Here is a 105373-nt window from a genome sequence, read left to right as displayed (position 1 = left end):
ATCAGCCCACCAGGCTCCCCCGTCCCTGGATTCTCCAGGCAAGAACATTGGCGTGGGTTGCCATTTCCTTCTCCAATGCATGAAAGTGAAAAGTCAAAGTGAAGTTGCTCAGTCATGTCTGACTCTTAGCGACCCCATGGACTGCAGCCTACCAGGCTCCTCTGTCCATGGGATTTTCCAGGCAAGAGTACTGGAGTGGGGTGCCATTGATTTCTCCGGTACCTCTTCCTAGCTTCCATCAGTTCTTGACATTTCTTGGTTTGCGGCTACTTCACTCCAGTTTCTGTCTCTGTTGTCACATAGCATTCTACCTTTGTGCCTCTGTATCCAAATTTCTCTCTTATCAGGGCACTAGTTATATTGGATTGGGGGTCTACCTCATCTTAACTAATTGAATCTGTAGTGATTCCAAATCAGGTTACATTCTGTGGTACTGAGGGTTAGGATAAATCTCTTTGGGGAGATAAGATTCAACTTAAAACAGGTGGCATGATACAGAAGTATTAAATTAAAATTTGCTAAGTAAATGGAAGAATAAAACTAGAATGAACTGAGTTAAGGAAAGAAGAACTAAGGGAATGATGGACATAGTAGATTGTAAGGAATACTTAGGAAATGAGATAAAGAAGTCTGGTTTGCTGGTGTATTGAGGAGTTGTGAGAAGATGAAGGCAGAGTAAATGCATTGAGGTCCTAGATACCAGATCTCAGATATTTGAGTGCTGCTGAGTAGGTAGTGTGTGGGAGCAGGATAGCCCTTGCAGAGTTTTGAAACGGTGGACAACTAATTCAGACTTTGGATAATTAATTCAAGCTTTAGGGAGATTCTGTGATCAGGTGAACTTGGATAAACAAATAGTTAGTGACTTAACACACCCCGTCTCCCTCATTTGCCCATGCCAGTAACTTTGCCCCAAGACAGTCCAGAAATTCCTCATAGGCAGAAAACACCACCACAGCGCATGAGGATTTTACTAGCCTCTTGATCAGTCACCTGTGGGCATTGATACACAGCTGCTTTTTTAGGGTCTCTATTCTATTCAAAAGCCTCTCTTTGGATTTATAATCATGTTGTTCTTCATTTTTCCTTCAAACTTTTCTTCAGAATCACTGATTTTCCATCCTATTTTTTGCCTCTTGATTTTTCTGTGAACCATTTTCAGTTTCTTCCCATGTCTTTTAAAAACATCTGACTAATGGAAGGAATTGAGGAAGATTCTGTACTATCCAAGCCACTGATATTCTTTTCTGTATCCTTTCAGTGATAGTTCTGTTGACTTTTGCCCACAGTCGGACTATGGACATTAAATTATGACTATTCATTCAAATTGTGGTCAACAGCCGTGGTCAGGTGCATTTCCTTCTTTGTGCCCAGGCATTTCTTCCTGGTTCTGTATTTGCATCGCACATATTTTCTCTAAGAGCATGTGTCTTCATGACATTTTATTTTATTTTATTTTTTCCTTTTTTTCATGACATTTAAAAAATTATGTTTAAATATTACAAACAAACATAACTTCCTAGTCATCATATGCATATGGTCTTTTCATATAGTTTTTTATAGTCCTTCATTTGGCATTATATTGATATACTTTTCTACATGTCAATATAGTCATCATTTTCAGTGAATCCGCAGTAAAGTTTAAATCTCTCTGGTTATTTGGCATTTGGATGATTTCCAGTTTGTTTTTATTTTTTATTTGCAATTCTAAATGATACTACTGACATGATGCCAAGAGTTGACTCATTGGAAAAGACCCTGATGCTGGGAGGGACTGGGGGCAGGAGGAGAAGGGGACGACGGAGGATGAGATGACTGGATGGCGTCACCAACTCGATGGACATGAGTTTGGATGAACTCCTGGAGTTGGTGATGGACAGGGAGGCCTGGCGTGCTGCGATTCATGGGGTCACAAAGAGTCGGACACGACTGAGCGACTGAACTGAACAGCTTTTTATCCCCACCCCCATTTTTTTCTTAGACTATATTCCCTAAAATAATTCAGTTTGGTCTAAGGGTATCACTTTTTTGCTATTTTGTTAGATTATTCTTTAGAAAACTGCCAGTTTATACAGTTCTACTCTAGTTAACAGTAGATTTTATACTTTTTTTCTTCTAGTGTAATAGTGATTGAGGCCTCCCTGATGACTCAGCGGGTTAAGAATCCACCTGCAATGCAGGAGACACGGATTTGATCCCTGTGTGAGGAAGATCCCCTGGAGGAGGGTGTGGCAACCCACTCTAGTATTCTTGCCTGGAGAATCCCATGGACTGAGGAGCCTGGCAGGCTACAGTCCAAAGGATTGCAAAGAGTTGGACAAAACTGAGCAACTAAGCAGGCTCACACACATAATAGTGATATATCACAGTTTCGTGGGATTTTTGATATTTTAAATGTTTTATTATGAAAAAATTTTCAGACATTCCCAAAAGACCCTTCCAGAAATAGTTCAATGAACAATTCAGTATGTTGCCATACATTTCCTAATATACTTATTAGGTTAAACCTTTTTAAAATAAAGACATCATATTAGTATGCCTTTAAATACTTTAGCATGCGTCTCTTACAAATAACAACATTTTCCTACATTGTTGCAACACCATTATCACAGGGAACAAAATTATCAATAAGTCCTTAATGTTTCAAACATTAAGTTTGTATTTGTTTCTCCAGTTGTTTCTATAATGACTTTTACAACTGACTTATTGGAAGTGGAATGAAATTAAGAACTATGCACTGTATTTGTATTTGTTATTTTTGTAGTCTTTTTTTTTTTTAATCTGAAGCAATTCCCATTTCTTATCTGCTCTCTCACCTCCCCCCACCCTCCAAGGCATTGATTTGTTGAGACCTGAGCATTTTTCTTGTTTGTCCCACATCCTGAATATGCCTGATTGTTTTCTTTGTGGCATTTAACTTGTTCCTTGTATTTTCCTCAACTGGAAGGTTTAAGACGTGATTAGATTGTAGCCTAACATTTTGACAAAAACATTTAATACATTTTTTTACATCGCATCATATGACGAGGTGCATAAATGTCTGGTTTTCCCCTGTTGATGTTAACTTTGATTATAGAGTTAAGATTGTGACTGCCAGATCTCTCCTGTGAAGTTGCATTTTTTTTTCTTTTGTGAGTGAAAGTGAGTAGTGAATATGTTTTTTATTTTTATCATTGAAGAGTATTTTTTAGTCTTGAGCTAGTTTTTCGTTCGTTTGACCGTTTGTTCAGTGTAGATTTGATATTTTCCTTTTAAGTTTGTACTGTGCATTTAAAAAGTTTATATAGTGTAACAAAGAATGATGTGTTATAAAAGATAAATTTCAAGTTTTAAGGTATAGCTTAAATCAAATATAATTTAACCAAAGAAAACCTTACAGATTGCAGATATATATACAGTAGGGGGCATTTCTTTGACAGAATCCTGTGATGTTTGCTTTTTAAAAAAGCATTGTAAGCAGGCAAAACTAAGAAGCGTAAAGCTCTTGAATAAAACATTTTTCTTTTCGAAAGAGAGTTAAGTCCTGAATTCATAAGTTGTTTTACAAACCCAACCCCAAAACACTCAAAATTTATTTTTGTTTCTTGTCCTCCTCAGTGTTTCTTTCATTTGGCTGTCTTTATCAACTTTGCCAGTTCTTTATCAACTTTAAATAGCTATTTTGTGTATTTGGGGTCTTTTTGTCACATGGTGCAGATATATTATCCCGGTCTCTCAGTTGGCTTTTGACTTTGTGGTTTGTTCAACACGTAGACTATTTTAATTATCGAATCATGTCAGTCAGTCTTTTTCTTTATGATTTCTAGGTTCATGTCTTGATCACCACCATTCCACTGAAGTTAATAATTCTAATTTTTTTCTATATTTTTGTCTTGTTAATTTTTAATTTTGTTTTTCTCATTTTTGCAACTTGGGCAGAAATTTCTTTGTTGTTTAATATAGATGAGCCTGTTTATTATGCTATTGAATTTCTTTTCTTGATCAAAAATTTCTTTCTTCATTGTTTAGGGTTATAATTATTTTAAACAATCTCTCTTGATTTTGAAGAAATGCTTTTCTGGTTTTTCCAAGTCAATTTGGATGCTCTACCTGTGTTTGAAAATGATAGTGTATTCATCTAATAACAATTCTATATGCAGGTTTGCCAAGTATATTCTGGGTCATCAATTATGATGAAATGGTAGCTACAGAACTAGAAAGCTGATCTAAGGACTTCAGTGTTTGATTTTTAAAAGAAAGTGACAATTATACGGGTGTAAAGCCCCCCCCCAAAAAAAAGGCCTGACAAAACTGTCTTTGAATACATTTTGCTCTCCTTTCCGTGGGTTCCTCATCTGCAGATTCAGTCAGCCGGAGATTGAAAACATTCTCCCCCCAAATTCCAGAAAGTTCTAAAAAGCAAGACTTGAATTTCTCAGGACTGGAAACTATTTACCTTGTATTTACAACTGTTTTGACAACTGTTCACATATCAGTTACATTGTGTTAGGTATTATAGGTAATCTAAAGATGATTTCTAGTATATGGATCAGATGTGCTGTTATATGCAAATACTGCATCATTTTATATGAGGGACTTGACCATCTGCGGATGTTGGTTTTGAGGGGAAGGTCCTGGAGTCAATCCCTCATGGATACTGAGAGATGATTGTATGCTAAGATAGTGGAGAAAAAGAAACACTGGCAGACTCTTAGAATGATGGTCTAAGGACTTTTTGTAATTTAGAGCCCAGATTTCATGATTTAACAGTTTCTTGTTAGAAACTTAATAGAGAAAGAAAGCCATTGTTCTCTAAAGTTGTTTTCCAACACTTTCTTAAGGTAGGGCAACATTCATTATCATTATATAACATACTTTGCTGCTGCTTTTAAAATGAAGTGTTTCTTTTGAAAGAAGTGTCATACATGAAATGAAAGACTTCCCTCCTACTGAGAAGCTTTGGACAAATTATTTACTTGGGCCTTAATTTTTTTTGTCTGTTCCGTGAGGGTATTGGACCTGGGGCCCTCTGATGTTGCTCAGAATCTTGTCAAGTTATGTTTAGGGATTTTTTTTTTTTTAAATTACTAGTTCCTACATTGTAAGATTTGGTCAACATGTCAGTGTCATTTGTATATTACAGCATGGATTAAAAGACTAGAAATTTTTTTTGGCCTCGCGGCAGGCAGGAACTTAGTTTCCCAACCAGGGATCAGAGTCATGCCCCCTGCTTTGGAAGTGTGGAAGCTTACCCACTGGACCACCAGGGAAGTCCTCTTGCACTGTTTTTTGACTGAAGCTTTATTCTGAATGAAAGAACGTAGTGGTTCACTATTAGAATATGATGTATAGTGTAGTTTTTTTCTAAATTTTACTTTATCCTCTTACCATGGTGTCTAACAAAATGGGAAAACTTTCGTTGAGCCTCTGACTTACTCTGCTGATTATGCTCAATTAAAATTATTAACTACAACTGACCTTTGAACAACATGGTCTGACTTTGCCAATCCACTTATATGCAGATTTTTTTCAGTAAATACATACTGCAGTGCTACACATCCATAGTTGGTAGAATCCATGAATGTAAAACCACAAATATGGAGGGCTGACTGTAAACTTACACTCAGGTTTTTGAATGCTCCTGGGATCAGAGCACCTAACTCCTGAGCTGTTCAAGGGTCAACTGTATGTATCTGGGTTAGGTTAGGGATTTCAAATTTTGCATTTCATACATCTTTCCCACAAATATTTATTTTATTATGAGGCTTCATAAATTATACATATCTTGTACCTGTTCTTTTATGAATATGAAATTAAGAAAAATGAAAAGAGAGGCTTGGAGGTAAAGATTGTATTTCACAAATTTATCTTTTCTTATACTGTTAATAAAATATCAGGATTGAAATTTAGATTTAATGTTAATATTCCCTAATCTCTTAAATCATCTATTATGCCTACAAAGAGCAAACCAGGAATTTTACAGTAGTGAAATGACAAGTCTTCTCAACAGGCATTTTGTTTATCTTTTCAGGGCACTAAGTTTCTGTGATTTGACTGGAGGTTTACATAAATTTTCCCTTGGGCACCCTGGACTTAGGAACAGGAAGCATGTAAAAGTTTTTATAAGAATCTTATGAAATGATGTAGGGAGGATAGAGTTAGATCTTACACTAGTTGTGCCATGGCAAATTGTCTTTGACAGTTTATATTTAACTGTGTATTAATACAATTTTTAAGATACCTTATCTTGAAACATTGAAGGCTATGTGCTTTAAAGGCCAACTTAACTTTTAAAGCAGTATAAGTGTAATATCCAGACCTAGCCATTCATGAAAATCTTATTTAAATTATCCATTCCACAATTTTTTTGTTTCTTACATAGTAACTTCAGGAGCAGGAATCTGTTTAGCAGAGAGCCTCATACATAGTAGGTGATTGTTGTTGTTGTTGTTGTTTTTACTTTCACTACAAAATAATTTATTAAAACAGCTTCAGCCTCCTATATACAAGCGCACATACTCCTGACTACCCTAAGGGACCCTTTTCTTCTCCCTTGCTTTGCGAACCTCTTCTATCAGATCTTTAAGATACTGGATCTCCTTGGCCAAGGAATCTGCCTTCTCTTTCAGAGCCTCATTCTTTTTTTCTAGCTCTTTACATTCCCCAGTGAGGGCCTCCTGTTCTGCCCTCTTCTTCTGGCGGTACCTAGTAGCTGCTGTCTTGTTCTGCTCCATTTTCTTCAACTTCTTATCCAGCTTCTCACCCTTTACTTTTGCTGCTACCGTCTTCTCTCCAGGAGGGTCGTAGGGTTTGGGGCGGGAAGAGCCACTGAGGGCACCTGGAGATAGCAGGCTCTTATTTGGAGAGCCCCTGGAGGTGGAGGGGCTATGCTGGGGAGAGCCCAGAGAGGAGTCAGGGCTCATACAGATGCCACTATCGTTATCTGAGTGGGCATCCTCTTTTATGCACTGAGGGATCACAGTAATGGAAGTGGTCGAGTCTGGCTTGCTGTCTCCTTCAGAGATAACCACTTCACTGCATAGCTCTAAACTAAAGGAATGATCTGGAGTGGAAGACAGGGCCCCTGGGGAAGGGGAAAGAGGTTGCAAGAAAGTGAAGGGGGCACCCTGGTCAATTGTTGGTAAACTTTCTGGAAGATGGCCAATTGGGTTCACTATCTCGGGGGGCTCCTTGTTAGTCTCCTGGAGTAGGGGATCAAAGAGATCACACGTGTCATCCAACGTGGCCAAGAGCTCATCTGGCATGGTTTCCAGGTCATCTATACTCAACAGGGTACCATTAAAATCAAACTCCTTCAAATCCATTTTCTCCACCATCCAATCTGTCCCAGAGAAAGCATCCTCCTTGCTGTTGTCTGAGAAACTGACCAACCCATCCACAGCCAGCCATTCGGAGGAGCCTGCCTTAGCCTTGTCGCAGGAGAACCCATGAGGTTTGAAGTGCTTGGCCACCTCCAGGTAGTCATCTAGGAGACCTAGGCTCTCTTCAGCCCCCAAACCCGACTGGTCGAAGGGGGACACGAAGTCCCCCACAAACACCTCGCTGCTCAAGAAGCTCATCTCGGCCATGTTGCGAGGTTTTGGTGTTTAATTCGAGGAATGTGCTTAATTCGAAGGTGTCTTTGTCGGTTACAGCAAGGCTACTGCTGAATGCCGTGAAAAGCGCCATGGCTTAAGCCCCTGGGGGGGTTGCCGCTGCAGAGCCTGGTGCTGCTGCCGCCGCTGCAAAGGCCGATGCTGCCGCTGGCACTGCTGCCTCATTTAATGCGCCATGGTGGCCGCGGACCCCGGGGGAGCGGGAGGAGAGACTGTGCGCACTTGCCCGGAGGACCTACATCTGTGGGCGGGAGGAAGAAAAAATATAGTAGGTGATTGTTAAGAGAGGTTGAACAAATGCATCCATTGAAAGTATTCAAATTATAATAGATTAGAAATTATGAAAAAAGAAATTACGAGGGACTTCTTTACACATATATTTTCCATTTAAAAAACTATCTTGTGTTATTTAAGTCTGAAATGATTTCAAAATGTAAAGTTTTACTCATGCAAAAAAAGTGTCGTGGTGATGGTGGTGGTAAAGTAGTGAGGATATTGTCTATATTATTTGCATCTAGACAACAAACTTAGGAGATTTGTATTTTACACAAGCTGAAGAATATATTTGTGTTTGGAGAAGGAAGTGGCACCCACTCCAGTACTCTTGCCTGGAAAATCCCGTGAACAGAGGAGCCCGGTAGTCTGCAGTCCATGGGGTCACACAGAGCTGGACGAGCCTGAGTGACTTCACTTTCACTTTCATGAGGCAGATGACCAAGGAATTCTAGGATTCTTATTTTACAAAGCAACTTAAAACATTTGAGTAGCGAGATTATTTGTTAAAGTGAAACCATGTGTTTGTTGTTGCGTGTGCATGTTTAGTCATGTCTGATTCTGTGATCCCATGGACTATAACCTGCCAGATTTCTGTCCATAGAATTTTCCATGTTAGAATACTAGAGTGGGTTGCCATTTCCTACTCCAGGGGGATAAATAGTCCTTGAGTTTTCTTAAACTTAGAAGGAACCTGTAATCCTCTTTAGTTCTAGCTTAGTAATCCATCCTCTCATTTTATAATTTAGGAATCGTAGGGCTTCCCAGGTGGAACAGTGGTAAAGAATTCCACTTGCCAATGCAGGAGGTGCAGGAGACATGGGTTCTCTCCCTGGGTCAGGAAGATCCCCTAGAAAAGGAAATGGCAACCCACTCCAGTATTCTTGCCTGGGAATTTCCATAGACAGAGGAGCCTGGCCATGGGGTCACAAGGATTCAGATGTGATTGAGCACACACAGATTGCACCCTGCCCCAATTCATAGAACCTTATGGGAAGGTCACAACTAGAACTTGGAGCACACTCATCCTGCCATGCTCAGCCTAGCTCTTTTTTCATTCTGTTGGCCTGTGTTTCACAGTTGTGAACCCAGGACATCTGTGTTTTCCATTTGTTTACTTGTTTGTTTTTTGCAGTTGTCATTTGTAATAATTTTTAAGTAGGAGAGTAAATGTTAAAGTTTAATATTATTAGCTTATTTAGGTTTTACAGCAGAACAAGTAGGAAAATGACTTGAAGGACTAAGTCAGTAGCTAACTACACATGTGACCTAGGGCAAATCTTGTAACCTCTGTGAGACTGTATCTGCTACCTTAATTAGAATCCTTCAGGGCTTCTGTCCAGAACAAATATATCTGGTTGTTTTTTTTTTTTTATATTTGTCACTGAAAGTATAACACAATGCAAAGTGTACAAGTCGTAATGATAGTGAATTATAAAATGAACATACTAAAAAAAAATAAAATGAACATACTTGTATAACCATTGCTGTTGTGTTTTGAAAAAGCTTCCTTGGTCATTATAATAAGCTTTCCTTTAAAAGAAATCACTGGACTTATGGCTGTAGGTAATCTCATGTTTTTTTACAACTCTTTCTAGACTGAAATTAGCAGAAACGGGGTAGAGAGAAGGAATTTGCCCAGTCACAGAAATTTGCTTTGAATAGGTTTATTTTGATTATATTAAGTCTTGTCTTTCTGATGTTTCTCTTCTTCCTCTTTGCCCTTTTTCCTTTCTGTCTAGGTCCTGGATGGAATGGAGAGGGCTCCTACTCAACCTCTAACTATCTTTTTTGAGAGTGGTCAGAGAGTTCTTAAACAGGTCTGTTGATTCTGTAGTATACAAATGCAAGTTTGAGTTATAAAATATTTGTTTTCAACCTAAACAAAGGATTGAATTAAGAAGTAGCCTTTTTTAAAAAGAAGCCATTTTGATCTCAGTGTCCGCAGGGTGTTTACTTTAGCAAGCTGCATTTGGCATGTGGATTGGACCCAAAGTGACTCAATTAAATAAGATCTGTTTACTAGAAAAGCAACTGTCATGTCTTTATCAGTTATGTTGATTATATATTACATGGCAGAATTCTTTGTTGGCTTCTGGAAAATAACAGGAAAAGATGAAAAAGTGAGTATCTCATTTGTCTGTGATTCTGGTGGAGAATGGAGGCATGGAAAAATCCAAGAAGGAAAATAATTATTTGTTTCTCTTTCTAATATTCTCAAAATTCATAACACTGGGGAAAACAATCACAGCTACCTTTACCTTGCAAATCTCTCATTCAGGGAAGGGCAAGTATATACAGGTTTTTTTTTTTCCTGTTTTTCTTTCTTTTACCTCACTCTGTGTCACCATGAATGAACTTTATCATTATTTAGACAGATAAAAACTCAAGCTTAGTGATTTTCCAAACTTGTCTTTACACTGGAATCTCCAGTAAAACTTTGTAAAGTACTGATGTCTTTGTTCCGCCTCCCAACCACCACCTCTCACCCCAGGTTGTGATTTAATTAGCCTGGGGATATGGCCTAGGAATTTTTAAAAGATCCCAACAGGATTCTGAAGTGCCGACAAGTTTAGGAACCACTGTTCCAGCTAGTTAAAGCAGATCTGGCCACCACGCGACTTGTGACTTTTTTGTATAAATATTTGGATAAATATATGAATAAAGGATAAATATTTTTATTTTAGAATCCTGTTCTTTAAACCTAATTCTTACCAGAGTGTAAGCTTCATAAAAGCAGGTACCATGTATATATTTTCTTCCCCATTATATCATTAACATTTCAAACAATAACTGGCATGTATGCTTAAATATTTGTTAAATGGGTGAATGAACCTATCCTTCTTTAGTGAACTGAGTGTGCTTTTACCTAGTACACGAGGGGTCTGAGATATAGAGTAGAGTCGGGGGGTGGTGGTGGTAGTGAAGAGTCCAGCCTTTATGACTGACTGACTGGGCTCTAGTCACAGCTCAGTCACTTAGTAGTAGGACCTTAAGCAAGTTGTATGGTATATCTTGGGCTTCTCTGGTGGCTCAGTGGTAAAGAATCTTCCTGCTAATGTAGGAGATGCCGTTTTGATCCCTGGGTCAGGAAGATGCCCCCGGAGAAGGAAGTGGTAACCCACTTCAACCACGGACAGAGGAGCCTGGTGGGCTGCAGTCCATGGGGTTGCAAAAGAGTCGGACACAACTGAGCAACTAAACAACAACAAAACTGGTATATCTCACTTGTTAAGAAACTGCCAGACAGTTTATTTATTTATTTTAAAATATTTATTTATTTCTTTTGCTGTGCTGGGTCTTAGTTGTAGCACATGGGATCTTTAGTTGCAGCTTGTGAACTTTTACCTGTGGCATGTGGGATCTAGTTCTCTGACCAGGGATCAAGAGTTCCCAGCAGGGATCTGCATTGGGAGCACAGAGTCTTAGCCACTGGACTACCAGGGAAGTCCCTGCCAAACAGTTTAAAAAGACATGAATGTTCAGCAGAATTTCTAAGAAGGGTGCCTTAGTTATCTATTGTTACATAACAAATTACCACAAATTTAGCCACTTGAAACATGTATTTATTAGGGCACAGTTTCCAGAAGTCAGGAGTTTGGACACAGTTTAGGTGGGCCCTCTGTATCAGGGTCTCATAGGCAGCAGTCAGGGTGTCAGCCAGGAGTGGAGTCATCTCAGTGACCAACTGAAGAAGGATTTCCTCTAGGCTTACTTGGTTGTTGGCAGAATTTACTTTGTCAAGGGATGTTGGATTTTTAAGGCCTTGGTTTCTCACTGGCTATTGGCTGGAGACAATCGTCAGTTCCTTACCTTGTAGCCCCTCCAACGTGGCAAGCTGAGAAGGCAGTAGAGTCTCCTAGGGAGATGGAAGTCTCATTCTTTTATAACCTAATCATGGGAATACCATCCCATCACCTTTACTATATATATTTGGCTATAAGTAAGTCACTAGGCTAGCCCACATTCAAGGGGAGGAAGAGGGGCAGGGGTGATTATACCAGGGCATAAATACCAGGAGGCTGGGATAATTGGTGGCCATCTTAAAAATCTGTCTACCCCAGAAGACATGGCTTAGTGCCAGGCTGGGAGTCAATGGGATATTAAAGGGAATAGTGATAGTGAGGAGTAGTTTGTAAAATTTTCTTTACCTTCCCTGTATCAAACTATATCTCTTTCTTCCTTCTATCTTTAACATTAGCTTCTCTCCCCTTCAAAAATGGAGATATTATACAAAGATCATTCTCACAGTGAGATTTTAATCTTGAGTGGGTGGTGTGTGTGTATGTTTTAAGATTCAATTAAGGCTTCTCCCTGTATCATTTAGTGTTTATATATGTATTTTTTTTAAACATTTTGTCATGGAACTTGAGACAGATACAAAAGTAGAATGCTATCCTGAACCCCCATGTACCTTTAACCCAGCTTCGACAATTTATTTTTTTGCTAATCTTACATGTATTATTTATATATAGTAAGATGCACAGTTTGAGTTTTGATAGATGTATATATCCCTACAATAAAGATATAGAACATTTTCACTCCAAAGGTACCTCATCCTTGTGTAATCAGTCCCCACCCCAATCCCAGACAAGTACCCATCTGATGCCTATTGCTGTAGGTTGGTTTTGCCTACTAGAATGTCATAGAAATATTCTTTTGATCACCATGAGGTTTTTGATATTCATTGATGTTGTTGCATGTATCAGTGGTTCAGAATTCTTCAGCCTTGGCACTGTGGACATTTTGAACAGGATAATTCTTTGTCTTGGAGATTGTCCCTTGCATGTGGGTTATTCAGTAGCATCCCTGACTGCTATCCACTAGAAGTCATTAGCACTCCCCTCTCTAGTGGTAACAATCAGAAATGAGTCCAGACTTTGCCAAATGTTCAATAGAGGACAAAATCCCCTCCCTGCTCTACTTGAAAATCCTTTCAGTAGTCGATGCTTTCTATTATTTGTCAGTATTCTACTATAGGAATATACTTCAGTTTATCCACATACTAACTGATAGACCTTTGATTTGTTGCCAGTTTACTTTCAATTGAGGCCATTGTAAATAAAGTTCTATTCATTTTCATAGGCATGTCTTTGTGTAGACATGTTTTCATTTATTTTGGGTAAATACCTAGGAGAGTGATTGCTGGGTCTTATGGTAAGACACTTTATATAACTTTAAACTGCCAAATCATTTATTTCTTTTTTACATTCCCACCAACATGAGAGTTCCAGTTGCTCTACATCTTTGTCAACATTTGATATTATTATTCTTTTTAATTTTAGCCATTGTAGTAGGTATAGCTTTAATTTGCCTTCGCCTGATGACCAATGATGTTGAACATGTTTTCATGTTCTTAGTGTAATGTATCTGTTCAAATCTTATGCAGATTTTTTATTGGGTTGTTTGTCTTATTATTGGGTTTCCTTTGTCTTTTTCCCAACATGTGTTCAAACATTAAGAAAATAAAAATAATCAGTTTTATATACTTCTTATCTTTAAAATGTGAGCATTTCCCATGATGTTAAGTATTTTTGAAAACATGACTTTTAATGGAGAAGCAATATTTGAGTACATTTAAATTGATTCACCACTTTTGTTGTTGAGCCTTGAGCTAGGTTCCAGTTTTTCACCATCAGTATTTTGATAAACATCTTTGAATATGAATCTTTAACCACATCTTTAATTATTTATTAAGTTAGATTCCTAGATATGAGGATTATAATTATGATGTTAAGGAAAATGAACATTTATGAGCAAAATATGAATGTTAATCTGCCTTACATTAACCTTTGCTGCAGTTGAATATTTCATTAAAAATGTTTATGTTGGAAGAAAGGCATATTTCATTTTGGTTTTTTGGATTACTTATGAAATGAACAAACTTTTCATATATTTGATGATTTTTACTTCTAATTTTATAAATTTTCTATTTGGAGGGCCAATTTTGGAGGGGGGTGTTAATATTTCCTGAATTTTTAATGTTAAATTTATTAACCTTTTGTCATTTACAAATATAATTCCCACTTTATATTTTGCCTTTTTACTCTTGTGTACTTTGTCCTGCAAAATTTTAAAAATAATAATGAAATTATATAATGATTGGTGTAATACATAATATTATGTATTATATAATATTATATATTTTGCTTTAGCTCTTCAGTCCATGACCTGACAAATATACTGTGTATGAATATATAACCAATATGTGATTGTAGTTTTACTTTTTATATTTAACTTTTGCTTTTTTTTGGCCCTATTTTGAGGCATGCAGGATCTTAGTTCTCCAACCAGGGATTGAACCCATGCCTCCTGCAGTGGAAGCTCAGAGTCTTAACCACTGGACTGCCAGGGAAGTCCTGAAGTAAGAATTTAATAAAACTTTTTCCGGATACTCAATTTGTCCCAAATTACAAAACAAAGTCATCTCCTGTAAAGACATATGATACAACATCCAATAATGAACAGTCAAAAGAGAACCAAATTAAAAAAGTCACTTATAGCAACCCGCAAAATGTAAAACAATATTTGCAAATCATATCTAAAAAGGAATTTATATCTAAAATTTATCAAGAACTCTTGCAATTCAGTAATAAAGACAAGCATTCTAATTTTTAAATTGGCAAAGAATTTTAATAGATATTTCCCCAAAGAAATTATTCTAGTAGCCAATAAACATGAAAATTTGCTGAACACCATTAGCTATCAAGGAAATGCAAGTCAAAACCACAGTGAGATACAGTTGCACACCCACTAGGATGGTTATAATCAGAAAGATAACAAATATTGGTGAAGATGTGGAGAAATTGGAACTCCTGTATACTGCTGATGGGAATGCAAAATGATGTAACTCCTTCAGAAAAAAGTCTGACTCAAAAGGTTAAATATAGGTAACATATGACCCAGCAGTTTTCCTCCTCAGTGTATATATACTCAAGAGAAATAAAAACATATATCCACACCAAAATTTTGTACACCCCAATATTCATAGCAACATTAGTCATAATAGCGAATGGTGGACACAATCCAAATGTCTATCAACTGATGAATGAATGAATGAATATGGTGTTTACATACAAAGGGATGTGTGTGTGCATGCTGAGTCGCTTCAGTCATATCTGACTCTGCAACCCTGTGGACTGCAGCCTGCCAGGCTCTTCTGTCCATGGGATTCTCCAGGCAAGAATACTAGAGTGGATTGCCATGCCCTCCTCCAGGGGATGTTCCCAGCCCAGGGATCAAACCTGCACCTCATGTCTACCTGCATTGGCAGGTGGGCTCTTTACCACTTGCGCCACCTGGGAAGGCCGTGAAAGTGAAAGTCGCTCAGTCGTGTCCGACTCTTCGCAACTGCAGGAACTGTAGCCTGCTAGGCTCCTGTGTCCATGGAATTCTCCAGGCCAGAATACTGGAGTGGGTAGCCATGCCTTTCTCCAGGGGATCTTCGCAACCCAGGGATCGAACCCAGGTCTCCCACATGGCAGGCAGATTCTTTACCAGCTGAGCTACCAGGGAAGCCCTGGAAGCCCATACAAAGGGAAATTATTTGGTAATTTAAAATAATGAAGTACTGTTACTTGCTATACAGCACTTTGGAGAAATAAAACTAAGTGAAAGAAGTCAGTCACAAAAGACCACTTATTGTATGGTTCTTATTGTATGAGGTATCTTGAATAGGCCAGTGTTCCTTGACCTAGCCTAAAACTCATTATCCTTTAATGGGGAGGGGCAGGTAACCCATTAAATTAATGACAGAGCATATTAGCAAAATTGTTCATACTACTCAAATAAAGATCATGGTGACTGATAGTAATTTTTATTTTGTACCTTTGTTTTGAATAACAATTTTTCAAAAATAGCATTTGGTATTAATCATATTTATAATATGAGCACAATAAAGGACAGAAAAGGTATTGACCTAACAGAAGCAGAAGATATTAAGAAGAGGTGGCAAGAATACACAGAAGAACTGTACAAAAAAGATCTTCATGACCCAGATAATCACGATGGTGTGATCACTCACTTAGAGCCAGACATCCTGGAATGTGAAGTCAAGTGGGCCTTAGGAAGTATCACTATGAACAAAGCTAGTGGAGTTGATGGAATTCCAGGTGAGCTGTTTCAAATCCTAAAATATGATGCTGTGAAAGTGCTGCACTCAGCATGCCAGCAAATTTGGAAACCTTATCAGTGGCCACAGGACTGGAAAAGGTCAGTTTTCATTCCAATCCCAAAGAAAGGCAATGCCAAAGAATATTCAAACAACCACACAATTGCTCTCATCTCACACGCTAGCAAAGTAAATTGCTCAAAATTCTCCAAGCCAGGCTTCAACAGTACATGAACCATGAACTTCCAGATGTCCAGGCTGGATTTAGAAAAGGCAGAAGAACCAGAGATCAAATTGCCAACATCTGATGGATCATCGAAAAAGCAAGAGCGTTCCAGAAAAACATCTACTTCTGTTTTATGAATACGCGAAAGCTTTTGACCATGTGGCTCACAACAAACTCTGGAAAATTCTTCAAGAGATGAGAATACCAGACCACCTGACCTGCTTCCTGAGAAACCTGTATGCAGGTCAAGAAGCAACAGTTAGAACTGGACATGGAACAACAAACTGGTTCCAAATCGGGAAAGGAGTATGTCAAGGCTGTATATTGTCACCCTGCTTATTTAACTTCTATGCAGAATACATCATGCGAAATGCTGGACTGGATGAAGCACAAGCTGGAATCAAGATTGCAGGGAGAAATACCAATAACCTCAGATATGCAGATAACACCACCCTTATGGCAGAAAGCAAAGAAGAACTAAAGAGCCTCTTGATGACAGTGAAAGAGGAGAGTGAAAAAGTTGGCTTAAAGGTCAACATTCAGAAAACTAAGATCATGGCATCTGGTCCCATCACTTCATGGGAAATAGATGGGGCAACAGTGGAAACAGTGGCTGACTTTATTTTGGGGGGCTCCAAAATCACTGCAGATGGTGACTGCAGCCATGAAATTAAAAGAGGCTTGCACCTTGGAAGAAAAGTTATGACCAACCTAGACAGCATATTAAAGAGCAGAGACATTACTTTGCCAACAAAGGTCTGTGTAGTCAAAGCTATGGTTTTTCCAGTAGTCATGTATGAATGTGAGAGTTGGACTGTAAAGAAAGCTGAGCACTGGAGAATTGATGCGTTTGAACTGTGGTGTTTGAGAAGACTCTTGAGAGTCCCTTGGACAGGAAGGAGATCCAACCAGTCCATCCTAAAGGAGATCGGTCTTGGGTGTTCATTGGAAGGACTGATGCTGAAGCTGAAACTCCAGTACTTTGGCCATCTGATGCAAAGAGCTGACTCATTGGAAAAGACCCTGATGCAGGGAAAGATTGAAGGCAGGAGAAGGGGGATGACAGGATGAGATGGTTGGATGGCATCACCGACTCAATGGACATGAGTTTGAGTAAACTCCAGGAGTTGGTGATAGACAGGGAGGCTTGGTTTGCTGCAGTCCATGGGGTCACAAAGAGTCGGACACAACTGAGTGACTGAACTGAACTGATACTTATAATAACTATTTAGACTTAGTTTTATGTTTATGTTTGAGGAGGGCATGGCAACCCACTCCAGTATTCTTATCTGGAGAATCCCAATGGACAGAGGAGCCTGGTGGGCTGCAGTCCATGGGGTTGCAAAGAGTCAGACATGACTGAGCGACTAAGCACAGCACAGTCTTATGTTTAACTGATTGCATTTTTCCTTCCTATTCTCAAGGTCTTTGTTTTTGGTTAATTATATTCAGACAATGTACTTTTTATGTACTTTTTATTAAAAAGTACATGATTGGTGTACATCTGAAAGTATCCTGTTGATTTCACAGTGAATGACAACTTGGTGGGGAAGGGAGCAGAATTATTAGGTCACCTTGTTTTTTCCATTCTTAATTCTTTAATATATTGCCGTTATCTTCTGGTCTTGCAAAGCAAAAATCTGTGGCCAGAGCAAGTTTTGGTCTTCTGTATATGACTTCTCTTTTCCTTATTGGTTGATTGTGGGGCATTTTCTTTATCCTTAAAATCTGAAAGTTTCACTAGAACAAATCCAGTCACTCTCTTTTTAGTAATTTTGCTGATCTTTTGTGAGCTCTTTTGAGCTGGAGATGCAGAACATTCTTTGATCCAGGAAAGTTTACATTTCCATTAAAAAAATCTTTGATTATTATTTCTGTGCATTTGTTTCCAGGATAGCAAATTAGTTGAAGTTTATTTTTCTCTTCTCATCAGCCCTCTCTCATACTTTGCATTATTTGTCCTTCCCTACTCCATTCTGAAACAAATTTTTGAGTTTGTTGTCCCTGTGTTTCTAATAAAGTATTCGGCTCTTTACTTTTCTAGTAAAGATTTGAATTCTGCTTTGGTATATTTGTAATTTTTACCTTTCTCTTCCCCTTGTATTTATTCCTGCATCTCAACTAGCTTCTTTCATTTCTGCCTGTGAACTTTGAGCTCTTATTTCAATGTGCTTTATCAAGTTTGTTAAGAGCAATGTAATTGATTTCTAAAATCTAACCAATTGCTGCCTTATATTTTCATTTTCTGGATTACAGAGGCAGAGTTTCTCTTCTTTTATGTTGCAGAAAGTTTTTCTATCACTCCCCTCAATTTTTCTTCCTTGAGTAAGGAGAGGGGTATATAGGTCTAGTGTGTGACAGATAGGGTAGACTTGTTGCTTCATCGGCTATTTGGTAGCTGTAGGAATTCTCTTTTAAGGTGTTAAACTAAAGGACTATTTGATTCACATAGTTTCTGAATACTTTCGAGTGTCCAGCAGTCATTTATGTGTTTCCTGCTGGATTGAGGAGAGGAAATTCCTTCCTTTGGCCTGGTAATTTTACTTTGAAAAAGGTGATTTTTTGTTATTGCTGATAATTTGAAGTCTAGGCTACAGAAAAATGATTTCCAGTATATAATGCTCCCAGGGCTTTTGCTGTCTCAGCCCTTCCTGCATTTGCCTTCAAATCTCAGGGTGTGTATACTATTTTGTATGTTACAAAGTCTGAAGTACAGGAGGAAGGTTGTGGCTATATGGTACTATTAGCACTGACCATTTTAAGTGAATCTCTTACAGAAGGGTAATGTAACAACATTGCCATTGCTGCCTCTGGAGAAAGCTGTTTAGGAACAGGTAGTTGGAGGAAGTTAGAAATCTGTTGCTATCCTCCTGGCTCCCATTTGTTCCTGCTCTTCGGCAGAAAAGTCATTTTTGAGTCCAGCAGTTGTTTGAGCAGCAGCCCTAGTTGCCAGTGCTGTTAATAACTTTGAGTCTCAGTGTGTCCTTAAGTATATCAATGAAAAATTAGGATGGAGGTGATGATAGAGATGAACCAGGCATTGTTCGGTAGCCTCCATTTTAGCTCCAGCTTACTGTCAACTTTTTGAAAGAAGGAAGATGAGAGAAGAGTGGAGAATAGCCACTAGTGGAAGAAGGAAGAGTTTTAAATATCTGTACCAAATAAGTTGCAGTTTCTCAGGGAAATGTGATAACACTGATATCAAATAGTCAAGGTTTAAAATACTCTTGGTTAGTCTTTGTTTTAAAGTTTATTTTGTTTGATACAAGTATTGCTACCCCAGCTTTCTTTTTATTTTCATGTAATACCTTATTTCATACCCTCATGTTCGGTCTTGTGTTTTGTTTTAGATCTGATATGAGTCTTTTGAAGGCTGGGTCTTGTTTTTGTATCTATTTAGCTACTCTGTGTCTTTTGATTGGAGCATTTAGCCATTCAGGTTTGAAGTAATTAATGGTATATGAGACAGTGCACTAAGTCGTGTCTGACTCTTGCGACCCCATGGACTGTAGCCTGCCAGGCTCCTCTGTCTATGGGATTCTCCAGGCAAAAATACTGGAGTGGGTTGCCATTTCCTTTGTGTGAAGTTGCTCAGTTGAATCCGACTCTTTGCGACCCCATGGACTGTAGCCTACCAGGTTCCGCCATTTGTTAATTTTATTCTGATTGTTTTGTGATTTTTTTGCATTCCTTATTTTTTTCTCTCTCTTCCCTTGTGATTTGATGACTATCTTTAGTGTTATGTTTGGATTCCTTTCTGTTTTGCATGTGTGTATTAAAGATTTTTGCTTTGTGACTACCATGAGATTCATATATAGCTCTGTGGGTGTGTAAATTAAGTTCAAACACATTCTAACAACTCTGCGTTTTTACTCCCTCCCCAACCACGTTTAATGTTTTGACATTATATTTTACCTCTTCTTGTTTTGTGTATCCCTTAACTACTTACTGTGGATAGAAATGATGTACTGCTTTTACCTTTTAACCTTCCTACTAGTTTTATATGTGGTCAATCTGCCTTTACCGTATGCTTTCCTTTACAAATAAGTTTTTTTTTTTTTTTTTACCATGCCACACAGCTTTCAGGATCTTAGTTCGCCATCCAGAGGTCAGATCTGTTCCCCCTCCAGTGGAAGCACAGAATTCTAACCACTGGATTGCCAGGGAATTCCCCATAATTCTGATATTTCTAGTTGCGGTCTTTTCTTTTCAGAGAAGTCCTTATAACATTTCTTGTAAAGCCAGTTTAGTGACACTGAACTTCTAGCTTTTGCTTATCTGCACAACTCTTCATGTCTCCTTCAAATCTGAATGATAGCCTTTCTGGGTAAGCTGTTCTTGGTTGTAGGTTTCTTCCTTTCATCTCTTTGATTATATCATGCCACTTTTGGTCTGTAAAGTTTCTGCCGAAAACAGCTCATGGTCCTGTGGGAATTCCTTTGGGTGTAACTATTTGCATTTTCTCTGCTGCTTTGTTTTTTTCTTCTTTTGGCCACTCTGTGTGGCTTCTGGGATCTCAGGTCCACAACCAGGGATTGAACCCCAACAATGGCAGTGAAAGAGCTGAACCCTAACCACTAGACAACCGGGAACTCCCAACTCTTGCTGCTTTTAAGATTCTCTCTTTGTCTTTAACTTTTGCCATTTTAATTATAGTGTATCTTGGTGTGGACCTCTTTGGGTTCATCTTGTTTGGGACTCTGTACTAAGTCCTAGATGTGGATGTCTGTGTCCTTTCCCAGGTTAGGAAAATTTTCAACTCTTAATTTTTCAAATAAATTCTCTACCCTTTTCTGTCTTCTCCTGTTTGGGCCTCTAAACTGCTAATGTTAGTATGCTTGCAGTTTTCCAAGAGATTTCTTAAGCTATCCTCATTTTCATAAGTTCATTTTTCTGTTCAGCTTGTGTGATTTCCATTACTCTGACTTCCTGTTTGCTGATCTGTTCCTCTGTATTGTCTAATCCACTGTTGATTACATCTAGTGTATTTTTAATTTCAGTTATTGTGTCCTTCAGCTCTGTTTGGTTCTTGTTTGTATTTTCTAACTCTTAATTTCTCACTTTGTTCATTCATTCTTCCAAGTTTGTTGAGCATCTTATGATCATTACCCTTTACTCTTTGTCAGGTAGATTGTTTATCTCCACTAACTTTCGTTCTTCTTCTTTGGTTTTGTTTTGTTCCTCTGTTTGAAACATACTCCTCTATCTCCTTGTTTTGCCTGAATCTCTGTTTATTTCTATTGGTTTGACCAAAAGTTTCGTTCAGGTTTTTCCACTGTTACGGAAAAATCTGAACAAACTTTTTGACCAACCCAATATGTAATAGGTAGGTCAGTTATTGTACATTTCCCAGTTTTGGAGAAGTAGCCTTATACAGGAGACGTCCTATGGGGCCCAGCTGCATGCTACTCTTGGTCACTTGGAGCTATATACTCTCGAGGTGCCCTCCGTGGACTGTGTGGGTCATTTTGTTGGGGGGCCGTGTACTGTAGACATGCTGGTAGGCAAGGCTGGCTCCCAGCCTAGTTGGCTGCCAGGTCCTGCCTCATGGATGGCTGCCAACCCATTGGTGGTGGGCCTAGGTCCTGGCACAACTGTCTGTAGGATCCCAGGGGTCTCAGATCTGGTGTTGGCCCGTGGGTGGGAGGGGCAAGATCCCTCAGAGGCTGAGGCTGGTCCTGGCCTGCTAGTGGGTGGGTAAAGCCCCCAAGACTAATAGGCTAGAAGGCTAGAGGGAGTATTCCAAAATGTCTCTTGCCAGCACCAGTATCCTCATGGTAGAACAAGCTCTCCCATTTGGCTGCTGCCAATATCTGTGTCCCCAGGTAGTGTCCCAGTTGATACTTTCCTCTCCAGGAGGCTCTGCAAGATTAGCAAGTGTTTCTGACCCAGGCTCTTGTCAAGTTACTGCCTCTGTACTGGGAGAGCGTGTTGAGATTTGACATGCACCCTTTAAGAGCAGAGTCTCTTTCTTACAGCCTTCTAGCTGTCCTGTACACAAGCCCTGCTGACCTTCGAAGCTACGTGTTCTGGGGACTCGTATTCCCAGTGCAGAATCTCTGCGCTGGGGATCCTTGTGTGTGTCTGTAACCCCTCACTCCTTGGGGAAAACCCCTGCAACTGTGATTATCCTCTCCTTTGTGGGTTCCTTACCTGGGGATGTGGGTTTTGACTATACCATGTCTAACTTTTTTAGCCAAATGTTTAATTCACTTTATTTTCTCCTGATACAGGTGTTCTTGGCTGTGTGAATTTTCTTCTCAACTGGTTTGGCTATATTCTTTAGGTTCCAATATGTAGTATTCTCCTTATTTCTAAAAGTTTTGCTGTTTTGATTTCTTTTTAAACCCAGATCCAAAGGTTTTGTTGTTGCTTTAAGGTGAAAAAGCCATGGTTTTATTTTAAATTTATAATTTTGGTGCATTGTCACCAGAGTAATTTGACTCTCCTATTGTTACTTTTGGATTCATTAAGATTTTCTTTATGGCCTTTCTTAAAGGTTAATTTTTATTGATTGGAAACTTAAAAATTGGCTTTTTCTTGATAAAAATAGTTAAGCGATAGTTATTTCTCTAATAATTATTTATTAATACCTAGTTCATATATCCAGAGGAGGCAATGGCAACCCACTCCAGTACTCTTGCCTGGAAAATCATGGACGGAGGAGCCTGGTGGGCTGCAGTCCATGGGGTCGATAAGAGTTGAACACGACTGAAGTGACTTAGCAGCAGCAGCAGCAGTTCATACATCCATCTAAAATTTTTTAAGGTTTATCTATTTTTGGCTACACTGGATCTTCATTGCTGCATGCGGACTTTCTCTAGTTGTGTCGAGCAGGGGCTGCTCTCTAGTTGTGGTATGCGGGCTTCTCATTGCAGTGGCTTCTCTTGCTGTGGAGCACAGGCTGTAGGCACATGGGCTTCAGTAGTTGCAGCATGTAGGCTGAGTAGTTGTGGTGCGTGAGCTTAGTTGCTCCTCAGCATGTGGGATCCTCCTGCATCAGGGATCAAACCCATGTCCCCTGCATTAGCAGGCGGGTTCGTAACCACTGGACCACCAGTGAAGCCCTATCTAAAATTTGGAGATTGTAGGACTTCCCTGGTGGTACAGTGGATAAGAATCTGCCACTGCGGGGGACACAGGTTCAATCTCTGTTCCAGGAAAATTCCACATGCTGCAGAGCAACTATGCCCGCGAGCCACAGCTGCTGAGCCTGTGTGCTGCAGCTACTGAAGCCCATGTGCCTAGAGCCTCTGCTCCACAACAAGAGAGGCCATTGCACTGAGAAGCCCAGCCACTGCAACTAGAGAGTGGCCCCTGCTCTCCACCTGCATGCAGTAATGAAGACCTAGCACATCCAAAAATTTTAAAAATAAATAAAATAAAAATTTGAGATGATAAAATCTGTATTTGGCAATAATGTAAAACGTTAGCAGCCCAGTTAAAGACATTATAGACATATTTTCTTAAGAGGGAAATTTTTTCTGATGCATACCAAAATTATGTGGTTTCCATATATAAGTTTCTATATGTACAATAAAGAATGCTTTAAAACTTGAACTGAAAATTTAATGAAAAATAAAATGTATAGCTAGTATAGATAAAATAGGAAAAAAAAGTGTAGGTCTTGTATTTAGTATATATACAAAGTAGTATATATGGGCTTCCCTGGTAGCTCAGATGGTAAAAAATTCTCCTGCTATTCAGGAGACCCTGATTGATTCCTGGGTCGGAAAGATCCCCTGGAGAAGGGATAGGCTACCCATTCCAGTATTCTTGGGCTTCCTTGGTGGCTCAGATGGTAAGAATCTGCCTGCAATGTGGGAGACCTGGGTTTGGTCCCTGTTGGGAAAATCCCCTGGAGAAGGGAACAGCTACACAGTCCAGTATTCTTGCCTGGCGAATTCCATGGACAGAGGAGCCTGTCAGGTGACTGTAGAGTCTCAAAGAGTCAGACACAGCTGAGCTACTTTCACTTCACGTATATGTATATATTCTTTTTCCTTACAGGTTATTAGGCGATATTGAGTGTAGTTCCCTGGGCTATACAGTAGGTTTTTGTTGGTTCTCTGTTTTATATATATTAGTGTATATATGGTAATGCCAACCTCCTGATTTATCACTCCCCCCTTTCTCTTTAGTAACCATAAGTTTTTTTTTTTCTGTGTCTGTGAGTCTTTTTCTATTTTGTAAATAAATTGATTTGAATCCTCTTTGTTTTTTTTCAGGATTCTGCATGTCCTGTGATATTTGTCTTTGTCTGACTTCAGATAATCTCTAGGTCCATCAGTATAATTGCAAATGGCATTATTTCATTCTTTTTTATACTTGAGTAGTATATTCCATTTGTGTGTGTGTATATCTGTATACACACACACCCCACATATTCTTTATCCTGTCGATTGATATTTAGGTTGCTTCCATGTCTTGGCTGTTGTAAATAGTGCTACAGTGAGTATTAGGGTGCATGTATCTTTTTAAATTATAGTTTTGTTCAGTATATGCCCAGAAGTGGGAATGTAGATAACTAGTTTAAAGGAACCTCCATACTGTTCCCCCATAGTGGTTGTACCAATTTATACTCCAGCCAACAGTGTAGAAGGATTTATTTTTGTCCACACCCTCTCTAGCATTTATTATTTATAGACTCTTGATGATAGCCATTCTGACCAGAGTGAGGTGATACCTCATTGAAGTTTTGATTTGCGTTTCTTTAATAATTAATTAGTGATGTTGAACATTTTTTCATGTGCTTGTTAGCCATCTGTATGTCTTCTTTAGGGAAATGTCTAGTTCTTCTATGCATTTTTTGATTAGGTTGTTTTTTTTAAACTGAGTTTGTGAGTCAGTTTTATAGTTTGGAAATTAATCCCCTGCCGGTCACTTCATTTGCAAATATTTGCTCTATTCTGTATGTTGTCTTTTGTTTATGGTTTCCTTTGCTGTGCAAAAGCTTTTAAGTTTAATTTGGTTCTTCCATTTATATTTATTTCCATCGTTCTAGGAGACGAATCCGAAAAGATATTGCTGCAATTTATGTCAAAGAGTGTTCTAATTTGACCAATTTAAAAAATGAATGTATAGGGAGGTTTCTAAGGCTTAGAGTCCCAGTTTCATAATTCTGGTATACATCCCTGAGCTTTGCTTCTATATGCTTTAAATTGCTTGTTGATGGAGTTATTCTTTACATTTGTAACTCCATGGACTAATAGCCCGCCGGGCTCTTTTGTCCTTGGAATTCTCCAGGCAAGAATACTGGAGTGGGTAGCCATTCCCATCTCACCCAGGGATCAAACCTGGGTCTCCTGCATTGCAGGCAGATACTTTACCATCTGATCCACCAGGGAAGCCCAATGAGTGCTTTAAGATCTCCAGGTGGGGGGAGCTATTCTTTGCATATTTCATGAAAACCCTATTTTATTGTTATCTGAATGTGTCTGAGTTGACTTGATAAATTGTCATGTTTGTGTTCTGATGGAAGGATGGTCACCTCTGTAATTTCTGTATAATACTTTACCTTTTTTGTTGTTGTTTTTAGGATATTTATTTGACTGCTACCTTAAAATACAGGCCGTAAAAATGCCAGCTTGTTTGGACTTAGAAGATGACCTGGACAAATGATAAAAATTAAGAAAAACATTTTGGTGAGTGAAAACTTACATGAGAGTAAATATGGCTCAAACTTAATTCCTACCAGTGGAATGACACTACCAAAGTTATATAGCGAAATTCTCTTGAGTTTAAATGCCTTCTGTTTCTCTGAGGTTAAGACCTTGATCTTGCTCTTTTTTTATTCTCTCTGTGAATCCACAGACCTCCCAAGAGGCGCATCATAACACTTAAATGCATTTTAAATACCTGGTCTCTTCCAGCATTCCACCAAACCCAGCATAACTCACTGAGGCCCTTGTTCTACCAGGCTTCCCCGGTGGCTCAGACGGTAAACAATCTGCTTGTAGTTCAGGAGACCCAGGTTTGATCCTTGTGTAGGAAAGATCCTCTGGAGAAGGGAATGGCTACCCACTCCAGTATTCTTGCCTGGAAAAATCCCATGAACAGAGGCGCCTGGTGGACTTCAGTCCATGGGGTTGCAAAGAATAGAACACGACTGAGCGATTTAACACTCTAGTGTTTTACCAGTTTTGTAAGTTATACTTGGATTTAACTTAATCCAGGTTAGACTTAGACTGTTGGTGCTGCTGCTAAGTCACTTCAGTCGTGTCTGACTCTGTGCAACCCCATAAACGGCAGCCCACAAGGCTCCCCTGTCCCTGGGATTCTCCAGGCAAGGACACTGGAGTGGGTTGCCATTTCCTTCTCCAATGCATGAAAGTGAAAAGTCAAAGTTAGACTTAATTAGAAACTGACTAGACTTAATTAGAAACTGACTAGACTTAATTAGAAATTGAAAACTGATGGCTGGTGGGCCATATGCAGCTACAGTGTGTTTCATTTGGCCCATAGGGTATTTTCCAGAAATATAAATCTGTTCTTAAATTTGGAGATTTTACTCAACATATGGATTTTGTGCTTAGTCGCTCAGTTGTGTCCCACTCTGCGACCCCATGGACTGTAGCCTGTCACGCTCCTCTGTTTATGGGGATTCTTCAGGCAAGAATACTGGAGTGGATTGCCATGCCCTCCTCCAGGGGATTTTCCCAACCCAGGGATCATACCCAGGTCTCCCACATTGGAGGTGGATTCTTTACCGTCTGAGCCACCAGTCTTTTCTTAAAATTCAGAATGTTAGTCCTGTGCCTGCGCAACTCCTTCCATCCCTCCAGAAAGAAAGTAATAAAGTGGAGCAAAGTAGCGAGTGCCTAGCATAGATGGGTATTTGAGTTTCCCATTGCTCAAACGATTCATACAGTATATGCAAATACATTTGATATTCAGCATTCTTCCCTTATTTTACACACCTGAAGCCTGTAGGTATATGAATTTATGATTTCTGAGGTGTATAATAGTGTCTTATCTTTTTACTCAAATGGCAGATAATCTGAATAGTCTGTGACAATCTTTAAACGATTATTCACATATAAATCTGAATATGTATAAATACATATATTTATATCTGAAAAGACTCTTATAAGTAGCTAAATATATGTAATATATGTGATACATAAATTTATATTTTTATAAATATATATTCAAATATATATATATTTAAAACCTACTGTGATTTGGAAGATATTTAGAAGCTGTTTCACATTTCCTATATCTAGTGGAGTTTTACTGTGAAAGAGTACTATGTTTCTGGTATGCTTGCTTTTCCCTTTTTAAAAAAATTTTTTTTAACTCTTTATTATGATCAATTTCAAATATATATAAATTATAATACAGATAAAAATACAGTGAACACCCATATACCCATCATCTATAATTAACCATTATTAACATTTTGTTAGGTGGGTCAGTGGTAAAAGAATCCGCCTTCAAAGTCGAGTTTGATCCCTGGGTCAGGAAGATGCCCTGGAGAAGGAAATAGCAACCCACATCCATATTCTTGCCTGGGAAATCCCATGAACAGAGGAGTCTGGTGGGCTATAGTCCATGGGGTCACAAACTCGGATATGACTTAGCAACTAAACAACAACATTTGGTTAATCTGTTTTTGTTTCCTGAATTATTTTAAAGTAAGTTATAGACTTTGTGACATTTTACCTCTAAATGCTTCAGTATGCATCTTGTTGGACTTCCCCAGGGGTCAGTGGTTAAGACTCTGGACTTCCATTGCAGGGTTCGATCCTTGGTCAGGAACTAAGATCCTGTGTGCCACATGGCATGCCCAAAAAGATAAATGCTTACTATCTCTTAAGACATCTCTTGTCCTGTATAACCACAGCACCATTATTATCACACCTAACAAAGTTAGTAGCTGACTTCTTGTCTGCCAGTAGAGAGTTTTCCAAATCTGGATGCACAGCCTACATGGCATGACCAAGCAGGAATTTATTTGTTTGGTTTCGTTTCTTTGACTTTTGCAGGGGAGTTTTCCCGGGGATCTTAGTTCCTTGACCAAAACTAAGGATCAAAACTGTGCCCCGTGCAGTAGAAGCCTGGAGCCCTAACCAGTGGACCACCAGGGAATTCCCAGGCAGCAGCTTTTAAACCCTTAGAATATTTTTTAGTTTTATTTATTTACCTTTAAAATTCCTTGGTATCAGTAAAATGTAGAGAGTGATTGACTAAGGGCAGTGGTATTTATAAAGGATTTTCTGAATGCTGTTTTTTCTTAACCATCCAAATTATACTATTCCTTTGTACACTGATGGTGCTAGTAAAGGTTATAATTGCCAGACTCTTAAGGTGAAGTCACTCAGTCATGTCTGACTCTTAATGACCCCATGGACAGCAGCCTACCAGACTCCTCCATCCATGGGATTTTCCAGGCAAGAGTACTAGAGTGGGTTGCCATTACCCTGCTCAAATGTAAATTTTTTTTTTTGTATTTACAACAAAGAAAATTTCCCCCTTAAGGTTGCTTAGGTTAGTTTTTGAAAAGCCTTTGCTCTTTTTAAAACAGAATCGTTAATTTTTTTGTTATTCTTTTTTCCTATTTGTGCAGGAAGTATAATCATAGTACAACATGTGTAGCTTTCCTTTTTCCTAATGACTTATAGCATATTTGGAAAATAGGAAAATTTACCAGCAATCTTGCCAACCTAGTACAATCACTATTTGTATTTTAGTTGATTTATTTTCAGTCTTTTTTTCTTAATCATCTTTAAAAAAAAAAAAAACCCATAGTTGTAATTATGCTTTATGTAAGGAATTTATTTTAATTAGAAGATTTGTGTGAGGTTCTTATTTCCTTGCCATTCTTGCTTAACACATTAATAAAAGTTGATATTTATTCATTCACTTTTGGATTAAGAATGTGATCATCAGTCCCAGAGATAATGGAAGAAATGGCCACATGGTGTGGTCTTTAATATTTGTATTCTTTGGTAGGCAGCATAACTGAAAATAGCAGAAAATTTGAGTTCTCTAAACCTGAAAGTTAAAAAGGAATTTGGTTCTGTCCTAGACATAGTTCTTTGCCTCTGTAAACATGTGGTAACCAGTTGTTTTACTTTTGCAAAAGTATTTCTTTTTCTTTTTTTCTTTCAAAACTTTTTCTTTTTTTCTGTTTCTGAATCATTATTTTTAGCTATGCCACTATCAATAACCCTTTAAAAGTTATTTTAAATGATCCTTGTGAAAGACTTTGGAATTTTAGGTAGTCCTGCAGATGCTCTTAGTTAGGTCAGATTGTCCTTTGCAGGTTGAAGAGGAGGACTTTAGAAACCTTGGTTGCTCTGAAGCATTTGTTAGGACAGGAGTAAGCAGAGTCTGTGGTCAGCCTGGATCTTGCTCTGTGGGGGTCAACCAAAGGCTTATATGAATTAACTCTTAGAAGATACCTATTTTAGTTTCTTGTGATCTCTTGTTCCTTTCTGCCTATATTCTAGGCTGACAAAGTAAAAGGAATTTTAGTTAAACTGGTAAATTTTTATTTCTAGTATTTTTAAGAACTTATAGAATATCTTAATTAAAATAGTTTATCCTCGCTGTAATTTTTAATTTACTTTATAGTATTTTGTTATTACTTGTCAAATAAATTAGTTTTCATAGAACTATATATTGTTGATTGTGTAAGTATGTGTTGTAATACTTTTTTATATCTTCTGTTTTGAAAGGTTTTTTTTTTGTCCACTTGACATATGCTTCTGGAATAATATTCACCATGGTTTTGGATGACCTTCCAAACTTAGAAGACATCTATACTTCCTTGTGTTCATCAACAGTAGAAGACTCAGAGATGGATTTTGACTCTGGACTAGAAGATGATGACTCAAAAAGTGATAATATTTTGGAGGATTCCACAATCTTTGTGGCCTTCAAAGGAAATATAGATGATAAAGACTTCAAATGGAAATTGGACACAATATTGGAGCATGTGCCCAATTTGTTACACATGGGTAATTTGCTTAATTATTTTTTCTTTTGTTACTGTTTTTGATTTGCTCTTCTGTGGTTATCTTGAGTTTTACAAAGTACAACTGTGCTGTATTAGGTTGAAAGGCTGATTTTAATTGCAAAGTTGGAATTTTAGGATTTTTTTTAATAGAAATGCTGTTGTATTTTCTTAAGTACATGGAGTGACTGAATATAAAGCATTGCTTAGCATTGTAATGCTTAAATTATCTGTTGTAATGGATAGGAGCGGGTTTCCCAGGTGGCTCAGTAGTAAAGAATCCAGCTGCAATGCAGGAGGTGCCAGAGACACAGGTTCAATCCCTGGGTCAGCAAGATCCATCCCCTGGAGGAGGAAATGGCAATCCATTTCAGTATTCTTGCCTGGGAAATCCCGTGGACAGAGGAGCCTGGCAAGCTACAGTCCATGGGGTCACAAAAGAGTTGGACATGACTGAGTGACTAAACAACAACAGCAAAAATGGATGGGAGGAATTCTCCAGACCCAAATTTATTTATTGTTTTTAGCTCTCAGGTCTTTAGTTTCCTTTCCTATAAAATGACTGGCTCTTTGAGGCCACTTAAAGCTTTCAAAAATCTTTTACTCCATGGCTTTTTTGGCTTTACTTAAAATGTATTTGAAATTTGTTCGCTTAAATTGTAGATCAGAGGTTAACTGATAGCCTACTGGATCCAGTGTGCAGCCATGTGTTACATACAGCTCACTTTAGTTTTTCTGATTATTTTTTTGTTTGTTTATTTGTTTTTTAGTGTTTGAATTTTATTGCCAGTGCTTCAAGAAATAGATATTTGATATTAAAATTCAGATTTTGGATTTGTCTTTATACAGGAAAGGTCTAATAACATTGGACTCTCCTATCCCAGGTGGTGCTAAGTAGCAGCTGCCACTGAAGACATACCTTCCCCTCACCATAGTCCCATCTGGCCTCTTTACACATTTAGATAACCTATAGTGGTCTTACAGGAATTTGTGCTTGTCGACTTTGGTTTATATATTCTCTATCTTTTCTGGTTAGTGCAGTTATTTAATACCTTCAGACATAGTGCAAAGCCTAGATTTTATCCTTTTATCGCAACTCTTCAGTGCTAACCAACTTTTTTAGGTTTTGAGGTCTTATTCTTTAGAATTAATATCAGGAGGAGAGCTTTTTTTTGTTGTTATGGCTCTTTAAAAAAAAAAAACTGTTGTTTCAGGCTTCTTTCTAGTTATGGATTATTTAATACATTATTAGAGAATTTTATGGTGAAAGTTGTAATTGCCACCATAATCATGTTATGATGTATCATATTTTAAGGGCTAGCTGGGCCTGATTGTTCATTGTTCTTAATTATCCACATTTTTTCTTGTTTTTAAATAGCTGAATTAGTTTATTAATGGCTTTTAAATACATTGGTAAGCTCAGACATGGTTATCAGTTATATTCTTGATCTAAAAAGTATTTTAAATTAGATGTTCTCAAATATGATGAAAGTTAAGAAAAAAAATTTTTTGATAAAATATAAGTGTTATAGTTAATATTTTTTCTGTAGGCTTATCACGAGTAGGTAACATCAAAAGCAAGTTTAATGTCTGTCTGGGCCACGTAGGAATAAGATTCCAGTGCTGTTCAGACTGAGAAGAAGCCCTGCAGCATTTGTCCTCTATGGCAGCAGAATCTCAAGCTCCCTGCCTTTTGCTATTTGGATGTATAAGTGTCATGGAAAGGAAAATGGCCTGAAAATCAGAGCTAGATGTCAATGCCATTTTAGTGATAGGTAGCCACTGGATTGAAGAAGGCAATGGCACCCCACTCCAGTACTCTTGCCTGGAAAATCCCATGGATGGAGGAGCCTGGTAGGCTGCAGTCCATGGGGTCGCTGAGAGTTAGACACGACTCAGTGACTTAACTTTGACTTTTCACTTTCATGCATTAGAGAAGGAAATGGCAACCCACTGCAATGTTCTTGCCTGGAGAATCCCAGGGACGGCAGAGCCTGGTGGGCTGCCGTTTATGGGGTTGCACAGGGTCGGACACGACTGAAGTGACTTAGCAGCAGCAGCTACTGGATTCTGGGTAAATCTCTTAGATTTTCTGGGCTTCAGTTTCCTACCCTACAAAATACATTTGGACTGAATCATGCATAATCCTTCCTAAATTTCCTGTATTATATATCTCAATGCTCTTAGCCAGTGGTCTCTTTTTTTCCATATTAGAACAAGTGGACTCCATGTCTGGATAAACTGATAATGTATAATGGTTTTGGAGGTAGAAGAGGCTTTTAGGTAACATGTAGATACTTTCCCCTATCCATGTAAATTTCTTATTTTGAGGACATATATGCCTAAATGACCATTTTCTCAATGCTTGAATGTATAATTGAATAGAGGCTGCAAAAGATTTGATGTAGCTGAGTTTATAACAAAAGGGAAAATTGTTTTGTCTGGGGTTGTTGGGGGAAAAATGTTTTTTTTTATTATTATTATCTAACTGGACCTGGTATTTGCTTTCCATCTGTAAACTATAATTACAAACAACATTACCTCCTCAGTTAGTTTAACTTTTGCATTATAATTTAAAAACATCTTTGAGGTTTGCATTGACTTTTCAGGTTTGCTGAAATGTAATGTTTTCTTATCCTAACTGAAATATAGTTGTGAGATTTATGTTGCTTTTCTCCTCAGTTTGGTGTGCTTCAATGGAAATTCTACTCTTGTTTAACATATAAAAAGATTAAAAATCAGAGACGTAAAGAATCGAGACTTAAGCCTTCCTTAAACTGAAGCATTTACAGGACATTGGAAGAAATGTTTGCTCCCTATATCTATGAATATGTTTCACAGAGATGCTCAGTGAAAATTTAAATATGAGTACTAAAAGTTCAACTTTTTCATTTGAAGAAGTATAATTGCTTAACATTTTATAAGTGAATCTACTATCTTCCTTTTCACTGCTCTTTCTTTAAACAAGTTTAGTGAATTGTAGCTGCATGTTCTCTGATATCCTACAGTTGGCATATCTGCTAGTTGAATTTTTATAGAATTTCTCTTAAAATTTGAAACTTAAATTTTCTTAGTTTCTCAGTTCACATACATTAAACTGAGTCTCGAAGTAGACCTTATTCTAGTAATTTAAGCTTATCTCTCCCTTCTCTCCTATGATCCTTACTCCATCTTACTGCTTTCCATCTACTAAGTACCTATGGTATGTCAGGTGCTATGCTAGATTTTCGGCATATTATTATATAATTTAGCACTCACAGTCTCATGAAGTAGTTTTTTCATGGTTTTAGAGAAGAGAAAATTAAGTTTCAGAAATGTTAAATAACTTGTTCATGATTTCCCAGGGGCTAAGTGGTAAGGCTGGGATTAAGTTTAAGGTCTAATACCAAAGCTTAAGCTCTCTCAGCTATTCCATACTGATACTCTAGCTTGTTCTTTTACTTCCTTGTTGTTGTTCACTCCATGTCTTCTGATGGCTAAAACATTACTAATATTATTCTCTTCCTTTCATTACCAAGAATCCAGCAAGCTAAAGGTACAGAAGGTGGAGCCCTGGAATAGCGTGCGTGTGACGTTCAATATCCCCCGGGAAGCAGCGGAGCGGCTTCGGATCCTGGCTCAGAGCAACAACCAGCAGCTTCGGGATCTGGGAATTCTCTCCGTTCAGATTGAAGGTACGTGTCTGGTTCCAGATTATAGGAATACTAGAATATAGCATGATTTGTAGCGTGTGCCGCTTTGTCTGTTCCTCTTAAGTTGAATTCACAATGCCAAGTAACTCACAGAAAGCTAACCAAAATGATCACATGGATCACAGCCTTGTTGTGGTGAAGGGGCTTGCATAACTCAAAGAAGCTATGACAAAATGTGGTCCACTGGAGAAGAGAATGGCAAACCACTCCAGTATTTTTGCCTTAAGAACCCCACGAGCAGTATGAAAAGGCAAAAAATATGATGCCAGAAGATGAGCTTCCCAGGTCAGTAGGTGTCCAATATACTACTGGGGAAAAGCAGAGAAATAGCTCCAGAAAGAGAGCTGGGCCAAAGCGGAAACATTGCTCAGTTCTGTATGTGTCTGGTGGTGAAAGTAAAGTCTGGTGCTGTAAAGAACAATATTGCATAGGAACCTGCAATGTTAGGTCTATGAATCAAGGTAAATCGGATATGGTCAAGCAGGAGATGGCAGGAGTGAATATCAACATTTTAGGAGTCAGTGAAGTAAAATGGACTGGAATGGGCAAATTTAATTCACATGGCCATTATATCTACTACTGTGGGCAACTATCCCTTAGAAGAAATGGAGTAGCCCTCATAGTCAACATTTGAGTCTGAAATGCAATACTTGAGTGCAGTCTCAAAAACAACAGAATGATCTCCGTTCATTTCCAAGCAAACCATTCAACATCACGGTAATCCAAGTCTATTCCCCAACCACTAATGCTGAAGAAGCTGAAGTTGACTGATTCTATGAAGACCTACAAGACCTCTAGAACTAACACTAAAAAAAGATGTCCTTTTCGTCTTAGGAGAGTGAAATGCAAAAGTAGGATGTCAGGAAATACCTAGGATAACAGGGAAGTTTGGCCTTGGAGTACAAAATGAAGCAAGGCAAAGGCTAACAGAGTTTTGTCAAGAGAACACACTGGTCACAGCAAACACCCTCTTCCAACAACACAAGAGATGACTCTACATATGGACATCACCAGGTATCAGATTGATTTTATTCTTTACAGCCAACGATGGAGTAGCTCTATATAGTCAGCAAAAACAAGACCTGGAACTGACTGTGTCTCAGATTATCAGCTCCTTATTGCAAAATTCAGGCTTAAATTGAAGAAAGTAGGACAAACCACTAGGCCATTCAGTTATGACCTAAATCATATCCCTTATGATGATACAGTGGAGGTGATGAATAGATTAAGGGATTAGATCTGGTAGACAGAGTGCCTGAAGAACTATGGACTGAGGTCGTAACATTGTATACAGGAGGTGGTAACCAAAACCATCCCAAAGAAAAAGAAAGGCAAGAAGGCAAAGTAGTTGTCTGAGGAGGCCTTACAGATAGCTGAGAAAAGAAGAGAAGCAAAAGGCAAAGAAGAAAGGAAAAGTATACCCAGCTGAATGCAGAGTTCCAGAGAATAGGAAGGAGAGATAAGACCTTCATATGTGAACAGTGTACAGAAATAGAAGAAAACAATAGAATGGGGAAGACTAGAGATCCCTTCAAGAAAGTTGGAGATACCAAAGGAACATTTCGTGCAAAGATGGGCACAAGAAAGGACTGAAATGGTAAGGACCTAACAGAAGCAGAAGATACTAAGAAGAGGTGGCAAGTATACACAGAAGACCTATACAAAAAGATCTTAATGTCCCAGATAACCACAATGGTGTGATCACTTACCTAGAACTATACATCCCAGACTGTGAAATCAAGTGGGCCTTAGGAAGCATTGCTACAAACAAAGCTAGTGGAGGTGATGGAATTCCAGCTGAGCTATTTCAAATCCTAAAAAAGATGAAACTGTTAAAGTGCTGCACTCAATATGCCAGCAAATTTGGAAAACTCAGCAGTGGCCACAGGACTGGAAAAGGTCAGTTTTCATTCCAGTCCCAAAGAAGGGCAATGCCAAAAAATGTTCAAACTACCATACAATTGCACTCATTTCACATGATAGCAATGTAATGCTCAAAATCCTTCAAACTAGGCTTCAGCAGTACATGAACCGAGAACTTCCAGATGTACAAGCTTAACTTAGAAAATGCAGGGCAACTAGAGATCAATTGCTAACATGTGTTGGGTCATAGAGAAAGTAAGGAAATTCCAGAAGAACATCTACTTCTGCTTCATTGACTACTTTAAAGCCTTTGACTGTGTGGATAACAACAAACTGGAAAATTCTGAAAAAGATGGGAATATACCAGACTTACCTGCCTCCTAAGAAACCTATATGCAGGTCAAGAAGCAAGTCAGAACCGGACATGGAACAACAAACTGGTGCAAAATTGAAAAAGAAGTTCGTCAAGGCTATTATTGTCACCCTGCTTTTTTAACTTATATACAGAGTACATCATGCAAAATGCCAAGCTGAATGAAGCTCAAACTGAAATCAAGATTGCTGGGAGAAATATCAACAACCTCAGATATGCAGATGATACCACTCTAATGCTAGAAAGCCAAGAAGAAGTAAAGAGCCTCTTGATGAAGGTGAAAGAGAAGAGTGAAAAAGCTGGCTTAAAACTCAACACTGAAAAAACTAAGATCATGGCATCCGGTCCCATCACTTCATGGCAAATAGTTGGGGGAAAAGTGGAAACAGTAACAGATTGTGTTTTCTTGGGCTCCAAAATCACCGTGGATGGTGACTGCAGCTACGAAATTAAGACACTTGCTCCTTGGAAGGAAAGCTATGACAGACCTAGACAGTGTATTAAGAGACATCACTTTACCAACAAAGGTCCATCTAGTCAAAGCTAGTTTTTCCAGTATGGATGTGAGAGTTGGACCATAAAGAAGATTGAGTGCTGAAGAATTGATGCTTTCAAACTGTGGTGCTGGAGAAGACTCTTGAGAGTCCCTTGGATAGCAAGGAGATCAAACCAGTCAATCCTAAAGGACGTCAGACCTGAATATTCATTGGAAGGACTGATGCTGAAGCTAAAGCTCTTAATACTCTGGCCACCTGATGTGAAGAGCCAACTCATTGGAAAAGATCCTGATGCTGGGAAAGTTTTAAGGCAAAAGGAGAAGAGGGGGGCAGAGGATAAGATGGTTGGATGGCATTGTGACTCAGTGGACATGAGTTTGAGCAAAGTCAGATAGTGAAGGACAGCGAAGTCAGGTGTGCTGCAGTTCATGGGGTCACCAAGAGTCAGATATGACAGCGATTGAACAGCAAGTTACTCGTGTCACCTGTGCTTCACATGAAAAGGAGTTGAGGCTGGTTGGGTCCTGATGCTTCAGCATCCATAGCCTCAGACTCCATTCCCTTGGACTGATTTTGGCTATCAGTCCATCCAACTTTGGTTTTACTGGCACCCTAACCAAGGACTGATTTGTCTTTTAAACAATATCTAATTTCAGGGCTTCCCTAGCAGTCCAGTGGTAAAGACTTTGCCTCCAGTGCAGAGGGTGTGGGTTTGATCCGTGGTCAGGAAGCTAAGACCCCATATACCTCCAGGCCAAAAACCAAAACTTAAAGGAGAAACAATATTGCAACAAATCGATAAAGACTTTAAAAATGGTCCACATCAAAAAAAAAAAAAAAAAACCCTTAAAAAAATACCTAATTTCATCTGCTTCCTTTCACCCAATATGCCTGATATAGTATTTATTTTTTATTTATCTAACAGAGGCCCTGAACAATCCCTTTGTAGCCGTATTCATTTGCAGATGTTTTTGTCAGCATGATCTTTTAAAAATGAAAATACAGTACACACACACCTTAAAACTGTGCTATGACTGGCCATTATTTGCAGAATAATGTCCAAACTCTGTATTGTGACCTCGGGCTTCGCATAGTCTGACCTTTACATTTCTCATCTAGCCTTATCTCGTCCAGCTCTCCTCCCTCCTCCTTGCTGTCTGTTCTAGCCTCTTCAGCATTCTTTTGGTTCCTTGATTATACATTTCTTCTTCCTGTCACAGGTCCTTTGCATTGATGTCTCCTCTGTATGGATGTTGTTCCCTACCATTCCCCTTTCTGTTAGTTATATACCCAGCCTTCAAGTATCAGCTTCAATCTTAAGGATGTGTTTTCTGAACTCCTTGACTGAATCAGAATCTTTTTTCACATGCTTTTGCAAAAGTCTGGTTTTCCCCTGCTCTGATCATTTCTTACACCTTCACTAGAGCAATTATTTTGATGATTGTTTTGTTCCCCCATGGACTCCAAGCTCCAGTAGGGGCAGAAAGCATATCTTGTTTTGCTGACTGTTGTATCTTTACTTGCCTGTACATGTTAAGTTCTTTAATAAACATATGCTGAATGAAAGTAAAGGAAGCACATATATAATAGCACTAGTTTGCTTCAGCTCTTGGAATACATGATAAGCAAAATATAGGCTTTGCCTTTATGAACTCAGCAGGAACTCATGACCTTGATGAGGGAGATAAACCTGAGAGATGGAACTACCAAGTATGAGGAAGCACAGAGGAGCATCTGTCTTTTGGTGCCCAATGTACTAAAACCTTCTTTCCCCTTCCTGCGTTGATGCAAACAAGGTGGCGACCAGTGAGTGATTCCAGCCTTCTCTTGCCCTTGTCAGCCAAGCCCTTCTGACCCTGTGCTTGCATAGGACCTAAAAGTTCCACAAAACCTCAGTAACTGAAAGGTCAACATTTTATGTTTAGGAGTGAGACACATTTTGTGCAGTTGTGCCCCAGAAGGAGCAATAATAACAAACAGATTGTTAAGAGATAGATTGAGAAATGAGGTGAATTCCATAATTTGATAAATACGAGAATAGTGGCTTAAACAATAACCAGTTTGTTTTGATTGTCCAAAAGGATTCAGAAAAGTAAAATTAATTCACTGCAGTCTATTAAACATAGGATGAACTTTTGGGAAGAGTAGAAGTCAAACAGCTATTGTTAATAACACCATATAAGTTGTTTATGTTTTATAAGCACATCAGCATGCATTTTTTTAATAAGAAACATATAAGCAGTTTCTTAAAAACCCTAAACATTTTATAGTCTATGTTACCTGTTTACCTGAATTATAAGGGCTTTGTGGTAGTGTTTTCCAGTGGAGAAAGGAAACACCAAATTTCTTCTCTTTTTTTTTAAACCACAAATAAGATCTTTTGTTTGTCACCATTAAAAGTCTGCATTTTAAACAGGTTCTTGGACTGTTGGCTTGTATCCATTAGTTTATTCAGCTTTAGCACCTGTCTCATCCCCAGCAACTTTTCCAGAACTACTACCTTTACCATGTAGCTCTGTGAGTTTTCCCACTTCAAACTTGGGCTTCTGAAGCATTTTTACTTTTCTAACAAAGACATCATAGAGTGGAAAAATAGGTTGGCAAGCTTTTTCTCTGTCTTTTCCCGTGCTGTCCGGAATCGATTTATTGACATCCTCCTTCAAGTCATTTGTCTGCACCTCTCAGGTCATGATTTCCACCATCATCTTGTGAATCTGGCGCACCTGCTGGTGCTGGGCATAAGAAGTCTTCCAAATCTGATTGTTGCATTTTTTAGTAAAACACATGTGAGAACAGATGAAGCACATTGATATAAACATGTGCTTCAGTCATGGTCTGCCATTTTTTGACCATTGAGCATATTTTGTCACAGGTAAGATCCATACCATGGAAATCTCAGTCAGGTTTTACCCTGAACATCCTCCGTAATTAGCTTGAATTGTCTAAAGGCAGCTTCATCATTCTGCAGATCAGCAAGATTCATTTCAAAAACACAACCTTTGAGGCCATCAGATGTGATTTTGTTTCCTTGAGTTCTTGTGGTCAGTGCTTTCCTACTGTTCTTTGTATTGAACATAGCTGGTGCTTTCACATCATACCAGTCTTTCTTAGAAAATGGGTCAACCACTATCTTCTTGGCTCCCTTTCTGCCTCCTTTTGTAAGACACTTATTCTTGCCAACCGTCTTGGTGATGTTCAGAAAGCCAAAAGGGCAGATGCATAGCTTGCTCGAGAACTTTGGTGAGCAGGGCAGAATGCGCTGTCTGTATGACCCCAAGTTTCTTCTCTTAATCATCCCTACTTCCTACAAATCTTCAAAAGAGTAAGACTCCTGTTTATTCCTGTAGCCATAAATTAAAATGCAAATACCAGCATGGAAGCAAAATAGATCACATATATTATAAGAAATTATGAAATTTACATGTGGCAGTGATTATCATACTACAGAAAAGAGGTTTTTTTTTTTTTTAGCTTTTAGAGTACATCTATGTCCTGGGTGATCTCCTTTTCTCTTTCCACATTCACTGGGAATTCAGGCAGGAGTGAAAGTGGTGGCAGCAGCTGTTGCTTTTGTGAAACTGATGATGGGCTGATGCCTTTTAGGTTAGAAGAGGAGGTCTTGCCACTATTGTGGTGTCTGCTGCAGGGCTGGAGGGACAGGTTGTCCTACATCCAAGGACACACAGTCTTTTCTCCATTGAAGAACACTCCCTGTACCCTTCTTTTGAGTTTTGGCCAGGGAGTTGAGGAGACATCTCTTTTGAGGACATTTTGTGACTCCCCTGTAAATTCATTCTGATTTAAAGTAGGAGTCTGTAAAGGGTCAAAGAGTAAAAATTTTTGGCTCTGTGGGCCAGAAGATCTCTGTCAAGACAACTCAGCTCTGCTGCTATAGTGCAAAAAACAGTCAAAGCAATATGTAAATGAGTGAATGTGGCTGTGTTCCAGTAACACTTATTTATCTGAACAGGCAACAGGCTTGATTTGGCCCATGGGTCATAGTCTGCCAACCCCAGTCAGCAGGTTGGAGAGCCAGTAGTGTTCTCTTCTATGTGTGTTTCCTTGACAACAACTAACTTATGTGCAGCTTGTAAATAGGATAATAACAGTAGTATAGTGTGGAAATTGTGTTTATTCATACATTATTTTTTTTTGCCTGGGCAAAGGGAGTTAGAATAGTAGGATTAGAAGGTTAATTGTCCATAAACCGTTTGATCTGTTGCTACATGGCTGGGAGCCCTTTCAGCTTTTTTTCAGCAAATTGAGAATGAGAAGTTACTCAGGTACCTTCCCCAGAAGTACACCCTCAGCATTGCATGGCTCTCAGCTTGTGAACTTTACTTCCTCCCATGCCCACCTGGAGGGCAGCCCCACTAGCTCAAAGCTCCACTGCATCTGTGTTCTCTCCCAGCTTTGACCAGGCATTTCCACTCTAGTGTTCAGGTGTGTTGCCTACACCAATTTTTGTTTTCATTAGAGCTCTAGTTACAAAGCCGCATGGGTTTTGAGTTTGCCTCAACAGTATTTCTCCCATGAAACCTATTATTTTCAGTGTGAGATTTTTATGGACCGTGAGGTTTTCCTGGAATGCAATTGTCATATGGAAAAATGTCTATGATTCTTTGTAAGGTTATGATAAGATGACTTTTCATCATATAGTCCGTAAATAGCTAATGAGTGCCTGTTATGTACACCAGGCACTGTTCAGTGTTTAAAGGATATAATTAAGGTGGCCATAAAATTTATCATTTAAATTAGGATTTGAAAATAAATGGAGTTATTATGAATAACTATTAATAACTATCCTGGGAGAACAGATAAAAGAGTGTGTGTACGTGCTCAGTCATGTCTGACTTTTTGTGACCCCATGGACTGTAGGCTCCTCTGTCCATGGGATTTTCCAGGCAAGAATACTAGAGCGGGTTGCCATTTCCTATTCCAGAGGATCTTCCCGACCAAGGGATTGAGCCCGTGTCTCTTGCATTCCTGCATCAGCAGCCAGATTCTTTACCACTAGTGCTACTTCAGAAGCCCATAAAGGGGAGGCAGACAAGAAAATAAGTGAATGAGTAACTACATGGGATGTGCTCTGAAGAAGTAACAAGATGTTTTGATAAGGGTGACCTGACATTGGAAAAAATGATTGGAGAAGACTTTAGGGGCTTGTGACACTTAATCTTACACTGAAAATTGAGAAGATGGTTTATGTGAGGAGTGCAGGAGAATTGCTCTAGGCAGAGAGAACAACTTGTACAAAGGCCTTAAGATGAAAAGTGGGTTTGTGTGCCTGCGAAAGTAAAAAACGCCACTGAGCCTGAGTCCTTGGTATTGAAGGGGAAACTAGTTTGAATTGAGATTAGAGAGACTGGCAAGGACCACATCTGAGCTGTTAGTAACAGCCACAAGCCAGTTTTATGATCTGTTGTCCATTTCAAAAACAAAAGTTCTTCCACCTAGAACGTCTTCGCAAATTTAGTATGTTAATAGTTCTTTCCCTTTGGTGGAAACCCTCAAGATCTGTATTCTTTTTCTCTTTTATTCCTAACTCCCATAGGCAATTTAGAACATTGTATAGCCCCTGGTGATTGGTCACTTATTGTTAAGATATTTGTTCCCTATTACCAAGCTATCTGCCTGGTTACAATAGTTAATATTTTATCTATTTATCTAGCTGACCTATATTGTGACAAGACAGGAAACTGCTGTGCCTTCATTGGCTTCATTCTTTGTCATCTTGCCCTAAAACAGTAAGGAGCATGGTGAATGCAGCCTTTCAAATCCTCAGCCACAGGCTAGCTATACTTTTTTTTGTCCGCAAGGTGGTGCTGTCTACCAGAGTAAGAATAGTCAAAATTTGGGCTTAAGCTCAGGAAGCATCCCAAAACTTGTTTCAGAGATCTTTTTATTAAGTGAGGTTTAAATTGCCCCTTACTTTAGTAGTCAACTCCAGCAGGAAAGGAAAAACATGTGATCTTAAAGAAGCACAAAGGGCTTACAGGGAGTTTGCTCCTTAAAGTGAATAGTGGTTATGTGAGGTTTGCGTTGTAATTATCCTTTGAATTTGTTTCATACATTCTTCTAGGTACATGATATTTACTAAAAAATGAATTTCATCATGTCATTCTAATTTAAAAAAAATAAAATAAATTGCCTCTAACTTTAGAGTCTACTCAATTGGAACACTTCTAGTGACATTACCTACCAGGCTATTGTGAGCTTCAAATAAGATACAGTTTCTTAAGCATTAAAATCCCTATACAAATGTTGCTCTTATCATATCTCAGAGGTAGATTAGTAGCCAGGGTATCTACTCTTCATTGCATGAGTTTCTCCTCTGCATATCTCTTTATATTGCAGTTGTTGAAAGGAAAATGATATTTTACTTACAAATATCACAGTGTCCCAATGCCATTGTATGTTCTTTCTGCGTTAGACCTACTCATATTTCTAATTTCTGATCATAAATTCTCAAAAAGTAATCCAGGATTTGAGACTTTCTGAGAATATTTTCTTCCTACACACATATAAGATGAGTTGATTGAAAATAAATATTCTGCCTTCCAAGCTCTCTGCTGATGCCATACATCATTAATGATTGTCCATCTACTGTATTGTGAGAATTAGTTATGTTCTCCTTGTGCTTCATGTAAGTGAACCTGCTCAGGTGAGGTTGAAAAGAGGCCTGTATAGTATTGAACTCACCCTTTTTGTGGTGGTAAACTTAGCATAATTCTTTAAAAACACATAAACCTAGAGCTCTTGTATATCTGTTTTTCAACAAAATTTACATCTTATTCTGATGATTTCCTTTTAAACCTGACTATCATTTTCAGGGGAAGGTGCTATCAACCTGGCTTTGGCTCAGAACCGGAGCCAAGATGTGAGAATGAATGGACCCATGGGAGCTGGAAATTCAGTTAGGATGGAAGCGGGATTTCCCATGGCAGGCGGTCCAGGTGAGATCTCCCACTCAGTTGTATGACATTTGACTAGTTTCCTTTTTTTTGCTAATGTATGATCGTTTGAGTCCTGCAAGATAGGTGGGGGTTCCTGACACACTTCTGTTGATTGGTTCAGGAAAACAAGACATGAATCTAGACTCTTAGGAGACTAGGATCACAGAGCATGGAGCATATATAGTCTTCGCGATGTTTGGGGCTCATACTTAAAGGTAGATGAGCCCTGAGCCATGCAGGAAACAGGAAACATTTATTGAGTTCTCATTGTATGACGGGACCTATGCCAAGTGTTGCAAGTAGAACTGAATAAAACATCTTCTATCCTCAGGGTGTTTTATAGCATAACGTAGCCTTCTGTGTTATGAAAGAGAAAGAGTCACCTTTCTCTGTGACTGAGAATCCAGGAGTTTGTGCATGCTTAGGTGAAATCTGTAGAAGTATGTGGGAGAGTATGTGTTTTTCTGTATTTAGAATTTGAGAGAGTTACAAATTATTTGCTACCTTTGTAGCAGTCCTGAAATTTCTTGTTTAGAGACTGAACCCACTTTCTGTGAGTCACAGAAGGTTAAAATTGAGTTGGTATTCTCATTTTAAGCTGAGGAAACTATGGAGTTCACAGAAAGGAAGCAGTTTGCCCATGGTCAAGTAGCAGTGGGCAAATCTGACTCCCCAGGTCAGTGCTGTTTTCACTGCACTAGCAGCTTTCAGGATTCTTCTGCTGTAGGAACTTTTATTCCAATAAGCCAGAAAAGCACAGCTGCTGTGATTGAAGGAGAATCTAAGTACGTGAAATTGTACCCGATCATTCACTTCCAACCTACCACAGTAACTCTTGAAGAAATGCAGCAGAATAGAGAAGCTCAGTTTATAAAGCCGTTCTTTCTGAACTGTAGCTGAAGACTTGGCCATGGAGAGTTGGAGCTAGGTTTTCATGCTGGCACTGCCACTTGGTGTTTACCTGAAGCGCATCACTGTACCTCTCCATGCAACAGTTTCTTCACCGAGATAATAGTCCCTATAATCTTTTGAGCTCTTTTTTGAAGATGGTTGCGCCCTGAGCAATGTAGCAGACCTTCACTGAGTTCCTGTTGTGTGTCAGGACCTGTGTTGTTGGGCTGTTTTGGAGTACTGTATAGTAAATGGAAAATACCCAATCTGGAACCTGTAGTAGGGAGTTAAATAAGTTTAGTTCTCTGCAGAAATCTGAGCATTTGGTGTTAAGGCAGCTTGATGAGAGATTATAGGTAATGCTGTTGCCTCCATTGAAGAGCCAGAAGAGTGAGCAGAGTATAGCCAAGTTGCATATAGTTAGTGCAAGACCAGACCTAGGATGAGACATCTGGGTTCTAGTCTCAACTTCCGGCCACATGTCTTAATAGTTACTGGCCTTAGTTACCTGTAAACATATTTATGTCCAAGAAACAATATTACAGATCCCTTCCACCCTTAAAATGTTGACTCCATTAAGCCAATATCAGCACACTAATTGCAGGCTCTCCTAGTATCTGGCAAACAGCAGGCATATTTACTAAGTATCTCTGAAAAGTGAGTGTAAATTTTAGTGATGTATGTAGTTCATTATCAATATAGGAAACTTAAAAGATTTAGGTTGAAATTAGATTGTTTAATGAAGGACACTGTGATAAAATATAAAGTTTCAAGAATAATCAATTAGTAATGATCTGTAGTCACAGTAATATTTTAGCACCTAGGTATCTTTTTTTACTGCCAAGCATACTTAAAATAAGAATTTTTTTCTCTGTTGTCCACTGGGACGGTGGATGCAAACAAAATTTAATATTTAGTTAAACAAATTTTTCTAGGGAAAGAGACCTTAACTAACCTTTATAATAAATAATTTTAGAATTGTGTATCTAGAATGTCTTAGACTAAATTATTCTTAACACTACTTTATTCTCTTTGCATTGGCAACAGAAACTTGACTGATAAGCAGGAGTCCTTTTAAATGAAAACAAAATCCATAGCCAATTTTGTTCCATAGCTTCATAGAATCCCAAGATTAGTGAGGTACCATAGTAGTCATTTAGTCATGTGTCATTATTGATGTTTTGAATCGATAATTCTTTCCTATGGGGAGCTGTCCTGTGCCTTGTAGGATGTTCAGCAGCATCCCTGGCCTCTGCCTATCAGGTGCCAGTAGCGCCACCACACCTTCCTCCTAGTTGTTCCAACAAACTATCTCCAGACCTTTCCAGATATCCCTTAGGGGACAAAATTGCCCCCAGTTGTGAAGCATGACTCTAGTCAAGATTCCCACATCGTGCTAGAATGTATTCTACAGTATCACTCCTGAGCATGTTAGCCAGCATGTGCTTAAACATTTCTGGGGATAGGAAGCTGATTGTAGACTAAGAAAACCTATATCTTTTTATTTCCCAAGAACTTTCTTACTATCCAGTTACCATCTTTGGAAAGTGGGGTGGGGTTCCAAGAAACAAATCCATTTTTAACAGGTAAACATTTGCCTAACTGCCCTGTCTCAGCTACAGAACATCTGAAAATGTCAGATAAAATAGAACACTTAATGCACAGATGAGCTTGTAAGACAATAAGGAAAAATCCTCAGGGCAACAAAGAAGAACATTTAAATAACAGTGAACAGGTGAAGGGAGAAGGAAATGGCAACCCACTCCAGTATTCTTGCCTGGAGAATCCCAGGGACAGAGGAGCCTGATGGGCTGCTGTCTATAGGGTCACACAGAGTCTTACACGACTGATGTGACTTAGCAGCAGCAGCAGAACACGTGAGGAAATGCTGCAGGAGCCAAAGGATTTGAGTTTTAATGGCCAAGAGGGAAAAAATAGGAAGCCTTGCCTTGGGTCCACATAAAGAAGGAAGTTAGAGTTCAGAATCCTTCATGAAGCCAGTATTTTCAGTAAAAGATAAATAAGAAAAAGTTTTGCTCTCTGGCACAGGAGGCCGAAGGCAAAGCTTACCTCCCTTGGTCTGGGCTCTAGTTGAGTTGGGGAAAGGGTGGTTATAGAATTGTCTTCTCTATCCTCATACATGTTGGACACGTGTCACTGAAATGACCCAGGAACAGCAATGCTAAGTTATTAAGTGGTTCTAAAGTGGTAATAACCACTGAAGCTGTCACCTCAAACCATTGCAGATTTCTCATATTTATTGCCAGTTATAAATGAGCTTATTCTCTGAATTTATAAATTTAAGATTAGACCCTCTTTCCAGAATTCTAGGTAACAGAAATATCAGCATCTTTAAAATAATGAAAATTCTAAGAAGAGAACAAGACACTATCAAAACACAAAGAGAATTTAGGGGGAAATTAGAATCTACAGAAATTTTAAAATTATTGAAGTGAATAACTTATTCAGCCAATTAGAGACAGCTGAATTGGAAGGTGAATTTGAAAAAATGCCAACAGTGAGAATGCAACAGACAATAAATAAATAGATGGAAATATGAAAGAGATCAAGAGAAGTGAAGGATAAAATGAAAAAGCTTAATATATATCCCTGAAAAGAGTTCCAGAAGAAGATAAGGAAATTGAGGAGTGACGATAGTAAGAGAATGGCTGAAATTTTTCCAGAATTGATGAAAGACATGAGTCCTCAGATTCAGAAGTCCAATAATTCTGAGCCCTACAAAAAAATAAATAAATTCACATCTAGACACAAAATTGAAAAACTGCAGAGCAGAAAAACAGAGAGAATGTTAAAAGGAATTCAAAATAAAGCCCCAATAATTTACAAAGGGAAGATTATCAGACCCACAGCTAATTTCTCAGTGGCAACATTGATGCCATGAAACATGAGGATAATATTTTCAAAGTGATGAGAAAATTAACAGCCTAGAATTTTAAACAAAAGCTATAGTATCAAGAGTAGTGTGAATTAAAGACCTTTTTAAAGAGACTAAGAGAATTTACCATTAACAGACCCTTGCTAATTGAACTGCTCAAGGATGTACTTCAGGAAGAAGAATATTGAACCTAAGATGGAAGAAATAAGAGCTAAGAAGGAATGGTGAGCTAAATAATTGGTAAACATTGGGTAAATGTAAATAAACATTAACTTACTCAGTAATAATGATGATCATACATGGCCTTTAGATATGTCTGTTGACATTTTTAAAATATCACTAAAATAATAGAAATAGAAGGTATAATTTCTAAACTAGTAGTGGAGGGGTTGAAAGGAAGAACATGATGAAAAAAAGTCTAGTAAAATTCAGGAGAAGTAGGAAAACAGCACAGAAAAAAAGGGTAAAAAACAATGATATCATAAAATGATAAAATATACCAGTAATTAACAATAAGTGCAAGTGGATTATAAGCACTGATAAAGAAAGTGATTAATTAGATTGAGCAATTCAGATTTAGCTATGTACTCTTAGAGGAATCATATAAAACATAAGGTCTCAGTTCATAGTTAAAAGGATAGAAGAAAATAGAGAATCCAGGTGAATATTAACTGAGAAAAAGGAGTATGACAATATTTTTATCAGATAAAAAGCATTGCTAGAGATAAAAAGGATGACTATAATATAAAAGGAAAAATCCAGGAAGATAACTAAACTTTTGTATTTTTAATAAACTAGCTTCAAATATGTGAAGTAAAAATGGCCCAGATTCATGTAGATAGCAAATCTTAAGGAAGATTCTTACACACCTCCAATAGTAATTGATGTGTCAAACAAAAATTGGTAAGGATAAAGAAAGCTCAAATAATATAATTAAAATAGTTTGAGACATATTAGACATGGACATATTTAGAAACTGTACTAATAATTCAAGAATTCTTAATCTTCTCATGAATGACATTTGTATAAACTGATTATGTTATTCCAAAAGCAAGTTTCAGTAAATACCAAATACAGGTATCACATAGATCATTTTCTCTGACCATAGTGCAGTTAAGTCAGTGGCCAAAAATAACAAAAAACTAAAATACCCCATATTTTTAGAAGTTTTAAAATGTATTCTAAATACCCAGTGATTTTTTTTAAAAAAAGCATTCAAGATGGACATTAGAAAATATTTAGAAGGAAATAATGAGAATAGTTCCCCAGTGGCTCAGCAGGTTTAGAATCTGCCTGCAATGCAGGAGATGGCAGGTTCGATCCCTGTGTCGGGAAGATCCCCTGGAGGAAGAAATGGCAACCCACTCCAGTATTCTTGCCTGGAAATTTTCATGGACAGAGGAGCCTGGCAGGCTACAGTCCATGGAGTCACAAAGGGTCAGACACAACTGAGCACATAACATGGCAATGAAAATAGTACTTGTGAGATGTAGACTAGAAAATTTGACTCTCAGCTATTTAGAGCAGACCTTATACTAGAGCTGTCTGAAAATTAAAAGACTTAAGTGTCTGACATAAGAATGAGAAAAAGAACAGCAAAGTAATAATTTAGGAGCAAGAAAATAATAAAGGTAAGAGCAGGAAAAATGGCAACCCACTTCAGTACTCTTGCCTGGAGAATCCCATGGACGGAGGAGCCTGGTAGCCTGCAGTCCACAGGGTTGCAAAGAGTCGGACATGACTGAGCGACTTCACTTTCACTTTCATGAATTAAAAAACCTAATGGAACAGAGCAGCAAAACCAGAAGATGTTTCTCTGAAAAGACAACTGAAATTATTGATCCTAGTAAGACAAATAAGAGAGAGAGGCATGAGCAGTGTAAAGAATGAAAAAAAGTGTACTCTTTAAAGGGTGTATTTTATTATGGCATGTGAATTATATCTCAGTTTTTAGAAAGAATGGGAAAAAAATTCCATGAATAACTTTATGCTAATAAATTTGAAAGCTTTGGCAAATTAACAGGTTTCTTGAAAGTATGATTTAACTGAAACTGACTTAGTAAGACATAGCAAATGAAAAATCTACAACTACTTAAGAAATAAAATAATCTGTCTCCCTGTGGATCAACTAGTATAACCACAGGCTCAGATGATTTTACAGGTGAATGTTACTAAATATTCAAAGAACAGATACACTTATTCTTTCAGAGCATAGAAAAAGAGAAAAGATGCTTTCCAGCTCACTTCGAAATTGTTTTCAATGTGATGCTAAAATTAGGACGAGAGCAGAGGATAATTATAAGTTGTTTTCACTTATAAAGGTAGATGCTATTAATAAATCCTAGAAAATCTATTAGTATCAGAAGTTAGCAAGATGTGAATCAAGAGGAGTTCTCAAACTGCTAGTGAAAGTATAGATAGGTATAACCACTTTTGAGTGCAGTTTACCGATATCTAGTAAAATGGAAGATGCTCATACTTTAAAACCTACTGATTTTAAGTGTGTAATCTAAAGAGACTCTTCCATGTCTATGGAATACAGGACAAATATATGCCATTGCAAAATTCTAAAGATGAAAACTTAGTGTTCATCAGCAGGCAAATGGCTGTATTAACTCCATAAAATGGGGCACTATTATAGTCAGGATGGGTGAATCTCAAAAAAATAGTATTAAGTGAAAAGGGAAATTAAACAATACATATCGAATGGTGTCACTTATACAAAGATTAAAAGCATTCAAAAAATGTATTACAGTTTATATATGTAGAAAAGATAAAAACTTGAAACTGTTAACCCAATATAAGATAAGGAGGGAATGGAATGAGATTGGGAAGGAGTAGGAGGCTTCTTATATATATTGCATATATATATGAAGCAGGCAGAGTAGGGCAGGGTTTACATTTAAATAAGGTAGACAATGGTATAAAAATTTTCTATACCTTTTTACATCTTTGAAATATTTCATTAAAAACAAGCATTGTGTCAATTCCAGTACTCTATTCTAGAGATTTTTTTTTTTTCTCTAGGGTTAATAAGGATGACCAGCCCTGCCACTGTTATGATACCCCAGGGTGGAAACGTGTCATCTTCCATGATGGCACCAGGCCCCAATTCAGAACTGCAGCCCAGGACTCCTCGCCCTGCTTCTCAGTCAGGTATTGACCTCCAACCTTTGAGAACTGAAGAGGCTACACTCCCTGCACAGAGCATCATAGAATTCAGCTCTCTCTCTGATGCCAGATTTCTAACTGCTCAGCTGAAATGCTGTCCTCTATATAAAATCTGCCTTAGTTTCTTCAAGCTGGAAGTCATTGTTTCCTTTTCAAAATTTCTTCTCAGAGTTTCTCACTATTCTTATCAGTTATACCCCAACATTCCTAAAAATGTATTCCATAGCCTACTTAATCCTGCTCCTCCATAACCGAGAATTCTGTAGTGAAGTAAATTTGGTTAATGTGTCCTACTAGATCCTCCCTCCCAGAGATCCAAAAGTAACATGTTGGAAGCACTGGAAGTCCTATAGTGAAGAAACCTGTCTTAAGGCTGTGTTAGGTCCAGTGTCTCCCAAACCTGATTGACTTTATTTTTTGTTTTGTTTTCTAATACTAATGAACATAATCCCTCAGAATATGCTTTGGAGAATACTGCTCTGCATAGTTTGCCTGGCTCTTATATCCACTTTAGAATCATACGCTCTTTATAGACAAGATTCAGTCTTTCTCTCATCTCGATAGTTGTTTTGCATTATAGTAAACGCTCACAAACATTAAATGATACCAGAAGATTTTTCTCTGTTTTGCAGAATTGCCAAGACTCTAGGATTGCTCTAGAATCTAGGTTGCAGTAAGTTAATTATTGCTTTGTTGACTATCTTTAAACAGATGCAATGGATCCACTCCTCTCTGGGCTCCATATACAGCAACAAAGTCATCCCTCAGGATCTTTAGCGCCCCCGCACCACCCAATGCAGCCTGTCCCTGTGAACAGACAAATAAACCCAGCCAGTTTTCCCCAGCTGCAACAGCAGCAGCAGCAACAACAGCAGCAGCAGCAACAGCAGCAACAGCTGCAGGCAAGACCCCCACAGCAACATCAGCAGCAACAGCCACAGGGCATTCGACCCCAGTTTACTGCCCCAACTCAGGTGCCTGTTCCTCCAGGCTGGAACCAGCTGCCTTCCGGAGCCCTTCAGCCTCCTCCAGCCCAGAGTTCTCTGGGCACAATGACTGCAAATCAAGGGTGGAAGAAGGCTCCCTTGCCTGGCCCAATGCAACAGCAACTCCAGGCAAGACCATCCTTAGCCACGGTACAGACACCTTCCCACCCTCCCCCTCCATATCCCTTTGGCAGCCAGCAAGCTTCACAGGCCCATACAAACTTTCCTCAGATGAGCAACCCAGGCCAGTTCACAGCTCCTCAGATGAAGAGTTTGCAGGGAGGGCCCTCCAGGGTCCCGACCCCCCTGCAGCAGCCCCACCTCACCAACAAGTCTCCTGCCTCCTCACCCTCCTCCTTCCAGCAGGGATCCCCTGCTTCCTCCCCAACGGTTAACCAAACTCAGCAGCAGATGGGACCAAGGCCACCTCAAAATAACCCACTTCCCCAGGGATTTCAGCAGCCCGTCAGCTCTCCGGGTCGGAATCCTATGGTTCAACAGGGAAACGTGCCACCTAACTTCATGGGGATACAGCAGCAACCACCAAATCAGGGGCCACAGAGCTTACATCCAGGCCTAGGAGGTGAGGAGCACTGGAGCTGTTTGTGTTGTGAATTGACTGGAGCTAGATCTTAGTAGCACTTCAATTTTTAGAGTTAATGGAGGGAGTGAAACAAGGATGTAACTATTTGGTTTTGTGAATATAGTGATGACACTTGATATGACTTAGTTACTTGATACATTATGCAGCATCTTACTGGTTATGTTTAAGCTAGTCCTCTGGATAAAAACGCAGGTAAAATTCACTGTAGATATATGTTCATTTTGTTTTTCAAATATTTTTGCCTGATCTTGTACTAGTAAATTAAGGCGTCTGGAAGAATCATGGTTTTGTTAACAACTTAAGCTGTTCCGCTGTTGAAAAAATTAAGGTTATGCAGTAGAGCAAAAATGAAAAGATAAGTGTAGGGTTTTGTTGGGGAAATGGCCCTTGTGGTTTTCAATTTTGGTAATCCTAGTTAGCAAAAATATTATTAGCATGGTATTTGTTAAATTTGCTTAAAGTATTAAAGGGGAGTAAGTTCAGAAATCATTGACTTTTACAGTTTTATAATGCCAATGCCTGCTCCTTAGAGAGGGAATTCCACCAGTTATACCTAAAGGAGATTTATTTATTTATTTTGTAAGGTGCCTCTTGTATGAAGAAAAAGCAATGGAGCTTAATGTGTGAGAGGTAAAACGATTACAGTAAAACTTATCCATCTCCATGTTTATTATTTATTCTTATTAATCATTGATCTAGTGCACATGAATGTGCTTGGAGCTTTTCAGTAAGGTATAGAGAGTGTAATACTGTCACCTGATAAACATACCCCCCCACCAAAAGACACCCATTGCCTATCCAGAAAAAAAAACCCTTGCATCTTTAGTGCAACATAGCAAAGGCATGTTCCCATGATTTCTGGTAAAATTAAATCGCTCATCAGTCTTTTCACTCTCTTGTAATTACTTTTACTGACATGCAGGCTGTAATATTTGAATCCTAAGAAGTCTTGAGAAAATGCAAGAATGTTTTGGCTCCAAACTTCACTGTTCTGGGCATCTAGCCTTGGATCAGTGGGGGCTGGGTAGTCCCTCCTGCAAATGTGATTACTGATATAATTACAATGGAAGCATGCAAATGGGGACTTGTCACTGCTAAAGAAAGGACAAATGCATATTTGTCTACAAAGCGTTTTTCAGGACATTGAAAATTTGGCCCTTAAATAAATGGACTAATTCAAGTGAGCTTAGGTCTTGATGCTTTCATAGAGCAAATGATGTGCTCACCTAGGTGATCTGGCCACATCCAGGCCTATGTTATAAACAGTGAATGGGTTCTGAGATTCTTATTACAGATTTGTTTTCTGAAATTAAACCTTCCTATAAAAGAAAGTATTACTTTAGTAAGATTCCATTAGAGCACAGTTTTTGGTACCATAGCTGTCAGAATTTCAGCAAACCCTTTTGAGAGGAAGGTGTAATGATAAATTTAATATAACCTCACTCTGATGCTCCTATAAATTGTTGCTGATCTCTTGTCTCTTCCAAAGAGACCAGCACAATACAGGGGAGAAATTTTTCCACAAAAAAAATTGTCATCTATTCCCTCAATGGGTTAAAAAAAAAATCACCTATCTATGCTTAATATCAGGACCCAGGTCTTTGTTTTATAGTATTTCTGATCAGTTTGTTTGAATATGAGAGAATTTAGTGTATTCCTTTGGTACCTATGTTAAAGTATGTAAAGGTTTGGGGTCCGTTGTATTACAGAAAAGTGAGCCCTAAACCTTGCTGTGACGTGGCCTCAGATCACATTTAGGGAGCAGATTGCCATCTTTTCCTTGGCATGTTCAAAGTGTAAATTTTTTAGTATTTCTTTTTCATTTTGACAATGCTCATGTAAGAAATTGTGTTGATTTTTTTAACCATCTTTCCCAACCTTGTTAAAGATCCTACCAGTGTGACAGAGAGAGCTAAGCCAGTGGAGACTTCATGCAGCTCATCCTTCCTTATTCATTCCACATCTAAGCAAGAGTATAAATTTGCTAGGTAACTGCCTTACTCATTGTTTTCTATTAAGGAATGCCTAAACGCCTCCCACCTGGCTTCTCAGCAGGACAGGCCAATCCGAACTTTATGCAAGGTCAGGTGCCTTCGACCACAGCAACTACCCCTGGGAATTCAGGAGCCCCTCAGCTGCAAGCGAATCAAAATGTCCAGCATGCAGGTTTGTTTTCTATGACTTATTCAGCCAGCATTTATTGAACATTGTGTGGTAGGTAGACAACAAGGAAATACAGAGAAATGTAAGCCTTGATCCTTGCCGTTCGTTTCAGACCTATAAATATCCTTTCAGGGCAATAACTGTTCTATTAAAAGTAGGTAAAATGTCTTGAAAAATCTAGAAACACCTAAAGAAAGGAGATAAACCTAGAGGTAGAGCTGGGGTCAGCATTTTTTTTTCCTGAAAAGAACCAGGTAGTAAATATTTCAGGCTTCACAGGTTATATGTTCTCTGTTGCAGCTACCTAACTTTGCTGTTGTAGCACCAAAGTAGCCATAAACAGTACATAAAAGAATGGGCATGGCAATGTTCCACGATGCCTGTATGCTAATACAAAACTGTGTTCCTGAGCTCTGAGTAAATTCGCGTCTGTTTACAAGCTGGCAGTAGGCCTTATTTGATCCATGGATCATAGGTTGCTGACCCCTCAGTTAGTAAAAGGACCAAAGGTATTTCTGGCAAAGGAGATGGTGGTTACAAAGGCATGGAGGTATATGGCATTTTGAACAACTGCAGCATTTAAAATCTCTGTAATTCATGTTAACATTGTATATGTTGAGTGTCTGAATTCTGGTTTACAAGGTGGTGTTTGAAGACCAGGTTTTATCAGTACAGGTGTAATGCCAATAGTGTATTGTATATAAGAAGAAATTTAGGAGGGCATATTGTGTACAGCAGAATGGCTAGAAAATATTTGTAAGCAATATTATATTAGCCGAGACTGCATGTATCTGGTTGCTATTAGGTAGCACATGATTAATCCTCTTACCCTTTCTCATAAGGAGTTTGGATTGAGGTAGCGCAAATACTTTCTGAGTTCCCATGCCCATTTGGAGTTAGTTTAGTTGTGTGGTTCCACTGTTAATTATAAATACTAAGGAAGGAGAAAAGTTCGAAACTTAAAAAGTTCAAACTACCTCTTGAAGGGCTAGAGAAATGTAGGGCAAACCATGACTTTCTCCATCTGCTAGTGCAGAACTGCAATTCCTGAGCTATGTAAATTCACATTCTATAGGAAGTTTTAAAACAGTAATAAAATCATTCACAATTCCTCCACATAAGTGCAGCTGTTTTATATTTTTATAAGGTGCCTTCCCCATGCACTTACTGTTTTGATTTCTCCGTTTATCCCATCTAAGATAGCTCTACTCTTGTCTGTCGTTTCCTGTTCTCTTACTCTATTTCTCTTATTAAGCTTTTACTTCTTCCTGTGAAAATACTTAGTCTGTTTGTTATTTTACTCTTGCCAACTAGACTCCATGGAGTAAGGGATTTGGTCTGTCTTGCTTATTGATGTTACCTCAGTACCAGAAGTGCCTTGCACATATTAGGTACTCAATAGATGATTGTCAATTGAATGAATATATACTGGAATATTTAGTGTACATAGTATGTACAGTGGTCATGGAATTCAGTTTAAGGCTGGTCTGGAAGATCTTAGGATTCCGGAAAAATCTAGATTGTATGAACAAAGGACAGTTTGTCCCTCGCCTCCTGGCTGGAGCATGGACTGGCTTGATGACTTCATTGTGGCTATCACTTTTTAGTCCTCATTTCAAAATGAAAAGGGTGGGGAGGAGATAAAATAAGCTAGAAGTTTATTCTGCAGAAAGGAAGAGAGAATATAAGCAGCTATAGGAAAATCCCGAAGACCTAACAGTAAGTATACACTGTGGCAAACCAGGAAGTGCTCTTTGTCTGAATTGGAAACAATTAAGACTAAAACATGTCCCATGTGGTCTCCTAGGGACTGCTACAGGAGAGGGTCACTGAAGCTTTATCATCCTTTATTGTCTGTCCTCTGTCTGCAGCTTCTTAATTGTCTTGTCAGTTGACTTCCACCAGAGGCTCAGCTTCCAGATCAAGATTAAATAATTTTTACCACATTGGGGTGGAGGAGACCTATCTTTAGGAAGTATTAGCTGTTCTTTTCTTTAAAGTGCAGTATCCAGATAACACATCCATAACCTTGGAGAGTCTTAATTATAGTTTCCCAAGGAGCATTGTTAAACATCTTCTCAACTTTGCTGAGGTTTTCTTAAGAGGCTGCAGCACATTTTTTGTTTCCTGTCTCATCTAAAGTAGAGCTTATTTCATTACCCCATAACACTTTTCATTAATTTTCTTCATTTTAAGTAGTTACAAGTTATTTTTAAATAATGAGATGCTACCTTTCTCTTTGTTTAGTCTAAGAGAAAGAAAACTATATTGATCTTCAAAATGTTATCAAGTTACCAAATAGGAATAAAGAAATGGTTTCTCTTTCTCTATTGTATGGTCACTGAGAATGTATGCCACAGTCACAGCCTCATACTATAGAAAACTCCCAGAAATATGTTAAGCATAACACATCTGTTTATGCTAATCACTGGATATGGGTGAGGGGTGTTTTTCTAATTAAGGTAATTTGAGAATCTTAATACCAACAAGATAATAGTATTTCTTTCTGAAACTGTGCCTTTTTTTTTTTTTTTTTTTTCAGGTGGTCAAGGAGCTGGTCCTCCTCAAAACCAGATGCAGGTGTCCCACGGGCCACCAAATATGATGCAGCCCAGCCTCATGGGAATTCATGGCAACATGAACAACCAACAGGCTGGTAGTTCTGGGGTTCCTCAGGTGAACCTGGGCAACATGCAAGGCCAGCCCCAGCAGGGCCCACCATCTCAACTGATGAGCATGCACCAGCAGATCGTGCCCTCCCAGGGCCAGATGGTCCAGCAACAAGGAACCTTGAACCCACAGAACCCCATGATCCTTTCAAGGGCCCAGCTTATGCCACAGGGTCAGATGATGGTGAATCCTCAGAGCCAAAATCTTGGGCCCTCGCCCCAAAGGATGACCCCACCCAAGCAGATGCTTCCCCAGCAGGGCCCCCAAATGATGGCACCACATAACCAGATGATGGGGCCTCAGGGGCAAGTTTTGCTCCAACAGAATCCAATGATAGAGCAGATCATGACCAATCAGATGCAGGGGAATAAGCAACAGTTTAACACTCAGAACCAGTCTAATGTCATGCCGGGACCAGCACAGATAATGAGGGGACCAACGCCAAACTTGCAAGGAAACATGGTGCAGTTTACAGGACCTATGTCAGGACAGATGCTGCCACAGCAAGGGCCCGTGAACAGCAGTCCGTCTCAGGTTATGGGGATGCAGGGGCAGGTCTTGCGGCCACCAGGGCCCAGCCCCCACATGGCCCAGCAGCATGGCGATCCTGCTACGACAGCAAATAGTGATGTCAGCTTGTCTCAGATGATGCCAGATGTTAGCATGCAGCAAAGCAACATGGTCCCCCCCCACGTGCAGGCCATGCAGGGGAACAGTGCCTCGGGAAACCACTTCTCAGGCCATGGGATGCCCTTCAATGCACCTTTCAATGGAGCACCCAATGGAAATCAGATGTCCTGTGGTCAGAATCCAGGCTTCCCGGTCAATAAGGATGTCACGCTGACGAGCCCATTGTTGGTCAACTTGTTGCAGAGTGATATCTCTGCGGGCCATTTCGGGGTAAACAATAAGCAAAACAATAGCAACGCAAATAAACCGAAGAAGAAGAAGCCCCCTCGGAAGAAGAAGAATAGTCAGCAGGATCTAAAGTAGGTTGTGATAGTCTTGTCTGAAATCTTACTCATTTATTTCTATGTGAACACCTTTTTTTGATGGAAATTTTTGAGCATGTATAAGAACAGTATAATGAAATTCCCCATGCTTCAGATTTTCAGCTCATCATCTATCTTGCATTCATTCATGTTCTTCCCATTACCTCTTGATTATTTTAAAGCAAGTTCACTTTAAGTATTTCAGTGTGTACCTTGAAAAAATAAGAACAGGTTTTTGGTTTTTGTTTTCTGTTTTTTTGTGACTACACAATACGATTAGCACACCTGGAAAAAACTAACGCTTCCTTCATATTCTCACATATTCAGACAGCATCCAGATTTCCCTGATTATCTCAAAATAATTTTTTTTTTTTACAATTTGTTCAAATAGGGCCAAACAAGGTTCATATATTGCAGTCAAATGATATATGTCTCTTAAGTCTGTAGTCTCAGAGGGGATTGTGCCATTCAGAGCCTGAGAAGTAGCCAGTGCTACCACACTACAACTCTACAAAGCATGTCAGGCTTATAGCGACTGCTGGGGAACCAGAGAGGCTATATGTGTTTTAGGAATGAAAACTACTTATGGAGACTCCCTTCTGTCTCTCAAATAGAAATGTTTTTTTTGTGGAAGTGCCTTTCTTTTAAAGGCTCTTTATCATCCTTAGCAGCTTAAAACCTCATACTAAGATGACTAGACCTTTTCAATCAGTTACCCTTTTGGTAAAGATGAGTCTTTTGCAAGATCACAGTGGGAAGGGCAATTAATTTATATTTCGTTTCCTAAAGCTAAGTGTTAAGTCATATTTTTGGCTTTGATAAGAAAGGAATATTGACTAAACTGGATTTTCTGCCTTTAATCACAAAAGTGAAATCCAGAGACATTTATTACCAGAAAATAATGACTAAGAAGTATAAAAGCGGGTTAATTCAAGTAAATTACTAGAATTACAGAAGAGAATAGGGGAGCTTTAGTTAATTAAACATAAATGTTTAAAATAAAACCATCTATTGGATTGGCCAAAAAGTTTGTTTGTGTTTTTCCATAACACCTGGAAAAAAACTGGATGAACTTTTTGGCCAACTCACTACCTTTCTCTCAGTCTTCTTACAATATGCCTTTGGTGGTACTATAAAACTATATCATATTCACTTTCTTCTTGAATCTTATAAATCAAAAAATAATTGTATATTAGCAACCTGTATTTTTTGTAAATTCAAAACTAGTAAACTCTTTGGTTATCTGATTTTTCTAATAGCTCTTTCTAAGTTAAATTCTTTACTACTGTCAATCTGTATGGGAATAATATTTCTTTGGCAATATTTATTCCTCTCAGTAATCTAGGATTAACACTGCAAGGTTCTTCAGTTTCCATTAGTATAGATTTTTGGTATCTGTACCAGCCCTTAGGGATTTGCTTACTTGTTATAGCTACAGAATGTGGAAAGGGCCTTATACCACATCAGGGCTCCTAGGAATGGAGACAGTAAGTTAAAAAGAAGAGCGCATGCTCCGAGCTCTACCACTAGCTTACCATGGAATCTTCAGCCTGTTTTCTTACAGCTCTGTAGGCCTTTGTTTTGTTATCCAGTAACATGAGGTGGCTGGGCCTGAGATATTTTTTTAGCAGTATAATTCTTTGAAAGTAAAGAATACGACAGGAATCCTTACCTGTAATTGAAGCAAGAGAGAAGTCATTGAAGGAGCAAATCAATACAGGAATCTAGTTGTGCTTAGGACCTGCTTCAGGTTCTAAATTCCCATGTGCTAGAGCTTTTAAAATGGATTTAAGGTAAGGTTTATGAAACTACAGAGTACAACGAGATAAAATACTGTCTAAAAGTGGGTGACTAATACCAGGACAAAAACGAAATGAGGGCTGTGAGCCCTGGGTCTTCGGGAATGTGGGTGTTTCTTCATTTTTTTCCTTCTCTAATAAAATTGTAAGGTACACTTAGGTGAAAATGAAAGCATCCAGAGCTGATGGGGATGTCTGTTAAATAGACATTCTGTAACAAAATTAATTAGCTTTGTTCTGGTATTCTCCGGCTTTCTTTGTTCTCTGAATACCATTTTCATTAGCCAGTCTGCAATTTCTTGCAAGGTGTTATGGATTGTTGGAGCCACCGTTGCAATATTCACAAAAAAAGAAGTCTGGATTCCCTGGTTGAATTTGATAGCTACCCCAAAGATAGTGTGGTTTCATAGGAACAGTACAATACTGATAACCCAAAATCAGGTCTTAAAACATTGGATGGATGGATAATTAAATGAAAATCATTATATCAGAATTTTGTAGAAAGCACCTAGAGTAAATAGCCATTTATTAAATTAAGTGGATTTTAACATTTAATGAAACTGACAGTTTTTTTATGCCAAATATTGAACATTTTATCAGACTAGAGAGATATAAATAATGCTAAGAACGATAATGCAGATGGATTTATTCAGACATAGGGGAGGGGTTAAGCAGTTTTCATGTATAAACTGTACAACTTACTCTCAAACATGTAATTTATTTTTTAGCACCCCAGATACTCGCCCAGCTGGTCTGGAGGAGGCTGATCAACAGCCATTGCCTGGAGAACAAGGAATTAACTTGGACAGCTCAGGCCCTAAACTGCCAGAATTTTCAAACCGACCACCAGGTGATAAAATGTTAGCTAAAGTTTATATACTTGTCATCATTTATTTACAGCATTATAAGGCTTTTTTTCAAGGAAACAATAGTGTTTTATTTTGTCTACTAACTAGACTAGTGATTTAAAGTGTCTAGTATTTGGAAACTGCCTTGTTACTTGTTAGTGAAAAGTTTCAAATATAACCTCTGAAAGTGTGTGTATCTGCATGTGTATGTATATGTATTTGTGTGTGTGTGTTTTGCTCAAATTAGTTTTTGTTATATTAGGTCCTCATAAAATCAAACTAAAGTTAGTTAGTGCCTCTTTATTCTTGTCAATATCAAAGGTTCTAGTTGGCATCAAAATGAAATAAGATTAAATGAAATGATGCTTTCACTCTAATCCTGCTTGCCTGCCTTTCCTGCAGCCTTTTCTACTGGGACTTTCTCAAAGCAGAGAACTACTAGGGGTTAAAATAAGATTTTTTAATAGAGCTTTTATTATGAATCTTTAAAGATAAAAAAGTATATAAAGAGTAATGAAAGAGACACTCATGTACTTCCTACCCCGGTTAATAATAAAAAGACCAGTATTGTTGAAATCCTCTGTGTTGTATCCCCCTCTGATTATAAAATAATATATCCTCTAAAATGTTGAAAAAAGTCTCCTAAAATTAATTCATTCTAATCTAGCTATTATAGAACTAAGGCTAGCTGCCACAATGTCTCCAAACCTGGTTATTATTAGCCTGAGCAGTAATTTGTAACTTTATTCCCCTATGAAGAAGACACACCAAACCTATGGCATGCAGGCCACACCTCTGTGTGTATACAAAGGATTATGTTTTGTTCCTTCCTTTCTAGTTATTCCACATCCTTTTTGGCCAGTAAGTGGAAGTGATTTTGTAAGTTATTTTAGGGATAAACTTTAGTATCCTTAATTTATGTATTTTAAAAGTGAATGAAAAAAAAAGTAAATTCATTATGACGTCAATACTATATGTTATTGATTGCAAATTGTTTGGGCATACCACACTTCCCATCACTGAATTGCAGCAGCACAGTTGAGGCTGAGAGGTCACCAGTCTTTGGCGGGTACGTCCAGAGGCATTATGAACAGGAAGGCACCTTCTTCCCTCAGACATATCTGAATTCTATAAATCCCAGAAGTTCTCACACGTTATTGCTTCCTTTCTACAGTTTGCAAACTGGGAGCCTATAGGCTGAATTTGGCCTGCAGTATATTTGAATTGTCATGCAGAATCTGAAAGCAAACAGAAACCTGGTTTTAGATGCCTTTAGGTAGAGCATCCGCTCTGCAGTTTGGCTCTGTCCACAGAACTACTACTGTCTTATAGCAACCCACTTCTCCTCTTTACCAGTCTGGCCCCTAAAGGCATATGAATTTTCATCTTTTAATTAATAAATTTGGGTTTTGGTTATGTTATATGCACTGTGTGTGTCCTGGCTGTGCCTCTTCACCATTCTGCCACCACAGCCCCAGTCTATCTTCTTACCATTAGTGCTCTTTGGACTGCTGCCTCCAGCTTCTGGACCCTTTATAGCGGCCTTGCCCTTAACTGTTACTTTCAAGAGGCTGCTGTATTGTCTCTGCTGCTCTCTTTAGTATTTATGTTGTTTGATGCCCTAATTTTAAAGATGAAGGCATTTGTGTCATAGCCCTGACATCAAGAAGCTGTGTAATTTCTACAGAAATTACAAGTTTCTTCACATGGGAACCTGAGTTAAACCTATAGAAATGCCATATGTTGTTGGTGTTATAAATGTTAAGAAGTCAGTTGGGCCTAAAACAAAAAAGGATTAAAAAAAACCACAAAACTTCAAAAGTGGGTTCTGAGGACTTCCCTGGTGGTCCAGTGGCTAAGACTGGACCCAGTGCAGGGGGCCCAGGTTTGTTCCCTAGTCAGGTAACGAGATCTCACATGCCGCAACTAAGACCCAGCTCAGCCAAATAAGTAAATAATTAAAAAAGAAAACATTGTACTCATTGGTGTCATGTCTGTCATTGGCCAGAAGACATTGATTAGCTATTAAACACAGGGTGTGAACCTATGGCTCAATAGCATTTGATAGCTGCTCTGTGAAAATCTGGAGCCGGCACTTCTTCTAACCACTAGAGCCAGCTGTCCTTATGCCTGTGCCTTTGTAAAACTTCCTAATATATTTTTCGTGTAACAGTGAAATAAATCTAGTTTGTAAAATTGTATCCCAGCTTTATGTCCACTTTTTCCCATTGAACCACCTTTATTCTTGGTCCTTTCTGCTGATTATGTAAGGTTTTGGTTCTAAAATGCCAAATAAAATCTTCACAAAAGAAGGAATCATTTGAGATGTTGCCTTCTAGGAATCTATAAGGCATTGTCCTCAGACTTCTTTCCCCAAAGTTATTTTTTATTCCTGAGGGCTATGCTTCTTGCTCACTTATTCTCCACTTATGGATTCAAAGACAATATTTCTCCAAATACAGTTTGACATGTAAAAAAGTAAATGGAAATTAGCATTTGTAAAAAGAACTTCAGTGCCCTCATTTTATTTTCAGTGTGTGTATCAGCTTCTGTTTAGCTCCTATTATTTATTAAACTGACTTACCTTGGAGAGACAGTTTAATTCACTGGGTTTCCCAAAGAAGCGAGCCTGGAGGGTGCAGCATGGTGTGTGAAGCCAATGGATTGAAGTGATTTTAAATCCTTCTTTCTTAAGGAACTGAACCCTAGAACTTTATATTTTACTTCTGTTGAAGGAATAAAAAGGCTATCTTCAATGCTGGTATTTTCAACAAAACCAAGTCTTTAAAAAAATTAATCTGTGCTAAAAGAAAAAAAGTGAATCTTAAATGCTTCATTCACAAATCCAGTGAAATGTTCATTATGCCTGCATGAGAGCCCAGTACTGGGTGGTCATCCGTGTGCTGTTGATGGAGTTGTCCTCATTTCATCTGAATGTGAGGCTGGCATAGACTTGGCCAGTTTCAGTGCATAGCACAGTGCCTGTTAGAGTCTTAGTACAGTGATGCCTCATGCAAACCCTGAAGACTGAGGAGCTCCAGGTTCTCGATGCTTTGCTTTTTGCTTCCTGAAGCAGCGTGCCTCTTTGCTTATGCCAGAGAAGGAGGGGCCGCCCCTTACCCCCCTGGGAACGGGCATGCCTGAGCTATTTGTGCCACCTAGATGAGGATTGCTTGGCCATACCCTAAAGGTCACAAAGCTTTTCTTGCTGAAAATCTAACTTCCCTGATTTTGGGGGCTCGTTTTAGGTTATCCTTCTCAACCAGTTGAACAGAGGCCACTTCAGCAGCTGCCTCCTCAGCTCGTGCAGCATGTGGCACCCCCAGCACAGCCGCCACCGCAGCAGCCGCAGCCACCTCCCAGCCAGCCACAGTCTCAGCAGCAGCAGCAGCAGCAGCAGCAGCAGATGATGATGATGCTCATGCTGCAGCAGGACCCCAAGCCCGCCAGGCTTCCGGTCCCCCAGAGTGCCCACCCCCCCAGGGGCCCGCTGACCCCGGACGCCCAGAGAGTGCCTGCGCAGCCGAGCGGCGGCGTGCCTGTCATGGTCAGCCTGCAAGGCCCTGCCTCGGTGCCCCCGTCACCTGACAAGCAGAGAATGCCAATGCCTGTGACTGCTCCTCTGGGAAGCACTTCAAGGAAAATGATGTACCAGGAGAACCCCCAGAACCCTGCCAGCTCACCACTGGGGGAGATGTCCTCGCTCCCAGAAGCAAGTGGCAGTGAAGGACCGTCCGTCTCAGGAGGCCCAAATAACATGCCTCCACATTTAGTGGTCTCCCAGAATCAGTTAATGATGACAGGGCCAAAACCTGGACCATCACCGCTTTCAGCAACTCAAGGTGCAACTCCCCAGCAACCTCCTGTAAATTCCCTGCCCAGCTCTCATGGCCACCACTTTCCAAATGTGGCTGCTCCCACCCAAACATCTAGGCCTAAAACACCCAACAGAGCCAGCCCCAGACCCTATTATCCCCAGACACCCAACAACCGCCCTCCTAGCACGGAACCTTCAGAAATCAGTCTATCACCGGAAAGACTCAATGCCTCCATAGCAGGACTCTTCCCCCCACAGATTAATATTCCTTTACCTCCCAGGCCAAATTTAAACAGGGGCTTTGATCAACAGGGCCTAAATCCGACAACTTTGAAGGCCATCGGGCAAGCACCTTCAAACCTTACCATGAATAATCCTTCCAATTTTGCTGCCCCACAGACTCACAAATTAGATTCTGTGGTGGTGAATTCTGGAAAGCAGTCTAATTCTGGAGCACCAAAACGGGCAAGTCCAAGCAACAGCCGCAGGTCTAGTCCTGGGTCAAGTAGGAAAACCACCCCAAGTCCTGGGAGACAGAATTCAAAAGCCCCTAAACTTACACTTGCCTCTCAAACAAATGCAACGTTGTTGCAAAATGTAGAGCTGCCAAGAAATGTATTGGTTAGTCCTACTCCTTTGGCCAATCCGCCTGTACCTGGGAGCTTCCCTAACAACAGTGGGCTGAATCCTCAGAATCCTACCATGCCTGTGGCCACGATAGGGGGTGTTCTGGAGGATAACAAGGAGAGCTTGAATATGCCACAGGACAGTGATTGCCAGAATTCCCAGGTTAGGAAGGAGCAGATAAACATTGAGCTAAAAGCAGCCCCTCCCCAAGAAGTGAAAATGGTTGTCCCTGAAGATCAGTGCAAAAAGGATGGGCAGCCTTTGGATCCTAACAAACCTCCCAGTGTCGAAGAGAACAAAAATTTGGTGTCTCCTGCTATGAGGGAAGCACCAACATCGCTAAGTCAACTTCTTGACAACTCTGGAGCTCCTAACGTGACCATTAAACCCCCCGGGCTTACAGATCTGGAAGTAACACCTCCAGGAGTGTCTGGAGAGGACCCAAAAAAAGCATCTGTCATTCCCTCCCTGCAGGATCCGTCTTCTAAAGAACCCTCCAGTTCCCTAAATTTACCTCACAGTAACGAGCCGTGTTCAACCCTTGTGCATCCAGAATTGAGTGAGGTCAGTTCTAATGTCACCCCAAGCATCCCTCAAGTAATGTCAAGACCTGTCAGCTCTTCCTCCATTTCCACTCCTTTGCCCCCAAATCAGATAACTGTTTTCGTGACTTCCAATCCCATTACAACTTCAGCGAACACATCAGCAGCTCTGCCAACTCACCTGCAGTCTGCGTTAATGTCAACAGTTGTCACAATGCCCAATGTGGGTAACAAGGTTATGGTTTCTGAGGGACAGTCAGCTGCTCAGTCAAATGCCCGGCCTCAGTTCATTACGCCTGTCTTTATCAATTCATCCTCAATAATTCAGGTTATGAAAGGATCACAGCCAAGCACAATTCCTGCAGCCCCACTGACAACCAACTCTGGCTTGATGCCTCCCTCCGTTGCAGTCGTTGGCCCTTTACACATACCTCAGAATATAAAATTTTCTTCTGCTCCTGTGCTGCCTAATGCCCCCACCAGTAGTCCTGCTCCAAACATACAGACAGGTCGACCCTTGGTCCTTAACTCAAGAGCCACCCCTGTTCAGCTTCCTTCCCCACCTTGTACAACTTCTCCAGTTGTTCCTCCTCACCCCACTGTCCAGCAAGTAAAAGAACTGAATCCAGATGAGACTAGCCCTCAGGTGAGCACCTCAGCAGATCAAAGCACTCTGCCCTCTTCACAGACAACCACAGTGGTTTCTCCCCTTTTGACCAATAGTCCAGGCTCCTCTGTCAACCGGCGAAGCCCAGTCTCATCTAGTAAGGGCAAAGGAAAAGTGGACAAAATCGGCCAGATTTTGCTGACCAAGGCATGTAAAAAAGTTACAGGCTCCCTCGAGAAAGGGGAAGAGCAGTATGGTGCCGATGGAGAGACTGAAGGCCAAGGGCTAGAGACCCCAGCTCCAGGGCTCTTGGGAACAGAGCAGTTATGCACAGAGCTGGACAGTAAAACCCCAACTCCCCCAGCACCCACTCTGCTAAAAATGACCTCTAGCCCTGTGGGCCCGGGCTCCGCCTCAGCAGGACCCAGCTTACCTAGCAGTACTCTCCCCACCAATGTACGCTCAATAGTAACCGCTCTGGTACCCTCTGAACTCATCTCCGCGGCGCCGACCACAAAAAGCAATCATGTTGGCATAGCATCTGAGCCACTTGCAGGTGGCCTAGTGGAGGAGAAGGTGGGATCTCATCCAGAGCTTCTGCCCAGCATAGGTAGGTACTTGATACCTGGCATCATCTCGTGTCAATTTTTGATGACCTATCCCACCAGAGAAAGCATGGCTCCTTTTCTACTTGGAGGAAGAAGAGTGGGCTAAATGGCTATAGTGGTAGTTCCATTTATTTGAAGTACATTGGGAAATATACTTCCTAGATTCCCATGTTGTTTACATTATTAATATGGTTCTCAACTCCTAGAATAATGATATACCTTATATTTTTATAAAATTTTTCATTTTACAAAGAGGTATTTTTACGTACGTTACCTTGTCTTCATACCAACCATGTCAGGTAACCCTCATCTCATCCTACAGGTGGGAAGCTGAGTTCAGTTGTTCAAAGTCTATATGTGAGCGTCCAATTTAACCTTGTCTCTTAACGGTGAACAGCAGCTCCTGCAGGTTCTTAGCATGGTAAAGACTTGCTTTTAGCTGTTCAGAGCAGGGTTCTCATAGGCCCTTCCTCATTGTACTCTCTCCCAGGAATCCTTCTGACTAGCTAGAGGAGAGCTTTCCAGAAAACCAGGTTTCATGATAATAGACATGGAAGGAAGTATCACAGTGCCAACCAACATTTACCAGCTGTTTGATCTTAGGCAGGTTACTTTACTCCAAACTTGAGTTTCCTCCTTTGTCATATAGGGACAGTAGTAATTGCAAAAATTCAATGAGATACTGTATGTAACATGCTTAGCACAGGGCTAGAATATAGTAATCATTCAGTAATAAGTATTCTTATTACCAGTTTCTTTTTGATGAAGTCTCTTTGAAAATTAGACCATCCCATTGATGTATTTCTAGTTCAGATTATTTCCTATGTACTGGTAAGGTGGGCTACATCATAGGAAACATAGGTGTCTTTACATTTCCCTTCCTTCTCTTGGCGTCCCCCTCACCACCACTCCATGCCACCTCCCCACCCCTACACATACACATAATGTTCCTACTCCTGTGAGGTTTAAGTGGTACAGAAGCTCTGTTTCCCCACAGTAGAATCAGTCAAAAACTGCCAAAGCTCAAAGGACCTTTGCTGTATTCTAGGCCAGCCAAGAGCGCCTATCTTGTTTATGCAGCTAAAATGCTTGGAGGGGCTGGAGGAGGGGCAGAAAGAACACAAGCTTCAGGACAGGATCATAGTTCAAGTTCTAGCTCCACTGATACCGATCGTGGTTGGATAAATCCCTTAACCTCTTAGAAGCTATGGACTTCACCTGTAAACTGAGATTGTGTCGATAATTCCTACCTCCCAGAATTGATACAAAGATTCATTGAGGGGCTTAGCATACAGGCCAGCACTCTGCCTCCTACAGAGCCCAGGAAAGGCTAATTCTCTCCACCTGTTCACTTCAATACCAGAGATGCAGGGAGGGATAAAGTCCTTTAAGGAGTTCTCTGTCCTTGGAGGAGAAAGAGTTCATAGAGCTAGGTACTATATTAATAGATTTCTGGTTCTAGTTCTGTTGGTGTAGGTGAGCCCTAAGAATTTTTCAAACCTTCTAAAACTTTTTAAAAGAATTTTTTAAAAATATATGTGACATAAACATGTTTTCCACTATTAAATGTTTCCATTCTACTTCCTTTCAGGTAACTTTGCCCTCTGGTACCAAGAGGATAATGATTTAGAAAATATTTTACCAGGGTCCTGTATAATCCTAGAGAAATACATGAGTGTTAGGGAGATGAACCAGTAGTTGGAAAGAAACCTCTCAAATTTAGATAAGATTTTTTCCATTCTTTCTCAAAGGCCTTTTGTGATTTTATCTTAAAAGTGTGAGAAACCAATACTGGAGTAAAAAATAAAAGTTATAGTTTTAAGCTGTATTATATAAGCATCCAAAATAAATTCTTAACACAAATGTGTCATTGACTAAGCAGAGAGAGAAATCTGCAAGAGTCACATTTGCGCAAGAAGAAAAAACTTATATTTATCTAGGATGTTTAAGTATCAAGGTGGGAGGACATAACCTTGAGTGACTATGGCATATCTATGCCCTCAATCTTTACTGTATGATCCAAGAAGTTTCCATTCTAGAGTACATTGTGTATTCCGTTCCACTCTTCTTCAGGGGCCCAAGTTCTCTTTGTCCTTCAAAGCCTAATCTGATGTTTCTGCCTCTAGGGTACCTTCAGATTTCTCAATTTAGAATTGATCTCCCTTGCTTTGAACTCCCATAGCACTTTGTACTTTATGAATCTGCTTCATTTTAACATCACAGTTCATTCCTGAGTGCCAGTTGTATATATATCTTTAATATTAGACTGAATTTCTGATGAGCAAGAAGAATGTAATTTGGTCTCTAAGGGTGCCTAGCACGGAGCCTTGCCCCTAGAAAGTTCTTGGTAACTGTTTGTTAGATAAGTAGATAACATCAAATTGATTTGCTTCATTAAATATGAATTGAATACCTGCTTTATGCCCATCACACTTGTCAGGTACTGTAGAAAAGTATAAGGTAAATTATATGATTCATTTCAGTTCTCAAGGAATGTAGTCTTTAGAGGATTGAGGCAGTTTTTTCAGTGCTAAGGTTGGATGGTATAATTGTCCCTCTGAAAGAGGTTTGGGTTGCCTGCCAAAGTATGCTTTGGGGTTTTTTAGAATACTGGACAGAACTTGACTCCAAGAAGCAAAAATTATGGGTGTTACTATCTTATGGCCATATCCTTCCTTGATCTTTGTACATACAAAAAGGAAAAACAGACTCTCCTCACGGTAGTCTTTGTTACTGAGTGTTAAAGTAATTAATTTTTAAGTCAGTTTTGAAATGTACTGTACTTTCAAAGTTAACTTCAAGTACTGCTTTCTAAGAGTATATGTATTTCAGCAGTTAGCTCTTGATTCGGTGCTTTCTGCTTTGTTTAGAAAAGAAAGTTAAAGACCTGTTTCTTTCTCTTTTTTTACTTCTTGCCTTAGCTCCTTCACAGAGTTTAGCCCCAAAGGAAACTCCAGCCACAGCACTGCAGGGGTCTGTTCCCAGACCAGGTAAGGCCCATCGTGGAAAAATTTCTCGAGTGGAATTGATCACGTGTGAAGGAACCACTGCTGTTCTCAATGTGCCAGGAAATGCTGAAACTATACTTGCTTTAGGGCAGACTTTGGTTGAGTGGCAGCTTGTGCAGTACTATTTGAGGTTATTTTTCCCTTGAGCAGCTTGCTCTCTGACGCATTCCTGGTGTCAGCCAGGGAACTCAAGAAGGGCATCTCAGTGCCCATTGTCTGTCTGCTACCCAGCCGTGGGTGGTTTCCATTGCACAGTTTGCCCTGTTCCATGACCCTGCCCCCGTACTTGGCAGCTGACTGACTGGCACATGGTAACTCACTAGGGTGGCAGGCATTATTGCATTAGGATAGTAATTGGATTATCATCACAGAAGTGGAGGCTTGTTCTGAAAACCTAGGCTGCAGTGAGGTAGCCACTCCTCTAGAGAGTCAGAGTCATTTCAGTCATCTCTGGATGGCATTAAGTTTCTTCCCATGACCAAGATATTGTAAACAGCACTACGGATGGTGTTTCTGGAAGGTGGAGTCCATGGTAATCTGACAGATAACTACTGTGAGATGCTGGGTCAGCTCTGAATGCTTGAGGATCTTGATGGCAATAATAGCACACTGCCTTCATAGATTAGAGTGCCAGAGCAGATAAAGAGCATAGATTTGTTACAGTTTAGTCCTGCCTGGCTCTTTGCATTGTAGGTTATTGTAGGTATGCCCCCCAAAAAGTACGACTGTTTTCCACAAGGAGGTTAGAATCTCACTGACAATACAGTTCATACACTTGACAGAATTATTTTTTTTAATGTTTAATTTTGAGTCCGAGTTAGTAAAAGTAAGGTAAGAATTGGGGATTCCCTGGTAGTCCAGTGGTTAGGACTCCACACTCTCACTGATGAGAGCCCAGTTCAGTCCCCAGTCAGGGAACTAAAATGCTACAAGCCACACAGAACAGAACAATCAAATAAATAAATGAATAAAGTAAGTTTTTTTTTTAATGTAAGGTAAAAGTTGTGATTATTTTAAAACCTGCCTCAGGGTGCCATGTCCTATATGATGGATAGGACTTTCTATTGTACATTCTTTGGGTAAAACCAGACCTCTGGAAAAAGTGGTTGAAAAAAAACAATTTTAACCACCCGGATATTTTTGCTCCCAACTACCCACATGATACCTGAGAAGGATAGGAATGGAGCAGATAGATAGTTAAACTCATTTTTGGTGAGAAAAGGAGCAACTAGAAAGGGGAAGAGAATTCCATCTCCTGACCCACCTTTTTTCTCCAAAAGATGGATCTTTTTAACTTTGAAGTGGGTAAAATGGTTATCGCTGTTTTTTCAGGTGAGGCATTGAGGACAGAGAGGTCAAAAAGTTTGCCCAAGGTCACATGGCTAACAGGCACTGAGGTCAAAATAACCAAGGCACTTTGACTTCATTGCTTTCAAGGAGTTTATTCTGTAATAAGTAGGGTAGGTTAGACATGTACACTGAGTCTGAGGTGCTGAATTCCCTGAAAGTGGGGGGATGGGGAAAGGACTCTTGGAGACCAGGTGCATCAGGGATGGTCTTTTGGAAAAGATGAGACTACCTAAAGGTGGATAATGGAGGAAGAGGATGTTTTCCTGCTGGTGCTAAGAAGCTCCTGGTAAATCCATAGCATGCTCATTTAAGCAAAACCCAGCTAGACAAATTACTGAGGGTTTCCATTTTTAGAGGGCACTGCTGAGAGGTTGAGGAAGAGAGGGACATAATGGGGTTGTAGGTGATACCTTAGAGTAAAGCAGTCTGCCCTCTAAAATTCAGTGGGGAAATCCTTTGGAGAAGAATACATCCTTAATGGATATTTAAGACATATTTGAAGATTACTGTTCAAAAAATATGTCAGGAGGGAAGAGATATTCTAAGAATGAAAACACTCTCTTTCTACATGAGAGGAAGAGGATTGTTTTACTAACCTAGTTAGCTAGATGAAATATGAAGCAGGCAGTGTGAATTTAGCTCTGTTGATCCAGACAGGATTATTTCACAGTATGGAGTAGAAGTGAAAATAGAATGAGTTAGTGTCTTATGCCTCAGACAGTCGAGTTGTGTCCACGCCAGCTCTGTCTCTATACTGCGTTAGGGTGAGGATCCTGCCACACTTGGAGACACAGCAGCCTAAACACGGCATTTAGAATTCTCACAGATACCTAGCCTCTCCCGGTGGACATATACAGGAGAAGCTCATACATCTCATTTCTGTCCTTTGTATTTTTAACAGAACTCGAGGCAAATGCTGCCATAGTCTCTGGACAAAGGTAAGATGATCATTTCTATAGACTTAGCATGAATATGACATAAGCCTCTTTGAAAGGTATCAGCTTTCTCAGCCTTTAAACCTCTCCTCACCTTGGCCTTTTCCTTCACTCTTTGTACCAGTTTTTCTTCCTGCTGAAGCAGGGAGCTGTCGTGAGTACCAGCCTCTCAGAGGTAACATTTCTTTGAATAAAACTTGGTGGCCAGTTTTCTGCCTTTTGTAGTTGTTTTGAAACTGAATCACATAACATTTTTCAGCACTCAGCATAGTGAGTAAATAGTAAGTGTTCAGTATATAGGAATTGTTGCCATCATTATCATTAATAGTATTCCTTGCAATACCTTCTAAGTGTAGCTGTTTGATCCTCAAGTGAGAGAAAGGCAGATGGGCTCTGACCACAAAGCTCATGCTTTGTCTCTTGTACTATGCTGTCCCACATAACCTAACAAGATGAAATACAACTGTAGTTTCGACCTCACTGCCCCATGGGGAGGAGTATTACTGTATTAAAAAAAAGTCATTCCTTTTTTAGTGTAGGAGTATACTAGACAGCATTTTAAATAATTTGTCATGGTCTGTATCAACTTAGATTGTAAAACAGCTTCACAGTCATTTTCTCATTTAATCATCATATCTACCCTGTGAGGTGGTAATAATAGCCAGTGTTTATTTGAATGCTATACCATGTCATATGTTGGGCTAAAAGCTCCCTAGATGTATTATCGCATTTAATTTTCACAGTATCTAGTAGGAAAGAAAATTCTGTCTTACATATAAGGAACCTAAAGTTCAGAGAGGTTAACTAAATCACCCAGAATCACAGGTTTAGTAAATGGTGAAGCTGAGATTCAAACTCAGGCCTTCTAACTCCAGAGCTCTCACACTTAATGTATTGCAGCAGATAAGATGGGAATTTATAGATCAAGAATCTGAAACATAAAGCTAAATATCATGGCCAGTAAATGCATGGGTAAGACTCGACCCCTGTTCTTCTGACTCAGATTCGTTGCTGTTCCTACAACACCACTCTGCCTGTCTAGTTTCATTTGGATTGGGCTTATGTTTGAATTCATTTGCATTTTTCAAAGTATACACCAACTGTATAGCTAGGGAAGAGATAATCAGACCAAAGATACGTTATAGGTGGTTGTTCCCCAAGTTGCCTGACCATTGACTCTATAAACACCAGGACGGTATTGCTGAGGCTTTTGTTTTACCAGGAGAAAGAGGCACCTCCATTAGGAATCTTCTTCCTTAGAGTCTTTGACCCTTTTCTGGACTCCTAGTCAGAAAGCCATCCTTACACACCATTTCTAAAAGGATATGTACATCCCCCTGACTTGCAGTGCCAGCCCAGCCTCCTATTTGACTTGCCTTGGCTTGCCGGCCAGTTGTTAAAAGTAAAGCTAGGGTAATGAACTCTGTGGCCGGATTGGCAGGCAAAGGGTCCTCAGGCAAGAGTAAGCAGTGGAGGGATATGGATAGTTGACAGGTCATGGTAAAGAAGCTTACGTTGTAGTGGAAGACACAAGACACTAAAAACATGCTGTACAGCCCGATGGGTGCTCTAGAATGCCAGACACAGACTCTGAACCCAAAAGACAGAAGGGGCAACTCCTCTTGGGGAGTGAGGTCATGGAAGACTTCTCAGAAGAGGCATCCCTTCGACTGGTTTTTGGTTTTTTTTTTGTTGCGTTCCTTTTGTTTCATTTCCATGTCTTAGAAGTAAATGTAATCAACAACTTTTTTTTTCCTAATGACTTTAACATGAATTTTTTTGAACTGTGAAAGTAGTAAGAGTTCACTAAAGATAAATTGAAATTCAGATCAGAGAATTACGAAGAAGAATGTTATCCGTTAGCCAGTATTCCTACATTTCAGCAATATTCACTGTTTATATTTTAGTTCTTCCAGTCCTCTTCACAGAGTTTGTACAGATAGAGTTAAACCTCTCAAAGGATGGTATATATTAATATATACTATAGTATTTGTATACATCTAATACGTAGTATTATGTCCATATATAAATCCTATATGTTGTATACACACATATAAATATGTCACACCCATTCATATGTGTTACATATATACTCAATATATGTTATAATGAAAATGAGATTATACTGTTTATAATGGTGATAGCTTTTTTCCCCTATTATAATGCATTATGAACAGTTTTTAGTATTAACCTACAGCATGATTCTTATAGCTCCATTTAGATGTGCCATGATTTAGTTAACTAATCTGCTATTGTTAAGCATCTCAGTCTTCTGTCTTCATCAATATGAAAAAAATGCTTTGGCATCCATGTGTGTAGTCAGAGCTCTGTAAAAAGATTTGTTTCCTTAGACACCTAGAAACAGAATTGCTGAGCCAGAGGATTACACCAGGGTGTCTCAGCCTCAGCATTACTGACTGGATCAGATAATTCTGTGTGGAGTGTGGGGGAGGGTGCTGCTTTATGCATTGCAGGATGTTTAGTGGCATCCCCCAGTCATAACAATCAGAAACATCTCCAGACATTGCCAAGTGTCCCTAAGAGGCAAAACTGCCCCGTTGAGAATGATTGGGTTGTGCAGTTCATACTCCATCATGAGTTTTTGTCCCTATACCCTCAGTAATACTGGATATTACTATTTTTTAATCTTCATGTACTAAAAGGGGGATTGGAGCAATCAATATGCCCAGCTGCTGCTGCTGCTGCTGCTAAGTCGCTTCAATCGTGTCCGACTCTGTGCAACCCCATAGACGGCAGCCCACGAGGCTCCTCTGTCCCTGGGATTCTCCAGGCAAGAATACTGGAGTGGGTTGCCATTTCCTTCTCCAGTGCATGAAAGTGAAAGTGAAGTCACTCAGTCGTGCCCAAATTTTAGCAACCCCATGGACTGCAGCCTACCAGGCTCCTCTGTCCATGAGATTTTCCAGGCAAGAGTACTGGAGTGAGTTGCCATTGCCTTCTCCGAATATACCCAGCTGCTCCTGCTGCTGCTAAGTTGCTTCAGTCGTGTCTGACTCTGTGCGACCCCATAGACGGCAGCCCACCAGACTCCTCCGTCCCTGGGATTCTCCAGGCAAGAACACTGGAGTGGGTTGCCATTTCTTTCTCCAGTGCATGAAAGTGAAAAGTGAAAGTGAAGTCGCTCAGTCGTGCCCAAATTTTAGCGACCCCATGGACTGCAGCCTACCAGGCTCCTCCGCCCATGGGATTTTTCAGGCAAGAGTACTGGAGTGGGGTGCCATTGCCTTCTCCAGAATATACCCAGCAGTGTTTTGTAAATATATTCTCCTATAAATTCTCCAATGTGACTTGTAATATCCCATTATCTATCTAACTCATAGTAAATGTCAGTGTATGTTATTCATTTCCTAGATTTTAGGTGCTGTTAACTTTTTTTTTTACTTTACAATATTGTCTTGGTTTTGCCATACATTGACATGAATCTGCCACAGGTGTACGTGTGTGCCCCATCCTGAACCCCCCTCCCATCACCCTCCCCATACCATCCCTCTGGGTCATCCCAGTGCACCAGCCCCGAGCATCCTGTATCATGCATCGAACCTGGTGCTATTAACTTTTGAAGGGAAGTATCCTTATCTTAGTAAAATGGGTGAGGAAGTTTGATGATGTTTGTTCCAAGTTCTTAATGTCTTTTACCTGTTTTTCCACAATCTCGCCAGTATTACGCTTAAATTTTATTTTATTTTTACCAATATAACAAGCTGGACTCAATTTAAAATTGTCAGTAACATTAGAGTGTAACTGTGATTATTGTCCCAGACTGGAACATTGTCTCATCAGAATAATTATATAGTTCTTAATCTCCTACCTTGTGAATGAAACTGTTAATCTTTATTTTTTGTGTGACTTGTTTTCCTCACCTCTTTGGACTTTCTGCTTCCCTCTGTTAGCAGTGAGCCCAAAGAGATAATTGAAAAGTCCAAAACTCCAAGCCGAAGAAACTCACGAACTGAAGAGCCGCCTGTGTCTTCTGAAAGTGTGGAAAACGGACATCGAAAGAGATCCTCTCGGCCTGCTTCAGCCTCCAGCTCTACTAAAGGTTAGCAGTGGGCTGTGGGTGCTGTTTCTGGGTCACATAGAAGAACAGGGTTCTTAGCACAGCTCAGTGGCCTTTGCCCTTCATCTTCGCTTGTATTCCTTACATTTTCAAGTTGCTTTGACTTCTGCTGCTTAGTGGGTCCTTCCTTTGTTTGTTAGTTCATTTAACTGTGTGTTTGCAGTGTATGTATCAGAGCAGCAAGCACGTAACAGGGCAGATTGCTCCATGATCGTCGCTTCAGACAGGTCCTCAGTATGGGTCCTTTGTCTTTCCTCTGTTTCCATGGTCAGCTTGTTTTCCTTCTCTCTACTCTTTTTAAACCTCTGGCTCCTACTTTATGTCCTCTCTTTCAGCAGAGACTTTCACCTCTTCACAGAGAACTCTTCACTACCAGGACATAAATCTACCAGTGTCCTCCTTTGCTCATGCTATAATAGAGTAACTGTCCCTCCTTCAGTCCAAAGGCCAGTGCCTTCTTGAGCCCATCTTCTCTGAGCCTCTCAGGAACCTGACACAGTCAGTTTTCTCTTCTCTGTTGATTGCTGTGTCTCCTTTACATGAACTCTGCTCTTGGCTTCTCTGACCCAGAGCTCTCAATAGTCTTCTGACTATTCCTTCTCAGATTCTGTACCCGTGCAGTAGATGTTGGCCTACTCAAACTTTAATCCTGAGTCACCTTTTCTCTTCAACTTATATTTTCTCCCCAGGTGATCTCATTCATGCCTCCCTTCTTTAGTTCAACCTTTCACAGATGACTCATACATTTGTTTTCTAGTACTGACCCTTAGAGATCTTAGACAGTTGCACATACATTCTTAACAGGACCGCAAACTCAACATGTCTGAAAACAGATGTGATTTTTCACCCCTGATGCCAGGTCGTTTGCTGTTGGTCCCCTGCTCCCATCTGTCTGTCCATTCGGCATGTCCTGCTTGACACCTGTGTCCTTCACCCTCACATATATCTCAGAAAGTCGCTGATTTTCTCTCAGATGACTCAAGTTCATCCACTTTTCCCCATCTTCACTGCTACCCTAGCTTTAAACCTTTTAATGGCTTACCATTATAATTGAGATTAAAGTCTAAAAGCGCCAGCATGAACCCCAGATCCTGTCTGGTCTGGCCCCTGTCAACCTCTCCCAGCTCATTTGACTTCCCTTAGCATCTTGGACATGCCATCCTCTCATCAGAGCCTGGGTATATGTGATGCCTATTGTGAGGAGTAGTCTCTCTTTCTTCTTTTTTTTCCTCATTAACTTCTCACTCTTTCTTCTCACTCTATCTTAACTCAGTTGTCCTTGCTATGTGGAATCATAGCACCATGTTCTTCTCCTTCGTAACACCACAGTTGTAACTTACGTCAATTTATGTGGTAAGTAGTTAATATACATATTCAATTAGGGCAGGGAATGTCTGGTTTTGCTCACCATGGTATGCTTGGTGCTTACTGTGGTGCCTAAATGCAAGAAGTATCCAATCAGTAACTATTATGTTAATAACCATCTATCAACTATATGTTAAGTACTTACTGCATGCCAGGCTCTGGGGAAGTAACAGTGAAAAAACATGGTCTTTGTCACGTCGATTGTAAGCTATCAAGAAAGATTTGGCTATGGTGCTCTTAATAGCAATGTTATGTAGTTTGTAGAGGTTGGGTTGGCCAAAAAGTTTGTTTTCCATAAGATAGCTCTAGTAGTGCTTAGTTGTTTTTAACTTCATTTAAAACAATTTTCTTGCATTGTACTGTGACAGCTATCATTATCAGTGTGCATTTTAAAAAACTTATCAAAATTGGTGATTTTTTTTGTATGGCCATTTTAGTATTGAAGATGGAAGAAAATAGGGAACATTTTCTACATACTATGCTTTTATTATTTCAAGAGAGGTAAAAGGACAACTGAAGTGCACAAAAAAGATTTGTCCAGTGTACAGAGAAGCTACTGTGACTGATCAAACGTGTAAAAAGTGGTTTGCAAAGTTTTGTGCTGGAGTTTTCTTGCTGGACGATGCTCTATGGCTGGGTAGACCCATTGAAATTGATAGCGATCGAATCGAGACATTAATTGAGAATAGTCAGTGTTATACCACGCAGGAGATAGCTGACATACTCAAAATATCCAGATAAAGCCTTGAAAATCATTTACACCAGCTTGTTTATGTTAAGCACTTTGATGTTTGGATCCCACATAAGCAAAAAAACCTTCTTAACCGTATTTCTGCCTGTGATTTTCTATTTAAATGTAATGAATGTGTTCCATTTTTAAAACAAATTGTGATGGGCAATGAAAAGTGGAAACTGTACAATAATGTGGAACAGGAGAGATCATAGGGCAAGTGACGTGAACCACCAACAACCACATCAAAGGCAGGTCTTCATCCAGAGTAAGTGATGTTGTATATGGTGGGATTGGAGGAGAGTCCTCTATTAGGAGCCCTTTTCAAAAAACCAAACAATTAATTCCAACAAGTACTACTCCCGGTTAGACCAGCTGAAAGCAGCACTTGACGAAAAGTCTCTGGAATTAGTCAACAAAAAGACATAATTTTCCATTAGGATAACACAAGACCCCATGTTTGTTTGATGACCAGGCAAAAACTGTTACAGCTTGGCTGGGAAATTCTGACTCATCCATTGTATTCACCAGACATCGCACCTTCAGATTTCTATTATTTCAGTCTTTACAAAATTCTCTTAATGGAGAAAATTTCCTTTCCCTGGAAGACTGTAGAAGGTACCTGGGAGAGTTCTTTGCTCAAAAAAATAAAAAGTTTTGGGAAGATGGGATTATGAAGTTGCCTGAAAAAAGGCGGAAGATAGTAGAACGAAACAGTGAATATGTTGGTGAAAATGAAAAATATGTTTTTTATTTTTACTTAAAAATCAAAGGAACTTTTTGGTCAACCCAGTACCTGGGATGCTTTGTTCTTCTGTCAAGTCAGTGTAGGCTTTCTGGAGAAAAAGATGTTTAAGCTGAGACTGAGAACGAAGAAACATCATCCAAGTAAAAGGTAAAGCATGTGCAAACGCCCAGAGCTGAGGGAGGGTATCATCTTCTCAGAAAATGTACTGAGCTTAAGTAGCTCGAGTTGGACAAGAGCTGGGATCTTGGCCAAGTGCCTGATAGCCGCAGGGCTGCTGCGAAACAGTCACACACCATTAGGATACCAGCCTGAAGACCAGGGCAGATTGCGATGCCCCAACACCAGACACTGACTGAGAGCTCAGCTGTTTCTGGGTCAGAAATCAAATGCCTCACAGGAGGAGGCCACAAATCTGCAGATCAAGTACAGGCAAAGCAGAGATGTAGACATCACCTTACCTCAGTCTGCCAGATAAGGGAGAGGTTGGGAGGGGCCTTCTTTCCTCTCCAGACATACCATGTGTACCACAGTCAGGGTCCTGTGGGTATCCCCACTTTGGATGCAGAAGTGGAACCAACAACTTCCTTCTCCCTCCTTGGGAATCATCTCCTAGGCAACAACTTGTTCGGAAGGAAGCATAATGTGGATGATTCCTGGAGTTCTGTGAGGAAATCTGCTTCCCCTCAATTCTGTGTATTTTCCCAAAGGATCATGGTTTTCCAGGCTGTAGAATATCTTTAAAGCAGGAAGATAAGTGTTGACCTTTAGAGATGGCATACAACCAGATTTTTGGAAATCTGGCCTGAGCCCAGAGCCTCAGGATACTAAAGATGTCATTTACAGTGCACCAGAAAGAACTAATCTGGCAGCTGGGAGGGACAGTTAAGAGATGCCCAAATTAGAGCCACTCTGTAGATAGCTGTTAGCCAAGAAAAGATGTAAAGCTGGAGCCTGTTTTAGAAGTGGATTGGGGTGTACAGGCCTGTACACTTAAACTGAACATTGTCCCAAGGTGATGGTAGTCATGTTGGAATGCCTGTCCCATCCATGCTTTGAGGCTTAGCAACTGGCTTAGAAGAGGTCATAATGACTCACAGGCTTTGCGATATTACATGGAGCAATGCTGCATAAGTATCTCCCTAGAGGATGGCAGGGTTCTGGCCAGACCCCAGGAATCACAGCCTTGTCTAGATCTCCACATCGGCTTTAAGCCCTCAGGCTATCTATCTTTAACTCTTCTAGGGTAAGTTACTTTTTAAATCAGAAATGAAAGCTATAGCTCTGGATTTTTAAGTGTTAGAGCTCTTGGATCCAAATTAAAGAATTAATATGCATATTATTTGGCCTTCTGTGTTGTATCCAAAATGAACCAGTGTCATAAAATATCAAGCTGGCTTCTAAGCTACATGTCCCAGACTTGTAGACATATATAGTGCTGGATACCTGAAACATCTTCCTGCAGCATCAGTTCTTCTTCAGTTTTTGAAAGGAAGAGAGGGTTTTGCCTTTTTGTGCTCTTAAGATTTTGGTCATATATGCCCAAACAAAATCAGAAACAGTCTGTGTTTTTTCATGAGAATCTTGAAAGCTGAGAAATATTATGAGCAGTTTATAATGAGAAGTATTGGTACTTTCTGTATTATTGGAAAACCAGTAACCTTAATCATGCTTCTGCTTTGAGAAAAGAGTTTGCTTACCTCATGCTAACCAAGGCCCACCGGACTACCAGATTGGAGCCGGTGGGATGGATGATTTCTGCGCAAGTCCAGCAAGGCCCACATGATCGATGGGTCACTCTCTCCAATCTGTTGTTTGATTTTAGTTGGTTGGGTTCCCCCCACCACCACCAACCCCCAGCACCCTGCCACTTTTGTTTGTCAGGCCACACCTCATGCCATGTGGAATCTCAGTTACCTGACCAGGGATTGAACCCCTACACCCTGTGCCGGAAGTGCAGATTGTTAACCACCTGACCTCCGGAGTCCCTGTCCTGCCACTTTTAATTACAGACAATGAAAATTGGCTCCCACCAATCAGTGAACTTTTAAAAATTGCACTTGATCAGATGTGTTACAGATATGCAGATGAGTAGTTCTTCCTGACATGATGAATTCCCCATTCACACAGAAATGATTTTTCTTGTTTCCCTTGTCATTCTATATTTAGTCTTACGTCTATAGTAGTTTTGTGTTATATTTTCAACTGGTAAAAAAGATCAGCAGTTAAAAAGATGAAGTTTGGTGTACAAGTTTGAAAGCAGGGGAAATATCCTAATAAGAGGGAAGTTCAGAGCAAGCTGTAATCAGCAGTAGCTGTGGGTGTCCCTGGTGTGCCCTTAGATGCCTCTGACAGCAAAGTGGGGTGATAATTCTGTCCTGTCCACAGCTAGTGACTTGAAAAGCAGCAATCTAAAAAGCACAGAGTATACAGATACACTGGAATCAGTGGCTCAGGTGGTCACAAAGAGTTGGATAAGACTGAGTGAACTGATACAGATACTCTTTAAATGTAGGTGTTGTTATTATAGAATAAGCATAATTAGCTACATAATATGGAAGGAAAGAGCTTCCCTGGTGCCTTAGCTGGTAAAGAATCCGCCTGCCATGTGGAAGACTGAGGAAAACCCTGAACAGTAACTGCCTGAAACTGTACTCTTGTTGTCATTTAGAAACAAGCCATACAAATTTTGAAAGGAAATTTCCAGAATTTTTTACAATTAAGTGGAAATCTTGGCTAGAAGAAGAATAGTAAAAAGCATAATGAAGTGAGCAAGGTCAAGGTTGATTTATAAAACTCCGTAGAAGGTAAAGCTCACATACTAGAAGATTTAATAGAAACTTGAACTGTATAGATTTGGCCAAATTTGCTTAAGGTCAAAAAATGAGGCAGTCATTTAAAAATTAGTTTTAAAATGCTTTAAAAAGGCCCTTTCAAATTACAAATTTAAATGTATCCCAAGGACATACATAGACACCACCTGAAAGACTGTTACTGACCCTCACTTTTACCATAGAGTCGATTGTAAAATATGAACATCAGCGAAGTAACTATACTATTAGTCTTTGGACTATTTGTGTATCTGTGAAGACAATAATTTATAAAATCCTTGAAGGTTGGGAGTTCCCTGGTGGCTTAGTGGTTAGGATTCTGGGCTTTCACTGCCATGGCCCGAGTTCAATCCCTGGTCAAAGAACTAAGATCCTGGCAAGCAGTGCAGTGCAGCCAAAAATAAAGAGATATTTGATGGTTAAAAAAAAAAAAAAAAAAAAACCTGAGAGTTTTTCAATAATGTATGTGATTTTTTTTTCCCAATATGGTATTTATAATAGGGGCTTGGGGTAGGATTATGCATGATCAGATAAGCTAGGTAGCCATAAGGAGCAGGGCTTACATATTAAATACATCCTGAATATACCTTCGCCTACTACATTACTTCCCCAGAATTCCTTACCTTAAAAACTTAGCTTCCAGATTTTCTTATTGTGTTCAACAGAATGGTAAACATGGTAATATTTTAGAGGGAGTATAAAATTGAACCATAAAAATAACTTTTCAGGTTTATAGAAACATCAAAGGTAACTTTGCTCTGTGACCAGATTGGTTGGATTTATCCAGAGAAGGTGATAGAGACTTCAAGATCAGGTTTTCTCTTTCATGGGAGTATAAACGTACACCCTACACCACCACTGCCACCTCTCACCCTAGTATCTAAAAGACTTTTATTTTTTTTTGCAGTTTCTAGCATAGATAACTTGTTTATTCATGGCCCCACTCATTGATTCATCCTCAGAAGCAGAGGCAGCCTGCCAGATCCCTGGGTGCTTTGGAGCACTGACAGATGGGAACAAGCAAGGAGGGAATGAAGAGGGGAGCCTAAGGTTGTTTATTGCCCGACTGCTAACCATGCTTCCCAGCCACATGTGTTGCTTAGACACACCACTTGATCATTCATATCATAACAAAGGAGAAGCTCCCAAAGTTGACCTAAGTAACAGATATTTTTCTAAGGATGAACACTTAGTCAAGACAAAACCCTGTATGTTTTCACTGCAAATGACAAAGCTACAATGAAAGTGAAGGTTGAGAGGTGGTGGATGTAAACAATTGATTGATCATGGGGAGTTGTGTGCTATGTGGGACTTGGTTTATTTACATGGAATTTACACCGTTATCAACATCATATCAGATTTACTGTCCTCTGATTAGCAAAAGACTAATGAGTAAATCAGAGAAACTAATTCTACCACCTGGCACGAGCATCATGATCTCCCCGCAAGAAGCAAGATGTATTGAAACTTCTACCAACAGAAGCCTGAAATCACCACACAGGCCACCTTTTAGAAAATCATCTAGGTTTCACTTCTTAGCAATTACTTAGCTAAAATTTTACTTAGTGAATTTTTTTCTTTTTGTATGTACATTTTAAGTCTGGGTTCTCAAAATATGATATAATACAAAAAAGAAAATAAAAATTGCTTAGAATACTGAACCTAATAATGTGCAGCATCAGAAAATTCAGCCTAGTTTCTAGAAAGGGGTAAGTTGAATTCATCCAACACATTTATGTTAAATAGAAGGCACTTTTTTGGTCCTTATGGGAAGTAAAAATATTTTAAATCAAAAATATCTATTATGGAGCAGCATGAAGAATGAGGGTGAATTTTTAATATTAATATGAGATTTTAAAGAAATGTTTACAGTTGGAGAGCTTTAGGCTATTCACTGTTACTTTGCTGTAGAAGACTTATGTTGAAAAGTTTTTGAGAAAGATGGTTTAAATATGCGAGAAGATTAAATTGGTTGGTTGAAGACGTAATACTAAAGGAATTAAAACACACTCCTTCCCTCCCTTTTATGTCACTGTTACCCTGTCACTGATATAAACCTCTCAGTTCCCACCTCTTCCATGAAGCCTTCAGGCTCACCTGGGCTCAGAGCAGGCTGTGGCGTGCTCCGAATTGCTATTAGGCCATAGTAGACACTTCCTGACCAAGGTCATGGTCATGTTATTTAGAGACTTTGACTATGGCATGGCTAAGAGTTCTTCAGTGCAAAAAAAAAAATGGCTTAGCTCCAGAAGGGATCCAGAGGCTGTTTTGTTTTGTACTCTGGCACAATATATTCACTTGCTTGTAGCATCACTCATTGATTTCTGACTAAAAGCATTGTCAGTCTATCCATCATTTTGTTGAGTGATGGAAACAGGTGATGGAGATGGTGGGGTTAATTGCCCCACTAAAGAGGCTGTCCCCACCTTGGCACCTTTTCCATGTATGTTTGCTTCACCTCCTACTACCTGTAAAACATTTCCCCAGTTGCCAGCCAGGCCCTAGTCTTATCAGGCCAAGAAGCCTGAGACCCTCTTCACACTAAGTGGGCCTTTTGAGTCCCTTAGACTGACTCAGAGTCCAGTAGGCCTCCACTCAGGTCAGGCCTGGTTCTTGTGGACTGCCTAAAAGGCACTGCGGTAAAAAGTTGCCTCAGCTGAACATGTCTTTCCTTTCTCCCCCACAGACATAACCAGTGCAGTGCAATCCAAGCGAAGAAAATCCAAGTAGACAAGCTGGACGACGACTTGATATTTGTAAATGTGTGTGAATTTTACAAAAAGCAATTTTGAGCTGTGACTTTTTAAAAATCCATTTCTGTACAGTTAGTTATTTTAATAACGTGGTCCTTTTCCTAGTCCCTGCGGCCTGTTTCGTAAAGTGCAATGGGGAAAGCAGAGTTGTTGAACCATTTTGGTGTTGCAAGAGGAAGTTCAAGGTTTCTAAAATGTTGCCATGTATTGAGAGGAGCTAATGCGATTATGTTATTAGTTTTCACATTTCCTAAGCAGCCTAGAGTACAGGGTGAGCATTTTTAGATCTCTAATGATGTATTGTGCCGTGGAAGTACTGTGTGTGAATAGCAGTAGTAGGGCAACAGGGAATCTTCTCATTTGGAAATGTTGTAAATAATTTTATTATATAGTGTTTTGGATGTATTTGTTGTAGAAATGGACCAGTGAATAAAGAGAATCTAAGGGTTTGTACAATGTGAAATACTGAATGTGTTAAATAAATGTCTTTTGTCCTAGAACATAAACGTATGTTATTGGTAAGGGATTATTGGGTAAGCAGGCTCTTTCTTTGGACCATAAGTGAATAGGAACAGCCTTCTTTGTGAATTAGAATTCCATCTTGTCCTCGTTGCACTTGAGATGCCTGTCTGGGAAGTTGTGGGAAATGAACATACTTGTGCACTCAGCTCATTCCTTGGCTTTGGAAAATTAGCTCTTTTTAGCACTGTACCAGGCACTTTGATATTGGTCAGATTTCCTTTGGTTGAAAACAACAGAATCAACTTAGGATCAAAGTCACCCAGGATCATCTAGAAACAGGAAGCAATCAGCAAATCAGATGGCACTTTTCTCTACCTCTTTCATCTGCTTCTCCATGCGCATGATTGCTCCAAAACAAGCATGTGTACACCTCCTCCATTCAAGAGAGAAGCCCAGACCGACCAGCAAGAGTTTTTGTAACAGCATCAAGAATCTAGCCCAGTTTAGGTCAGGTTTCTAACTTCAGTCCATATCTGAGGTTAGATGGAGCAGCTCCCAAATAAAAGTGGTCATTTTGCATTATGTAGTTCAGAGAGAGATACCCACTGTGTTCCACTCTTTGGCTGCTCTGTTTTTAATTTATATCACCATGGCTTGGGATGACTTATGAACATGCCTAGGTTTCTCCCTTTCCTGGCTCTGTCCTGACATTAAAAATCGTGGTCTCTACACCAGCTGCTTCTGCCCCTCTCCTACCCCCAGCGTTCAGGGGACATCAGTGCTTGAGGTCTTGTCTTTATCTTCTTCTGGGCCCCAGCCTTCTGCTGTGTCTCCTATAGCTAGACATATACTCCATCCCTTCCCCTGCAGTGGCTCCATAACCCAGTGCCTGAGACCAAAAGAGTGAATTGCTGAGTCTCATGTTCTTATTCTCATTTTTTGAAATGTGTCTTGCATTATAAAAGTAGTTTTCTCTAAAAGTAGTTATTTCTAAGTCACACCACATTGTCTGGCTCTGTCACCAGCAAGCTCATCTATCCTTTTCCTCCCCTGTGTGACACACACACAACCAGAACCAAACCCAGCCTTATAATAACACACCATGTCAATACTGTGTTTGAGATTGCAAAGTACTTCTCCAACTTTAGCTCTACTCAGGAAGAAAGCATAATGTGCTTTAAATAGATTTTTATTTGTTTTTCTTTATATTAACTTTTTCTCCCATAGAGGAATAACATTACAGTCTAACAATCAGAATCCTGTTACACACATCCACAGGCATGCCACGTGACCAGGCTGAGGGGGTTGTGTCCTCGAGTCTGCAACATGTCACAACATGGTCAACCAGAGTCTCCTCTTTTCAGCCGGTCTCAACACAAAACACCCAAGAGGGATGCACTCATCTTACTGGTTCCACCTGGAACCAGGGGGCAGGGCAAGAGGAAAGGTACACGGGGCCATGTTATGTCTGCCTTCAGTCCCCTCACAGAAAGCCACATGGATCTGAGGAGTCATCCAGGAGCTCTGGTGGGGTCCTCATTGTACCTGACATCATGTGTCAGAGCAGACTACCAGGGTTCCAGACAGGGGTCAGGGAGCAAGCATACTCCAAAACAGCAGCACACTGCATTCATACACACGCAGTACCCTGGTGGGGCCAGACTGGCAAGAGCTGGAAACGACACCCAGCTTGAAGAGAGCTGTATTGGGGAATTACTGGAAGTTGTCCTTTAATGTAACTGGGACACACTCTAGAAATGGGTCCCTCTCACATAACTGAGTTTTGGCAAAGCGCTGGTACTGCTGACATGAAGTAATACAGTCTGGAACAGACTTCTCCAGGGTCTCTGAAAACATCATAAGGACAGACTCTCTAACCTCCTCCTGTCTGAGGTTGCATAGGACTTTGTGAGTTCTGGTTCCCTCATGTATTCAAGTTCTGTGGTTTAAAAAAAAATCCTGAAGCATGCTCAAGGTGAAAGGCACATACACAGTCAGTACAGTATGACGAGGTCTGATGCTTCAGGAGTCAGACTAACAGGAAGACCAACTAGTGTTGGTTCTTAGAGATCTATACACAATTAAAATATTGCCACACTCAAATGCTACAGAAATCTATAGGAAAGTAAAAAAATATGAGCCTTGCAACCAGCTAGGTGATGATATTGGAGGGTTCTAAAACTACAGGAGCCTTACAGAATTATGGGTAAGGTAGGGGCCTTCCAAAACTGGAGGCAAATGCTCTAACTCACTTTTCCCCCACAGAAGGGTTGTGAACAGCACTGCCCAGAACTGAGCCTAAGCTCCAGCTGGCAGCAAAAGAGTAGGCAAGAAGTGCTGGAGGGAGTTTCAGCTCTTGGAAATGCTGAAGACCCTAAGCTGGCTGTGATGTAACCAAGGAGTAGCTGGAAGAATCAGAGACTAGGTTGTAACCTTGGGGAGAGGGGCAAGGCTGTCAACTACTGGAGCCCTGGTAGACCAGTGTGGGGACTTTGAACTGCTTTTATATTGTAAATGTGGCTTATTCCCTTGCGTATGAGACCCCAACAGGGCTTCCTCTGTCCCCTTCCCAACATCTGTAGGGCTACCCCCTCCCTTATCCATACAACCCCCATGAGGCCTAGGGTTAGCAGGTCAGGGAGGGCAGCTGCCTTTGCCCTCATGGAACTGCAGAGTTTTCTCTAAACTTCAGCTTGGCCACGAGGCCTAGAAACCTAGAACTGGAGTGAGGGGGAAGACCTATGTTAATATGTAACAAGAAATATTAAAAGTTTCAAGGAAGAAAGAGCACACACTAGAAAAGGACAGTTAGAAAAAGGAAAGGAGAAGCAACTCGGGGCATCCCAAGAGGCTGTTGCTGGTGTCTGAGCCCAAAATTCAATCCTGCCGTGAGAAGGAGAAAGCTGACTGACCTGTCCCCTGTGTCTCATCCAGGTATCCAGGTCCCCTCTCCCATGTACTTACGGGAGGAGAAGGGAAGAGAAAACCCTAGGGTACCTATTTCTCCCCAGCAGCCTAGAAAGGGAGAGAGCCCTGGGAAAGAAAATGAAGAGAGCCCTCCTTAAAGGCCCTGAACCTGGGCAGGGACTATGGGGATTGGACCAGTGGGGCTCCTGGCCTCCTACCCGGGACTGTTTATTAGCCATCCTGGCAGAGTGTGAAATACCAGGCCAGAGGCAAGATAAAGGCTGCACTGCCATTCTTGGGATGGCTTCACCCCACAGCTTGTCCTACCCAGCATCACCATTCTGCATTCTTATTCTGGGGTGTGTCCTTCCCCTGCCTAGAATCCCTCCAGCCTGCATCTCTCCTAAGCTAGTTCTAGCACCTTGGGCATAGGAACAGATATCTAGGATGGCAGGGCTTTGCCCAGCCTTTACTGCTAAGTTGACATGTTGAAAGTAAGGGCAGCAAGGTACTAACTAAGCCCTTCAGACACGGATCTGCAGAGGGTTTGATTTCAGGAAGAGATTTGGGAGGTGAATTATAGAAAAGGGATGAGGGAGTAGACTCCAGGCTCCAGCTTGAGAGCAAGGCCTGGCCTCTCTGAGCAAGCACAGTGTGAGCCCCTATTGTGCCCTGCTCCCTACAGCATCTCAACCCGCCTGACCTGACTACCCTTCCAATAGGTTTCCTCTTTTCCTCGATTCCCTCCACTTTCTCCCACTAACTCACATCTCACAGTCCTTTCCCACATACCTTACCTTTCCATGCCTGAGCAACTTCAGGGAGCCCAGCCTCCAGAGGAGAGGGAAGGGGGAGACTAAAGGCAGAACCCTCTAGTCTCACTGGGAGAATCACTGAGTAATGGAGTAGGAGTGAATGCAGGTCCAGACATTAGATAGAGTGAGGCTTGTAAAGTGGGAGCTGAAGGTAGGAAATGAGCCAGATGAGACTGGAAGAAGACAGTCTCAGAAACAGGAGTGGGTCGGAAATAGAGGACTGGAGGAATGGGGGTGGAGAGTGTCAGAGCAAAGATCCAGAAGGGACACCAGAGAAGGAAAGACTGTCAGTGGGGGAGATGGAGGATTAGATGCCAGACGGGGCCAGAAGGTGAGAGCGGGGCTGGGGGGGCGGGGTTGCGGAGCGGGGTGAGGGGTGTGTTCAGAGGCAGATTAGAGGATCGGAGAAAGGGAAGTAGGGGTGGGAGAGAGGGGCGATCAGCCCACTTCACACACTTAAGAAGGGAGGCTGTGGTATCCAGCCCGAGGTGGGCTGCAGGCGCCCCCTCGATCAGCACACTGGCTGCGGCGGAGGGGCTGGATGGGGTCGGGAGTCAGCGAGGGGTTTGCAGCACGGCCGGGGGAAGCTCAGTAGTTGAACTGGCGCTGGCAGGGCTGGTAGACAAAGCTGCCCTGGTGCTTGGGCCGGCGCGGACGGCTCTCGCGGGCGCGGTTCTGCCTCTGCACCACCTTAGCGCTCAGCGCGTGGCGCTCGGCCCGCTGCCGGGCCCGCTGCAGCCGCCGCGCCTGGCCCGCCTTCTCCAGCAGCGCAGCCCGCGCCGGCAGAGGGGCGGCGTGGTGCAGGGCCCGGGGTTCGCGGCGAGCAGGCGCCAGCTCCCTGCGGGGAGAGACAGTCAGTCAGGGCTGGACAGATCGAGGGGAGTGCTGGCACCTCCCATTTGTCCCCGCACCCTCCTCAAGGTTTAGTCTCTGCTCAGAGGGGGGCGCCCAATGCCTTTCTCGTGGGTACCAGCCCTTCCTCCAAGCCACCCCGAGATGCCTCCTCGGTCCTAGACTCTAAAATGGGTAAATGTGGCCCCGTGAAGGCTCAGCTTCAACTTCCGATTCGACCCTGGCATTCTGTACCCTACCCCCACACTTCCTTAGCTCTGCGGCCTCGCCCTTCCAACCTCAACAGACCCCAAGCGTCTGCTCCAGTCTTTCTCAAGCTCCACCCCAGCCACGAAGCCACGCCTCTCCCAATCTCAAAGGCTCCTTTGCCTTCGGGCCGAGCTACATCCTGGCCCATCCGCCCCGCCGTTTGCCTCGAACACCCGCCTCTAAAGGGTCCTCCCGGGCAGTGCCAGGGGGTTCCTGGGCTCCAAGACACTCCTTTCTAGGCCTCCAGGCTCTGCTCGTGGCCCGCTCACCCGTCGCTAGAGTCTCCGTCAGGCAGGGCAGCTTCATCGTCTTCTGGATGCGGGGAAGGAGGGCCAGGCTCCAGCACTATGGTGCTGCCGGTCACGTAAACGGACATGCTGGGGTGCTCGATGAGGAGGTCCTCCAGGGGGCTGCTCTGGAGGCGGGCAGGCCCGAGTCCAGGCCCCTCTGCAGTAAAACAGGCCGGAGGGGTAACAAACCAGCTTTCATCCATCAAGGAGGGTGCGGGTGGAGGGCGGCCTGCTGGGGCAGCGGCAGCCCCAGGGCTGGGTGGAGCTGTGAAGCTGTCTATGGGTTACGGAAGGAGGGGGCGCAGTGAGGAGACACAGACACACCAGACACACACACACACACACACACACACACACACACACACACACCGGACACAATGGAGACACAAGACACACAGACACATACACACACCGGACACAATGGAGACACAGACACACCACACACACACCCACACACACCCACACACATACCGGACACAATGGGACAGGGAGAGAAAGGGCATCGTTAGTCAGACCCATAGCCCCTCCAGCCACACCCACGGGGCACCCACAAATCTCGACCTGCTGCCCTAGGGCGCTTGAGGTGTGGACTGCAACACCTCTGCCAGGAGAGAGCCCCAGCTTGCATGGGACAGCGCTGTTACCCCTACCTCCAATGCGACTGCTTCAGCCCCAATTTGCCTTGGGAACTCCCCAGTCCCCTAGCAGCTCCCTGCTCATGGCTGGACTATATGCCCTAATGAAAACTTCACAGGCTCAGGAGTCAGTCCTGGCCCCAGACTCACCGGGCAGGTCAATGATGAGCCAGCCATCCACTTCATCTTCCTCAGAGACGAAGGCTTGGGGGCAGTCGGGGTCCTCGGCAGCAGGTGGTGGGGGACTGAAGAAGAGGCTGGTGAGGCGCTGAAGCATGGTGGGGGAGCAAAGAGGCCTGGGGGAGGGGGATGGTCTATGGCAGTGCAGAAACCTGTGAGGTAGAGAGGAGTCAGAGGTACCAGGGACTGCTCTCCCCTCAACTCCTGGCTGGGGATACCTTCCCCAGCACCCAAAACACTGATAAGAGTACAATGGAAATGTGTGGGAAAGCTTTGCCCTGTGCGTGTATGTGTGTGTGTAAACACATTTGTGTGTGTGTGTTGTTTGTTCACTTTCTGCTAAGTCAGCCTGCCTTCAGGCTTTTCTGTTTTTTGTATGACCTTAGAAGTTATTTTGGAGAAGGCAATGGCACCCACTCCAGTACTCTTGCCTGGAAAATCCCATGGATGGAGGAGCCTGGTAGGCTGCAGTTCATGGGGTCCCTAAGAGTCAGATACGACTGAGCGACTTCACCTTCACTTTTCCCTTTCATGCCTTGGAGAAGGAAATGGCAACCCACTCCAGCGTTCTTGCCTGGAGAATCCCAGGGACAGGGGAGCCTGGTGGGCTGCCATCTATGGGGTCGCACAGAGTAGGACACAACTGAATTGACTTAGCAGCAGCAGCAGCAGAAGTTATTTTAACATATCTGTGCTTTAGTTTTCTCATCTGTCAAATGGCAAGAATAATAGTATCCTCCTCTCAGGCCTTAAAGGAATTAAATGAGCTAATAATAGTATCCTCTTCTGGGCTCTCATGAGAATTAAATGAACTAAACACAAAATGCTCAGAACAGTACCTGGATACAGACTAAGCATTCAATAAACTAATCAACTGGTTTATTATTAATAATTGTTAATATGCAAGCTCTAGGACTGATATATAAGACTCTATCAGGGAAGGTCCTCAAAGGACTGTACGTCCAACCTGGACCTTGAAGGGTAAAAACATTTCTCCAGGCAAGGAAGAAATCGCCCAATATTGTGATTATTTATCATCATCATCATCATATAGCTAATATTCATGTGCCAAGTACTGTGTTAAGCCTTTAACCTATTACCTCATGTAATCGTCATAATAACTCTAGGAAATGGATATAATTATTAGCCCTCTTTTACAGGTGAAGAAATTGAGGCTCAGAGGCATAAGATGATTTGCCTAAAATCTTACAGCTAGTAAGACACAGAGAAAGGATTCTAATCCATGCAGATTCCAGATCACTATACTCCATTGCCTTTGCTGGGTATCTGTCTGGGTTAGGCATTTTTAATTTAGTGACCTGGGACCATGGTCCATGTGTATTTTTCTGAACTGAAGGAACTTGGTTTTCATCATGATTCCCTAAACAGCAGTCCTTGACCCCAAAGATTAAGAATCACTACTTGAGGGGACTTCTCTGGTGGTCCAGTGGCTAAGACTCTGCCCTCCCAACTCAGGGGCCCAGGTTCCATCCCTGGTCAGGGAACTAGATCCCACATGCTGCAACTCAGAGTCCACATGCTGCAACTAAAGATCCCACATGCTGCAACAAAGACTGAAGATCCCGAGCGCTGCGACTAAGACCTGGTACAGCCAAAAACAATTTAAAAAGAAAAACAAGAAAAGAACCACTACTTGAGCCTGTGTGGCTTGAAAAGGGCTCACTAGCAGAAATCCCACAGAACAGCTACCATACATAAACCTCAATTGTGTCTGTCAGATGAAGGTCCTATTTCCACAGGCCCTCTTCCCTCATCCCCACTATTTCCAAGCTCCTGCTCAAGGATTGCATCCCCGGTTAGGGAGGAAGATCAGGTTGCCTGGTCCCAGGGAAACAGCAGGTCAGTGGGAGGTGATGATGGAGGGAGAGAGCTATCAGACCCCAAGACCCCTTAAGGATGAGGACTGAGGGTTGGACCAGGACTCAAGCCCTCAATCAGTCCTTCCCTGGCTGAAGATGAGAAAGGAAACTCCCTGCTCCAGGAATGGAAACAGCCTACTTCAGGACTAGACCTGGTTTAGGGGCTGCTGGCCAGGCCCCCTGGATGTCCCTAAAGCTTGACTCTCCTGAAGATAGCCAAGTTTTGCTACTCAGCTACTTGTCACCTTCCTCTAAGGATGTTTCCACACTTTCTATAAAGCTCCCTGGGGATACAGTCACACTTCCATTCCCTGGAGGCATTCTACTCTTATTGCAAACCCACCTGGGGTATTTCTATGGTTGTTGCACATCTTCCAATCCCTGGGTATATTTTTCACACTTGCCACAGAATCACCTAAGCTCTACACCCTGAGAGTATGTATACATTTGCAGACCCCACAGTGAGCTCCAGAAGGAAGTGGTGCCTGGGTGTTGGCCTCCCTGGTGGTAGATTTTTCAGGGATTATGAAAGGTTGGGTCACCCTCAATCAGTGCCCGCCCAGCACAAGCCACATATCCCAGCCCATTTGTAGCCACAGGGAGTTAGTGACTCAGTTACCAAAAATTCAGAGAGTTTGACCCCTCCTGAAGGAAGGGAAAGACTGGGGCCTTGACGAGGCACACCCTGTTTCCAAGGACCTACTGCTTCATCGAGAAAATGGAAAGAAAGTGAACAGGTGTTTCAGAAACCATGATATTCCCCAGCCCACTTTATAAGCTGAGGGTCAGAGGACATAAGTCCGTCCAAAGACACACAGCTAGATGGTGGCAGAACAGGCCTAGCACCAGGTCACTGAGCCTTCGGTCCAAAGTGTACACAGTCAGGAACCCCTCAGTAAACAATCCCCCAAAATATAACGATGCAGGGGAGACGGGGGAAGTCAGACAGGAGTCAGATTTTGATCAAGTCACTGCCCCTCTCAGGGGGCCCTCTGTCCCGCTATAAAAGGGTCTGAGGTTCCTGGCACGGAGATTCATCCTGCATTTACCAGAGCACCCACTGTGTACCAGAGTCTGCTCCAGGCCTCTTCAAATTACAAACCGATTGAGGTAAGGAAGGCTTAGGGCTGGGAAAGCTCCCTGCCCGAGGTCACACAGCAAGTCAGTGACAGAGCCAGAAGTGACAGCCTCACCAGCCAGCCAGTGCCCGCCCCCTCTCATGACCACAGAGGGAGGCTCCCAGAATTTTTCTTTCCCAGCCCTGCCAACTTCCTGGTTCTCACATTCCCAGTTCTGCTCCTGGGAGAACCATTCCCTTTAAAAACTGCAACAGCTGTGCCCGGAATAACACTTGATCCCCAAGCCACCTCTACCCCAGCCCATCTGTGAGCAGAGTCTAGGCTGAGATAGGACTCTTGGTCCAACCCATAGGCCCATCTATTTGGAAAGTCAGAGGCTCTCCTGCTCAGTGTCTGATGCTTCTCTGTGAGCAGAGAGGGGAGCACACGCTTTGTAATCATCAGCACTAGTCCAGGTCAATCCTTTCTAGCTGGCAGCTCTGAGGGTGCAAGGTGAAAGTGATAGTTGCTCAGTTGTGTCCAACTCTTTGTGATCCCATGGACTGTAGCCTGCCAGGCTCCTCTGTCCATGGAATTCTCCAGACAAGAATACTGGAGTGGGTTGTCATTTCCTTCTCCAATGGATCTTCCCGACCCCAGGGATCGAACTCTGGTCTCCTGCATTGCAGACAGATACTTTACCATCTGAGCCACCAGGGTGGGAGTTGAAGGACAGCCAAACAGAAGAACTCTCATCTCCACCCCATCCCAACACTGGCCCGGGAGACACTCTGATGCAGCCATTGACTCACCTTTCTGTGGCCAAAACAGCTGGGAGGCAGTGATTTTACTGGGTTCCAGAACTCTGAGGTACAGAATGAGGATGGGGGCCTCAAAAGGGGACCCAGTCTCCAGAGACCTCCTGGAAAAAGATCCAGGAGTGAGGAAACCTGGCAGCATTATCAAATTTGGATGGGGCTTAGCCCAAGTGGTTGGATGGCATCACCGACTCATGAGTTTGAGTTGGCGATGGACAGGGAGGCCTGGCGTGCTGCAGTCCATGGGGTTGCAAAGAGTCCCACACGACTGAGCGACTGAACTGAACTAACCCAAGTAGAGTCTTAGATGCAAGGAGGATGTGTAACTTGTTATTTGTAATAAGCTTCTACTAGGTATGTGCCAGTGCCTAATGCATCCGCCACTCACGAGGGAGGCATGACTCTAATGAGCTGCACGACCTCGAGTAAGCCACCTCCCCTCTCAGGGCCTCGGTTTCTCCTTCCATGAAATGGGCTCTAAGACCCCTCGTTCGGGGGCGGGGAACGACGTCAGCTAAGGCGCTGCACACAGGTCAGGGATTAGGAGAATGTTATTATGTTAGTCCCAGGGGCGCAGAGCCTGGAGCCAGAGGGAGGAGATTGCACCACCACTTGGCGCTGCCCCAGCGATCTAGAGTTCAAGCTTCAGGGGCTCCTGAACTTCTGACAACCCCCTCCCGCTATCTAGACCCAGTAGCGCCTTCGGAACCTCTCTCAAGTCTCTTCGAACCTCTCTCAGGTGTCAAGGACAAAGTAGAAGATCAGAGGTTTGACCTCAGCTTCTGGGTTAGCCCAGGAAACAAGAGGGCCCTCTGGTCCCGCTGCCTTCAGCGTCCCTCACTCTTGGGCCCAGTTCCGACCCAGCGCCCAACGGGTCACCGGAGGACAAGCGACCCGAGTCGGGAGGGGGTGGGGGGGCGGTGCCGGCCTTGGTGACGTCTCAAAGTCATATGCAAATAGAGAGACGTCACGGTCTACCGGGCGGGGGCAGCCAATCCGAAGCCCAGAATGCAGCCCCGGCAGCCGCCCGCTGAGACTGACAAAGACCCGGGAACTGGGGGCGCGGGGCGTGTCCCGAGGCTCCAGGAGCCCCCCAGGCCAAAGCCGGTGGGAACTCACCTGGGGACTGGGGGCCGTGCGGCGGGCCCAGGTGGCGCTGAGGTAGTTGTGAGGCGGAGCGTCCCGGGATCGGCGGCGGATCACAGGCCCGGCAGCATCGCGGGGGCTGGGTTGGAAGAGAGTCCGGCGCTCAGAGTGACTGCGCTCGCGCGCCGGGCTTTGAGTCTACAGCCGCGGCTGCTGGACTCACCGCACAAATTGGAACGTTCAAACAGCTGATTGTGACGTCACAAAAGGGCCCGCCCGCCTCGCGTCACCGCCCGGCCAAGCGGCGGCCAATCCCAGGCTGCGGATCCCCTCTCCCCGCCTCCTCCGCGGCTAGCCGGCTAGTGGCTCCCTCGCGGGGATCCCAGACTCCCAGGCTAGGGAAGAGGAGGCCTGGAGAAACAACCGCTGGAAGCTTGGACCGCCCTGCCTCTGGGCGACCCACGGACCTCTCTAAGAGGGGGGTTACCACTCGTTCCTACGAGACCCCCATCTTTCTGCACACCCTCCGCATCTGTCAGCTCCCTCACCTCTCCCGCCGCCTCTCTTGTCCTTTCACCTGCATCTTACACTCAAGTCCCTCAGTCTGTACAGTTTTCTCAACTCCACACCACGTTCGTGCACCCTAGCCTCCTCACCACCCGTCTCCCGGCTCTGCCTTTTCTGTCTCCGTTTCTTAGCCGTACACGCTCGCTGCTTTCCCACTCCTTTTTTTTCCTCTGCTGGGCAAGCCTAACAGGTGGGAGACAACCCTCTTCCCTGGTTCCAGGGGGTCGCAGGAAGTATAGACGAGTTGGTTAGGCTGACAGGAAAATTTTGCCAGTAGAACTTGGAGCGGAATTGCTTTGGGCTAAATAAACATTGACCTAGAGAGTACTCTGCACTGGAACGTTTACACATCTTGTGCGTGTGTGTGCTCAATCGTGTCCGACTCTTTTGTGACCCCATGGGCTGTGGCCTGCCAGGCTCCTCTGTCCATGGGATTTCCCAGGCAAGAATACTGGAGTGGGTTGCCATTTCCTTCTCCAGGGGATCTTCCGGATGGAACTTGCCTCTCCTGCATTGGCAGGCAGATTCTTTACCCCTGGCTACCTGGGAAGCCCTTACACACCTTATTTAATCCATATTGCTACTGGGGCTGGACAGAAAAGTGAGAGACAGGGAATGATTGATTGATTATTAGAGTGGGACCCAACTGGGTGACTAAACACCACCACCACCACACAGGGAAACAGATCTCATGGTTAGTATATAGATTCATACTCAGTAATGCATTCAACAACAACTATTGCTGCTGCCAGACCATTAGCTGACATTTCTGAGCACTTACTGAGTGCCAGGCATTGTGCCATACTGCTGTATATGTGTTTTTATTCTTCACAACAACCGAAAAGGTGTGTGTTATCCCCATTTTCAAGTTGAGGAATCAGGGTCACACAGTTATGGTAAATGGCAAAGCCAGGATTTGAACACATAGTTCCTGGCTCCAACACTCTCCGCTCTCTACAAGCACCAGATAATCAAAGCCGGAGGGTGCTTCAGCCTCCCCCAGGAAACCTGGGCTTCGTCCTTTCCCCAAACTTGCTGTGTGACCTCAAGCAAGTCATGTCATCTCTCTGGGCCTCAATTTTCATATCTATCGAAACATCCAAGTTACCTTTTAGAGATTCTTTCAAAGTCATCACCATCAGGATTCTTCCAGTCCCATATTCTAGGCCCCCATCATTCCCAGTGGCCTGAGAAGAGGCTGGAAAGACCACAAGTACACATCCTCAGCATCTCCAGAGGTGGTGAGTCCTCTCTCAGTAGAGCAGGGCTGGTGGGGATGAATCTGAGCACTGCCCATCTGTCTCACTGGGAGGGGGGGTTGGAGGGGAAGGGAACTAGGCCAGAGCTTCTGCTCTGCTGATAAAATCCTGTCCCGGCCTAATCTGAAACCCCAGAGGGACTCCTCAATCCTAGCAACTAGGAGAAGGAACCGGGAAACAATACCCAGCGGCTTGGGGAAGAGGGGTAGCAGTGAGGGAGCAGTGTTTTGGCCCTTGGAGTGGTATCCCCAAGCCATCCTCATTCTTTGCAACCTTGAGCCTCTGCCCATCACATCTGCTTCCTGCTAACCTCATAGCCTCTCTTCACCTCTTGCGGACTTAAACTGGATAATCCCTAATACACCTCTCTTGTCACATCATTTGCCTGTGCTAAAACCTCCTGTGGCTCCCACAGTACCACGCCCCTTAATATGGCATTTTTCCCTTCCATGATCCAGCCCCAGTGCTCTCACTTCATTTCTCTTCCTTACTTACATCCACCTTGTGCTATGCTCAGACTCCTATTGTCTCTTCATTCTCCCACACCCGTACTTTTGCTCAAGCTTTCTCCTGGAATTCCCTGTTCAGGCTTTTCTGAATTCAGAGTTTTTCTGTCTTCAAGATTCTACTCAGTCCTTCTTCCTCTAGGTCACATTTCCTGTCCCCACCCAGGTGTCCAGAACTACCTTGATGGACGGTACAATCATGTATTTGTTCAATAAACAGTAAGTGATGATGACTAATTGTGTATATGTGTTTTCCCAAGTAGACTGTGGGCCTCCCAAGGGCAGGATCTTTGTCTATATACTTCACTCAGCCTGTGCTGGGCCTGGCATAGAGTAGATGCAACCAAAGGTTCAACAGTTAAAGGTTGGAGAACGGGGGATAGATTAGGAATTTGGAATTAAAATATACACGCTACTATATATAAGACAACCAACAAGGACCTACTGTATAGTACAGGGAACTATACTCAACATCTTGTAAAAACTTATAATAGGAGAGAATGTAAAAAAAGAATATAGATGTGTATGTATAACTGAATAACTTTGCTGTATACTTGAAACTAACACAACATTGTAAAAAATATATTTCAATTAAAAAATTTAAAGGCTCAGCTCAAGAGAAATGATTGGTATGAGAAGACTCCTATACCTGGACCCTTAACCCTGGTACAGGAAGCATTCTATTGGGCATAGGATTATGGTCCCCCAAGCCCAGGGAAAAGGTTTCTTGTCATACACTCTGGTCCCCTAAATGGCCTGGATTCTGTTCCCAATCTTATAAACCCTGTGTACAGGCAGATAGGCCAGATCTCAGCCTTACATTTCTCATGAGTCAAAGGTATCATGAAAGTGGAGTGGCTGAGCCTAGCAGAATCCCCTCCTGAAACCCCTGGGACCTATCCCTCTCTACTGCAGAGATTTACTGTTAGGGCTGGAGAAGACCTCAGAGCTCAGCTCATCCCCAAATTTTCATTTTATAGGTGGAGAAACTAAGGCACCCTGAGACACAGAGATTAAGTTACTTGTTTAGAATTATAAAGCAACAGAGTCATCTACTGACCTTGGTTGGCGCTGGAGTGGGCTTAGTATTCTGGGACCCTGGCATGGCCTGGGCATCATGCTGAAGGTAATCCCGGAATCTCATTTCCAATCAGACATAAGGTGCCACTCCTGTACACACACATACACGCGGGCATCTATGTGTATACATGAGACATCCATGTACAAACATACATGTGCACATGAGCTCACATTTGCAGAGTTAACAAATGCTCATGCCTTTCTAATCTTTGCCCAGATGTAAGCACCTGCCGAATATTTCTTTTTTGGTTGCAGGGCACATGGGATCTTAGTTTCCCAACCAGAGATCAAACTCGTGTCCCCTGCATTGGAAGCACAGAGTCTTAACCCCTGGACCACCAGGGAAGTCCCAAAACTAGCCCAGTTTTTCAGGCTCCAGGGTTGGAGGTCAAGAGGCCTCTCTTCTATCTGGGCCTTGGGCTTCCCTTTAGTGAACTCTGGGGGCTCCCTAATGGCGTGGGTTTCCTCCACTTCAAAGGGCAGAGATGTGTCAGCCTGGGTGTATCCCTCATGGGATCTTGCAGGTACTCAAAATTATGAGCCCCCTGGAGAACTAACTCACCACTGCCCTCTCTTCTCTTCCCCTCTGAAATAGAGAGCAAGAGCCTGGTGGGCAGTTTGGAATCTGATGAAACCAGCAGGTCCTGATCACTCTAGACACACAACCCCCCACCCCGAACTAGCCCTAGATTTACAGAGTTAAACAAACCATATTAATGACGACACTCTTAGGACCCCTATGTGCCAGGTATTATGTGTGTGCTAAGTTGCTTCAGTTGTGTCTATTTGTGACCCTATGGACTGTAACCCTCCAGCTTCCTCTGTCCATGGGATTCTCCCGGCAAGCATATTGGAGTGGGTTGCCATGCCCTCGTCCAGGGGATCTGCCTGACCCCCAGATGGAATCCATGTCCCTTATGTCCCCTGCATTGGCAAGCGGGTTCTTTACCACTAGCACCACCAGGGAAGCCCATTCTACATCCTTACCTGTGTTGATAACTCCTTTAATCTCCACAACCTAATATAGATAAAATTTATTCTTCTCATTTTACTGGTGAAAAAACTGAGACAGGGAAAGAAATTTAATTGGTAAAGCCAGCTAAGGCAAACATAATCCCCATATTCCCCCAAAAGACTGACCTATACCTTAACCAAGGGGCACTTCCTTAGAACCTATACTCAAAAAACTTTGTTGTTCAACCAAGAGATGTTTGAATTGGGGGTAACTGTGGTGTGTGTGTGTGTGTGTGTGTGTGTGTGTGTGTGTGTGTGTACACCATGAAAAAAACCTTGGCCCGATTGTCGGTAAATCCAGATTTCAATCCTGGTTCTATCCTAGGTTCATTGTCCAAGTCACTTTCTTTGTCTGGGCCTCAGTTTTCTCATCTGCAAAATGGCTGGTTCCGTATTCTATGTGCTTATATGTTCAATAATAAATAACGTACAACTATAAAGACTGTGTGTGAAAAAATGTACAGTATTTTTTAAAAAATCATTTTCCTGAGCAGCAGACCCTCCTATGTTGGCCTTGAAGGAGCAAACTGCCGTGTTGTGAAGATGGCCACATGGCAAGGACCCAAGAGGGACTTCTGGAAGCTGAGGGTGGTCCCTGCCCAAAATACTAAGAAAACGGAAATCTTAGTAGTACGGCAGCAAGAAAATGAATTCTACCCGTAACATGAGGGAGCCTAGGGCCAAACTTTCCCTATTTGGGTCTCCAGATGAGAACACGGGCTTGATTTCAGCCTTGTGAGTGTGTTGAAAAGTTTTTTTGCATGAAAATTAAGAAGCAGTTTGAGTTATTCATCTTACTCTAGTACATTTTGTCTTATTGCAAATAATTTCTTTTGCTGAAGTCATATAGTTGAAATCAAGTAATTTGCATATGTGGGATGCAAATCCAGGGTATATATCTCAGCCAAAAGGCACCTTCCTCCAATAAGTTCTCCAAGCTGTCTTTGAAAAGAATTAACCTGTCACTCCTCAGAGCCTCCAAAACAAACACATTGTCTGCCTGTCTCTTAGAGCACTGTACATTTTGAATTCACCACATGCTCAGGAATACCTAATTTCTTTCCAGGAGATATCTAACATTTTCTATACTGGAGAATCTCTTTCAGTGTAACATGCTAAGTTGCATCAGTCGTGTCCGCCTCTTTGCTACCCTATGGGCTGAAGCCCACCAGGCTCCTTTATCCATAGCATTTTCCAGGCAAGAATACTGAAGTGGGTTCCCATGCCCTTCTTTCCCCCCACCCCCGCCCCCTTAATTTGTCCACCCTTTATTCTTTTTTTGTTTGTTTGTTTTACAAGATCATTTTGCCTTCTTTTGGAGATTAAATTACAGTGCAGTGCACAAGTCATAAATGTAGGATTCAATAAATTTTGACAGATGCATACATTCGTGTAACTCACTGTAAGAAACTGTTCCCATAGGTCCCAAGTCTACATGTCCTTTTTTTAAAGTTTCACATATTTATTACTGAGCCTCATAGACTGCTAGTGAAGAAACAGGAAACATCAGGAGCCAAGCATTCCATCTCCCCCATAAGCTGTTCAGACAGTAGTGATGTTGTCACTGAGACTTGGTTGGTTAATATACAAGTGATCTTAACACACAGCATGTGTGCCACTTGATATAGGAGGCTTCTTATAGACCCCGCTTGGTTCTTCTCCAGTGTCTTCTCTTGGAGTTGCACCTGATTTTATTATTAGTTTTCATTCAAATCCATTGAGGAATGGGACAATTCTGCTTTTGTTTCTTGGCTTCGAATCGCTTGATCCTGAAAGTCTTGTGAGAAGATCCATGCCCTTCTCCAGGGGATCTTCTCAACCCAGAGACTGAATCCATGTATCTTATGTCTCCTGCATTTGCAGGCAGGTCCTTTACCACTTGCGCCACCTGGGAAGCCCCTTCAGTGTAAGCAGAAATATAATCAAAGGCTTTAAAATGCAGGGAGACAAGGGCTGTGAAAGTCATTCAGTTGTGCCTGACCCTTTGCGACCCCATGGACTATACAGTCCATGGAATTCTCCAGGCCAGAATACTGGAGTGGGTAGCCTTTCCCTTCTCCAGGGGATCTTCCCAACCCAGGAATTGAACCCAGGTCTCCCACATTACAGGGGGATTCTTTACCAGCTAAGCCACAAGGGAAGCCCAAGAGGCTAGGATAGTGATTAGAACAAGAAACTAGGGGAATCTGGGGGGAAAATAAAGGATCCATGGAAGCCTTCCTGGAAAAGAGGACATCTGAGATGGGCTTTGAAGGATGAGTAGAAGTTGACCTTGGGGTTGAAAGGCCAGGAATATGATTCAAATCAGGAGCCCTCTAGGATTTCCCTGGTCATCCAGTGGTTAAGACTCTATGCTCTCAATGCAGGGGGCTCAGGTTTAATCCTTGGTCAGGGAATTAGATCCCACATGCTGCAACAAAAGATCCTGCATGCCTCAAGGAAGATAGAAGATCCTGCATGCTGTAACTTAAGATATGGCACTGCCAAATAAACAAATATTAAAAAATATATATATCAGGAGCCCTACACCCCTGCCTTGGCTCTGCTTCTGACTTGCTTTAGGTGATTCTCTGACCTTCAGTGGGCCTGTTTCTCTGTTTCTCTGCATGACAGGGAATTCCTCTGGGGCTTCTGCAGTGGCCCCATGGTAAAGAATCCACCTGTAATGCAGGAGGTGCAGGAGACACGGGTTCGATCCCTGGGTTGAAAAGATTCCTCTGGAGGAGGGCATGGCAACCCAGTTCAGTATGCTTGCCTGAAGAATCCCTTGGACAGAGTAGCCTGGCAAGTTACAGTCCATAGGGTCACAAAGAGTCGGACACGACTAAAGCCACTTGGCACACACACATGGGGAATTCCTTTGCCTGCTCACTTTTTTTCTGCCTGTTGCTTTCTAAGGAGAGTTTTTTCTTGTCTGACCACTTTCCAGGCTTTTTAGGTAGAGAACTGGGATAACAGGGAGACAGAAACAGGTCAGAGAAGTGACAGGAAAGAAGGAAGGAAAGAAAAAAGCAAGACTTGTGAAAAAGGGCCTAGGGGGACAGTTTCTGATGGGAAATGACAGGTTTGGTACGTGAGCAACACTGAGAGGCAGCAGTGGGGCTTGGGAGGACTGGTGAGAACAAAGGAGATTCTAAAGAGTGTTGACAAGGGCTGGAGACCCTTTGATGTCTCTCGAGAGTTACAGATAAATATTAGAGTCATTTTTAAATTGCTCTTGGGAGCTGGACTATTGTTCTTGGATTTACTACATTTTTATCCATTTTTGAATAGTTTAAAATGGACATGATTTGAAATCTCAGAGAACAAAGGGTAAAAGTTTCCCTCCCATTTTTTGCCTTTGGGACCCTCCAATCAACTTCTAGTCCCTAGGGGGGACTGCTGTTACCAGCTTCTCGTGTGAACTGTCAGAAATAATCTCTACATGTACAAGCATGCATATGTAGGTATGATCCCCCTATTTTGAACACAAATGATAGTGTACTATGCACACTTTTCTGAAATTTGCTTTTTTTTTAAATTTAACAATACATGTTGGAAAACAGTCCCTAGCAGTATATACAGAGCTGCCTAATTCTTTGTTAACAGCCACATAGTATTTCATTGTCTCACATTAAGGACGGATTGAAGTTTATTCAGATAGTCCCCTATATTTAAACCTTTCATTTGTTTGCAACAATTTGCCCTTCATACTGCAGTTCTTGAATGTGATGTTAAAGGTGCTAAGCCTGAGCCACTTGGAAGCCTCAGATTTATTTGGATACTGGGAGCTTTTGGACTCAGTGATGTTTTTTGACAGATTCTGATCCATCCTCTGGATCAAGCTCTTCCTACTGCCTTTTCCCTCGGTTCTGCCCACCCTGTTGTTGGGACCCGGAGTGGTAGCTTCGGCTCTTCACCATGGCCTGCTCTCTGAAGTCCTCAGAACTCTTCCTGCGTCTTAAAAATCCTCCAGAATTCTTGATTCCAGTCAAGAGTCTCCTGCCAGGAGTTGTGGGCAGAAAAGCCAGAGACAGAGGCTCTGTGCACGTGCTCGGTCACTCAGTCGTGACTGACACCCTACAACGCTCTGAACTATAGCCTACCAGCCTCCTCTGTCCATGGGATTTCCCAGGGAAGAATAGTGGAGTGGGTTGCCATTTCCTCCTGCTCAGGGATCGAACCCCACATCTCTTGTGTCTCCTGCATTGGCAGGTGGGTTCTTTACCACTGAGCCCAACACCTGGGAAGCCCAGAGGCTCTGAGTAGAGTGTAAATACTTGTGATCTGCTCCAAGACTTTCCTGGGGCCTCCTTGCTTATTCTTCATTGCTAGTTGGTTTTCTGTTTCTTCATTGCTAGTTGGTAGGACTTTCCCCTACCTTTCTGCCAGAGGAATTCACTGGGTCTACTCTAAGATCCTGGGGCAGGACCTTACCTATGAACCTTACAAAAAAAAAAAAGTGCCTTCTTGAAGGAGAAAAAACCCTTCTACCTGTAATAGAATTGCATGGAATGGTATTTAGAGATCATTTAGTGCCACAAATTTACAAATATGGGAACTGAAGTCTGGATGAGAGGGTAGGACTAGCCCAGGGAACAGAATATGTGAGCAAGAGGGACAGAACAGGAACTTGAGGCTTCTACCTCCAGGTCTAACCTTTTCACCCTCTCCTCCTAGAGTTCAGACTTAATTCATCTTTATTCTCTCAAAATGTAGGACTTCCCTGGGGGTCCAGTGGTTGGGAATCTGCCTGCCAATGCAGGGGACATGGGTTCGATCCCTGGTCCAGGAAGATCCCACATGCCACGAGGCAGCTAAGCCTGTGGGCCACACTATTGAAGCCTGCATGCCCTAGAGCCTGTGCTCTGCAGCAAGAGAAGCCACCGCAGTGAGAAGCCCACACACTGCAACTAGATAATCCTCCTACTGCAAATAGAGAAAGCCTGTGCACAGCAACAAAGACCCAGCACAGCCAAAAATAAATAAAAATAAATGTTTAAAAAAGATATCATGCTTTACAGAAGAAACCAGAAGCAAAAGAGTACATGCCATAGGATTCCATTATAAGAATATCTAGAACAGGCAAAAGTAATACATACGGACAGGAAGCAGATCCATAGCTTCCTGGGGATGAGCGGATGGACTGACTACAAAGGGGAGTGAGGGAACTTT

General features: G+C 41.4%; 2 protein-coding genes and 2 pseudogenes across 3 annotated transcripts; 1 reads left to right on the top strand and 3 right to left on the bottom strand.

Annotated features, from left to right (window-relative positions):
* Positions 1–6509: 6509 nt before the first annotated feature.
* Positions 6510–7594, bottom strand: LOC138091703 (cyclic AMP-dependent transcription factor ATF-4 pseudogene; annotated as a pseudogene).
* Positions 7595–29933: 22339 nt separating this feature from the next.
* NCOA6 (nuclear receptor coactivator 6) lies at positions 29934–85014 on the top strand. Its single transcript, XM_068987038.1, has 13 exons — positions 29934–30168; positions 33683–33838; positions 43423–43545; positions 50360–50488; positions 51215–52072; positions 54113–54259; positions 56799–57915; positions 60446–60567; positions 63814–66768; positions 69688–69756; positions 72026–72062; positions 75971–76119; positions 84495–85014. Exons 1-13 carry the CDS (start codon positions 29934–29936, stop codon positions 84536–84538), a joined length of 6141 nt encoding a protein of 2046 aa, XP_068843139.1. The 3' UTR covers positions 84539–85014.
* Positions 38998–39884, bottom strand: LOC138091598 (small ribosomal subunit protein eS1 pseudogene; annotated as a pseudogene).
* A 1222-nt stretch (positions 85015–86236) lies between the features above and the next one.
* On the bottom strand, positions 86237–95997 carry TP53INP2 (tumor protein p53 inducible nuclear protein 2). 2 transcript variants are annotated; one of them, XM_068987072.1, is made up of 5 exons: positions 95827–95997; positions 94702–94811; positions 90922–91103; positions 90116–90413; positions 86237–89583 (listed from the first exon to the last, which is right to left on the bottom strand). In XM_068987072.1, the coding sequence occupies exons 3-5, from the start codon at positions 91046–91048 to the stop codon at positions 89334–89336; spliced, it is 675 nt and encodes a 224-aa protein (XP_068843173.1). In that variant the 5' UTR covers positions 91049–91103; positions 94702–94811; positions 95827–95997; the 3' UTR covers positions 86237–89333. The 2 variants fall into 2 exon arrangements, with proteins under 2 accessions (XP_068843173.1, XP_068843174.1); XM_068987073.1 differs by lacking the exon at positions 94702–94811.
* Positions 95998–105373: the final 9376 nt, after the last annotated feature.

This window comes from Capricornis sumatraensis, chromosome 15 (genome assembly GCF_032405125.1).
Source record: "Capricornis sumatraensis isolate serow.1 chromosome 15, serow.2, whole genome shotgun sequence".
NCBI lineage: Eukaryota > Metazoa > Chordata > Mammalia > Artiodactyla > Bovidae > Capricornis > Capricornis sumatraensis.
Note: the sequence above shows the minus strand (reverse complement) of the source record. Positions and strands in the feature narration are given on the sequence as shown.

What these genes read in the sequence shown, in the direction of transcription:
- NCOA6 (XM_068987038.1), top strand. Translation starts at nt 29,934, where the DNA reads ATGGTTTTGGATGACCTTCCAAACTTAGAAGACATCTATACTTCCTTG. An exon ending in AATAGTCAGCAGGATCTAAA is followed by an intron (nt 57,916 to 60,445) that starts GTAGGTTGTGAT and finishes TTTATTTTTTAG; the next exon opens with CACCCCAGATACTCGCCCAG. An exon ending in ATTTTCAAACCGACCACCAG is followed by an intron (nt 60,568 to 63,813) that starts GTGATAAAATGT and finishes GGCTCGTTTTAG; the next exon opens with GTTATCCTTCTCAACCAGTT.
- TP53INP2 (XM_068987072.1), bottom strand. Translation starts at nt 91,048, where the DNA reads ATGCTTCAGCGCCTCACCAGCCTCTTCTTCAGTCCCCCACCACCTGCT. An exon ending in GCTCATCATTGACCTGCCCG is followed by an intron (nt 90,414 to 90,921) that starts GTGAGTCTGGGG and finishes CGTAACCCATAG; the next exon opens with ACAGCTTCACAGCTCCACCC. An exon ending in GACGGAGACTCTAGCGACGG is followed by an intron (nt 89,584 to 90,115) that starts GTGAGCGGGCCA and finishes CTCTCCCCGCAG; the next exon opens with GGAGCTGGCGCCTGCTCGCC.